The following is a 144,179-nucleotide window of genomic DNA, read 5'->3' as shown; positions in this document are numbered from 1 at the left end:
AGTTGTGGATGAAGAAATATGCCCACTTTTCTCCAAAGCCAATGCTGCCACTTTGTTCTTTCTTCTATCCCTTCCCTGTTTCTTAATAGCCTTCATTCCTATGTTTATTCCCTTTCTCTCTAGACTTTCCAATCTCTTTTCAATTTGTTCTCTTCTGCTTCACTCATTCATTCATTCTTTTAATGAGTCTTTATCATTAGTCAGTGAATAAGCATTTATTAAGCTCTTACTGTGTACCAGACAGGGCAGCTAGGTGGTGCAATGGATAGAGCACTGGGCTTGGAATCATGAAGACCTATCTTCATGGGTTGAAACTGGGCCTCAGACACATACTAGCTGTATGACCCTGAGCAAGTCACTTAATCCTGTTTGCCTCAGTTTCCTCATCTATAAAATGAGCTGGAGAAGGAAATAGCAAACCACTCCAGTGTCTTTGCCAAGAAAACCCATACATACTGAAATGACTCAACGAAAACAACAAATGTGCCAGACATTATTCTAAGTGCTAGGGATACAGAAAAAGTGTGAGTGGAGAAAAGGGGATGTACACAAGAGATGTTGTGAAGGTAGAAACAAGATTGGATATATGGGGTGGGTGGTTTTGAGGTATTTAGAATTAAAACAAAGTTGCAAGTTTGAGTGACTGAGAGAATGGTGCAGCTCTTGAAAGTAACAAGGAACTTCAAATGATTCCTCTGTTCATGAACCTACTTTCTATCTTGGCTACCTTTTGTTTACAATATTAAGCCTTAAACTCTTTTATGTGACTTTCAAAACTCTTTATATTCTTGCCCCAAATTTACTTAAGCAAATTTTTGCCCCATGATACCCAACATGAATTATATATTTAGCCCCCTTTAGGTCCCTTTGTCATATCCCACCCCACCCACACCCCCCATATACCATGCTTGCTTCCATCTCTTTGCCTTACTGTTTCTACTGTCTGTAGTTCATACCATCTTCCCTATTTTGTTCACATTTCAAGGAACAACTCACTTTCATAAATACTTCTCTGATGACTTTAGCCCACATTCATCTCTTACCTCACTTAATTCTTTTTTCACTTAATGTCTGTAAAATCCAATTAGTGCCTTCTTATATACAGTACTGTACTCTAATTGTTTCACACCTCAAAATTTAGTACTTTATTCTATCAGTATATGATGCTAAAATAAATAGTTCTGTCTTCTTTCCTCATTGTTTCTTGGATCTTATGTCTTCAACCTCCTTGTTAAATAGTTTGCAAGTTACTTGAGAACTGAAAATGTTTTCCACTTGTGATGTCTAGTATAGTGCTGGGTAGAGAGATGGTTCTCAGAAACTATTTGATTGGTTTATCAAAGGGATGGTTAAATCTCTTGGCTCTGGTTTTTCCTAATCTCTGTGCTGGGGAAACATCATTGTGCAAACAAAATGACCCTTATGTGGCCTCTGGATCACAAATGGAGAACAATGCTTATGATTAATAATGCTTATTAGCAGAATGGGCTTTTTCTCAAGAGATAGGGGAAAAACTGTTGGGGCCACAGAAAAATAGCCAGATGCATTTGAATAGCAATAACAATAGGTAGTATTTATATAGCTCATACTATGTGTCTGGCACTGTGCTAAGTGCTTTACAATTATTATCCTTCTTGATCCTCACAACAACCCTGGGAGGGAGGTACTATTATCTTCATTTTAGAAGTGAGAAAACTGAGGCAAAAAGGGGTGAAGTGACTTGCCCAGGGTCACACAGCTAATGTCTGAGAATGTATTTGAATTCAGGTCTTCCTGGTTCTAGACCTGGCACTCTATCGAGTATGCTACCTAGAAGTGACAAGCAGAAGGAAAGAAATCATTTCCAGATGAAGTAACTGAAGGTTCTTTCACTGGCCAGTGTAGTCAATCCTTGTTGCAATTTCTTTTTTTTTCCCCCTTTTTTTAAGGCAATTGGGGTTAAGTGACTTGCCCAGGGTCACACAGCTAGTGTCAAGTGTTTGGTCTGAGGCTGGATTTGAACTCAGGTCCTCCTGACTCCAGGGCCAGTGCTCTATCCACTGTGCCATCTAGCTGCCCCGGTGCAATTTCTAAGAAGGGGACTCTGACTTTGAATTCTTAAGGTTCCTCCTCCTTTTGCCTACTATGTACATCCACCTTCCTTACCTCTTGCCCTCCTCCTCAATTGAAAGAATTCAAAAAGCTGGTCTAGATTCCCAGGAGCCATACTTAATGAGATAAATAAAGGAAAGGACAGACGTCATGAGCAGCTGAATTACAGTCTGTTATTTTATTTTCCTTGAAAATAGTAATTCAATAAAAGCAAAGGGCTATTTAACATTCTATTCATTATGATAAGAAAGTGATTCTTCTGGAAACATACAATGCTCTCCAATATAATGTTTGGGAATAAATAAGTTTTACTGGGCAATTAGCTTAAGATAAAACAAACAAAACAGAAACAACCTAATATGTTATCAGCAGTCTTCAAAAAATGAATCCGTCTAGAAGAGAAAGAGCTAAACTTACCACTTTGTCCTAAAATTGTTTGATTGGATTACATTGTGCTTCCGGGTAGAAAATAAGATTGGTTCTGCACAACCTCAGACACTTTTCACACTCTAAGATGTTTAAGTAATGATCAAGAGTTGGGGATGTTTGACTATTAAGGCATTAAAAGTAAACCACATTCAGGACCATAAAGAAAAGAAGAAATAAAAAAAAATGAATCAGGGTATCCACAACCCAAGAATGTAATTCAAATATTCACTGAATGGTTAAGAACCTGCTTTGGGAGTGTGGGGATGTTAGACAACAGGAAGAACTTCCTGGATATTGGTGGTTTGCATTTCTCTAATAATTAGTAAATTGGAGCATTCTTTCATATAGTTATTGATAGTTTGTATTTCTTCTGTTAAAAACTGCCTGTTGGGGCAGCTAGGTGGCACAGTAGATAGCACACAGGTCTGGAAGTCAGGAGGACCTGAGTTTAAATCCAACCTCAGACCAAACACTTGACACTTACTAGCTGTGTGACCCTGGGCAAGTCATTTAACCCCAATTGCCTAAAAAACAAAAAACAAAACAAAACAAAAAAAACTCTGCTTGTTAGGGGCAGGTAAGTGGCACAATGGATAGAGTACCAGCCCTGGAATCAGGAGGACCTGAGTTCAAATCCAGCCTCAGACATTTAACACTTACTAGCTGTGTGACCCTGAGAAAGTCACTTAACCCCAATTGCCCTAAAAAAACCCTGCCTGTTTATCCCCTTTCAGAACTTATTTATTAGTGAATGGATCTAATTCTTATACATTTGTATCCATTCCTTACATATCCAAGATACTAGGACTTTATTAAAGATATTTGCTGCAATATTTTCCCCCCAGAATGGCTGAACACATTGTGGCACATGAATGTAGTAGAATACTATTGTTCTGTAAGAAATGATGAGCAGGTGGATTTCAGAAAAACCTGGAAAAACTTGTATAGACTGATGCTGAGTGAAGTGAGTAGAACCAGGAGAATGTAGCAACATTATGCAATGACCAACTATGAATGACTTAGCTCTTCTCAGCAATATAATGATCCAAGACAATTCCAAAAGACTTACGATGGAAAATGCCATCCACATCCACAGAAAGAACCATGGAGTCTGAATGCAGATCAAAGCATACTATTTTAACTTTTTTTGTTTTTTGTATTTTGTGGGCTTTTCGTTTTTGTTCTGTTTCTTCTTTCGCAACATGACTAATGTAGAAATATGTTTACATGATTGCACGTGTATAACCTATATCAGATTGCTTGCCATCTTGGGGAGGGGATTTAGGAGGGAGAAAAAAATTGATACTCAAAATCTTATAAAAATGTTGAAAAACATCTTTACATGTAATTAGAAAAAATACTATTTACCAGGGGGAAAATTTTCCCCAGTTAACTCTTTCTCTAATTATTCTGCATACATTGATTTTGTACAATGTGAAGCCTTTTCAATTTTATGTAAACAAAAATATCCATTTTACCATGATTTCCTCTATTCTTTGTTTAATTAACAATTCTCCCCCCAGATGTATTACACAAAAGTCCTCCTTATGTTCTCCTCTATTTTCATTTTTATGCTGTGACCATTCTAATTTAGGTCAAGTATCCACTTGGAACTTATTGTGATGTATAATGTAAAACAATGGCTTAAGCTTAATTTCTATGAGACTAGTTTCCGTTTCTGTCAAATAGGGAATCCTTGTCCTGTTGCTGGTGTCCTTGGGTTTACAGAATACTAGGCTACTATGTCTGACCCTTTCCCAGAAAGTGATTCTTCATAAATATCACACTATCCTGGTTGTGGTTTCCATGAGAGGGGAAAGAACTTGGGGTTGATAAAGAGCCAATCCCTATCCCCCAGATCTTTATAGTCTTTACTACTCATAGCACAAATGAAGTTCAAAGCCCAGTTTGGTTCCTCTGCATTGGTGGTTCTGGAAATCTGGTCTAGGAACTCCTGGGTCTCTCTGAGACCCTTTCAGAAGGTCTTCAAAGTCAAAATGGTGATTACATACATATAACCTATATCAAGTGCTTACTGTCTTAGAGACGGGAGAGGGAAGGGAAGGTTAGAGAAAATTTGGAATTCAAAATTTTTTTAAAAAATGAGTGTTAAAAATTATCTTTATACATAATTGGAAAAAATAAAATACTACTAACATTTTTAAAAGTCAAAACTGTTCTCATAATATCACTAAGATGTCTACATTTCCAATGTGGTAAAAAAAATTTTTTTAATTTATTATTTATTTATTTTTAATATTCTTTTAAAATTTGAGTTCCAAAGTTCTTCTGTCCCTTCAACCCCTCCCCCATCCATTGAGAAGGCAAGCAAAATATCAATTATACATGTAAAATCATGCAAAACATATTTCTGTATTAGCCTTATTGCAAAATAAAAAAGCAAGAAAAATAAAGAAAATGAAAAGATTATACTTCAATTTGCAATCAGAGATCATCAATTCTCTTTCTGTTGGTGGATAGCATTTTTCCTAAGTGGTAGATATTGATAGATATAATAACCCACATAAACAAAAACTCTCTGGAGAGGGGAGTCCTTAATTAAAGGGCAAAAGGGTGCTATAACCAAAGTTTAGGAAAAGTCAGGACCAAGGAGCAAAGAGTGAGTGAAGCTTACCACTCCTTGGCTCTAGCTTTGGTTTGGTCAAGAAACTTGGCATGGTATACAAGCTTCTCTGTTTGGACTTGGAATTTGTTCTACCCTTCTACCTCTGCCCTTCCACTACCTCCACGTTTGGGATCAAGAGATTCTGGGGCAAGGGGGAAGGTTGCTTTAGAATGCTATCTACCTCCCTTCCCCTACCCCAAAACCTGACTCCACCCTGTGTGCATAGTCCCATCACCTCTGCATTTCTCTCTAGCAGCAATCCTTTCTCTGTGTCCCCTAACCCTCCTTTTAAAGGTTATTCTAAGGGTGTAACTCAGGTGTCAACTTTATCATCAAAGGAGGTTCAGATAGGTATTAAGCAACCTTCAACTTCATTAATAAGGTGGGGCTCACTCAGGATCCTCAGTACAGCCTTATAAATAGCTGACCCTGACAAAGGAATTTCACAGCTTCTTAAGAGGAGACTTCATCAATGTTAGAACAAAGTTTTCATTAGTGATAGAAGATACTTTTGTATCTTCTGTAGAATTTCACAGCTGGTTCCAGAGCAGTGTTTGCACATGTCCTCCATACCTAAAGAATCACTTTTCATTAGGTTATTGGCTCCTTGGTGGCAGGGACTGCCTTTTGCCTCTTTTTGTATCCCTAGTGCTTAGTACAGTGCCTGGCACATAGTGGGCACTTAATAAATACTTCTTGACTAACTGATATTAGTATTAAAAAGATGAGATTTTGTGTCAGGGAACAGCTTTGAAATGTTGGAAGTTTTGTAGAATTTTTCAAACCCAATCCTGTCTGTTTTTTTCTACTTAATTGTGAGCCTATCCTATAACTGGGGAGACAGCCTGATATAGTACAAAGAACACTCTGTCTAGAGTCAGAGGACCTAGATTCAAATCTTATGCCTGGTACCTATTTACCTGTGAAGCCTTGGGCAAGTCATTTAACTTCAATTTCCACATCTGTGAAATGAAAAGGTTATATTAGATAGCATCTGAGATGCCATCCAGGTTGAGACCATGATCCTGTAACTTTCAGGAGGTGGAAGTGGCAGGTTGCGGAGCAGGTAGGTACAGTGCATATAGCGCTGGGCCTGGAGTCAGGAAGACTCATCTTCTTGAATTCAAATCTGGCCTCAGGCACTTACTAGCTGTGTGACCCTAGTCAAGTCACTTAATCCTGTTTGCCTCAGTTCCCTCATCTGTAAAATGAGTTGGAGAAGGAAATAGCAAACCACTCCAGTATCTCTGCTAAGAAAACTCCAAATGGGGTCACAAAGAATCAGACACGACTGAACAAGTGGTAGGTTGTAGTGTCTGTCTTTGGAAGGCTGCAAACAAAGGCTGGATGACCACTTTTCATGTGTGTTGTGGAAGTAAGTGGTTTTTTTTCAGGTATGGGTTAGACTTGATAATCCATAAGCTTTCTTCCAACTCTGAAATTTTGTGGTTCTCTGAGTCACTGTTTCTCTGCAATGCATCCTGAAGACTGTGGATAGCATCCCATTCAGTGGGATCACAGATACTTTTGAGAATTGAATACTGGGTATATTTTTTGTATCTTTTGTGCAGATATTGTTTCCTTCCCCAAAAAATGTAAGCTCTTTGAGATCAGGGACTGTTTTTCTTTTTTTTTTTTTTTGTCTTTTTATTCCCAGCACCAAGTGCAATGCCTGATACGTAATAATTAGTCAGCAAATCAACAAGCATTTACTAAGCTCTCTGCACTACACCAGTGATAGGACAAAGGCAGAGAAGTCAAGGACAGCAGACTTTAGGTGAACTTGCTTGTTCCGATCAAGACTGTGAAGAGAGAAGAGGAAAATAAGGCAAGAGTTGGTGAACTCAGAGAAGAGGGTGAATTGGAATGAGTAGAAATCACGCTGAGAACAGAAACTAGGTTTCAGAAGAATAAAGTAGAAGGAAAGATGAATTGATAGGAGGTGATGATCAGAAAGGAGTTTCAGAGTTCTGGATTGTGGAGGTAGCATGGTCATGGCTAAGATGATAGAGATAGTGATTGCACGTGGGATTCCATTGGAATAGAGAACCTCCTGATGAGGAAACTTCCTCTACCAGTTTAGGCTGTCACCTTTTACGTACAGTGTCAGAGAGTGGTGTAGGGCACCGAGAAGTTGGTTAAATGAGTTGACCAGTGAGTGCTGCACAGTCATTATGTGTTAGAATCAGGACTTGAACCTAGGTCTGCTAGCACCAAGGCCAGCTCACCACTTTGCCAAGCTGCTTCTTGAGCTCAAGACTATCATACCCCTCCCCTAGAGGGAAAGAAGTACCTCTTCTCAAGATTCCTCATCAGGGTCAGGCCAGTCCTCATCCTCAAATACCAGCCAAGCGGTCATTTCAATAAATGAAGCTAGGCAATGCCACTTCACCTTTCCCGAGGGTGGAGGTAAAGTGCCAATCCACGAAGCATGATTAATTCTCGTTATTCTACACCCCACTTCCAGGGTATAGTGCCATTTACAGCATCTGCACCTCTGAAAGTACTGAAACAAGATGAAGAAAAAAAGTAAAAGATCGTGTTAGTGCGTTGCTATCTCTAAGCGCTGGCTGGTGTCTTAGGGGACTGATCGTTTGGGCAAGATTTAAGGCTGTGGACAAACAGAATGAGAAACAAAATGTTTCCCATCCAAACTGTGATGGGAAACCAGGTGCCATGAGACTTCCTGCTTTGGATCAAAGATAATCCTACTAAACAATGAATGCTAGAAGAAATAATGAAATTATAATTTCAGTGGTGAATCATCAGGACAAAACACCTTCGATCAATGATGTGAACAAGTATGGGGACTTTAAAATTCAGCGTTTAGCACAATGCCTAGCACATTGTAGGCATTTAATAAATGTTTATTGGTCAACTAAAAAAGCCTGAATTATAAATAAACAATTCATACAAAGGGCTACTAATGCCTCTGTGCCCCCCCCCAATTCTTCCCAAACCCCATTCCTTTTTCTACACATCTTCCTTACTTCCTATCAGAGTCCTTTCTGGCAGTGCCTTGGGACCTATAGTGGGAAAACCCCAGCACTTTTTAGAGAGTACTTGGGAAAAGAAAAGGGACTGTGAAAAGCAAACTGGTTTTGGGGAGCTGACCCTAGTTTCTCAGGCTGAACTGACTGGACTGCCCAAGAGTACCTTCCTCAACCCTGCTTGAAGTTTTTTTTCTTCACTTTGGATTGCTCACAACTCTTCCATCTAAAGATTCTTCTGGGTTAATGAGCATGCCCTTCTAAAAGTAGGAATACCTTTGAGAGGGTTAAAAGGTTATCTGAGATTGCTTTGCTCCCAACAACTAGATGATATTTAATGCATCGAATGCAAAGGGAGTTTTGATGGGGAAGCCCCAGAAGTGGGTTAGGTTGTTTGGGATGGAGTGATTGGAGCACTTTGAGGGAGGGGGAAGGAACAACTTGAGGAGTGTGTTGCAGTGGGGGCTTGTGGCAAAGGCATAAAGGATCTAGGAGAAAGAACACCACATGGTAGATGATAGGGTGTGAAATGGAGTTTAACTAACTTTGGATCTAAGTAAATCCATCTTGGTTTTAAGAAACTACAGGACTGCTGTAGTTTGCTAAGGAAGCAAAATGTATAAAAATGCATGTCTGTGAAAAATTCCCTGCACCCTATATCCTATTTGAACAGATGTTTGTTAACTGTAGTTAATTGCTTGTACTATGTCACCAATACTACTTTAATTATCTGCACTATATATCACTTATACCTTTTTAAAGCAGATGTTTCTTAATTGAGTTTTTCTGTACTCCATATTCTTGCATGCCCATGTATTCTTTTTGGTATAGCTAAGCAGAATAATGAAATTGTTCCTTTTGATTTTGTTGCTTTTCTGTATAAAAGAATTCCAATAGTAAAATCTAATTGAGTTTGTACTCAGATACATCTTTCTGTGCATATCCCTTACATTGTAAGTTAAAAGAAAAAAAAAATCTATTGACTGGGTCTTTTTCTTTCTCATTCTCTTCTTCCCCACTCCTGTAATATATGGCCTTCTTTTCCTGGGATGCTGAACTCCAGCTCCAGCTACTGTAGTCTAGTTTCATTATGTGTGAAATAGGCTCATGTGGCCTAGCTTAGGAATCTAACCCTCATTTGCAATGTGTTTCTATAAGGAAATGTTTTCAAGAGTTTCAAATAACATATTTCCAACCTTACCTTTAAGATGCTACTCACATCCATCTACCTCTTTTTTTTTCATGTTCTGAAAGACTATATTTCCCCTCCATCCTATCCTACCCCCATTTGTTTTATTTTCTCCTTTAACTCTGTCTCTCCTCAAAAAGTGTTTGCATTGATTACCCCCTCCCCCAATCTGCCTTCCCTTCTATCATACCCCACTCTCTTATCCCCTTGCCCCCTACTTTCCTGTAGGGTAAGATAGATTTCCATACCCAATTGAGTGTGTATGTTATTCCCTCCTTAAGCCAAATCCAATGAGAGTAAGGTTCACTCATTCCCTCTCACTTTCCCCCTTTCCCTCCACTGTAAAAGCTTTTTCTTGCCTCTTTTATGTGAGATAATTTATCCCATTCTACCTCTCCCTTTCTTCTTCTCCCAGTACATTCCTCTCTCACCCCTTAATTTTATTTTTTAGGTATCATCCCTTCATGTTCAACTCATCCTGTGCCCTCTGTCTATATATACATACATACATATATATGTGTGTATATATATATATATATATGTATATATGTTCCCTCTAACTACCCTAATACTGAGAAAGGTCTCATGAGTTACAAATATCATCTTTCCATCTAGGAATGTAAACAGTTCAACTTTAATAAGTCCCTTATGATTTCTCTTTCCCATTTACCTTTTTCATGTTTCTCTTGAGTCTTGTGTTTGAAAGTCAAATTTTCTATTTAGCTCTGGTCTTTTCTCAAGAATGCATGAAATTCCTCTATCTCATTGAATGTCAATTTTTTCCCCTCATGGATTATACTCAGTTTTGCTAGGTAGATGATTTTTGGTTTTAATCCTAGCTCCTTTGACATCCAGAATATCATATTCCAAGCACTTTGATCCTTTAATGTAGAAGCTGTTAAATCTTGTGCTATCCTGATTGTGGTTCCACAACACTTGAATTGTTTCTTTCTGGCTGCTTGCAATATTTTCTCCTTGACCTGGGAACTCTGGAATTTGGCTATAATATTCCTGGGAGTTTTCCTTTTGGGATCTCTTTCAAGAGGTGATCAGTGGATTCTTTCCATTTCTAGTTTACCCTCTGGTTCTAAACTATCAGGGCAGTTTTCCTTGATAATTTCTTAAAAGACGATGTCTAGGCTCTTTTTTTGATCATGGCTTTCAGGTAGTCCAATAATTTTTAAATTATCTCTCCTGGATCTATTTTCCAGGCCAGGTGTTTCTCCAACGAGATATTTCACATTGTCTTCTATTTTTTCATTCTTTTGGTTTTGTTTTATAATGTCTTGATTTATCATAGAGTTATTAGCTTCCATTTGCTCCATTCTAATTTTTAAGGAATTATTTTCTTCAGTGAGCTTTTGGACTTCCTCTTCCATTTGGCCAATTCTGCTTTTTAAGGCATTCTTCTCCTCATTGACTTTTTTGACCTCTTTTGCCATTTGGGTTAGGCTACTTTTTAAGGTGTTATTTTCTTCAGTATTTTTTTGGGTCTCCTTTACCAAGCTGTTGACTCATTTTTCATGATTTTCTTGCATCACTCTCATGTCTCTTCTCAATTTTTCCTCTACTTCTCTTCATTGATTTTCAAAATCCACTTTGAGCTCTTCCATGACCTGAGACCAATTCATATTCTTCTTGGAGGCTCTGGATGTAGAAGCTTTGACTTTGTTGTCTTCTTCTGGTTGTATATTTTGATCTTCTTTGTCACCAAAGTAAGATTCTATAGTTTGAGTACTTTTCCACTGTTAGCAAACAGTCAATTACTTGACTTTTAAACTCTTTGTTAAGGTAGGGCTCTGCTTCCAGTGTGGAGGGTGTACTATCTCAAGTTTTAGGGGTTTTGTGCAGCTGTTTTCAGAGATATGTCTAGGGACCTGTAAATTTTCAGTTCTTCCAAGGTGGTATGATCTAAGGAGAGGTCTTTACTCCTCTCTGGGCTTGTACTCTGGTCTGTGAGTGACCATAAGCACTCTTTTCTGCCTTGGAACTGTGAGGATTCCCTCTGTACTACTGCCACAAGTTCCACTACACCGGCACTCACCTCACCTCACTCACTCCTGCCACCCAGGACTGCAACCCAGATCCAAGAATGGGCAAAGCAAGAGAATCCTGCCTCAGCACCAGCAAAGAGATCCCTGCAATTCCCCTCTGATCAGCCACTCGATCCCCCCATCATCCATGGGCTGAGACCTCCCTCCACTGCCCCAGGGCTGGGGCTGAACTGTGCTCCTCTCTCACCCAGGTCTAACAGACCTTTCCTACTGACCTAAGTTGTCTTTGGTGTTTGTGAGTTGAGAAGTCTGGAAACAGCCACAGCTGCCAGTGATTCAGTCCCCTGAGGCCTGTTCCAGGTTTGCTAGGGCCCAATCTGTGATGGCATAGCCTGCACTGGACTGTGCTCCTCTCTCACCCTGGTGCAACAAACCTTTCCTGTTGATCTTCCAGGTTGTCTTGGGCTGGAAATTTGTTTCACTCTGTCATTTTGTGGGTTCTGCTGCTCTAGAATTTGTTTAGAGTCATTTTTACAGGTATTTGGAGGGGTTTGGGGAGAGTTCAAGCAAGTCCCTGCTTTTATTCTGTTATCTTAGCTCTGCCCCATCCATCTACTTCTTGAGTAACACAGACAGCACTCTGGTTTAAACCTTCATCACCTCTTGCCTGGATTATTACAGTGGCCTCCTAATTGGTCTCCCTGCCTCAAATCTCTCTCTCTCTCTCTCTCTTTCTCTCTCTCTCTTTCTCTCTCTGTCTTTGTCTCTCTCTCTTTCTTTTTCTCCCTCTTCTCTCTTTCTCTCTGTCTTTGTCTCTCTTCTCTCTCTCTCCTTTCTCTCTTTCTCTGTGTCTCTCTCTTCCCTCTCTAACTCATCCTCTGCACAGCTGTTAAAGTGCAAGCACAGGTCTGACATGTCATTTTCTTGCTCAGTAAACTCCATGGGGATTCCCTATTACCTCTAGAGTTGAATGTAAACTCTTCCACTTAGCATTTAATGCCCTTCACATTTTGGCCTCAACCAACCTCTCTTGCCTACCTCTCCTTAACATACTCCTTGTTCTAGCTACACTGGCTTTTTGCTTTTTTACCCAATCTCCTCCTGTCTCCATGCCTTCACACAGGCCATCCCGCCCCCCCCCCCACACCGACCCCAGAATGTGCTTCTTTACCTCCATCTTTTAGTATTCCTGGTTCTCTCCAAAGTTCAACTTGAATGCCACCTTCTACATAAAGTCTTCCCTCATCTCCCCAGATGCTAGTGCCCCCTTCCTCAAAGAATCATCTTGTATCTGTTTTGTATCTATCTTGTATATAATTACATATTTAAATGTTTCCTTCCCCCAAAAGAATGTAAGCTCCTTGAAGGCAGGGATTTTTTCATGTTTGTCTTTGTATCCCTAGCACCTTGTTGATTGATTAACATTATGCTTTCATCAACTTCAGGAGTGGCTGTAGTCTTATTTTGTAATGGTTTCCAGTCTTTCAAAGAAATATACCACCCCTTCATTTCCCATCAAGCTGGTCTCCTCCATCATGGCAACAGAAATTCTTCATCCTGGAAGATCTCTTTAGCCCTAGAACTCACACCTCACTTTTGCCCCAGAAGCCCTTCCTCTGATTGGTTGGCTCCTCCCAGAACCTCCATTTAAGAAGGGCTCCCAGGCTAGCCATCTCTTCATTTCCCACTGGGTTGCACTCTTCCTAACTTCTCCATCATGTTCCCCCTTTTCCTTCCCCCTTTTCAGCCTCCTTTTATGTACTGTTCTCCCCTTTAGAATTATAAGTTCCTTAAGAAAAACAAAAAACAAAAAAACAAAAACAAAAACAAAGAATTCTAAGTTTCTTGAAGACAAGAATCATCTTTTTTTTGGCTTGTATTTGTATTTCCAGAGCTTAGCCCAGTGTCTGGTACACACTAAGTGCTTAAAACATGCTTGTTGACTGACTAATTAACCAGTTCCAATTTACATGGATCCTGGCAAGTGGCTGCCACTTTTCCAGGAACCATAAATTAATTAATCAATAAACATTTATTAAGCATCTAATATGTACCAGGCACTAAATACTAAGCATTCTACAGCTGTCAGGGATTCAGTTAGCCTTCTCCAGAGGTCTTCTGTACCCATATTTCTATGGTGCTTTGGGGGGTTTGCAAAATCCTATATATAACCTGGCATAACCTGGCTTATATGTCTCGTGTTCCTTCTGTCTGCACAGATCAACTTGACATCATTTCCATGGCTGAGACAACCATGATGCCGGAGGAGATTGAGTTGGAAATGGCAAAAATTCAGCGTCTTCGGGAAGTCTTAGTCAGAAGGGAATCAGAACTCAGGTTTATGTAAGTACCAGAGAAAGCAGTGCAGGAGACCCAGCCAATTAGAAATGGTAGGAATGATGTAAAGAGACATGAAGACACTGGTGTTGAGGGAGGGGGCACATGTTTATGGGATACTTAGTGGTTTGAATTTCTTTGAGAATGAAGAGGGACTGATTGGGCAGATTGCATGCTCAGCAGTACCTTGGAATGATAGATGGGCTTTCTAGGGAAATTACCATTTTTCATTTGGAACCTGGCAGGGTGAAATGCAAGCTGGCAAAGCCAATCTGGGTTGTGCACATTACTGCTTTCTCCTTTGGATCACTTTATCCTAGAATAAGTTGAATAGCCTTGTAGGTTAAAAAAAAAACCCAAAAACAATCACTCCATTTTATTTTCATAGGAAGAGAAGAGATATGTCTTTAACTGTGTTGCAAAGAACTAAAAAGAAAACCTTCATGCCTATAAGCAAGGGAGATTTGCACTATATATTTTTTTTCTTTCTCTGACAGCTTAGAAAAAGGAAAAGTAACTATGGATAAGTCCCTCTGGATTAAGTATATATATCTACTATCTGTCTGTCCTTATATTTTTCTGCCTACCTGTCTTTCTGTCTCTGTATTTTTCTTTTTTGGTCTCTGCCTACCTGTCTATCTTTCTGTCTCTCTGTTTGCCTGCTTGCCAGTCTGTCTTTCTGTCTCTCTATCTGCATTTTTGTCTATTTATCTGATTATCTCTCTGTCTGTCTGTCTATCTATCTGTCTCTATCTGTCTCTCTGTCTATCTATCTATCTCTACCTACCTATCTACATCTATTCAACCTCCTCAAAAGTCCTCCTATGATGCCACATCATGGTACTCAGTGGCTTTGGATTCATGAAGCCTGTGCCAGTGAAATAGAAGTTCTGTGAGGTTCTACCCAAGCCAAAGAGGCTTCAAGTCCATGCCAAGGGATGGATCATGCACCTGTTGCATGAAGACCCATCTATCTCATTCAATTAAACACCAGAAACATGTACAAAGAGCCTCTGATATGCCAGGTACTGTGCTAAATGTGGAGGGAGTCATCATCACCAGAAGGCTAGCCACCAGGGTGTGATTTTGGCAGGGGGTTGAAAAGGAAGACAACACATCATGAAGATGATCTAGGAAGACTTGAAAGGATTATAACCTGGGTCAGTGGAAGGAATACCCACATAGACAGAATCGCACTGCCTTGAAATACAGGGATTTCAGCTGAAGAATTTAGACTTACTGTTTGTACTAAGCTTTTGGAGGCAGCAGCAGCAGAGGATGGCAGTGATGGAAATGTTGACAGCTCCTGCCCAATCAGCTCTGTAGTTAATAACCAGAATGAGATTGGTTTTTATCATACCTACTGCTAAATAATCAGATTAATACCTTTCAGCCCATGGGGACCTTAGTGAGTCAGATGAATGCTGCATAGCTGAGGATGTTCTCTGGCTCCAAGCAGGTCCTCTAAGAATTCATTCAGTGACATGAGAGGGTCTCACATGCCTCCTGCTCCCTACCTGTCCTTGGAATTATTCTCCCAGAGATCTCCTTCCCCCAGTCTACTCTTTCTTCCTCTTTGCTAGCTTGGGTCTTCCTTCTCCTGTTCCTTCTCCATTGTCTCTTAACAAAGATGATGAAAAATCTTGGGAAGGACATTAAAACCATCCCTAGCCATTCCTCATGGAATCACCTAGCTTCCTTCGAGAGCATAGCTCAGGTACCTTCTCCTATTTTATTTTATTTTTACCATTCACCTGTTTATTATAGAAACACCTAGTATTCCAGTGTTGAGGCCAGCCAGAAGCTGGGGGAATATAGATGTTGCTTTGGCTTTCTCACCTGGATTTTAGGGCAAACTGGATAAGTTGGGTCACCAGAAGCCAAAGTGTCACTGACAGGGATTGTTGTTCTAGTGTTATGATTCGTATCATTTTGCCCAGTGCCTAAATGTCAAATGGACATTGCAAGGGTCCTGCTGGACCAGGCCTTGGGTTTGGGGCCTTTCTGTATCACATTCCTGTTGGGCAAGATCCCTCAGGTTACAGTGATGAGGCTGCTAACCAGGTAATAACAAACCTGAGGTAGTCGCTGTAGACCAAGTTTTTACCTCAGCCAATGGCAGGTACCTGTTTATAAATACATATTCCTGCAGCAAGCGTGCATGGGTGCCCACCTAGTTACATATGTTTTCTTATAACAAATATGACAACATCAACTCCCTACGAAAAAATCCTTAATGATTTTCTATTGCCTCTGGGATAAAATAAAAAATTCTCAGCCTGGCATTGAAAGCCCTCCCCTAACCTGGTTCCCACCTGCCTTTCCAGTTCCAATTCATACCCATCTCCCTCACATACTAAACTGATCCAGTCAAACTTGCCCCAGCACAGAACATTCTTTTCCCCTTATTTCCTCCCCTACCCCTCATGTTTGGAATGCATTCATACCTCACCATGCCCCCCCCCCCCACCTCATAGAATCCTCTAGCTTCCTTCAAGAGTGTACTCATCAATGCAATGTAATGGAACAATGTGAAATCTTTATCCTGGATGGGAGGAAAGGAATGACCCTGGACTCCTTTTGCTCTTCTGTATCAAGCCTTTCCTAACCCCCAGGTGGAGTGCATTTTCCCTCTTGAAATTCCTTTGCATATATGTATCCTTCCAGTTGGGTTGTAAGCTCTTTGAGAACAGGGATTATTTCATGGTTGTTTTTATATCTCCATTGCCTAGCACATATTGGGCACTTAAACGTTTGCAGAATTGAATCATGTGAATGAATGATTCCAGGTCTAAATCTCACATACTTAATAATAATAATAGTTAGTATTCATATAAGTGTGTTAAAATTTGCAAAGCACTTTACAAATATTATCTCATTCAGTCCTCGAAGCAAACCTGTTTGGTAAATGCTATTATTATCCCTATTTTAGAGATTAGGAAACTGAGGCAGACGGAAGTTAAGTGATTTGCCCAGTGTCTGAACCTGGATTTGAGCTCAACTCTTCCTGACTGCAGGCTTTCATCCTCAAGAATGCTTTCCTTATGAATAAGCGATCTAGATTTCCACTTGACAATTCAACCCAACAACCATTGATTAAGTAACTGTTATGTGTCAGGTCAATTGAGAGACAGCTTCCCAAAGAATCCCCTCTTACAGCTTGGCCATTTTATACCCTTCACCTGACTGCCCTCAGCAAGCTAATAAACCTCTTAACAATCTGAATATTCCCCTATTGCAGGTAATAATGTTTAGAAGAGCCCCAGAATTTGGAGCTTTTTTTCTTCTTGCCTCGATGTGCTGTTTCTGTTGCCTAGTCCCCTCTCTCTCCAGTGCTACCTAACTACAGGGGATAACTTTACTGATAAAGTCAATAACTTCAGACTCATTTTCTTGCCCTTAATTCCAATGCTGAATCACATCATTAGCTTTTAATAACTCCATTTGCCAGATCCTGGATGCCTGCCTTTGCTTCTTTGTGTCACATGGGCACTACACATCCTGCTGTTTATCTTGGTTTCAGATAATTAAATATCTGCATCCGTGAAAGGATGAGGGGAGAATTTGTTTTATCTTCATTTTACACCCGTTTGCCAAATTTTAATAAAAGAGGATATAGGACAATGTCTCATAGCTTGCTTTGGGCAGTAGCAGGTTTTAATCAGCAACAGTCAGAACTCTTGGAAGGAAAGCATTGGGATGAAAAGAGGATCATTAGAAACTGGGGAAATTGCTGTGGAGGAAGTGAGTTCAGATATGTTATTTTTCCTTGGATAGTAGCAAAAACACCTCTGGATCATTAGCTAACATTCATATACCCCCCCAAGTTTGGCCAAAAGGTGAGAAAAAAGGCTTGTGATTTTTCTGTCAGGATCCAGAGCTGTGGGTTGTGGCTAGAGATGTGGGGCTGGAGAAGTGAGATGAGTCATACAAGTATGGCCCCGTTGATTGTGCACTGACTTTGGCATCAGGAATAGGAGAGGCACTGTCATTGTTCAGTTGTATCTGATTCTTTGTGGCCCCATAGGGGGTTTCCTTGGGGCACAGATACTAGAATGGTTTGTTATTTCCTCCTCCAGGTCATTTTAGAAATGAGGAAACTAAGGCAAACCAAGTTAAGTGACTTGCCCAGGGTCACACAGCTAATACGTAGTTGAGGCTAGATTTGAACTCAGGTCTTCCTGAATCCAGGCCTGGTTCTTTATCTACTGTGCCACTTGGCTTCCAGATAGGGACTAGCCCTGTGATTTTACTGCTATAGGGAGAACCCAGATGAAGAAACTTCCTCTACAAATGTAGGTTGGCACCTTCTATGCAACTTCTAACCTTGGTTGCACTGGAACACTGACAGGTTAAATTGCCTAGGATCACAAAGCCAGTGTGTGTGAGAGGCAGGACATAAATAACTTTGTAGGTCCCAAGGCTTCAGCAAGTCACTTGTCCTGTCTAAGCATCAATTTCCTCACCTATAAAATGGACATAATAATAGTATCTGCCTCACAGGTCTGTTGGGAGAATCAAAGGAGATAACACATAAAGTGTTTTGCAAACTTTAAAGTGCTATATAAATGTTATTAATTATTATTATTATTCCCTGCCCCTCCACATCAGGAATACCTGCATTCAGATCCTTCCTCTTTCTCTTTTTTTTAATTTATTTTTTTATTTTTAGGCAATTGGGGTTAAGTGACTTGCCCAGGGTCACACAGCTAGTAAGTGTCAAGTGTTTGGTCTGAGGCCAGATTGGAACTCAGGTCCTCCTGACTTTAGGGCCAGTGCTCTATCCACTGTGCCACCTAGCTGCCCTGCTTCCTCTTACTCTTAAAAGCTGTATGCCCATGGGCACACATGAGAGAGGCCAAGGAAAGAAGTAAGGGTGACTCCAAAGCTGTGAACCTGGCTAAGGGAGAATGGTGGTGTCCTTAGAAGAAATGAAGACATTTGGAGGAATGATATTTTCCCTAACTGGGAAAATGTGTTAATTTCCATTTTGGATATGTTGAGTTTGAAATGCCTCTGGGGTACCATGGAAAGAGCATTGTCACTAGTTGTAGAGGACCTGGGATGAAATCTTGTCTCTGATGCTTATGACCTGTGTGACTTTGGACAAGTCATATCACCTCCCAGAGCCTCAGTTTCCCCATCTGCAAGATAGAGGGGTTAGACTACATGACCTCCCCTTATTATCTATGATTTTATGAAGATCCAGTTGGAGATATCCAGCAGGGAGTTGGTAATGTAAGACTGAAAGACTCAGGAGAAAAGGGCTAGATATATAGATTTGGGGGCCATCTGTATAGAGATGATCATTGGAGGGGCTTGGGACAGAGCCTTAGAGAATACACCCATGCTGATTGGGCAGGAATGAATGATGATCTACCAAGGGAAACTGAGAAGGAATAATCAGACAGAAGGAGAGCTCTCCCTCCCAAAGTACTTTGCATTTAACTGCTTTGTATGTATGTGTTCATACTTATTTAGCTTATATTTATGCTGAACATACACATATATATACTTTATATTTTTACATATACTTAGTATTTATCCTGAATATATTTTATGTATACTTTATCCTTATTCTGAACATATATATAAATGTACTTTATATTTATGCTGAACATACATATGTATATGTTGTTGTTCAGTCATTTCAGTTATGTCTGACTCTTCATGACCCAATTTTGGGCTCTTCTTGGCAAAGATAGTGGAGTGGTTTTCCATTTCCTTTTCTAGGTCATTTTACAGATGAGGAAACTAAGGCATACAGGGTTAAGTGACTTGCCCAGGGTCACACAGCTAGTAAGTATCTGAGGCCAGATTTGAACTCAGGAAGAGGCATCTTCCTGACTCCAGGCCCAGCTATCTACTGCACCACCTAACTGCCCCTATACATGCATATACATACACATATATGTTCAGCATAAATATAAAGCATATATAAAATATAATATATACATATTAGCATATACTTGTTGTCTTCACCTTTGAGATATAAGCTCCTTGTGCAGGGATTATTTCATTCTTTGTACCTGTATCTCCAGAGCTTAGCACATAGTTGGCACTTAAATGCTTACTGATAGAAGCGTCATGAAAATCCAGAGAGTTTCCAGAAGAAAAGGACAGTCAATAATGTCAAAAGCCAAAGTCAAGGGGCAGCTAGGTGGTTCAGTGGAAAGAGTACTGGCCCTGAAGTAAGGAGGACCTGAGTTCAAATCCAGCCTCAGACCAAACATTTGACACTTACTAACTGTGTGACCCTGGGCAAGTCACTTAACCCCAATTGCCTAAAAAAAAAAAAGTCAAGTAGGATGAGGACTGAGGAAAGGTCATTGACTTTGGTATTGAAGATATTGTTGGTAAGCTTGAAGAGAGTAATTTCTGCAAGGTAGTGGGGCTGGAAAACAGACTACAAAAAAAATCAGACGTGGGAGATGATTGGCATTTTGCAAGGACAGTAGCTCAAGAGCCCAAAGTCTGCATATGTCAACATGGAATCATGGAATCTTTGACATAGAACTGAACCTTAAAGAGAGACAAAGGAGGATAATGGAAAGGGTCCTCAATTTGAAAATTGGAAACTTGAACCAGCCATTTATTAGTTGTATGACCTTGGACAACTCACCCCCAGAGAGCATCAGTTTCCTCATCTATAAAATGGAAATAATAATAATTATACTACCTTCTTCAAGGTTGTTATGAGGAAGCATTTTATAAACCTTAAATGCTATAGAAACATGAGCTGTTGTTAAGCCAGTCCTCTATCCTTATATGAATCATGTCCCGACTGTGTGTGGGTTCAGGGTTTAAGTCAACCAGAATCTCAGAGTAGACTATGTGTGTTGAATTCAATGAGTTTTTTAAAAAATCTTAAATGTGTTCATCAGCTAGTACGGGAAGGTGAAGATGAGAAATAAAAACAATTAATCAGCAAGCATTTATTAAGTGCTTATTGCATGCCAGGCACTGTGCCAAGGGTTGGAGATACAAAGAAAGTCAAGTCAATAAGCATTTTTTAAGTGCCTACTATGTCCAAGGCACTGTGCTAAACACTGGGAATACAAAGGCAAAAACCAGTCCCTTTTCCCAAGTAGCTCACAATCTAAAGTGGCAAGCACCGTCTTTGCCTTCAAGGAGCTTACATTCTAATGGGAGAGATAACATGCATATAAATAGTTATATACAGATGTTTATCAGGTAGATGAAATGTAACCTTAGAGGGGAAACCTCTAGGAACTAGGGTTACTGGGAAAGATCTCCTACAGAACTGTGGCCTTTGAGCTGACCCTTGAAGAAAACCAGGGGTTCTAAAGAGGCAGCAAAGTGAGGAGGGAAAGCATTCCAGGCATGGGAGACAGCTAATTCAAAGGCAAAGAGGGGAAATGGAGAATCACATGCAAAGAACATCAATTAGGTAGGTAAGGCTGGATCATAGAATAAATGAAGAGAAGTAAAAGTAAGAAAACTAGAAAGGGAAAGGGTTTTAAAGAGGCATTATTTAAAAGCATTTTAAAATGCCAAACAAAGGACTACACACAAAAAATGAAAACATTAAAACCTAAGAGAAGGCGGAGTCCTGCCTCCCCAGCCATTTCTCTAGGAGGATGCCTAGAAATCTCCCTCCCCTCCCTGCACCTCGGCCAGCTGGAGCCATGCTCATGGGAGCATGCTGGGATGGGTTGACACACCAGTGTGATCCCTGACTAAAAAACTCAGCCCCCTCCGCCTCCAGGGAACCTTTACATTTTTTACATGTTCTTAATTTGCATTTTTCTTTTTCCCTCTAACAAGTTGAAGTCTGGAGAAAAAGCTTCAAGTCAAGGGCAAATTGAAACGTGTACATTTATGTAACTTAACACATCTTGGCCATGTTCTGCAAGTTTCATTGTCACCCTGGTCTCACTCTAGGTTTTAAATAGAGCCCCCCCTCCCCCGCCGAGCTCAGATTCCATAAGCACAGGTCACTGCCTTCCAGTGGCTGTACTCATAAGGTAAAAGAGCCAGTGCTTAATTGAAGAGGCTTTAAAAGCAATTTGTCATAGCATCTGATTTACAAGGACCTGAGGAAGGAGGGAGAGAATAAAGATGAGAGGAGAGACGATGAGCTCAGAAAGGACCCAAGTTAGATTTCTGAAAGGAATGAGCACGATGATGAATTTCTGAAGGCTCTCTGGAGGGAGTGTGTGTGTGTATAGGATGGTTTAGGTTGGAAGTGGGGCTGAGGAGAAAGGGATTTTATAATCAAAGACAATGCCTAGCAAGCTGCTGGCACTCAAAATGTGCTGCCACCCTCATAACCAGTATGGGAATTGTCACTCAGTCAACAAGCATTTATTAAGCCCCTTCTGTGTGCTGGGCATTGTGCAAAGCCCCTAGGAATACACAAAAAGGCAAAAAAATAGCCCCTGCCCTAAAGGAGCTCACATTCTAATGGGAGAGACAGCAGTAAATAACTAGGGAATACTACTACTACTACTACTACTACTACTAATAATAATAATAATAATAATAGCTAACATTTATATAGTACTACATACAAGATGTATAAAGAGCAGATGGAAAGTAACTAGAGGAAAGACATTAACAGCTGAAGATAAACAAGGTCAAGTCTAGAAAGTTAATGTTTGAAGTAGTAGGTAACAGGTATAGGATAGCTATTTCTTTCCTCCACCACAAAAGAAATGCTGAAACATCAAAGACTCATAAATGAGCATTGACAAATACTTAAAATATGAAACAATAACACATTATTACTATTCTAGACTCCTGGAGGACTTGTAGGATTGATAAACAGATTTCAATCTATCTTCAGACTGCTCTGAGTGGCAGTCCACACAGGACCCATATCTTCTGGTTTTCCAGGTGTGAATGGCTCAATCTCTGAGTGAAGGTCATCTCCTTTGAGAAGGGTGGAGCTGCAGGAAGCGCCTCTTTCTGGGCAACCAGCACCCAGACCTCTCAATGACCACCAAGGTTGGAAACACCCATCTTAAGATTGCTTTTAGGTCTCCTGTGCTCAAGTAAAGAAAGATAAAGGAGGAAAGGCAGTTGGGGATTTAAGATTCAGTCTCAGGTTCACCTAGACAAGAACTGTTATGTGCCACGTGCTAGAGATGGAGAGGATTATTGTCCCCTCTCCCCAGCACTCCCTCCACTATCCTTTGCTAGAAGTCCAGTGGAGAGTTCCAAGAGTCCAGACAGCTTCAAAAGAGGGGCTTAAAAAACTGAGAGCAGAAATTGTTTCCTCTTAAGTCTTCTGAGAGATTGACTGCTCCTGCTCAGTCACTAAGTTAGAGTCATTCACAGATGCAGTTGAAACAAGAGTACCCTGAGTTTGAGGAATCTGAAAAATAGACTTCATCAGTTTTTCCTACCCATTTTAATTCCTTCGACTGGCAACAACTATCTCTCCAAATGAGTGAATGTGTGGTAACCCAAGCATCCTCACTAGGGAGAGGAAAAGGAAATTCATGCATAAGACTTTTGTGTCCAAAGGAGATTTATTAAAAGATTATCTTTATAGCTGGTTAGAGATGGCAGTGGGATATTGTGGGCCTTTGATCCTCAGCCAAATTGGGGTGATATGATAACTCCATATATATCTTCCTAGCTTTCCTTTTTTAATGTGGGAAAACTAGGGTTACCCAGTAACCCTAGTTCCTAGAGGTTTCCCAGTAACCCTAGTTCCTAGAGGTTTCCCCTCTAAGGTTACATTCCATCTACCTGATAAACATTTGCATATAACTATTTATATGCATGTTATCTCTCCCATTAGAATGTAAGCTCCTTGAAGGCAAAGAAGGTGCTTGCCACATTAGATTGTGAACTACTTGGGAAAAGGGACTGGTTTTTGCCTTTGTATTCGCAGTGTTTAGCACAGTGCCTTGGACATAGTAGGCACTTAGATATGATATGATATGATATGATATGCCTTAGAGAGGCTTTCTCCTTTTTCGAGGTTCCAAAATGGTGGCCAGTGGCGCAAGACATTATCTACTTCCTTTGCTTACAGATCTACACTTTGAGATCTTTTTTTAAAAAATAATTTATTTTGAATTATCAACAATCACTTCCATAAGCTTTTGAGTTTTAAATTACACTTTGAGATCTTTGAGCACACTAATTAGCAAAAGGGAATGAGAGTGTGATAATAAAATGTTCCTTGATTTACTCAAGATTAACTAATGAGGGGGTTGTGGAGGGTCTTCTCTATCACACCAGGTGCTCTAGGGATACCCGGGCCCGGATGGACGCTTCATCTATGAAATTGTTATGTATTTAAGAAGGGGAAATTTTCCTGGCTTATTTTAGGGAGAGTAAAAAAAAAAGAAAAGAATAATTGACACTTATCAAATATGTGCAGATTATCTGGAAAGTGCCAGGAGAATGATCTTGAGTTGTTCTCTCAAGTGAAGGATCAAGGCTTCATAGAGATGTTCATGTTTTTTTAATCCCTTGGTGATCCAGCACAGCAAGTCCCTATTAGTGCAAATAATGAATCCCCTTGAAGGAGTTGCATTATTTGAATTTGAACTGCATATTTTCATTAGGCTAGAACCAATTACCATATTTTACATAATTATAACTTCAAATAGTTTGAATTAAAAAACATGGGACCACTTTAGGGGATTCATTATTTGCTCTAATCAGGGCCTAGCTGTATGTGAAAGGCTAACTCAGATTCAAATTAACACCTCACAAATAATCCTAAAAAGGGGATAAAGACTTATTATTATAGTTATTTATAAATGTGTATAAATCTATCTATATACCTATATTTAGGATAAAGATCCTAAAAAGTGGATAAAGACTTTATTACTACAGCTATTTATAGTGTGTGTGTGTGTGTGTGTGTGTGTGTGTGTGTAATATAAGAAAGAGAGAGAGAGAGAGAGAAAGGGAGAAAGAGAGAGAGAGATAGTCTATGGCAAGGAATAAAAATTCATTTACATTCCTGTGAGAAACTTAGAGTTAAAAAAGTTCTAAGAAGAAAAAGCATGCCTTCATACACACAATAAAAAAGGTACTAGAAATTACAGAGACCAGACATTATGAAACGCATTGCTGAATGCAGTAGATTGGGTACTGGATTTAGAATTAGAAAGATATGGCTTGGGTCAGATCCTGAATCCTGCCTCCCAATCCTGCTGTGTGACCTTGGGCAAGTCACTTAACCTCTCTGTGCCTCAGTTTTCTCATCTGTAAAATGAGGGGATTGGACTCAATGTTTTCTAAGGCACCTTGTAGCTCTAAATCTATGATCCTGTTAAAGTTTTATTGGACCTGCTACTAACCATCTTACTAACCATCTTTGACACTGCCTTCAGTGATGAGGGGCCATGGGGAACTAAGAGTATGTGGCCGCATATATACTTAGCAAGGGACCAGAGAATGGTCCCATCACCACCCCTGGTCCCTAGGATGGCCCCCATCATCCTAGAGCATCAAGCTTTTGGCCCTGAGACAGAACATATACACATTCAGCTGGCCCCTGTTAAAAAAAAAAGCATATGCAAAGAACACACATAGTATAGGTGGGAGAGCAAGAGTGTCTTTGAGTAGGGGAGACCATGAAAGGTCTCAGGTCAACTTGGCATTTAAGCTGAGCAATGAAAGGCACTCTAGGGCAAGCATTCTTAACCTAGGGTCCATGAACTTATTTTTGTACTATCTTGGTAACTGTATTCCAACATAATTGGTTTTATTTATAATCCTAAGTATTTTATTTTATGCATTTCAAACATCATTCTGAGAAGGGATTCATAGGCTTCACCAGACTGCCCCCGCCCCCCAAAAAGTGAAGAATTTCTGCTCCTAGGATGTTTTCAAAAAAACTTGAAAAGACTTACATGAACTGATGCAGAGTGAGGTGAGCAGAACCAGAAGGATATTACACGCAGCAACAGTAATATGGGTGATGAACAACTGTGAGTGACTTAGCTATTCTCAGCAATACAGTGATCCAAGACAATCCCAAAGGGCATGTGATGAAAAATGTTATCTGTCTCAAGAGAAAGAACCAATGGAGTCTGAATGCAAATTGAAGCATACTATTTTTCACCTTATTATGTATGTGTGTGTGTGTTGGTCTGTTTTCTTTCACAACATGACTAATATGGAAATATGTTTTGCATGATTGCACATGTATAACCTCTATCAAATTGCTTACTATCTCAGGGAGAGGGGAGGGAAGAGAAGGAGGGAGAGAATTTGGAACTCAAAATTTAAAAAAGAATGTTAAAAATTGTTTTTACATATAATTGGAAAATAATACTATTCAAAATTTTTAAAAAGACAAAAACAAAAAAGAATTTCTGCTCCAGGGATTCCAAGAGGTAGGGAGTGAGGAGAGTAACCTATTTAAGGTTAAGTTTTGAGGAGAGAACCTATTTAAGTGATAAACCTAAGGCCTGTCATCTCTGGGGCTGTGGGAGTGAGGAACACCAAGAAAATCAAAGCTAAGACAAAATGAAAACACTGCTATGGGGAATTTCCTGTTACCTCCTTATTTTGTAGACTTATCAAACCTTGAAATCTTCCAGAGAAGCCTGTGTCTGGAGAGGGGTGGGGGCATGACTGTGGCTCATAAAGAGCCTTCTTCCCTGCTCTCTGCCTGGCACTAGACTTGGCTGCTTTGGTCAGCAGGGACAGTTAAAGGCTCATCTCTATCTAGTTAATGGTTTATATTTTGTGGCAGCATCTCCCTTGCTGGCATTGAGTCCATAACTAGCTAATGCTTGGCCAATTGCTGTTTTTGCATTTATTCTTCAAATGAGAACCTTAAGAAACCTGAGGCTACCTTTTCATGATGTTTCTATGAGAGAAAGTCCAGAAAGAAATGTGAGAGGAGGAAGGAAAGTAGAATCAATTTGCCAAAAATTTCTAGGACTTTTCTTTGCAAGTTCTGTGCCTTTCAGGATAGTCTTTTAGACATTGACTCAAAATAATATACAGATTTTGATTTTTCTAAAGATTTAATTTGTCTGGGAGGCAGCTAGGTGGCAGCTAGGTGGCGCAGTGGATACAGCACAGGCCCTGGAGTCAGGAGGACCTGAGTTCAAATCCAACCTCAGACACATAACACGCACTAACTGTGTGATTCTGGGCAGGTTACTTAGCCCCAATTGCCCTCACCGCCCCCCACCCCCAAAAAAAGATTTAATTTGTCTGGGGATAAATCTTATAAGATCATAGGTTTAGAACCAGAATGGAACCTAAGGTCCATATAAGGCCAATAGTTCAACTCCCTCATTTTACGGAAGATAAACTGAACCCTGGAGAGATCTATCAAGTGACTTGTCCAGAGTTTAACAAGTAGTTTACTTATTACAGGAAATAATTAATAATAATAATAGCTAACACTTATATAGATAGCACTTTTATTTTTACAAAGCACTTTACATATATACTCATTTAATCCTTGTAACATCCCAATGAGGTAGGTGTTATTATTATCCCTCATTTTACAGATGAGGAAACCAAGGCACAGAGAATTTAAGTGACTTTCTCAGGGTCAGTGCCTGAGGCAGGATGTGAATTCAGGTCATCTTGAATCCAAGTTTTGCATTGGTATCTAACTCACCTAACAAGAACCAAAGAAGAGCAACAGCATAAGCAGAGGGGGATCAGAGCACAGGATACAGCCAGATTCTAGTTGCCAGGAGGTTGCTGGGTGTTGGGTACTATTATCTTTTCAGGTGTTTTTCAGTGGAGTCCAACTCTTCATGACTCCATTTGGGATTTTCTTGGCAACAATACTGGAGTGGTTTGCCATTTCCTTCTCTAGTTCATCTTACAGATGAGGAAACTGAGGCAAACAGGGTTAAGTGACTTGCCCAGGGTCCCACAGCTAGTAAGTCTAAGGCTGGATTTGAACTCAGGTCTTCCTGACTCCAGGCTCAGCACTAGTTGCCATTTTGATCTTTAGGCCACAGCAGAAAGGAGACTGAGTGGCCCGCCAGAGCTTCTCAGAACTCAGCATACTAAGGATACACTAAAATCTCACTGATCCTCCTTCTTCCAATTGAGAATGCCTAGCTCCCATCCTTCATACCAGCCCTACTTGGCCAGGCAGGTGAGGACCATTGATTTTATAGCAAGGGCGAGGGACTCTAGCAGCCACATATAATTGGTCTCCCACATTGATATTATAGAGTGAGACAGCAAACCTAACCTCTTAATCTCTTCAGCTTAATCTTTGTGTCCCAAGCAATTTACTAAGAACGTGAATTGCAGAGTAGGGACTCATCTGTACTCGCAGAAGGAACTTCTTCATCTAGAGTTCCTTATCCCAGTGAAATCACAGATCCTGTCCAAAATGTTCCTACGCAGATGGAATTCTGGATAAGAGGTCAGTGAATCAGTCAGCAAGCCTTTACTGAGTGTTTAATATGTGTCAAGCACTGTGCTAAGTGCTAAGGATAGAAAGAAAGGTGAAAAACAGCCTCTGACCTTAAGAAGCCTGCATTCTAATGGAGGGAGACAATATGTAAATAGCTAAGTGCCTACAAAATCTGTACAGAGTAACTAGCTGGCAATTAATTTGAAAGTGGAAAGCATTAGCAGCTGGGAAGTTCTCCTGAAGACTATAGGCTTTGAGATGAGTCTTGAAGGAAGCCTGCAAACTAAAAGGTCAATGCGAGGGGCAGAGCATTCCAAGAATGCAGGATAGCCATTGGAAGGCATAGAGATAGAGATGGCACGTCTTGTGGAAAGAACAGCAAATAGCCCAGTTTCCCTGGTTTGTAAAATACAAAAAGGAGAGTAAGATGTAAGAAGACTGGAAAGGTGGGGAGGGGCCAAGACATAAAGGGTTTTTTAATGCCAGATAGAGGAATCCATAGTTTATCCTAGTGGCAACAAGGGAGCCACTGGAATTCATTAAGCAAGGGAATGAAATTATGAGACTCGTGCTTTAGAAAAATCCCATTGGCAACTGAATGAAGGATGAAGATGGAAAGACCAGCTAGAAAGACCTGTTGGAAAGCTATTGCAATACAAGATGTGAGGAGGAACTGAACCAAGTTTGTGGGTAATTGATAAGAGAGAAGGGAACACAGAGGAGAAATGTTGGGAACGTAGAAACCACAAGATTTGGCAACAGATTGTATGTGTGGGGCTGAGTGAGCATGAGGAGGGGAGGATGACGCCAAGGCTAAGAGCCTGGCTGACTAGGAGAAAGGTGGTGCCTTCAACATGATAAAGAAGTTTGGTAATAGGAGAATTTTGTGGGGAAAATAATGAGTTTTGCTTTGGATAGTTTGTGTTGAAGATGTGTCTAGGACACTCAGTTCAAGATGTCCAAAGGGCAATTAGTCCAACAGTCAGACAATCTGGCTTATTTTTCTCACTCTTGCATCATAGCTTTGTGATCATAGATAAGCTATAATTTTCTTTGCACCCTAGCATTTCCAAAATGTGGATAATAAGAATACTCCTGGAACGATAAAGTTTTCTGAGATTCCTTAATGAAAATTGCTGGGGTAGGGTGGGGAAGCAGGCAAGGGGAGATAATCAAATTTGACCAAAATGCCCCATAGGCATCTTAAATTCAATATGAGCTTATTCTTTCCCCAAAAACTCTCTCATCCTCCAGACTTCCTGATTACTATTGAGGGTACCAGCATCCTTCCAGTCACCTAGATTTATAACATCACTGTCATGCTCTACTCCTCAGACTCACTCCATGCCGTTGTTATTTTTTTAAGTGACATTAGAAAATTCCTGGCCATATTGATTATAAATACATGCTTTTGCCTAACAACAGGCAGTGAAACCTCTCAGGTCATTAAAACATTTAGTCAGTCAGCACAGTCCTTCATCCTTAAAGGACTGGTAATTACAAACTGTCAGGTCAACTCTCCATAGACTCATTTGGCTTCTTAGGCCAGTTAGAACTAACTAGGAGCTCTTCTACCTTCTAATCTTGGGAACAATTACAGTTGGTTTGGCTGGGTTGGGAAGGAGCTCTAACTGCATACTGGTAATAAACAGCCTTGAGTTCATTAAACAAAAGCTCTTGCCTTCTCCTATGTGCTTCCATTCTTTTTATTCATACATCTTTTTTAACTATCTTAGGGAGGGAAGGGTCAGAGTTCTGTCTGACTCATAGCACTGATATATTTAGCCAGAACTGCAGTAAATGAGAGAGATCTGAGAATCCTAGCAGTGTTAAGCAACCAACTCATTCATAGACTCCCAGAATTAGAGCTGGAAGGAGCCTCGAAGATCATGTAATCCAATCTCTTAAGTGATTCTTAGCAACCTATGCCATCTTTTCAGCAAAGGGGTTCAGCAACCCTTGCACTACCAGCATTGGGGAAGTAGCAGTGAGTTGCCCGGGGCTGAGAGCCAATAAGCAATGACGATAATCATAGAATTTATATTGTGTTTTAAGGTTTGCAAAGCACTTTACACATGTTACTTCATCGATCTTCCCAACAAACCTTGTGAGTGAAGCAGATATTATTTTTATCCTCATTTTACAGATGAGGAAACTGAGACTAGAAGAGATTAAGTGACTTAGCAGAGAGCCTCACACATAGTAAGCAATTACTAAATGCTTGTTGATTGATTGATTTACCCAGGGTCACACAGTGATTAAGTGAGTGATTAAGACAGGGTTTGAACTCATCAGGTCCCTCACTTTATATACTGCTCCATTGAGTTGCCTCAAGGATGGGCGCTGTAAAGATGACCAACAAACTGAAACTACTATTCTAATAACTGAACCATATCAACATCATTTTTTTGAGGAGATGAGGGGTCTGGACCTGTGATCATCTCAATGTCTATAACTCTATGTAGGCTGGTGGTATTGAATTGTTTTAGTCTTGTCCAATTCCTCATGACCTCATTTTGTGGTTTTCTTGGCAAAGATACTGGGGTGGTTTGTCATTTCCTTCTCCAGTTCATTTTACAGATGAGGAATTGAGGCAAACAGGGTTAAATGACTTGCCCAGGGTCATATAGCTAGTAAGTGTCTGAGGCCAGATTTGAACCCATGAAGATGAGTTTTCCTGATTCCAAGCCCAGTGCTCTATACACTGTGTCACCTAGCTGCCCAAGGTAGGCTGGGGACTCAACTGCAATTTAAAATTGCCTGGGTCCTCAAGAAATTAAATTCTTCCTGGGGGTTGTCACAGAACTAGTATGTGACTGAGTCAGTTCCTAAATCGAAGACTTACTGATTTCAAGACCAAGCACTCTGTCAACTACATCATTCTGCCAATATTTCCACAATGAATAAAATCAGAAGTACCATGGCATAGTGGATGGAGTGCTGGCCTCACAGTTAAGAAGATGTGGGTTCAAGTGCTACTTCTGATTCCTATTAGCTGGGTTCCCCTGAGCAAGTTGCTTACCCTCTCAATGCTTCAGGTGACTCACTAAGATTCTAAGTTAGTAGAGGGAGCTTCCTCACTAAGAGATCCTTACACCAATTGCAATCACAGGATCAGAACAAAAAAAAAAAAATGAGTTGACAAAAGAAACTTGTGGCTAATTGGAAGGATGGCTCCTAAATTCTCCTTAGAGAGATAACAATACAGTTGACAGAACTGGTTTCGTTGTCCACCCAAAGGCAACAAGAGAAAGTTGTTTCATGGGGTACTTGGTCATCTCCTCTTGTAATGCTCATGGAGGTGAGTATAAGCCAAGAAATAAAAAAGGAACAAGTTGCTTCCTCTTCCTAATTACAAAACTGAGGCACAAAGAGGAAGTGATATGAATGATAGTAGTAGTTAGAGTTCTGGACATGGATGGAGGCAGGAAGATGAGTCGAAATCTTTTTAGCGAGGCAGCTGGGATTAAGTGTCTTGCCCAGGGTCGCATAGCTAGTAAGTGTCAAGTGTCTGAGGCCAGATTTGAACTCAGGTCCTCCTGACTCCAAGGCCAGAGATCTTATCCACTGCGCCACCTAACTGCCCCTGAAATCTTGCCTCAGACACTCTAGTGTGACTTCTAGGCAAATCATGTAACCTCTCTATACCTCAGTTTTCTCATTTGCAGAATGAGGGGTTTGGATTCAACGGCCTTCAAAAGCTGCCTTCTAGCCCTAAATCTATCATCCAATGAGCCTCTAAATATAACCTGTGAGTCAAGAAGAGTCTCATTTAAGGCTGAGGCCACTAGTATAAATAATGCCTTTTCTCTCACCATATGTGAAATGGCATCCTTCTGCTTGGATTGAGTCATGAAGATAAGCTAAGCTCCCCATCTTCAGTGAGTTTTGATAAGATTAACTCAGCATGCGAAATGCAGAGGAACAACAGGGCAGCATCAGCAGGCAGTGTGATAGCTTAATTCTTTTTCCAGCCTGAAGCCCCTCTGGCCTTCCCAGATTGAAAGCTGTCTGCTCCTGTGATGTCAAGCTGGGGTGACACGTCAGCCAAGGCCCTGGCAAGCAGCTTCCTGAGACATTAGCCGGTTCCTCACTGTTCACGGAGCTGAGCTCCCCTTTAACAAAGAAACCAGCCTGCTGTTTCTTTTTCCCTTCTGGAACCATGACATAAACCAGCCAGTGATGAGTAAACACAAAGTTTTGGTGGTTTTTTTTTTTATTTTACCTGATTTATCAAATGCCTGGATTATTGAAACAGCTTCCTACTGTCCTCCCAGCTTGTGGTCTGTTCCTTCTCTATATGTATTCATCTTCTACGATGCCACCAAAATTATCTTTTTAAGGCACAGGTTTGTCTAGGGCCACCCCCCTGATGAAGAGGCTGGCATTCAATGGCTTCCTACGGCCTCCAGGATGAAGTGTAAACATCTAGCATTTAAAGCCCTCTACAATCTGACTCCAATTTACCTTTTCAGTCTCATTTCATATGGTTCCCCTCCTCTGTCCAGCCAAACTGGACTATTTGCTGCTCTCTAGATTTGACCTTCCATTTTTCACCTTTGTATATTTACAATAGTAGGTAAAAGCAGTTTAAAACAAAATAACTCAGCAAGATACCCATTTAGTAAACTTGTTGATAGGGTATTTAGATATAATGGCCCTCTCACCCTGGCTGCTCCTACCCCAGGGGTTTTGGCTGGGAGCTGGTAACAAGAAGTGAGAGGAGATGCAGCTGTGGCATTTACCCTAACCAGGGATAAAAATGGAGCCTAGGGCTGGCAACAGACAGAGTGGCTCCTTGCTGAAGTTGGATGCCTAGTCCACTGATTTTGGGCTATGAATCCCAGTCATTTTGTTGGCATTTCTTTGCTCTCACCAGGGAGAATAGCAGGGTGGAACTGAACAAGGGGGATTTCCAGCGTGGAAGATACAAAAGGCATGGAAAAAATTTCAGGCCTTATTACTACCCAGGAAAGGCAACTGAACAAACATCAATAACCCTTGACCTTCTTTCCCACATATATAAAATGTTAATGAGAATAATTTACCTGTGCCTGGGAGCATACTTAATGAGGGTTTTAGAAGGGAACAGGCAGGCTTTAAAGTGCTATTTCACAGTAGACCATCTTTAGCATCTTTATACAATTGACCTAAGGATTAAACAAATACAAGATTGCACTGTACTTATTATATGGTCATTTGTGGTCACTTAAAAAAAAAAACCCATTCAATTCCACAGAGCAAAAGGGATCTCAATGGCTCCCCTCCACCAAGGTGTCTCTCATGCATATATCAAAATAATGTAAGAATGCCATGCATATATAAAAATAATCTAAGATATAACAACATGATTTTTAAAAAAACATAGAAAGACTTGCACAAAACAATGAAGAGCAAAATGAGCTAAACCAAGAAAACATTGTATACAGTAACAACAACATTGTTTTAAGAATGACATTAAGTGAATAAGTTATTTTGACTATTATAAACATTCAAATTAACTCTAGAGGACATATTACGAAAGATGCTATCTGCATTCAGAGAAAGAATTGATAAATAGAAGTAAGCATAGAATAATTTTACATATATATGCTTATTTGTGCCTAATGGCAGCCATCTCTAGGGTTGGGAGGGGAGGGGAAAGAAAGAAAAAATAAATTTACATGATTATTATATATTTAAAATGAATAGCAAGTTGTACATAATAGATTTGCAGTTTCATGTGCAATCATCTTTTTTATTATACTATGTTATAGAAATGCTTGTTTTATTCTACAAATTAAAAATAAATGTAAAAAAGGAGAAATATATAGCAACAGATTATAGTGTTGTTCTACCACCCTTTTATCATTAATATCAGTCAAAGCATCAGATAGGGAGACATATTTTTGCCAAAGATGTTCATGGCATTCTCTGGATTTCACCATCACGCATTAGCTACCTTCTCCTCTCTCTTCGCTCCCTTCTGTCATTGGTGAGTTCCTCCCAGAACCTCCATTTTGATAAAGGGCCCAGACCAGCCATCCTTCATTTTTCTGGATTTCAGTACCATGCCCCTATATTGTGTCTTCCTTCCCTACTTGTCCCCTACTGTTTTTCAGCTCCCTTTTATATGTCATTTTCCCCTATTAGAACATAAGCTTCTTGAGGACAGGGACTGTCTTTCTTTTTTTGCTTGTATTCATGTCCTCAATGCTTAGCACAGTACCAGGTATTTTGTAAGTACTTAATAAATGCTTGTTGACTGAATTATTGATGACTATCATGGAGGAGATCCAGTATAGAGTCCAAGTTGAAGGAAAATTTCCTATAGATAGTGACGTCTTCGGGATACTCCTCTTTTGAAGATGACATTGTGCTGATTGCATCAAACAATCTCTTGGATGAGATCCATATACTCTCTAGAGAGTTTGGCCTAACTATCCACAAAGGAAAAACAAAATGGATAAAGACTCTTTCTTGCCAGGATTCACGTGTCCAAGCAAGATGTTTATACATGAAAAACCAAATGAATGGAGAACTTCTGTTGTTCAGATTATGATATGCAGTTAAAATAATATTTGTAAAAGCACTTAGCACATTCCTGGCACATAGTAGGTGCTATATAAATTTCCTTCCCCAGTTGGATGGACAGCCTATAGGTCTGATGCTACAAATAGACATTAAGTTGGACCCAGAATTGAACATGGGGACTAGAGTAGATTGGATTGATTTAGGGCAATTCCAAAGTTATTTTAAAGATTAAATTTGTCTCTGAAACAAAGGTTCATCTTTTTAATGCCAGTATCCTTATACCCACAGGAGGTAGTATAGTGAATAAAGAGCTGGTTTCAAAAATCAGGAAAACAGTCCAAGTTCTTCCTCTGATAATAGACTAGTTGTGTGACTGGGAAAATCACTTAACCTTTCCATGCTTTAAATAACTCACTAAGACAGAGGAGGTCCTGAGTTGCATTGGTAGAGAATGTTCATTTACACGAAAGTTCCTTATGCCACTGAAATCACACGTCCAATCCCTATCTTAGCCCTATTCTTCAGCAAATAGGTGGCACAGTGGCTAGAGCACTGGGCATGGAGTCAGGAAGACTCATCTTCCTGAGTTCAAATTTGGCCTCAGATACTTACTAGCTGTGTGACCCTGGGCAAGTCACTTAACCCCGTTTGCCTCAGTTTCCAAAATGAACTGGATAAGGAAATGGCAAACCGCTCCAGTATCTTTGCCCAGAAAACCACAAAGAATAGGACTTGACTGAAAATGACTGAACTGATTCTTCTGGTATTATTATATGGCTTTGAGAAATATATCATTATAGTTTCTTCCATCATTCCTTGCCCCACACCCCCATTTGGGGTACCTACCCTCCTTTTCAGTTAGCTCCCTTCTGTGTTTTGTCTTCCCCCATTAGAACATAAGCTTCTTGAAGGCATGAGTTGTCTTTTGCCTTTCTTTGTATCCCAGCACTTAGCACAATGCCTGGCACATAGCAGGCACTTAATAAATGTTTATTGGTTGACTGATTGACTGAAGAATTGAAAGTGAGTATCACTCATAGGACAATGAAGAATGCCATGGGGCATAGTAGGCATGAGCAAGGTGTAAACACATTACAAACAAGGAATTATGAAAAAGAAGTGGAATAAAAATTGTCATCGAAGAAACTTAGGGGCAAAAAAGACAGGCTGATCACATGTTAAGAATGAGGGATAATTGAGGGATGGCTAGCTTGTGTGTTCCACTGGTACCCTCCCAATGTCAATAAAGAGGAAGCAGGGGCCCCAGGATATTAACCCCTGTGACTTATGGGATGATTTAGTCAAGACTGCACAGTAAGGACAGGTATAGATAGGTTGCAATCTGCATCCCTGGAGGGAGTACCCATTTTGATGATCACACAGCCCCATTAAAGTGTTTGGATTTATTTGCCTTAGCTCAGAAACCACTCCTTCCTCATTTCCAGATCTCAGAATACAGAACATCTGTCTTTAAGGTTCAGTTGCGTCTCAGCTCACCTGTTCCATGAAGCTTTTCTTGATCCCTAGCAATTGTTAATGTGCTCTCTGTGTGTGTATGTATGTGTGTGTGTCTTTCTCTGTCTCCTTTAATTACCTTGTATTTGCTTATCTATGTATATTTTATATTTCCTATCCCTTACCACCACTACTACCACCACCCCTGCTCATGTAAGCACTTTAAGAGCAAGACCTATCTCATTTTCAGTTTTTCTATCTCCAGTGTTTTCATAATGTTTTACATTTACAGAGAGTCCCAAAAGTTTTAGTAAAGTTTTAAGCCTTATGACTTTTGGGATACTCTGTATATTAGGTATTTAATAAATATCTGATTAATTTAATTCATTGTAAATTGAATTGAAAAGGCTCTTCATATCTCCTTATGGTTCAGCAATCTGGTGTCTAATGGGACTTGTGAGTGACCAGTGGTCATAGGTAGCTCGGTGGATAGTGCTATACCACTGGTCATAGGTGGCTCAGTGGATAGTGCTGTACTTGGAATCAGGAAGAATTGACTTCATGCATTTATTATCTGAGTGACCTTGGGCAAGTAAATTAACCTCTGTCTGCCTCAATTTCCTCATCTGCAAAGTGGGGAATCATAATAATATCTACTTCCCAGGTTTACGAGGATAAAATGAGATAAATATTTGTAAAGGACTTTGCAAACCTTAAAAGGTTAAATAAATAATAAAAATAAATAGTAAGATTTAAATGAATAAATAATAAATAGTATGTAACAAATAATGAATAAATTAAATGTAATCAATAATAAAATTTATTATCATAGTTATTGTTAATAATAATAATTATTATTATTATAATTATAACTACAGCATGCTGCCTCTGAAAGAAAAATTAGATTTTCTGCTTGGCACATCAGTAGGACTAGGCTGAGGGTGTGGTTAATATGACCAAACCCAGATCTTCAGACCAGTTGGGAAGAAAGGTAGGAAAAAAGTCTCTCCTGGGAAAAAGACCTCTTCGTAGTCCTCAGTTAAAAGCATTTTCAGATGCCCCACCCCTAGGGATGGTGGTGAAATATCAGGGGATTGAGGGTTATTTAGACACAATCTAAAAACTACATGATTCTTAGCCATCCCTGCCTCCTTTTCTACAACCGTCACTGGAGAAGCCAAAGAAGAACTAAAGACTGTTTTGTTTTTTAATCATTGTTTCATGGATCAATGTGGCCAGCCAACTGGTGATCAACAGCTAACAAGTCTCCTACTTGGTTAGATTGGTCCTGAGAAAACCAACACAGACTATTGCCAAGACTAAACCTGAAACCTTTCCAGCATGGTATAACCTGCCAGAGTATATTCTGCTGGCATAGCCTTCAAGAACCTAGGGTAACTTTCATGCCACTATGAAGCCTTGAAGTAGGGACTTGTGGGTAGACATGGACAAGAGTCTCAAAGGATGAGCAAGCATGGAGAGGTAGAGATCTACTTTGTTGGAGGGAATAATCACATGGAGGAGATCAAAGGAGGAGATCAAAGTTCCTCTGGAGTAGAAGGAGTTTAGAATCAGGGGAGCATGAAAGTGGGCTCAGGAATTCCCCAGCTGACAGGTGAGTGGGTTGTGTTTGAAAGTAGGAGCAGGGAGTTGGGAGCAATTATAGAGAAATAGTGACAAGTCGGGGGAACTGGAGACAAATGAGGGCCAGAATGCTGAGGCAGCTTGGAATAGAAACAGTTATTAATGGGCAAATGTAAAATTGTACTGCTTCTTGATCAGATGTTTAATTGGAACTTGCTAGCTCTTCACTGATGGATGGTGTTCCCAATGGTGAATCTCTATGATAGAATTTTAAATTCCCCATCATCACTTATACATTCTTCAGGGAATGGTTTTGTGTTGCTGAAATCCAGAGCTTCTTAATTCTATTAGTGTGTGGCTGATAATTAGTGAAGTAGAGGGGTCCCTCTCTCCCAAAAGTGTGTGCTCCAGGAATTGGAGTTATTCCCTTGAGGTCAGTGATAGACTTCTCGAAGGAAGGCATTGTTTCATTTTTTTCCTTCATATCCCCACTGCCTATCACATATTTAGCTGAGTAGGCCCTTAACTAAGGTTTGAGGCCCTAAATTAATGTTGAATTAAATAGAATGTAATGCACACTTTTGTAACTACCTTCCCTGGGGATAAAGGATTACAACTTTAGAACTTGGAGGTCATCTAGTTCAACTTTCTCATTTTAGTGAGAAAACTGAGGCTCAAATTGGGAAGTAACTCACCCAAGGTCACACAGGTAGTGCCAAGTGGAAAGATTCAAACGCAGGTCCTGAGATTCCAGATCTGGGACTCTTTCCATGTTGCTCATTAGGTTTGACTGACATATAATTGGAAACACATATCAGCAACTAGTACTGGAATGGGAGAGGAGGAAAAGGAGGAGGAGGAGGAAGAAAAGGAGGAGGAGAAAGAAACTTTGGGAAATTTGGTCACAACATATTGCTGCTAGGGAAGGGCACCAACCTTCTGAAGAACTAATTGCCTCCTCCCTTACCACAAAGGAGATACTTACTTCAGTGTACGTAAGGGCAGCATGAACGCTGGAGGCAGGGTCTAGCTTTCTTTCTTGAGGAATTAGGAGGGAGTCATGGAAAAAGCATTGGATTCAAGAGTTGGAAGCCCTGGGTTTGAATTCTGGCTCCCACCATTTACTAGCCATGTGACTGTGATCTTAAGTTAATTTTCCCCAAGCCTCAGTATCCTCATAGGCAAAATGCTTGCATTACCTTAATCCTAGTGCCTTTCCTCTTTTTACTATTTCCTATTGATCCTGTATATGGCTTGTTTGTACAAATTTGTTTACTTGTCTCCTCTGTTAGATTGTGAGCTCCTTGAGGGCAGGGACTGTTTTTTGTCTCTTTTTGCATCTTCAGTGCTTTGCAGTGCCTGGCACATTTACACTTAATAAATGCTTATTGACTGATTGACTATTTTTCATACAGGCTGTCTTGACTTGTGGGAAATGTTTTGTAGGTCACAAGTGCTAAGGAAATGACACTACTTCTACTTCTACTACTACTACTACTACTACTACTACTACTACTACTACTACTACTACTACTTCTTCTTCTTTTCTTCTTCTCCTTCTCCTTCTCCTCCTTCTTGTTCCTCTTCTTCTTCTCTTCCTTCTCCTTCCCCTTCCCTTCCCCCTTTTCCTTCTCCTCCTGCCCTTCTTCTTCCTCCTTCTTCTTTTTCTTTGCTTTTCCAACATCCCTCTATTCCAGGACATGACACATTAGCTATACTCTCTCCTAGGCCAGAGCAACTTCATTCAGCTGGGATTCCAGATTGTTCATAGGTCAATAACTAGACTAACTCAGGCATTCATATACATAAATCAGAATCCACAGAACTGAGAAACCTCCCTTCCCCAGCTATTTCACTGGGCTGGACAATGGTTTACCTCTTTACAAACTTGATGACAGTACATTAAGTTACCTGGAAAGGTGCCTGAGGGCAGCAGGACAAAAATTGTCACCTGATTTGACCTGTTTGAGGTCTGGTAATTTTCCTGAGCAACATTGGTGTTGGCTGGTCAGAGCTGGTTTTGTCAGTTTGATACCTCATGAGCCACTAAGCCATGAGGGGCATTAGCTCTTCCTCCTAGGACTAGCTGTCACTCTTGACCAAGATGAACTTTGGGCTCTCAGCCTGGGGAATATATTGAGGAGAGAGAGAGAGAGAAAGTGCGAGCTCAACATTCCTACCCAGGGAAGAGAATGAGAAGAGAGAAAATTATGGATGTTACAGAAACTGACAAATCTCATTACTCCAACACCTGGAGAGCACCAGAAAGCCAGCCTCAGCCTTCATCTTGTAGTGCCACATTCCCAGCTGCAGTTCCAGAGAACTTTATCATTGACATGACTCTGGGCTAAGAATCAGGACAGTTGGGTTCTACCCCTCGCACACTAAACTTACTCTTTGGGCAAATCTCTTGGCTTCTCCCCCATCTCTGAATTGGGAATACTACATTTTTAGAAGAAATTAATCAATCAGCCAAGAATCATTTTTACATGCTTACTATTTGCCAAGTAGAGCAGTTAGGTGACACAGTGGAACAGAATGCTAGGCCTGGAGTCAGCAAGACCTAAGTTCAAATCCAGCCTCAGACACTCAATAGCTGTGAGACCCTGGGCAGATCACTTAATACTGTTTGCCTCAATTTCCTCATCTGTAAAATGAGCTGGAGAAGGAAATGGCAAACTACTCTAGTATCTTTGCCAAGAAAACCCCAAAATGGGTGATGAGTCAGACATGACTGAAAAATGACTAAACAACAACATTTGCAAAGTACAACGCTAAACACTAGGGATTCAAAGAAAGGGTAAAACAGTCTGCCTTCAAGGAACTTATGTTCTAATGTGGGGAAGAGCACTGTGTTGGGCACCTGGAAACACTAGTTCCAGCCCTACCTCTCCTTCTAATTAGCTATGTTTTAGTCAAATCACAACTCTTCCGGGCCCTAATTTTCTCTTCTGTAAAATTATGGGGTTGGACTCGTAGACCTCTTATGCCCCTTCCAATGCTCCCTAGTGACTCCTGCATCAAGCTCAACTTCCATTGCCCAACATGCCAAGTCCCTGCATAATCTGGACCTACTTTACCTATCCAAATAGATCACTCTGTTCTCTAATACACACCCTGTCTTCCAATTAAGCCAGTCAGGCTCATTACTGACCCCTTACCCCACCACCCCACTCCATTTCTACCTCTTTTCCTTTGCTCTTGCCCTTTCCTCCACTTAGAATTCTGTTTCCTGATCCTTTCTGTCACTCCAAAGTATACTCATCCTTCTAGGCCAGTTTCAAGCTTCAATTCCTCCATGAAGCCTTCTTTAACTATTCCAGTCCAAAAGATACTCACCCTTCTCTGAACTACTATAGAACATACAGGTTGTCCACATGGCTTGTCATTCAATTACTCTCTTTGTTTCTTGTGTCAGGAACTAGGTTTCCCCAGCTAGAATGAATGACAGGAAATTCTTTTGTGTCTTCTATAGTGCAACAATGCTGGATATATAGCAGGTATCCAGCTGTATTTAGCCAAAAAATATTAATTCATTGATTGAGTTCAAGCACAGAGCTGTGCTTCTTTCTGGATTCAAATCAATAAATATTTATTAGGTATCCTTGAGAAGATGCTCATTTTCACAGGAAGCTGGCAGGGAATTTTTTCTAAGCTCTTAACCACTCAGGTCAGCTTTCTAGGATACTCTAGCTGGGAGCCAAGGAGGTTAAGAGGTAAGAAAGGTAAGAGGTCATAATTCACCTGTAGCTCTTAATAGAAGCCAACAATAGAATTATTTAAGGGAGTTCTTTGGGCAGAGGATTCCTCTTGTCCAATCTATCCCTGCCTATCCTGGCTTTCTCAGCTGGCTTTGGAATAGAAATATTAGTTAGTATAGGAGAAAGGAATAGTCCCTGAGGTAAAGGGGAATATGGTCTACAAATGGAACTAGCATTTCTGGAGCCAGGTGACACCAAAAAGATCCTCCAAATCAAGAGTTCTCAACCTTTTCCTGTGGACCCCTTCAGCAAGCTGCTTAAGCCTAAGGAATCCTCCTCAGAATAATGGTTTTAAATTATTGAGGAAAATGCTCAGTTTCAGTTAGAGGTTAGTGAAAATAAAGATATTTTACTATCTAAGTTCCTGGACCCTCTGAGATCTATCCATGGACCCTTGGGAGGTCTGTAGATAACAGGTTAGGGACTTCTGCTCTAGATCATCTCAGACCCACTAATGTCTTTTGGTTGGGCACTGAAAGAAAAGTTTGAGAAATCATGCCATGGGCTTGTAAACTCCTTGAGGGAATTGAGTCTATCTTACTCAACACCTTAAATAGAGCCTTGCACAGAGTAGGCATTTAATAAATGCCTGCCAAAGAATGCAGATCAAAGTAAGTTTGTTAATTACAGAGCAGGCACTCCACAGAGCACAGTGGAAGGAGCAAGTACATTTAGAGTGGGACCTTAGGGGCAGAGACTTGAGAGAGATGGGAGTAAGGCAGCAGCAGGTAGTTGGGAATGGGGAAAAAGGTTTATACATTAGTAGCCAGGAGTTTCAAATCACTGTGATGAAGAGAGTATAAAGAGCTGGAAGCTTGCTAGCCATTGAGGAATAAGTCCAGGCAGAGTATCTGTGGTTGGAGAGAGGTTCATTGAGGGAAGCAGGAGATTATACCCTTTGAGTTCCTCCCTTAAGAACCTACCTCATGACAAGTGGTGATATTGTGTCCTGTAGGAAGTTCACCTCACAGCAGACAGGAGCAGGAGAAGGTATAGTCAGGGGATCTCTGGTCAGGAGTCAGGAGATGGCATTGTGAGGTGAGTCTGGTCCAGTCTAGCCACTGGAGCCCCCCCCCTCCCCGTGAAGACCCTGAAGGGAAGATATGTGTGTTGGGGGAGGGGAGGTTGTAAATGGATGGTGAGGGCTTGCAAGATTGTAGAGCATTCTAGGAAGGTCCTGGAAGGATGACAGAGTCATGAGGCAGGTACCAAGTTTTTCAGCCGATACAGGGCTCACTGGGCTCCTTGTGATAATGGACTTTGATTTAGCAATAGACAAAGGCAATCTAAAAATAGATTTAATCTTAGCCTTAGGGTGTTTTTATTGGATTTTTTAAAAAGCTATCTACAACTGAGTGTGGTACCCTATAAGCCCAGCTATAACTAAAGAGTCATCCTGCCCTTTTAAGGGAGAGACTTCTAGTCACTGTTCCTTAGCAGACAGGAGCATGGCCACCTGGTGGCCCTAAAGAGATGAACCTCAGAGCTAGTAGTAAAGTTCAATGACCAGCAGAGATACTGTAACTCCCAATATAGACAATGTGCCCACCAAAGAGCACAGATACACCTCCCAAAAGAAAGCAGCATAACCTCACCAGAGAACATCAGCAACCTTGCAGTTCTGGAATTGTCCTGTCATGATCATGGGTATGGCCTGGCCATGCATGAACTTCTACATGTGTGCCTTCCATGTCTCCCTCCATTCTCTCTGAATGTGTGCCTTCCTTTACCAGTAATGTAATAACCTGTGGGAGGGTATACATCATGTGCATATATGGGGAATCATTCATTATTTTATTTGCTATTTTGTCCATTTAAATACCTTTTCTTTGAACTAATGTGTGCTCTGGTTGACAGGTAAAAATGAACACATTCATGGGGGCTCATGAACTACAGTTTTAAGAGGCTGTTGACCCATTGAGTGATTTGAACCTGGGTTCACTTTTCTGGGGGCCCAAGAGTGAGAGGATGATAGTGTCTCTGTATTTTGCTGTGGGCAGACTATCTCTGAAGCATTCTATTTATTTCTAGGAGTGAGATTTTAGGAGGATATTGACAATACTGGAGTACATCTGGAGGAGGACAATCAGGTTGGCAAAGGGATTTGAAAATAGGCTTTAAGATCTGTTCAAGGAAATAAGGTTGTTTAGCCTGGAGGAGGGAAAAAGCCTTAGACAGGGAATGACATCTTTCTTCATGTGGAAAAAGAATTAGATTTGTTTTGCTTGGTCCCAGAGGGCAGAATTAGAAGCAATGGTGGGAAGTTACAGAGAGGCAGATTTCAGCTCAATGTAAGGGAAACTTCCTAACCATTAGAAATGCCTCAAAGTGGAAGGGACTGTTTTAAAAGATAGTGAGTTCCCATCATAGGGGGCACAAAGAGCACTTGTTATATGATAATATAATGTTACATAGTAATATAATAATATATCATATATGATATTTCAACTCTGATATCCTAGAACAAGCCTAAGTATAGAAGAAGAGATGAAAACCTGGCCCATGCATAGAGATAACTTAGCATTGTAGAGTTGAAAGGGTTATCTAGTCCTACCTATCTCTTCATTTTACAGAGGAGGAAACTGAGACCAAGGAAACAACTTGCCAGGAACTTTCAATAAGCTAGGTAGTGGCAGAAATAGTACTGGACTTAGGTCTCCTGTGACATGGAAAGAAGAAAAGCACAATGGTCATAAATGATGTTTCAATACCTTGGGTTTTCCTTAGAAGAAAAGGTTTCATTGTTTATGGATGTGTCACGCCAATCTATTAACTGTAACTGTACTAACACATTAGTACCAAGCATTCACTGTGAGATAGTTATACATGCATCATATACACACATTTGTACCCTCCATACATGCCTTAGTGGGTCCTCAGTGCTACCTCTGCTAAAGGGAACATTTAAAATTAGTTAAGATGGCAAAGGGACAGTTAGGTGGCTCGGTAGATAAGAGTGCCAATCCTGGAGTCAGGAAGACTCATCTTCCTGAGTTCAAATACAGCCTCAGATACTAACTAGCTATGTGACCTTGGGCAAGTCACTTAATCCTGTTTGCCTCAGTTTCCTCATCTGTAAAACGAACTAGAAAAGGAAATATCAAACCTCTCTGGTGTCTCTGCCAAGAAAACAGCCCCAAAGAGTCAGACACAACTGAAAAAACGACTGAACTGAACAAGTTGGCAAAGGACAAAGAAACACAGTGCCAAGTCTGTTGCCACCTGGCCCTAGGACATCCCAACCCACTTCAGGGCTAGAATCTAAGACCCTTAGTTCCCTTCCTCCATCCCAAGATAAGAAAATCAAATCACCAACAGAGCTTGACCCTATAGTTGGTTCCAAGAAAGGATATAATATTCTTCTTCGGGAGTTCTTAACCATTTTTGTGTCACATTTCTTTGGCATGAAGCCTGTGGACGTTTTCTCAGAATAATTTTTTTTTTTAGGCAATTGGGGTTAAGTGACTTGCCCAGGGTCACAGAGCTAGTAAGTGTCAAGTGTTTGGTCTGAGGCTGGATTTGAACTCAGGTCCTCCTGACTTTAGGGCCAGTGCTCTATCCACTGTGCCACCTAGCTGCCCCTCAGAATAATATTTTTAAATAATGAAGGAAATGCTAAATTTTAGTCACAGGTTAGTGAAAATAAAGATGTCATTTTTTGCCATCCAAGTACATGGACCCCTTGAAATTTATGCGTAGACCTTTCGGGGGTCTGTGGACCCCAGTTTAAGAACCCCTGATCTACTGTCTCTACTATCCAGTGGCCAGCAAACTCTCTTTCTCTTCTCAGAATCCCTGTGATTCAAGAGTAGAGGACCACCTAGGGAGGATTTCCTATTTGATCCTGAGCTAATAGCTGTGGGAGAGCTCCACTGAATAGGTATCTTACTCCATACCATTTCTTTTTATTTTCTTTAGAAAATAAAAATTTCTTTTGAAAATTTCCCCCATCCCCTAAGAATTCCAAAGCACACATTAAGTATAAAAAAAATAAAGCAGTTCCCCCTGGCATTTTGAGAAAACCTGCCCTTTTCTTCAAGTCTGCCTTTGTCTCTGCAGGCCTTACATTAGGTTGTAGCTTAAGTCCCTGGTGCATAAACACCGTGTTGTTTTGGATTAAATTTTGTAAAGAACCACATATTAGTCTGACAGTCCCTCCTCACCTCTCCCCACTGAATGTAGATAAAATGATGTATTTGTCTCACCTGGCCCAGCATGAAAGACTAAGGCCTGTAATAACACAAGCTGGGTTTTCTTTTTCCTCTTCCTTCATCAATCAGGGTCTTAGAAATGGTAAATCTCTCTAGACTAGAGCCCTGGAAGCTTTAGGATTGCAACACAAATACCCAATGTCAGTCACACTGAGGACAATCACTAACTTAAAAATGCTGTATTGGTTGGAGGCCCATCGAGGAAGGATAGTATAGGCAAGCAAGCACAACACCTGCAGTCAGGAAACAAGCTGTGATTCTAGCTGGATGAACTGGAGCAAGTCATTTTAACCTTTCTGAACCTCAGTTTCCAATCCTGAATGTAGCACCATTTTTGTCTACCTTCAGTTTCATGCTCTTTAAGAGTCCATTCAAACTTATATCTTTGAGCCTTCATTTACGTTAAATCTGCCTCTGACCAATCCATCTGACACTTACCTTCAAGGTAGATAAAGAGAAAGGAGTATTAAGGGTCTCTAGTAACTCCTTGATAGCAGGGACTGTCTTTTGCCTTTCTTTGTATCCCCAGAACTTAGCACAGTGCCTGGCATACTTGCTCGATGCTTGATGTTTATTGGCTGACTCCCTAGCCACAGATAGCCATCTCCACCTGGTCTCTCAGGAATATTTGTCTCAGCTCTCAACCCTGAGTTATTAGAGTGAAAGGGGAAGAGAGAGGGATAGTGATATTCTTGGTCTCCTAAGGTATCTTTCCCTGGAGTTCTGCCTTGGGTTGGGGATCATAATGGAGTAGCTTGAATCTTCTCCATGTGGTCTCTATACATCAATTACAACTCAACATTGCTCTCTTGTCCTCCAATTGCCCCACTGGTCTGGCCTATAAGTGTTTCAGTAGGGGGGAAAAAGAAAAATTAAAAACTTCTCTGGGTCCCTGAAATAGTCAAGTCAACAAGTATTTATTAAGCACTCACCATGTGCTAAGCACTGGGAATATTTGTTTGTTGTTTGTCCTTCATTTTTTCTTTTTTTGTTTATTTTTGTTTTGGTGAGGCACTTGGGGTTAAATGACACGCCCAGAGTCACACAGCTAGTAAGTGTTATGTGTCTATGGTCAGATTTGAACTCAGGTTCTCCTGACTCCAAGGCCAGGGCTCTATCCAATGCGCCACCTAGCTGCCCCCTTGTCCTTCATTCTTGAAGAGGACCATGACATCAGGAAGGTGATGCCATGACTTGCAAGTGAATTGGATTTAAGTGAGGCAGGGCTGTGCAAAGTCACCAGCCTCACTTTCTTCTCCTGAGCCATCTGGGTCCAGTGGCAAGATATAGATCAGGAGGACTGGAGATGGCCCAGACTGGGAATACAAATACACACAAAAAGAAGGACAGGCCCTCCCCTTAAGAGGCTAATATTCTGGAAGGGGAAGACAACACAGAAAAGAAACCTGAAAATGGAGTGGGCAGGGTGGAGATGGCTCAGGGTGCTTGGTACAGGGCCATATTGTAGAGAAAGTCTGGAGAATCAAGACTGCAGCCTGGGTAAAGACATGGTTGGCCTGGGCATCCCCCTTAAAATGGTGGTTCTGGGAGGAACCAGCCAGTCAGAGGGAACAGCTGCAAGGGTGAAGGTTATTTCCAAAGTGAGAAGTAGTCCAGGGTGGAGGGAGCTTCCAGGGGGAAGAGGTTTTAAAATAAAAAAAGTCCTAGAGTGGAGTCAAGACGGCAGAGTAAAAGCAGTGACTTGCTTGAGCTCTCCCCCAAACCCCTCCAAAAAAAAAGTCCAAAAAAAAAAGAATCAGGAATGCAGCCTAGAGAAGAATAAAGATATGGTTAGCCTGGGCATCTTCCTTAAAATGCTAGGAGAACCCATAGCTAGAGCTTGACCCAATACTCAAAACAGCCTCACTGAAAAACAAACCCAAAAAATGTAAAAAATAAAAAGAGAATCCCAGATCAGCCCCCACAAATGTGATATCCCCACACTCATGGCTTTTTTAGGGGTCTTCAAACTAATAGCTTCAAGCCCTTGTTTCCACTGAATCTCCCCCAGGCCAATCCAGCAGATACAAGTTCAAAACAGAAAACATTTAATGAAACAGAATGCAAGGCAAATAACAAGGGATGCTATAGAGTATTTGGCACTCCCAGCACTTATCCTTGAATAGCTGCCTCCCCAAATCTCTGGACATATCTACTCCCCCATTCTTGCTTCTCCCTCTGTCAATTACAAGCCTGCTTTTCATTCACGCCATTGAGACTTCCATCCTCTTTCTAAATTAGGCATGCCTAGTTATAAGGGAGAGCTTCTAGATGTGGCTAATGATGGAGTAGGGGGGAGGAGGGAGGGAAGGAGAAAGAAGAAGAAGGGAGGGGAAAAGGAGGAGGGGGAAGGATAAGGGAGGAAGAGGAGGATGAAGAGGAAATGGATATAAACAAAACATGTTTTTTTAAACATACTGAAGAGAATGGAAGGGGATACATGAGCAGAGTAGTTTTGTTACTACCATGTTAAATTTAATATACACTTTAAAAACCAAACTAGATAAATGAAATTCATTTCCATTTATAATCCCATTTTTATCTTCTCTTTTGCATGTTGAAATGTTCATATTTATTGATGTTTATAAAAAAGAAAATTTATATTAAAAATAAACAGGGCAAACTCAGCTCATGCACACAGTCTTCCAGGAAATGTAGTTTAGAGACTTCCCTCAATCAATGAGGCTCTCTCCAAAGCACTTTCGGAACATGGACTGTTCCTCAATGTATAAAATGGAAATTTTTTACTACCTACATCCAAGGTTTGTTGTGAGAGAAACATTTAAAAAACCTGGTTACTAAGTCCAAATGACACTTACTATAGCTCTGTGTTCTTGGGTATTTCACTGGGACTTTCTTTAATCCTCGTTTTCCTTTTCTGAAAAATGAGGGGAACCTCTGCTTTACACATTTCATAAGATTTCTGTGAGAACCAAATGAGATCATATAAAAGTACTCTATGTAAAACTAGCACCCTCCCTGGAGCTAGTACTTTGTATTTCCATCATAGATATACTTTATATCTATTTGTAAAGAGATACTTTGTACCTACTTGTCATTATCTTGGTATGTGTTGTTTCTTTCCAGGAAGCTATAAGCTCCTTAAAGGGCAGGGTCTATTAGGGTTTTGCTTCTGTGTCTGCAGAGCCTGATACTGTCTTTTTCTTATTCAGTCGTGCCCAAACTCTTTGTGACCCCATTTGGGGTTTTCTTGGCAAAGATACTGGAGTGGTTTGCCATTTCCTTTTCCAGCTCATTTTACAGATAAGAAAACTGAAGCAAACAGGGTTAAGTGACTTGTCTAGGGTCACTCAGTAAGTGTCTCAGGTCACATTTGAACTCGGGAAGATGAAATCTTCCTGACTCCAGGTCGGGTACTATATCCACTGTGCCACGTAGTTGCCCAATATTATCATTATTGAATGAATGATATAATTAAATGGAAAGGATTTTATTGTTATTGGGGATAGATTAAAAACTATTGTTAGAATTTTGGGGCTTTCAAAAAGGAGAGGGACGGGACTTGTGATTTTATTGACATGGAACTCCTTCTACCAATGCAAGGTGGCACCTTCTCTGTAACTTAGAATCTTAGAGCATTTCCTGGAGCACAGAGAGGTCCAGTGACTTACCCGTGCTGATAACACAGCTAGTATGTGTCAGAGACAGGACTTGAACCCTGCCCTTCCAAGGTTTAAGGCTGGTTTGATTTCACACCACTCTGCCTCTCAAGCTTTCAAAATGGGCTGCAATTTAAAGCTGCATAAACTAAAGATTAGTCACTTGTCATCATTGTCTCTCCTTGCCCCTCTGCCCCTAATTTCCTTCCCTCTCCCTTCTCTTGTCTGCCTAGTCCTTTCTTTCTCCTATGAAAAATAATAAAGCTGCGCTCTCAGTCAATCCCAGCACTTTAGGCTGACCTCACTTCTCTCTGAAGAAAAGGGCAGGGGTCTGTTTTCAGAGCAACACAAGGGAGGCACTAATGAAAAAGCAGCTAATGAGGAATCTGCGGGAAACATTTGCATCCATCTGGCTTGGCACAAACAAGCCCGAGGGGTAGCAGGCACCTGCTAGAATTCCCTGCCCCCCCCCCACCTTTCTTTTTCTAAAATAACATCTCAAGTGGCTTTGGTCACAGACACCTGGTCAGTTGGGGATGAAGTGATTGACTCAGGCTCCTGGGATCAGAGGGAGAAATTCTCAAGTAGCTAAAAGCACATTGTCACGGTGGTTTGGGGGTGGAGTGAGATTTGACAAAGCTTCAGAGAGGAAAAACCCAATTCTGCTTTTGAGGTGTGATTTTTGTTTTTTCTCTCTCTCCTGTTTGTACAGGATGGATGACATCCAGCTGTGCAAGGACATCATGGACCTTAAACAGGAGCTGCAGAATTTAGTTGCCATTCCAGGTAATGGTTCAGATGTTTCAGAAATGCCTGGGGGGCCAAGAGTCTGTTCCCTCCCAGATTCACCATGCCTGGAAGATTGGCTCATTCTTCCCTTTTTACTATCTACACCTTTACCTTTCTTTGCGTCCCCAGTGATTAGCAAAGTGTCTGGCTCACAGTAAGCACTTAGTAAATATTTGTTGACTGACTGACTGACCTCTGCAGTTTGTTGTTGTTTAGTCACTCTTTGTGACCCCATTTTCTTGGCAAAGATGCTAGAGTGGTTTGCCATTTCCTTGTCCAGCTCATTTTACAAATGAGGAAACTGAGGCAAACAGGGTTAAGTGACTTGCCCAGGGTCACACAGTTAGTAAAAAATCTGAGGTCATATTTGAACTCAGGAAGATAAATCTTCCTGATTCCAAGCCCAGTGCTCTATCTACTGTGCCACCTAGCTGCCCTGCAGTATGTATCAGTAATATATTACTAGCCCACAAATGTTTTCCCACTGGCACTGTCTGTAGAACTTTCCACACAACCCTTCTGGCACTGTCTGTAGACCTTTCCACACAACCCTTCTGGCACTGTTCTGTCAAATTCAGGCTGCTCTCCCTTGCCCTGCAGGAAGTAAACTCATTAAGTTATAGACTTATTGTGCTGGAAAAAACCTTAAGAGATTATCATATGGTCCAGTGGAAAGAGCTGACATAAGGTGTTCCACAATGATACACCTTGTATAACAGGTCTGCAAAACACTTTATGTCTATTATTCCATGTAAGTCTACAACAACCCTTCAAGATAGGGCCGACAGGCATAATTATCCCCATTTTACAGAATAAAAACTGAGGCTCACTAATCTATTTATGCAATGCCTATCTTACTAAGTCAGAAAAAATAATAACAGGGTTCATTTGGAAAAGCAGAGGGTCAGGAACTTCAAGGAAACCAGGGGGAAAAGATGTGAAGAAACTAGTTTCAGTAGTATCAGACCTTAAACCATATTATAAGGTAAGAGTAGTTAAGTGTAAAATGGATAATTTTGTTTATTTTCAATTAACATTTTCCTGCATAAATAAAACCTATGCAGCCAAGAATAAAGGGAATGCAGAAAATTGGGAAAAAACTCTTGGACAATCTCCCAGATAGAATGCAGTTGGGTCGGAATACTGTTATGCTATAGCAAATGATAAGCTGCTGGATTTAGAAAAATATGGAAAGACTTGGACTTATGAAGGAAGATGCTTCAGAGAAACAGATGACAAGTGGAAATAAGCATAATACCGTCTTATGTATATGTGTTTGAGTGCATATATGTATGTTTATGGATGTCTACGTATGTCTGTGTACATATATCATATATGTAAATGTAAATATATATATATAATATATATATAAAACTTCACTTAATTGTAACCTCCTTGGTGGGGAGGGGGAAAAAGTAAAAAGTGCACAGTAGAAGACAAAAGAAAACATATAAGGAAGCAAAGAAAAGATGGACAGCTTTGAAAATAAAGTGTAGTATTCATTATATATAGGTTTTCTTGAAATAGGGAAAGCTGTTGCTTTATATTGAATCTTCTCATGTTCTGCTGTGTACATGGCAATTTTTTTCCTTATTTTGTATTTAAATTTAAAATAAATTTAAAAACTTTTTTTTAAAAAAAAAGTATTAAAAAAAAAAACCCAGGCTCACTGAGGTTAAGTGGCTTGTCCGTGGTCACACAGCTACTGTCAGGGGTGGTTTTCGAACTCCTACTCTTAGGTTTCTTCCTGTCTCTAAGTCCAGGCCTGTATTTGCTTTACCAATCTCACTCTCAACCACTGGATTTAAAGTCAAAAGACCTGAGTTTACATCTTAGCTCTGCTAACTTACTCCTCTGTACCTTTAAACAAATCACTTGACCTTTCTAAGCCTCAATTTCCTCATCTATAAAATGACGTGACTGAGTTAGTTGATTTCTAAGGTCCCTTTGGCCTCTTTATCCTATGATCCTTGTATGAGCTTTCCTTTAATTTACCAATGAAGAAGCTGAACCCCAATGAAGGAAAATGCCTTTCACAAGATCATACAGTTTGTAATGGTGGATACAGAATTATAGCCAAGCCTCTTGACTCCCAGTCCAACGTTCTTTCCACTATAAAACAGCATCCTCAATTAAAGATAGGAACCCAGAAGGAGAAGCCAAGTGATTTGCTGTGATCCCACTGCTTGTTTGAGGGCTGGTACTCTCACAGCCATGGCTCCTTGGTCTAGAGTCCTGTCAATGCCAATATTTTTTTTCTCAGCCCAAAGTCTTCCCTGAATAAACTGCAGCATGAAATAGGCACAAGAGACTCCCTCCTCCTTATCTTTACTCTGCCTCCTCACTTTCTCACCAAGAGTTCTCCCTTTCTATTTTCAGAGCTGTACCAGGTCCTAGATAAATTTAGCTGAGGTTAGAGAAAAATCAGAGTTCTTGGCAATGTGTCAATAAAAGTATTAAGTTAAAAATGCACCAAATCACCACGAAAACTATATTTCTCAAGGCAGGGACAAAGCAGAGCCCATCTGCTCCTCAGTTGCCCATGTGAAGATGCCATTGGCTAGAGCCACTTAAGACCACCCTGCTGGGTTAGTCTCTGGAGGGCACATGAAAACCAATCCCAAACTTAGTTGTTCTTCTAAGCCTATGCCTGAATCCTTTCACTGAGGAATGTGGTATTTTTCAGCCATCATCATCATCACCCCCAGAGGTTCGTGGTGTTCCCATCTCTTCCTTTTCTGAATCTTTCCTTAGGTCTCTTTGCATTATTTTGGTTAATCTTTGGACTCTTTTTCCAGTTTAGCCTTTTACTTTTGGTACTAGGTTTAGACTGTTTGCCCACAGGACAGGGATGGGGTCTTAATTCACCTATCTATACTAGACTTGGGCAAGTCTGCGACTCTAAACAGGTCCATAGTATGTAAATTTACATCCTTCCTCATCCCAAATGTATCTCTCCCATTCTAAGCAGCTATGTGGTGAAGTGGATAGAGTGATGGGCCTGGAGTCAGGAATACCTGAGTTCAAATCCAGTCACATGTATTTACTAGCTGTGTCACTTAATTTCGGTGGCCTTAGTTTCCTCAATGGCAAAATGGGGATAATATTAGCACTTAACTCTGAGGATTTTTATTGGGATCAAATGTGATAAAATCTGTAAAGTTCTGGGTGACATAGTGGATAGAGTGCCTGGCCTAGACTCAGGAAGACTTGAGTTAAAATCTGGCCTCAGACACTAGCTATGTGACCCTGGCCAAGTCACTTCACCCTGTCTGCCTCAGTTTCCTCATCTGTAAAATGAGCTGGAGGAGATAGCAAATCACTCCTGTATCTTTGCCAAGAAAATCCCAAATAGCATCACAAAGAGTTGAATACAACTAAAATGACTGAACAACACAGTGCCTGGCAAATAAAAGGCAATTAATAAATGCCTGTTTCCATCCTCACTCCTTTTATTTTCTGACTCTTCTTTCTATGGGGACCATTCCTCTGATGAAACAATGCTTGTGAAGTACATTTCAATTGCATACATATTCCACAATTACTCCTTCCTTGTTAAGTTCTAGAGCAGGAAACGACAACCCAGTTCTACATAACCAAATTAGCCCTGAGGAACATTTTCAGAATGTCTTCCTGACTCACCAGTATCATATCACCAACCATTTCTGTTCTGCCTTACTGAATGATGAGAGAGACAGAAAGAAAGAGACAGACAGAGACAGAGAGAGAAATACAGACAGAGAGAGACAAAGAGACAGAGAGAGAGATAGAGCCAACTTGTCTCTAGAAGCAAAGGAAGGAAAGGAACATTAGGAACGGTGAAAGACACAAAATAAAACAACTGAAAAGAAGCAACCAACTGAGAAAAAATGGAGGCAATGAGAGCTAGCAATTTTGTTCATAGTTTATTATAAGCCCCTACATAGTGTTTCACAAATAGCAAAGTATATTTACATATTACTTCACCTAGGACAATGGACAGGTAGAAGAGGAGACCTGCTAAATCGCATTCTGGCTGTTCTCCATGCCTGGAATGCCACCCCTCCTTCATCTCTCCCTCCTCTATCTTTCCCTGGATACCTTCAGGTCCCAGCTAAAACTCTACCTTATACAGGAAGCCTTCCCAATCCCTCTTAATTCTGGTATATTCCCTCTGTTGTTGATTTTCCATTTGCCTTGTATACAGCTTGTCTGTACAGTTGTTTACATGTTATCTCCCCCATTAGACTGGGAGCTCCTTTAGGGCAGTGACTATTTTTTGCTTTTCTTTGTATTCCCAGTGCTTAGCATAGCATCTGGGACACACCAGGTGCTTAGTAAATGCTTATTGACTGACAGGCTGACTGCTAGGCATAGTGAATAGCCTGCTGGGCTTGGATTCTGGAACTCTGACGTTTACTAGGTAGGTGACCATGGGTGAGTCATATAGCCTCATTGAGGCTTAGTTCCTTCATCTGTAAAATGGAAATAATAATGCCTGTAGTACCTGACTCACTGGGTTACTGTGACACTGATGAAATTATATTTATAAAGAGCTTTGCCAACTATAAAGTGCTCTCTCTCTCTGGATCTACTCCAACATCCCTATGGGGCATCTCCAACTAGATGTGCCATACACATCACAAATCCAGCATGCCCAGAAGGAAACTCATTATCTTTTTCCCCAAACCAATCCTTCTTCCTAACTTCCTTATTTCTGTCCACATTACCACTATCCTTCCAGTCATCCAGGTTCACAACCTTGGAGTTACCATTATAACTTTTGACTTTCCCCTTCCCCCCTCCTTCCCCCTGCCCTTTGTCCAGTTTCCAAGTCCTGTTGATTTTCCCTTCATTGAAATACCTGTCCTCTCTTCTCCACCCACATTCCCCTAGTTCAGGCCCTCATCACCTCTCACCTTAACTACTGCAATTGCCTTCTGTGATCTCCCTGCTTCATGTCTCCCCCCCAACTCCAATCCATCCTTCACACAGCTGCCAAAGTGAAATTCCTACAGTACAGGACTGACCATGTTCCTCTAAGTTCCCTAATGCCTCGAGGACAAAGTGTAGACTCCTCCATTTGGCATTTAAAACCCTTTACAACCTGGCTGGCTCTAGCTTGCTTCCCATGATTATTATGTATCACTCCCTTCTCCACACTACACAGGCCAGGCAAACCAGCCTGCTTGCTGTTCCTCAGGAAAGATGTCCCACCTCCTGCCCCTGTTCACATTCCCTCATGACTTCCCTCCTCAACATTTTTAAGTGTGTATTTAATTTAACACGATAGTAACAAAACAGCTGTATTCATCCATGGGCAACTAGGTGGTGCAACGCAGCTCCTTTCTTCCTTCCTTCCATCTGTTTCATCCAAGTCTGGATGTAAAATATGCTGCCTGAGGCTCTCCTGACTCCTTTAATCAACAATGCCTTTTGTTTTGATATCCAATTCATGTTTCATCAGTAGCTCCTTCACCAAAGAAGTTCAGCAAAATCATTTGCCACATTGACTGACAGTATATGCAGTATTCCACTCCCCTAAACCCCCACCTCTGCAATGAAGGAAAGGAGGTACATTTTCTTGGTTCTTCTCCAGGGCCCAGTGTGATCATTACACTTGTGCAGTGCTCAGTGGTAAGTTCCCTCTAAAAAGCCAAAGTGGCCCTGTCATTCATCACCTGAATCATTTTCTTTGTTTTCAGAAAAAGAAAAAACTAAACTGCAGAAGCAGAGAGAGGATGAATTGATCCAGAAGATCCATAAATTGGTGCAAAAGAGAGACTTCCTGGTGGACGATGCTGAAGTGGAGCGATTACGGTGAGAGTGAAAATGGCCCCATGTCAGGGCTCTAGAGGAGATAGAACTTGGGACAAGTTGAGATGTCCTCGGATCTAGGAACACTGTTGATGCTGCTGTCCTGATCATTCCCATCCTCAGAATCGTCAAGGGCATCATGTAACCTGCCCACCCAATACTGGAGCCCTTGCTAAAAAATCATTAAAGTGGCCTCCAAAGAGTCATTCTTTTAAAATTGATATGCTGGGGCCAACCTGCAATGCTCATTCCCTTTTTAGACCACGCAGGTGAGGTTAAGACACAGGGCAGGTGTCTCTCCCCAGATCTACCAATTAATGGCTAGAATGGAAACAGCCCTCAGACGGTCTGACCATACCTAGGTAATCTGGTGCTTAGTCTTTATTTCCTGTGAGATTTGGTCTTGATAGCACCTTAGGGGGAAAAAGTAACAAGACTAATAAATGAAAAAGCATTTGTTGAGCATCTGCTACTACCAAGCACTGTGCTAGGTGCTGGGGATAAATATGCAAAAGTGAGACAGTCTCTGCCCTCAAGGAACTTCCATTCTATTAATGGGAGACAGCATACTGAAGGGAGTAATGGTCAGGGCAGAGGGTTTTATTCTGCAGTCATGATGAGTGCAGCCCTAGGAAGTCCATTATCATGCCCATTACTGAAATAATGGTAGTTTTTATTTTATTACTGTTCTTAGAGTAAAAGGTGGAAAGTAGAGGTAGGGGAGAAAATGCATACATGGTGGCAGAACAGATGGCAAAATGTCTTAACTGGATGGAAGCATGAAACATGGTCTTGGGCAGGCTAGGTATAGTGAGGTTAGGTGAATTTGTACTCATTCACAATCACGACATCTTGGCCCCAAGGTTAAGTTCCGAAACTGAGTAGTTTAACTCTCCTTTTGTGGAGCAGCATGATCTTTAGAAGGCTCAACTAGAGGATCCTTTTCCATGTGGGAAGAATGGGCCAGATGGTTGGTCTGATGGGCATATGTCTGGGATAAATAGAGATGATGGATGGAGTGAATGGGGCAGAGGATAGCTTTAGGCTCAGAGGAACTGGAGGACAGTGGTACTTCAGGCATCTGGATGGTCAGGGGTACCCAGTTTTAGTCTGATGTGCCAGTGAGCACAGCAGTAAGGACTTCATCAAAAAAGGATGGTTGTCTTCAGAAGTCAGAAGTTAGTGACCAGGAAACCACATGCACCCCAGCTCTGGAGGGCCTATTTCATCAAGATCTGGGAAGAGAGGGTGAGCCCTAGTCAGATTTCTACCCAGGCACAGGAAGAGCTTTGGCTCTAAATGTGGTTCATAAAACTTGACATGCCTTAGGTCACACCTTAACATCCCTTCCCCACGGTACTTTATCCTTTTTCTATTTTTATTACAGATTTTATGACTCTTTAGTGCTTTTATAGTTCACAGACCTTTTCTCTCCTTTCTTCACATGTATGCCCTAACAGGGAACAAGAAGAAGACAAGGAAATGGCAGAATTTCTGAGAATCAAGTTAAAACCTTTAGAAAAAGTAACCAAATCTCCAGCCAGTGAGTGTCTTGGTCTCTACTTTTTTCCCCCAAGAAGAGGGGGGGCTGGGAATGGGTTAGATGTTCAGCATTTATGTCAGAGTACATTCAGTGAAAAAAGTGAAATGCTTTCCAGGAAATCCATGAGATGGCAACATCTGTCCTTGTCTATTCTTTATTCAGGGGAAAGAGCCCTGGACCTGGGGTCACAGGACCCGAGTTTGAATCCCAGACCTGCCACCTTGGGCAATTAGTCAGGCAATAAACACTAATTAAGCACCATAGTCACCGGGCTAACCACTGAGGAGATAAAGAAAGGTGAAAAACAGTCCCCCAACTTCTTCAGGAACTCAGTCTGACGAGGGGAGACAGCACGCAAACAAATATGTACAAACAAGACATATATAGGATAAATTGGAGATGGTCAGGAAAGGGCAGGAGCTAGGATTAAGGGGGATTGGGACAAGCTTCTTGTAGAAGATGGGATTTTAGCTGGGACCTAAAGGAAGCCAGGGAAGCCAGGAAGCAGAACTGAGGAGGGAGAGCAGACAGCCGGTGAAGATGCCTGGAGTTGAGAGATGAATTATCTTGTTTGAGGAACAATATGGAGGCCAGTTCCACCAGATTACGGAGTACATGGGAGAGGAAGTATAATGTATAAGAAGACTAGAAAGGTGGCTTTAGGGGTGGGGGGGGTTTATGAAGGGTTTTGAACATCAGAGGATTCTGTATTTAATCCTGGAGGTGACAGGGAACCACTGGAGTTTATTAAGTAGGGGTGGTGACAAATGGTCAGACCTGAAATTTAGGAGGATCACGTTAACCAAGGATGGACTAGAGTGGGGAAAGCAGTGAGACTAAAGAGCAGGAGAAGTGATTTTATTTCCCTGCGCCTCAGTTTCCTCCCCTGGGATGGGACTAGTGGACCTTCAAGGTCCTTTCCACATTTAGATCCATGACCCAATGGTTTTCATACATGGAGATGTGTGTTCACATCACAGGCAGAGATGTGAGGTTTGAGGCTGAGGGCTGCAGGAGCAAGTTTCCCCTGATGGAGTAGGAGTAGGGTACAAAGACACTGGTTCCTCCTCTGTAAGCAGACCCTTATAGGAATACATAGCACAAATTCTACGATCACCCAATATCCATGGCAGAACTAGTCTTGGCCTGAACAATCTTCCCCAATGTGGTACTAGGCAAGGATCAGCAGAATAGTAATAAGAGCTCACATTTATAGAGTCATAGGTTTTGTAAAATATTTTACATATACTTAGCCTCAAGAGTCCTGTGAGGCAGATGCTTTCGTTATCCCCATTTAACACTTGAGAAAAGTGAAGCTTGGAAAGGTGAAATCCTATACCCAGGGTCATACAGTTATAGTAAGTATTCTAGGGAGGATTCAAACTCAGATTATCCTGGAGACATGGCCAGCACACTATCCAAGAGTAAAGAAAACAAGCATTTACATAGCACCTACTATGTGCTAGGCAGTGTGCTAAGCACTTTACAAATATCATCTCATTTGATCCTGACAATACCACTAGGAGTTAGGAAGTATTAATCATCCCCATTTTACAGTTGACAAAACTAAGGCAAGCAGAGGTTAAGTGACAGAAGCCAGTAAATGGCTGAGGCAGAATTTGAACTCAGGTCTTCTCGCCTCCAGGCCCAGCTCTTTAGCCACCACCTAGAGATGTACTGTATCCCCTACAGTACCCACATGACTATACTACCTCTAAATAAAAGGGAGAAGCTTGTTGCTATCAGATCAAAAAGAAAAAGATGAGGGGCAGGAACCCTGATGTCTCAGTCTCATGGCTGAAACCCCAAGCCAGGAAAGACCCTTGGATCCTTGGAGAAAGCGGCTACTTCCTCCTGGGGAGCACCCCCCTGGCTGGGAACTAGTAAACATTCTTGATGATATTGTTTGAAGCTAATGAGAAAGGAAAAGAAATAACTAATGAGCCAAAGAAAATGCTGTTAAATTGGCAGAAGTCAGAGGCTAATCTGCCCTCTTCAACCTCACACAGCTGAGCTGATGATGATGATGGGTGTGAGCGTGTGTGTGTGCACATGTGTGCGTGCACGTGTGTGTGTGTGTGTGTGTGTGTGTGAGAGAGAGAGAGAGAGAGAGAGAGAGGAAGGGAGGGGATGGGGGGGAGAGAGAGAGACAGAAAGAGATCTAGCATTTTCCAAGTTTACAAAGTATTTTCCTCACTATAGCCCTAAGTGGTAGATATATTAAGTGCATATTATGATCCCCATTTTTTACATGGGAAGAAAACTGAATCTCTTAAGAGACTGAGTGGTCAGTTAATTAAAGCCCATGGTCACACAGGAAGGCTCTTGCTCTCCCTAATTATAAGGCCAGTGCACTTTCTCCTCTATCCTCAGAGCTAGGTATAACACATAGTGTTGGACCCAGAGTTGGGAAGACCTGAGTTTAAATCCTGCTTCTGATACTTGCTAGCTGGTTGTCTACGAGCAAAGTCTTTAGTTAATCTCTTTGACCATCAGTTTCTTCATCTGTAAAATCATTGCAATAGTACTTGCCTCACAGGATTGTTATAAGAGTGGAGATCACGTATGCCCTCTGCAAAAATGTCAGTGTACGTAAATTGCATTTTACAATAAAACATACACCAGTCAGTCAAAAAGCATTTATGATGCACCTGCTGTGTTTCAGGCATTGTGCTAAGCTCTGGGGACAAAGAAAGGCAAAAGCACCATCCCTGCCTGGACATCAAGGAGCTCACAGTCTAATGGCGACAAACATGCAAACAACGAGGCACACCAGTGATATTTTTTTTCCTTTACTAACATTTAGCTCTTGCTGCAGAATTTCCTCTATACTTTACCCCCTCAACACAGTCCCTAAGTCACTATCTGGATGGGCTCAGGGGGCACATAAAATACAGGAGCTTAAAAAAAAGTGAAATTGATGAAATTCTTGCTGCTTCAGCAGGGAGCTGGGCAGGTGGGAGATAGAGATGCAAGACGAAGGGGACTTTTATTATGATCCCCCACCACATCCCGTGTTCATTCATCTCCCACCACAGGTTCTCCAGCAGAGAAGAAGGCAGAACCCCCACCTACTAAGCCTACAGTTGCCAAGACTGGGATCGCACTCATTAAGGATTGCTGTGGGGCCACCCAATGCAACGTTATGTAGCCCCTGGAGGGCTCTCCTGCGGCCTTGGGGCCACCCCCACCCTCTTCAGAGCCCCCATTTCAACGGGGTCAAAACAAAACAAAAAAACTTTACGAGGCAGAAGGGATCAAAGGCAACCCTAATTCTGCCACTAGGGCCATGGGCGTGGTGGGGCCCAGCCGTCATGTACAGAGTGTAGCAATAGGGAGTCCCTCACTGTTGCATGGCCCTCCCCACGCGCATGCTGAATACAGGAGTTATGTATAGCAGTTTATCCAACCATTGGGAAAGAGCTGTCTTTTTAAAAAGAAAAGTATATATACATATATACATATATATATATATATATATAATCCCATTGTGCAAACAAGCTGGGAGAGGGGCATGTTCCCCAAGTGTGTACAATTGTGATTTTTAACAATTTAGCACTTTATAGGACTAGTCCCACGCCCCTTATCTTGTTGAAACTGCCCCACCTCCTGTTTCCCACTTCGCCCTTACCTGGAGGGGGTGGCTCTGCCAGTTCACCAGATTGCACCAGATAATAGGGGTTGCAAGAAGCCAGCATCGTTTCTCCGATCCTATAGTAATGGGAACCCCAAAGTCAGCCCCTAGACTGTGGACTTCTTGGGTCAGTGAAGAAAGGGACAAGAAGGCACAGCCCTTGCCATTGGCATCTTCCCCAGGTGTTGTTTGAGCGCTATTGTGGCCAATCTCTGCTCTCCTATTAAGTGTATGAGCCTGGGTCAGCCCTTCCTAGCCTAAGTCTCTCACTAGAGCTCAGGTCCCCCTTCTTACATTCGCCAAGAAGGTCATTCTTTGTGGGTACCACCTGTCTGTGTTTGGCCTCAGCCAGAATAGGGGTGGAATAGTCAAGCCAAGGGGAACAGCAAAAATGGCTCCCCTGGGCCTACATTAATTCTAGAGAGCTGAGCAAGGTCAGAGGTGGTGAGGACACAGAATAAAGGACTGAGAGGGACCCTTTACCCTTGCCAGCGGGTCACCAGAGAAGCTGCCATGAGTGTGGCTGCCTCAACAGCCAGATTGGACTTCTTGAGGAACAAGAGAGTGCCAATGGATGGGAGAGTCAACGTGACCCAACGTCTGTGTTCCACTGTGCAGTGGCTTATTCTAATCAGTCTGCCAATTCAACTCATGTAAATCTCTTTGTACATTTGCTGTAGCCAGCAGGGCGAGGTTTGTGCAACATCTCTATGTGTGTGTGGCCTAAATAGTTATGTGACTCAAGACTTGCTGATGTGCAATCATCCATCTGGAAAAAAAAATAATAAAAATGCAAACAAATGAGCATATATCACTTTTAAAAGGCCTCTCCTGCCTGCTGTGGCCAGCACCCAGGGCCCTAAGGTCAGGAAACTCACTTCTCTGCCACTGCTTATGGTGCAAGCTTTAGGATTCATTCAAGTTGGTTATGGGTATAAACTAAGGCCAATAAAAACGCCTTTCAGTCAGGTGGCCTAAGTTTGGGAAACTCAACCTGGATAAAATAGAGCAGATGGTTGCTGTTCCCCACACCTCCACCCAGGCTCCAGAGGGCCTAGCTGTTCTCCCTCCCCACAGAGAATGTGGGAGTCAAAATCCCAATGCCAAGCCCATTACAAAGCAATCAGTCACTGCTCCAACCAGTAAATGTAGATTGAAGTCTTCATAAAAATGCCACCTCACATATGTCTGCCTGGCCCTGAGCTAAACCAAACTCATAGTCTTGCCACATTTATCGATTTTTTTCTTATTTATTCTAGCATTTCACACAAAGGAGGGAGAAAAGTAATTATCCAAGCAGGTCCGGGAACACCAGTAATTCTACACAGATCTAAAAAGCCTTGCTCGGAATGTCATACACCCACATTCAACCCCACAAATACAGAAAACAGCTCCAGCAAAGAGGTTATCCTTTAAAAAAAATAATGGTCTTGAATAGGATTGTAAAATCAGAGCAAATCTCTGGTCCCTTCAGCCCTAGATTTCATTTTAGATGGTACCAAGGAACACTTTGTGAGAAAGAATGGTCATTATTCTCTGGGATGTTATCTTCAAAGGTTAAGGGTATATCTACAACGAACTTAACTTCTCTTCAGATAACATTCTAAGGTTTGGTGATCTGTGTGACATGGCACATCCATCTGTCAAAGCCCACCCAGACCTAAGGGGTCTAACTTTTAGCTGCCCACAAACCTGCATTTCTAGCCTAGTGGGAGTCAAGTGGGCAACGGTGCCACGTTGAACTGTTAATGTTGAAATGAAGAGAAACACTGAACTCCAGAAGTGTGGGGGCACCTGGCAGATCCTACAAACCTAATGATCCTACAAACACCAAAGCCCACATTCATACAACTATAAGGGTAACAAGCAGAGACCAAGAAGGGTAACAACCCAGATAAAAACACAAGGGAAGGGAAATTGAAGGGAGCCTCAGCCAAAATAAGTATGAAGCTTTCTGAGAGTGAATCACTGCTGGGATGAGTTGTCTGGCAACAGGATTAGGTGGTTTGCTCACTTCTTTTGAATGGGTCTGCCAATGTCAGGGTCCTGCCGAATTCAAAATGTTAAGAGTCATAGCTCATCAAATCTGAATCTTGTTATCTCCTTAAATTCTTATTTTTGTCCAATATGAGCTCCCAAGGCAAGTTTGTTTGGTCAGGCTTGATTCCTGTTCCACCGAAATGTGTCTCATTGTGGCCCTTTTCCAAGGCAGACCAATATATAAATATGAAATTTCAAGGAAAAAAAGGGGAGGGGGGAGTGAGGGGAGAATTGAACACCAGAACCAGGGAAATAAAGTTCTCGATACTCGATACTCTCCTGCTGTGACCTGACACAGGCCTGTCCAAGAGAACAGGGAACAGTACAGAAGATGATGTCAAGGGCATAGCCCTTGCTGACCCTATCTATGATAGTTATCACTGCCCAATCCTTTGGTATATTCTGTGCTATAGATTTCAAGCCATTTGCAGTGCATAACAGTTATGTAAGACTCTCTTCAGGCTTATGCATACATAACGTAGGGGCACCCAAAGACACACAGAAAAAATCACCTAGGTGACTAAGCTCCCAGAGTTGTACATCTCCACCACAGAGGGTTCTCCATATGTCACCTTTCTGTAACCTACAGCTTAACTGCCCAGCCTACCTATGTATGGTAACATTTTTTAACTTGTTCTAGAAAACTGAGATCCTAAAAGATCTACCCTAATCCCAACCTTCAACATTACAGAGGCAAGTGAGATCAAGGACCCACTCCATTCTGCTGAGGAATTTGCTAATACCTGATTTCTAGTGCTGCCCACAACTCTTTCCCATTGGTGTTGAGGGAATCAGGGGACCCCTCTCAGCCAAACTATTATTCTGACTGCACCCCTTTCCCTCCCCCTCCCAGCTCATTTGTTTCTGGCTGGTGGCCTGCTCCGGATAAGTTTGGTTGAGAGATTTTCTTCCCATCCCAGAGGTAAACTAAAGATTCATTTTTGTTTATTTAATGTTTCCTACTAAAGCACTCTTCCCAGACACCCGAGCAGGCTATAATTGATTGGAGGTGACTCATGGCAAGTCCCGAGTGCTGCAGAGCCTTAGATAAATTTGCTTTTATTAATCAGCCGCCCCTCTACCTGGAGGCGTGGGGTCCTCTGTATCATATTCATTTCAGATCCTTAGGAATCTTCTCCAAGTCTAATTTGCCCTAAGCAGAGAATGGCAGTATCTGTTTTCTTACAACAGAATATAGCAGCCAAAATGGTAGAGCTCATCTCTGAGGGAGCCAATTTATGATGCCGACTTCAAAGTTAGACATCACTTGGTTTGGTTTCGTAAGGGAGAAATTGGTAATGGAGCAGAATCCATGTCAATGGTACTGGCTGCAGGTAGTACAACTAAGTGCTGTTCCTGGCCAGGGGTAAATTCAAGCCAGCACCCCCTGAGCTGAGAGCATTCTTGGGTTTTAATTTTCCATAGGTTTATCTTATAATCCCAAAGTTTTGTGAAGGCCCAAGGCATAAAGACATTTCATAAAGCAAGCTGATATCTGGATGCACTTATCCCAGAAGCATGAAAGAGAAAGAAGTTGAAGTCACAGCATTCTGAAATCCAGAGCTGTTCTACATTGCTCAACTGAACAAATACTCATGTAAAGTATGTGGTCGGTAGCCACCTAATATAGATATGGCTGCTTCAAATGTGGCCAGATGGATACCATCTGGAATCTAGCCTACCAAGTCTCTAAGGGAGAACACAATGCTTTTGTGAGGAAGAAGTGGGCTATACCTACCCTTCCAGGAGTCTAATGGGATGGGATAAGCAGGATCCAGGACTTCCAAGGCAGGACAGTCTCTCCTATGGGAATCAAGGGTACATTGGATGTTGTATTCCCCACATCTGCAGCTCCAGGGAGATTTCATCTCTCTCAACTACCTCTTTCAATGTCCTCTGAAGAATCAGCCCCATACCCAGCATCCTGGCTCAGAGGGGTCCCTCAGTCACATCTTCTGGGGATATAGTATAGCATCACAGGACTGTGCCTCAGAAATACTGCCTGAAACTTGGGCAGAAGTGGGATTATACTTATTAAGTCCTGTTTTGTTCAAGGTACTATGCCAGGTGTGGGATGAGATAAAGGCAAAATCAAAACACTTCCTGCTGTCAAGTACTTCACATTCTAATGGGAGAAAGCTAGGCCATGCACCTAAAAGATAGATCTATTTAATTCAACCTCTCTTCCCCTACCACCTCAGGCCTCTCTTAATATGGCTTATTGAAAAGTTGTTTGTAGAACTCAGGAGACTGTTGAAGGCAGATGATTGTGCGGGCTTGCCTTAGCGTATAATGAAAAGAACAGAAAGACTATGGAATATAAGATTGAGGTTATGGAAATGCCTCAATTATTGTCTAGCCCAAACCTATTGAGAAATGGAGGATGCTAGGCAATGTGGTGCAAATTAAAGAGAATCAGTTCTAGAATCAGAGAACCTGGGTTCTAAGACAATTCATATGGCCTTGGGTAAGTCATTTTGCTCCCCCAGCCTCAGTTTCCTCATTTGTAAAATGAGAGAATTAGACTAGATGGTCTCTAAAGTCTCTTTTAGCTTGAAATCTATACTCTTATCATCTTAAACCACTGAAGGGTAAGAAATGATGATTTTCCAGCACTGACGACCAGAATATTCTGAACTCTTTCTTTTGGTTACAAAACATCAGGGCCCTGGCTTGGTCTTGGCCAGCGTTTCTACTCAGTTAGCTCTTTCCTCCCATCCTCATATGCTCTGTTCAGGCAGAGGGTCTCAGTTCTCTCACTTGGCTTTACTTCTCCCTGAAGCTCATCTGGCCCAGCTCTTTCCACCCCTTTCCAACTGCCAGTTAGGCAATAACTCAGGCAATAGGGGTAAATTACCAACACTACAACACTAAATACTGCTTGGAAGATTTTCTTCTCCAGAAATCCTGTGCCCAGAATATGCTCCAAACCCTGATGCTAACAGATGAACTATATTTTTGTTCTAAAAAAAAAAAGTCTGAAAGTTTAAGGGGCTAGAAATACAGACCTTCATGAGGGAGGCACATCTGTATAGGAATTAGGCTCATTCAAAGTGAAGCTCGGTTCCTAGAATCGAGTCTGCCAGTCTCCATAAGAAGGAAGTGGTCTGGCCTATGCAAGGAATAGAGGGGAGAATGGAGACAGAATAAGGCATGCCCCTGGTACCAGGTTACAGTTGCTGTTCTTTGAATCCTAGAAGTCCAATTTCTTCAACTTCTCCTTGTATCGATCTCCCTTCTCCCCACTCACACAGCCAACATTCTAGTTCAGACTTTCATCACCTTCTACTTGAACTATTATAATAGTCTCCTAATTAGTCTCCCTGTAATCTACCCTTCAAACAGCTAGCAAAATGATTTTGCTCATACAAAGGTCTGACCATGCCATTCTCTTGCTCAATAAACTATAGTGGCTATTTCCTAGATGTAATATGCAAAAGTCAAATACAAAATACAAAAAAATCAAATATAAAACCCTCCATTTAGCATTTAAAGCCTTTCACAACCTGGTCCCAACCTACCTTTACAGGCTTAGTATATGTTATTCCCCTTCGTGTACTCTATGATTCAGTCAACAATCCTTACTACTCTTCACACACAGGATTCCATGTCTCACCACCTTTGGCTATCTAGAATACCTGGAATATTGTTCCCTTTTCACCTCCATCTCTTAGAATTCCTAGTCTCCTTCAAATGAAATTTTTCCTGATCCTTCCAAGCACTGTACTACCTTGAAAACGTCCACCTTCCCCCAAACTGCCTTATATTTATTTTGTACATAGAGATGTGTGTACACATATACATATGTGTGTGTGTATATATATATATACACACACACACACACACACACATATACATACATACATACACACGTTTCATCCCCCTCTACAGAAGATAAGTTTGATGGCAGGGACTTTTTTTTAGTAAATAGTACTTTTTTTCTAATTACATGTAAAGATAGGTTTTAACATTCATTTTTGTAAATTTTAATTCTGATTTATATTTCTATATTATTCTATATATATATTCTATATTATTTATATTCCTATTTTTGTTTTTTGCTTATAAGATTGAGTTCCAAATTTTTCTTCCTCCCTCCCATTCCCCCTCCCCAAGACAGCAAGCAATTTGATATAGGTTATACACGTGCAATTACGTTAAACATATTTCCACATTAGTCATGTTGTGAAAGAACAAAATGAAAGGAAAAAGCCATCAAAAAAACCCAGAAAATAAAAAAAATGTGAAACTAATATGCTTTGATCTGTATTCAGACTCCACAGTTCTTTCTCTGAAAGTGGACAGCATTTTGAAGGCAAGGACTGCCTTCTGTAGTCCGTATTGTTTCTGTATTCCTTAGCAACTAGCATAATGCCCAGACCACAGCTTGATAAATAATTGCTTAAAGTAAATGATCTATTGATTCATTTTGATAAACATTTATTAAGCACCTACTTTGTGCTTGGCATTGGAATACAAAGTCAACCACCAGGAATACAGGAAAACGGTACAATATTTCTCAAGGAGAATAATTACCTTTCATTTCCTCATCTTTGGGATTCTGATCTTCAGAACTTGGTCAAGGCTTTCAGCTGTTACTACTTGTGCAGAAAAATAGACTACTTGTTGAAATGGAAGTTCTATTTAGAATGATCACCATTATTATTGAGTATACCAAGCTACAGATCTGGCAGGCTAGGTGGCACAGTGGACAGAGTGCCAGGCCTGGAATCAGAGAAACCCGAGTTCAAATCCAGCCTCAGACACTGTGTGACCCTGGGCAAGTCACTTCACCCTGTTTGCCTTAGTTTTCTCATCTGTAAAATGAGCTGGAGAAGGAAATTGCAAGCCACTTCAGTATCTTTGCCAAGAAAATCCCAAATGGGGTCACAAAGAGTCAGACACAACTCAACAACAAAAGCCAGATATCTGGTTACCAGAAGCCTACTTCCCTACCATTCCATTACTATTTTATAATTAATTCTACCTGATGAGACCAAAAGGCATTGAAAGGAAAATATAAATGAATCCATCTTACCAAGAGAATTGTCCTTGTGAAGGTTGAGCTGTACAAACACTATCTACTTTAAAGGAATTTTTTGCCTGTTTTTTTTTATTCTTATTGGAAGATTTTGTTTTTCCAGACTCTATTTTCCCCTCCCTGGTCGTAGCATGGCATTGGAGAGTCAAGAAGACTTGGAATTGAATACTGCCTCAGACACGTCCTAGCTGTGTTGACCCTAGGCTCAATCTCTCTAAGTCTGTTTTCTCATCTGGAAAATAAGGAATAACTACTGTACCTACTTCACAAGATTGTTGTGAGGCCCAAAAGAGATAATGGATGGAAAGTCCTTTGAAAACCTAGAAGACAGCTATGATGATAATCATCATCAAATACCCAGCCGTAAGACAGTCAGAGACTGTGTAATGGAATACAATGATACTGACTCTGCAGTCAGGTTACCTGGGTTCCAGACCTTGGCTCTGATACAAGCCATGTGGCCTTGGGCACTTCCTATCATTCTGGGCCTTAGCTCCCTCATCAACAAGATGGGCATAATAATACTTGCACGGCCTATCTATGCCACAGACTTGTTCTGAGAAAAGTTATTTTTAAAGGTTATAGCTATAGAAATGTGAGCAATTTATTACTGACTCAAACATCAAAATTCTTCAATTCAACATCCATGTTCTTAAGCATCACGAGTACTGTATTGTGGAGATACCTGAAAGTGGTGCTAGAGGAGGCTGTTGTAAACATTTCCACCACGGCCACAACGTATGAAGGACTGCGCTTTCCAGAAGAAACAATTCCTGAAGCTTATCCTGAGAAGAGCTTGGGAGCTATAGTGTGCTACAGAAAGCATATGCGCAGATGTTGGCTTTCTCGCTCTCAGTTCCCTAAGCTTGATGCTCACTGTACCATGCCTTCCACTAGGATTCCAATTTTGAATAGTTCAAGACATCATAAAATTCTGAGTTTAAGCCAAACTTTTCCATACTAAGGAATAACATCTTAGCCATTAAAGTTGTAGCTTGCTTAATTAACTCCGTAGTTCTTAACCTTTTTTTGTGCCATGGCAGAAGCATGTTTTTAAATGCATAAATTACATAGCATTACAAAGAACATCAATTATACTGAAATATAGTAAACAAAATATCTTTAAAAAAAAAACAACAAAGGGTCCAAGGGAAGAAAAAAAGGTATGGTTTGGGAAGGATTCTGCTCCTGTCCTCTTCCCAAAGGAAAGAAGAGAAGAGCAAATACTCAAGCCACACTTGTGACAGTGACTGTTGCTAGTTTTAGAGGGGTGGACCTAATACTGGAATCCCCAGGGCTCCCACCTTCCCCTGCCCCTTGTTCTGGGAATTTTGGACTCTACAACTTGTGGGTAGTAATGCTACTGTCTACAGCAAAGATCCTTAGCCTGCAGTCCACGACCTTGCTTTTTAAAATATTTTGTTAATTGTTTTTCAATATGATTGGTTTCTTTTGTAATCCTGTACTTTGTTTTATACATTTATACATGATTCTGAGGAGAGATCTACAGGCTTTATCAGACTGCCAAAGGGTTTCATGGCACAAGAAATGACCCACACTAGAAGCAGGTTTGCATGGGAGAACAGAGGATTGGATGTGGAGTCAAAGGTTTTGAATCTTGGCCCTGATACTTAGCATCTATATAAATACATTTTTCTGTCCCTGTCCATAACAGAATTTTGGGGACTGAGGGAAATTTCACTAGAGTCAAACAAGCCAGTAATGCTGAAAGCAAAAGGTCTTTATTTCTAAACATTTTAACTCACATAAGGAAAGAATACAAGCCTAACATAAATTAAGGAGGAAAGGGAGGGACAATTAAGGATGTGACCTGGGTCACTAGAACTTTAAGAAAAATGCTCTTCAGGAAACTACTGGCAGAGGAATGGGGTCAATGGTCCTATGTGAGCCTGCCTATAGCCAGGTTCTGTCAGGCTTTTATTACATCACATCTCCTGGCTGATGGGACTCCTAGGTTGTTTTTTTCTTTTTTTAAATCAACTCCATACCAGGAACTTATTGATTCGGATAAGGGGCCATGAGTTTTATGCAGAGAGTAATGCAGGTTCTCACACTTAGGAATACTTCATTAGTTTCCAGTCTCTTAATATCACAGATAGGGAGACACTAGGGATTGACTGTCAAGGCCCCAGATGGCCAAGCATGGAGCTCAGAATTTTCCAGAAAAGGGAAGAAGAGCCAGTACCAAGTCAAAGTATCCCATCACAAGAACGTGTGGACCCCAATAAAAACTAGAGTGGTGTTTTGTTTTTTTTAAGATGATCACAATGACCTTAGACAAATCATTTTCCCTCTCTGGGCCTGTTTTCCATTTGTAAAATGAAGGAGTTGGATTATATGCTCTAAGGTCCCTTCTCTTCTAAATCCCACAATGATCAAAAAATTAACTGTTAGTGTCAGATTGTTTCAGATAATGTTAGGAAAACACAAAGTTATTTTAGAACTCAAATTGAATTCATTTATTCAACAAACATTATTAAATACCTACTATATACAAGGCACTGTATTAGGCAGTGGGGATGCAAAGACAAAAAGCCCTGAAAGAGCCTACATTGGTGGTGGTGGGTTTATAATATTCACATAGAGAAGTAAATGCAATAGAATTTGAGAAGAAAGAGAGAGCACTGACAGCCAGGGAAATCAGAAAAGGTTTCTTGAATGACCTGGCACTTAAGCTGGTCCTTGCAAGAAGTTATGAGGTAGAGGTGAGGAACACATTCCAGGCATCAGTTACAGCCCCTGAGAAGCAGAGAGGCAGGAAAGAGAATAGCGAGTAGACCAATTTGGCTGGAGCAGAAAATGTGCGAAGAGAAGTAACGTGAAGCCTTAGAAAGGTAAGCTGGCATTGACTTGTGAAGGCCTTTACATGGAGAACTAAGAAATTTGCAACTTCATGTGGATGATGGGTGATATCTTGACTTGTGCATGAGTCGGATTTAAGTGAGGCAGAATTGGACAAAGTCGTCAGCCTCACTCTCTCTTCCAGAGTCCAGTGGCAGGACCAAAGTCAGGTTGACTGGTGATGGCCCAGAATAGAGTGGATGACCTTGGAGACTTCAGTGTCTGACCGGGCTCTAAGTGCCCCACATTGCCTGCTTCCGCCACTTTCACGGCCCATTGGAACAAAATATTCTCCTCCACCCATTCCACCAGGGGAAGTCTTCACGTGCTTGGGGTAGATACGCCCCTAACTCATGTTGGGTTTGAGGCCTGTCGGTTATCCTCAAGCTGGTTTAGCCCATCTGCTGAAATGGCTGCTGCACATAATACAAGCCCTCACACCACAGGTTGATAGTCTTCCCTGAACAGTCATACGTTTCATGGAGAGGCAATAGGGAGGCACAAGAGATTCCTGAGCGAAAAATTACTTTGGCAGCTGTGTGGAGGATGGATTAGAAGAGACAGAGAAACAGACAGACAGAGCATTTATTAAGCATTAATAGAGTTATGGGACACTGGGGTGGAGATGGCCAGCAGGCTTTTGGCAATGCAGGTCTGCAGCTCAAGAGAGAGATTAAAGCTGAATTCAGATGTATTAGCAAATAAGGAAATATTAACTTTTAGAGCAGCTCCAAATATGCCCTATGTTTAGCATTCATTTTTTTCCATCTTTTAAAAAAAATATATCACTTATCTTTCCCGATTTCCTCCAAACTCCCTCTCCTGTAAAGCCATCCCCTATAATAAAGAACAGATCCATCTTTCTATGTATATATATATATGTGTATATATGTGTGTACATACACATACATGTATATGCATATACATATATGTAGTATTCCTTATAGTCTTCCACCTCTGCAAAGACAGAAAAGAGAGGAAGTTGGCATTCATTTTCACAAACTGCTCTGAAGTACATCAAAAGCCCTCAGATTTGCTTCTCAAATAAGTCACTTACCCCCAAATAAAATGACCTTCCTTTCATAATCAGGGTTCAGTATTCAAGAAAGATAATGTATTCATGTTCTCTGGAGCATATAACAACCTATAAGAAAACCAAGAAAACCACAAACTACAAGTAATGCAAGCTCCTTGAGATGAGGAGCCATTTTTTTTAAGTAACCCCAGTTATCTAGTATGTACTTAATAAATGTTTGTATAATTAAATTCAGCACTACCCTGCCCTTCTCCTGACCCTACACTACACACACCTTGAAGAAGTCTAAAGAGGATTGTGAAAAGACTGGAGGAACTCATGATGGAAAGATTTAGAGGGGCTATATTTTTACCTATCTATTTGGCCCCACAAGGCAAAGCTAGGGCGAATGGGTGGAAACAGCAGAGGGACCAATTTAAGCTTGATGAAAGGAAAAACTTACTAATAATTAGTACTTTCCAAAAATGGAATGCATTTTCGGGAGGTGGTGGATCCCAACTTTACTGAAGTCTTCAGACGGGATGGCCACTGGTTGGAAATATTGTGGAACGATTTTCTGGTCATGTATGAGTTGGCCTAGATGACCTCTGAGGTCCCAGAGCTCTCAGATTCTTGAATATGACACCTATAACAAGAATAACAAAAGAACTCCTGAATCTCATAATCCCATTTAATAACTCAAAATCACATGAACCCAAAATGTGGCTATTTATCATGGTCAGACCTAAAGTCAATCTAACAGTTCTTTTCCCTGTATGCCCAGGGTTAAGTATAAAGCTGTCACTCTTCCCCATGGCCAATATTCAATCATTCCAAAACATAGCCTTTTCTGATCTGGTGAAAGCTACCTCTCCAATAATTTCACACCACTTTGTATACTTCTTGTGCATTTATTATATCCTGATTTGTATTGCATTTATCATCTTATCTACATCAGATTATAACCACCTTGAGGGGAAAGGGTCAGGTCTTTTCATTTCTACAATTTCTTCAAGTCACCACCACAATATATTACATATAGTAGATGCTTAATAAACATTTGTTAATAGACCAAAAGAGGGAATTGTGATGCTTAGGGAAATGAGGTGGCTCATTTTTCACCCAATGATTCAAGGAACTGTAGAGAATAAATAATTTGCATATTCATGATGCTAAACTCCAATTATTTAGAGAGAGAGAGAGAGGGGACATAGTTAATGGGAAAAGTCATAGTAAGATCTCCTAGATTCTGATTGTAGCAAATCAGATTGACTTTAGGGCAAGTCAAGTAATGTGTTCTTGTTTTAGCTTTTTTTTTTCCCCCAGATTTGCTTCCACTGGTTTATCAAATGAGGTTAAGATGCACCTTAAAAAATTGGTAAAGGGGACAGGTAGGTGGCACAGTGGATACAGCACCGGCCCTGGATTCAGGAGGACCTGAGTTCAAATCTGGTCTAAGACACATAACACCAGCTGTGTGACCCTGAATAAGTCACTTAACCCCATTGCCTAACCAAAAAAAAAAAAAATTGGTAAGGCATAATGTCTGCACTACATATTTCAAACTCTTAATTGTGGCTGCAAATATACTTGTTACTCTCTAAAGAACACAGTGATAGGGGCAGCTAGGTGGTGCAGTGGATAGAGTACCAGCCTTGAAGTCAGGAGGACCTGAGTTCAAATCCAGTCTCAGACACATAACACTTACTACCTGTGTGACCCCGGGCAAGTCACTTAACCTCACTGCCTAGCCAAAAAAAAGAAAAAGAAAAAAGAAAAGAAAGAACACAGTAATAGAATAATTCTAAAAAAAATGCTTGGATGAAAGATGCTTCAAGTCTCATTAAAGAACCTGTGGTTTCGTTAGGGGAATACCACTCTATAAACTGAGAGCCTTGGAGAGTTGCCCAGGTGCAGAAAGCACAATAGAGTCAATGTCAGAGGAAGAATTTTAACCCAGGTTGTTCTATCCATTATACCACATTGTCTTATGCCTCAAAAGAACTATCAAATGTTTTAAAGAGCTTCTTTACATAAAGAATTACATATTATTTTGAAACAACATTCATGTTTTTCTATGTCTTTCCATATTGTCATGGGGGTTAAGATGGCCTGTCTTGACCACAAAGGCCTAACTATGAAAGAATAATATCTTCCAAAATAAATAATTTAAAGTATGTTCAGCAGCAACAAAAAGCATAACACATAATGAATTCTTCTGGAAAGGTAATTCTAGGAATTATTTCAGTTTTATCAATTAAAGGTTGGGTGGGTGTGAGAAAGGGTGTGTGGTTACTAACTTTTCTAAGTCAAACAGTAGAAGCAAAGTCAGAAACTATAGGACTCTTGACTGAGTGTAGAGTTACACTATGATTGGCCAGGTTGCTAAATTATGTGTTCTTCCTACTAAATGTCAGTCAAGAAACCCAGTTTGTACATTTTGTACATAATAACTACTAGATAAATGGTAAATACAATTTTACCAAAGATTAGGTAGGGTATAGAGTGTTCAAAATTCGAAGAGACACAGAAGATAGAGAAGACAGTTTAAAATTCCAACAAAACACTCATATGAAACACCACCAAAATGTTATGCTTGCTTGTAAATTTTATTGACAACTGTTTGGTCCCAACACACAAAACAGCACTTTGAACCACAAAAAGTGTTCAAACAAAGTAGACAGTTAAGAAAACATTTCTTCCCCTCTACCCAATCCAAAACAAACAGTGCAGGATGGGAGAGGGAGTTTTGGTGACTTTTTTTTTAAACAGACAAATCTAAATTGGTAAATCTTTCCAACCAGAAATAATTTAATTGTCCTAATTCTTATAGATCATTTAGTCACATCATTTAATTAAGCCTTTGGATTAAAAAAATATATTGCAATTAGATTGGCCATTTTATAATACATCATGAACACAACTTCCCACCTAATGAATTTTCTTACTTTCAAACAGTGATTTATTAGAATTACACATGGACCTAGGCCCACCTGGCTGACCTCCATAATGGTACAACTGCCACATTCATAAGATATTGTAGGATTGCAGATTCTTCTTCCCTTATGATTGCCTCAGGAACCTTTTCTTTTGGACTGTTTCGAGTGACTTGTAATTACACCTTTATATTCTTTAAGTCCACAATATTTTGCATATTTTTAAAACAAAAGTCCTAATGCGCAAACTCTGCTTTATGAAATCTTTGTGTAATTAACTGATGTTTTTGATCCATAAACTGATGAAATGTTTAAAAGCATCTTTAAAAAAAAGTTATGTTTGCATTTTTTCTCATTGTACTATGTCTGTAGAGGAAATATGCCTACAGAAGGAGTCACACTGTACCATTATACCCAGAAAAATTTCCAGTGAATCTCCATCTGAATCATGGCCATATATCAAATACTAAGAATCTCTGGTTTCTTTTTTTTTTTCCCAAACAAAATCTAATTTGTAAAATTATCTCTAGTAGCTATTCTGTGGCATTTTTCCAAATGCTGGCGATGAAATCTGAGCCCATTTTCTGGCTTTCTAGTACATTACAAAAATATTAACCTCAAAAAAGAAATCACTTAACTAGTGGAAGACATCGTGTGACAGGTTCTTTCTGTTTTATGAGCACTTCCATCTGTCTCTTTGCCCAACAAATACAATCCATTGTAAATGTTGGGTTTACCCAGAAGGGGTAAGAGGCCATCTGCCAATGGACATTTCAGCCAACTCTAAAGTAAGGCCATTCCACTAGTGCAGTGCTACTTCAAAGGCTGGCTTTTCCAAATGCCAAGATCAAACACCACAAACAACTGAACACGCTATCAACACTAGAAGTAACCATCAGAATAAAAACAGCTAAAAGACAATATTGCCAACATACACACAAAGCTTCCCAGTTACCCAAACTTGTTTTAAAAGTACAGAAACAAGGTTAAGCAGATCAACCTTGGCCTTCTCCTGCATAGATAGAATCACTGTGTCTCTTTCCAGTGGAAATAGTATTGATACCTCTCAGGTTAAAGCGCTTCTCATAACCTGCTCTGATTCATAATTTATGCATTCAATGCATAGTTTAGAAAAATCAGACTCTTTCCCACCAATACCACCTCTAGACACACAAAATGTGTGTGCTGTAACCCAAACACCGACTTTAAACTCAAGACACCAAGACCATCTCCTTTCCTTAACCTAATCCATGTCAAACTGGAACATAACATAAAAGGGAAGCTTAAAATATCCTCAACTTCCTAGAAAGCTCCTAAATGGAACCGAAAGTGACAAAAAACATTTAAAATAAATTTTGTCACAAAGCCACATCTGTCATCTCCAGACATAGTAAAATGAAAAATGAGGTGGACTTACAAGTCACACAGAAACAATTACCATACATACCCCTACCTACAAATACATTCAAAACTCCTTGCTTACCCGTTCCATTCTAGTGCATAAACACTTGTTTACTTAACAGGCTTTTGAAAGACGGATCATGCATTTTATTAATACTGTCGGAAAACAACATCAGTAAGCAGTGTCTAATGAATATTATATGCTAACATGTAAGATTACACCACTGATGAAGTTTAATGGAAATAAAACCCAAATCTTTCTATTTGAATTCTTACCTCTTTCTTTTTACCGAACACCATTTTATTTCATTATAATTAAGAAAATTTGGTAAAATACCTAAAGGATTCTTGAATAAGTGCTGGGAAGTTTTTTCAAATAATTAAAAAAACTCTTCAGCCAAAAGCTGTGTTCAAGGTGAAAGGAACAAAAACATTTTCAAATCCATCTTAATAGAAATTAAATGGCTCATAGGGTTTTCATTAAAACATGAAAGGGCGTGCAAATAGCTTTGAACCTATTTTTTGTGTGCAGAGTCAGACAGTGCTTTTCCCTCCTAATTCCATGTCACAAATCAAAGTTAAAGCTTGGTTATGGGTGCAAAAGAAAAGTTGGCTGCCAATTTCACTTTGTTTTTGTGTTGCTTTTTGGCTGGGCTCTCCACTGGGTCCTTGCTTGGCCGAGACTCTGAGATATCCAAGGATGAACAAGAAGTCCCTGAGACATTTTCCAATGCATCAGGCATCCCAGGGCCAGAAGTCAGTTTTTCTTTGCTAACTGTAATTTTAGTTTGTTGTTCTTCTGTTAAAAACATAATTTCTGTGAAGACAGAAAGACAAAACATTCATTCAACTCCATCAAATGGGAGAACAACTTGTTTCCTTGGCTCCTCTTTTCCCAAAACATACATTAATAGACCACTAGTTTAATGAATTTCAGTTTGAGATCAGCAACAGTAGACCAGTAGAGGTCTTCATGACTAAGCAGAGAAGTTCTAAATTGCTGCTTGAGACACTTAGAGATTAAGTGACTGGCCTAGAGTCATACAGTTAATGAATGTCAGAACTGGGATTTGAACCTGTGTCTGCCTGAGTAGCGCTCTAACCATTATACTGGGCTGTCTCTAAAATACTTTGGATTAATTTTCCATGTCACATACAAGTACACCCTACCTTACAAAGTAGCTGTGCTTCTGAAAAGTTGTTATCAATCACATTTAAATCAACAGAATCACATCTTTCTACTGAAGTAAAGAATAATTTCAGATGTTCTCTTCATTTCTAGCTTATTTCTTAATGGGCAATAACTCCTAACATTTTTTTGTCTCAAAAATCTGCCAACTAGATAATGATCCATATATGAACTCACAACAGAAAAGCTACTGTAAGGAACCCTAGTTGAATGAACTTCTTTGTAATATAACAAACTTCCTCTATTTCAATAGTTGTGTAAACTTGATTTTTTATATACTGGCTTTCCTTAAAGGAAGATATATTGATACTTGGTATTGTACAAAGTATCCAGAATACTCAAACATTCACTGAAGAACAGATGCTGGTACTTCATAACTTATGTAATCAATATGGAGGTGTACAAATAATATTACATATTATTAACCTTCAATTTCACAGAAAAAAATTTACCCAGGTCATAGATCATCCAGATAACCTGACTGTCATTCAAAGCCCCTTCAAAACTTAGACATCCCTCACTCTCCCCCTTCTGGTCTTCTTACAAATATCTTTCATTGCCCTCCTCCCTTCAAACACACACATGCTCCTTCATCTACTGATCCTGGTCTCCTTGCTGCTCTTCAAACAAGACACTCTCTCTAGGCTTCAAGCACTTTCAGTGGCTGTCCCCATACTCAGAATGTTCTCCCTCTTCACTGTCACCTCTTGGCTCCCTCCCTTCAAGATCCAACTAAAATCCCACTTTCTCTGGAATGGAAGCCTTTCCTCACTTAATTCTAGTACCTTTCCTCTATGGATTATTTACTATTTAGGTTGTATTTAGCTTTTGTGTAGATAAACTTTGAGGTCCTAGCAGCAAGAATTGTTTTTTGTCTTTCTTTGTATTCTTAGCACTAATCACGGTGACTGGGATATAGTGGGTACTTTAAAAAATGCTTATTAACTATTAGGTTATTCTAAGGGTATATAAGAAAAGGCAGGAGATAAAACTCAAATCAGCCTATGCAACTGCTTTTAAAACTCAAATCAGCCTATGCAACTGCTTTTGTACCGCTTTTATAAAAACTCTTTGGGCAAGAAATTGAAGTATAAATTAAAGGAGCTGATTTTTGTCATTTTACATAATAGGCTACTCTTTATAGGTATATGGCATAATACTTATTTTATCTGTAGATTTCATTTATCCATGATACTCTCTCTTTGTCCTGTTTGTAACAATAACTGAAAGTTAGCTATAAAGGTCAAACACTGGGAATTTTACCATGTAAAATAATGACTTCCAAACATTTAACACTGTCCACTTAAATTTATACAATAACAAAAAATACTAATAATAATAGCTGCTTGTTTCCAGGTAAATGATGAAAACTCAGTAAATCCTACCACAAGGAGCTCGGGGATGTTCCTCAAACTGAATAAGATCAGTAGACTCAAGAATGACTGGATCAGGTCTCAGTTGTGGGGATGGCAAGCAAGAAGGGACTGGCTCACACAAAAGGTCTACAGGTGAAGTATTAGTTAAGCAGAGGAGCTCCTGCTCAGTTTGATTAGGACCTGTGGGAAGAAGAGACCAGCAACTGTTCAGACTTCTAAGCCTTAAAATGCAAGGAAAGTATTAAAAAAAAACAAAAACCAGCAACTGTACAGCAAATCCTGTCCCAAACTGGAGGACTCTTTATAGAAAGAAGAATGCCATCCTCCATCAAAAAACAGATATTTGAAGAGAAAAAGTCCTATTTCTGGCTCAAAAAACTTGAGTCCTAGAAGAATAAAATAAATGGATTACAGTGATTCAAAAGAACAAATTAATTTCCTCAAATTACTGGTTTATCTTTACCTCAGCCTTTTCACTTTTTAGATGGGAGAAATGCCACCAGCCCTGCCTACCTCAGAGGACTACATGAAAACAACATTTAGTGGTGCATGTGAAAATGTTCTTTAAAAGTAAAAATTAAATATAAAGGCCAAGGCTCTAAACTAGGGGTGGGGAACCTGTGGCCTCGAGGTCCTTGGGTGTGGGGAGTTAGTCCAAGTTTTACAGAACAATCCTTTTATTAAGGGGATTTGTTCTGTGAAGTTTGGATTCAGTCAAAGGGCCACACTTGAGGACCTAGAGGGCCACATGTGCCCTTATGGCCACAGGTTTCCCACGTAGGCTCTAAACCTTTACCAGATGTAATGGCTTATCAACTGCAGACAAAATAACAGACGTAGACCATACTATCTAGATCAGGCCTGCACAACATACAGCCAGAGACTGCTTGCAGCCCACCAAAGGATTCTGGGCAGCCAGTGAAAAATGCAGGGGATGTAAAACAGGCCTGTACAACATACCACTCATGGGCCACGACATGTTGCACAGGCCTGATCTAAATAAATAATGTGGTCATAGAATTTTAGAACTGAAAAGGGACTTGGAGAGCCTAACTTTATCCATACCCTTGTTTGCATTTACTTCTCCTAAGTTTTCTCTTACCGTTAGTACATGTTCCCAGGGTAAGTCCTAAGGAGGCACAAGATTCAGGTGTCTCCAGAGTAAGCTCACTGTTGTCTTCTGTCGGGTTTTCATGATCACTCACATGATTGGCAGGAGAAAAACTGGGAGAACTCAATCGAGCTAGAAGACAAAACATACACAGGTCAGAAAATATAAATTACTGGACGAAAACCTTTTTTATTTCTTTTTCAAGTTTACTCACTTTTCATGTCATTTTTTAAAACAACAATTCTCTTGTGACCATGTCCTTTTATCCAGACCACCTACAATAAAACACATTCCTAGTCAATGGAGGGAAGGTGGTGCGGAACCCCCCCACACACACCCCATACACACCCACATCCATCCTTAAATCTTATCAAGCATGATCTTGCCTGTCAAGAATTTCCAAGTCCTATCATATTTAAGTCAAAGTTGAGAATTTAGTAGCTGTATATAAAGAAATATGCCTGGAAAGTTAAAAATAATTTTCTATAGTCTTTTCCTTAGCTTTTGGAGCAGTATGGAATAGCTAAAAATAATTTATCTTTACAAAGCTTATATTTATAAAACAGAGAATATTCATCTCCTTTAGAGTCATCATTTCCAGAACTACTATGAACCAATTTCCTGATTTAAAATACTTCTTTGCAGGGGGATGATAGAAGGGAGAGTAGACTGGGGGAGGGGGTAATCAGAAGCAAATACTTCTGAAGAGGGACAGGGTCAAAAGACAAAATAGAATAAATGGGGGGCAGGACAGGATGAAGGGAAATAGTTAGTTTTTCAGAATATGACTACTATGGAAGTGTGACTACACATGTATAACCTGTATCGAGTTGCCTGCCTTCTCAATGAGAGTGGGTGGGGAGGGAGGAAGGGAGAAAATTTGAAACTCAAAGTTTTAAAAACAAGTGTTAAAAAATTGTTTTCACATGCAACTGGGAAATAAGATACACAAGCAATGAGGTATAGAAATCTATCCTACCCTACGGGAAAATAGAAGGGGAAGGAGATAAGAGAAGGGCATGTGATAGAAGGTAGGGTAGATGGGGGAAGGGGTATTCAGAATGCATGTTGTCTTGCAGTAGGGGGAGGGGTGAGAAAGGGAGAAAATTTGGAACTCAAAATCTTGTGGAAGTGAATGCTGAAAACTAAAAATAAATTCATAATAAATTTTTTTTAAAAGATATGTAAAAAAATACAACTTCTTTGATGTACACACAACTTAGATACTTCTATGTACAAATCTCTCAATGTTTTTACGTATACAACACTAAAAAAAAATCAAATAACTGCTTGAGTTCTCCATTTTAGTAAAAAAATACATACAAATTTATCTGGTATATATTTTCAAATTTAAATTTAAACTAAATATAAATTTAAGCTAAATTTAAACTGCCCGCCATTGTATTAGTCTGGCAACAGAGTGAACATATGACTCTATAAAGAGACTCTCAACACAAATCAAAGTGTAAATGGCTACCTGAGGAATTGATCCCAAGAGCTCCTCCAGGCTACTATAACCAAAGGTCTTGGGCTGCAACGCCTCTCCTATGTATTTGGTGTAGGCCACAGGAAATTCATGAAGGAATATTTGCTGGTAGTGGTAGGTGTGAAGTAGAGACCGAACATTTTTTGCAAACAAATACAAACTGGTGAGCTTCACATACTCTTCAGTCGTGTCAGTGGTAAAAACCTATTAATACCAACAACAATAACAATTTAAAAAACCAGTAGCATTATAATACAAACTACCTTGTTTGAGAAGCTACAACAAGAACACAATTTCTTAAAACCCTAAATGCAAATTCCAACCAATGTATTAACACTATTCTAATGACTAAAGCCAAACAGTCTTATACCTCAACCAAGTAGGGCAGACTCTTCAATAGTTCAGACAAGGTCATGAATCCATATTCACAAGGGTTGAGAAAAGCACTATAGGTAGTTTCATAATGTCTCTTGAGCTGGTCAACAGAAAGAAAGGAGGTTTCTTCCCAAGACATTAACACCACCAGTAGCTGGGCAGTGAGAGACCGAAGAGACTTCCTATTTATCAGTTGAATTTGTTTGCCAGATTCTGTGTCAGCAACCTGAGAAAAGACAAAAAATCTGAACTTTCAAAACTGAGACAATCTAGGCCACATTCATGCAGTTGTACTTTTTGTAGTCAGTGAGATTTGCTGATAAAGAGATAATGTTCCTGAATTATTTCTCCTAAGGTAAAGTGTTATCCATTAGACCAAAAGTTAGGTAGATGAGACAATAATTTGTTTTCCAAAACTCCAAGAGAAGTCTGGGAGTAAAATACTCAGAAGACAAAGTGAATCCATGAGTTCAAAAGGTCAATGTGTTGGTTTGAAAATGCGGCAGTGAAGGAGGGAACAAACCTAAAGCCTTGGCTCTTATTTTACCTAATAAAATGTTGATAATAACTTGCAAAGGAAGTTTGATAAGAAGCAATTTTTTGAAAAACTCAAGTTAATGGCAAACTACATTACTTCATTATAAACGGTTCCTGGCCGACCTTTCTTCATGAATTTTTCATGGTTTATGCAAAACATGTAAAAGTGTTATAGCACAAGAAATATGGCTGTAATAGCCTGGAGCAGCCCTTGGGAACAATTCCATAACAGAGTCCTTATCATATAGTTAAACAACCAAGACTGACTGACAGATGAAGCTAATTTAAACATTATGGCATTGAAAAAATGTAAAACACACAATCAGGCCACTACAAAATTCACTCCAAAAAGAAAAATTAGTTCACCTTTACAACATGGCAGAGTTTTTGCATTAATGCTGGAACTGAACTGACATCATAGTCTTGGAGACGTAGGGTATAACCAAAAGTTTTACCATATTCTGTAAGTAAATCAGTCATCATAAGACAGTTGTCCTTCTGAGACCGAAGAAGTTTAACAAACTGGGCAGCTAAAGCCTTGACACGTTCTACCTCTGTCAACGTAAGGATCTTTTCTTGTCCACATTCCAATACCTAAAAAAGGGAAACAAAAGGAAATGAAATGTTGTAACTCAGTGAGCAAATAATAGGGATTCATGTATATAAAACTATTAACTAGCAAGTACTTTTGTTTATCTTATCAATAGCACAATGGCTTACAAGGATTTTTTTGTTTTGTTTTGGTTTTTTTTGGCTAGGCCATGGGGTTAAGTGACTTGCCCAGGGTCACAGAGCTAGTGTCAAGTGTCAGAGGCTGGATTTGAACTCAGGTACTCCTGACTCCAGGGCTGGTGCTCTATTCACTGTACCACCTAGCTGCCCCAAGGGTTTATTTCTTAAAGATGTTTTTCTCAGTTTCATCAACTGTTCGTGGTAATCACAGCACTTGTCATATCTCTGCATTACTAAGATCATTAATTACAAAAAATAAATACAGGTAAAGTCTTTTTCTGAAGGTGAAGATGCTTTAAACCATTACAGTGCTGGCTATGGGTTTGTGTAGGCAGCCTATCACTCAGACAACTGCTCAAGTTTATTTTCAACTTGGCAGTATTTCCTGTGGGCAGTTTGTATTCAGCTGGTTTAAAGGTCACTGATTCAATATGTTGCGAAAGCTCAGACATATGGAAACAACCGGGCAGAAGTAACAACAATAAAGGCCACTTTCTCTCCTACAGTCTAATAAACAACATTTTCTGGTTCCTAGCCTCTGAATGTAAATGACCCTGTATTGAAGTGGCACTCAAACATTTGCAGATTGCACCCCTTTCTTGTTTTCATCTCTCTTCCCTGCAAAGCAAGAGAAAGTTACTTTTCCTCCCTATGGCACAATTCTAATATCAAGGCTTCCCTCCTCTGCTGGGTTTACCTTAAACAATAACCTATCCTAATTACTAGAGTTCTAACATACTCTCTACAACCCACACATAAGTTTTTAAATAGGTTTAAAAATATATAGACCATGCAATAAACGAGTCTGAAATCTAACCAGGTTATCTAAAAAACAATATGAACCAAAATCAATTAAATCTTTTTTTTTAATTTAAAAATCATACACACACTCCAAAATGACATACCAGCCAGTAACTTTCTTAACCAAAGTACTTCAGTTACGTGTGCCTGCAATTATTATGGCATGGCAAGACAGGTCCTCAAAGTGAAAACTCTTCTCCACAAACTGCACACAAAAGTAACCGAAATTTTTAAAATTAGATGCCCTTTTGAACTTACTTGTAAAACATCAGGAATAGCTTCAAAAAGTTCAAGTAGTTTAGTAAATCCATAGTGTGCAAGTTTGCACTGACGGCCAAAGTGGTGATGATAAGAAGGAATAAATTTATTAAAGGGCATCCGGAAATGGGGTTGATGCCGCAGCAAATCGACAACCTCTTTGCAGAATTGTTTTGTCCTTTCTATTTCATCCTGAGTACGTTCTTTAAAAGACAAAACAAATATCACAACTTTTACAAGTGCTTACATATATTTAGTATCCATGGTCTACTAGGTCTCATATGCTGCTTAAAAAGACATAATCTTTATCTTCTAGGAACTGACATTGGGGGGCAGGATGACCCAGTTAGGACTTGATGATAGATGGTAACGAAGGAAAATGCTAGGATAGATACGATAAATTCATAAGGCCACTCTGAAAATTCCTTTTTGTTAATAAGTTTATCTTCCTTTCCAACCAAATACTTTATCAGAGGTATTTTTCTAAAAATTAGAACTGATTGATTTGAGCTTAATTTCTTCACTTCCTTGATGAAGGTTCTCTTTAGTGCACAAAAAAACGAGTCAGAGGAGCTCAGTTTGAATCCTGGTAATGTCATGTATGACCCCGGGAAAGTCATTTAACTTCTTCAGTTCTTAGGTGCACATCTAAAAAATAAGGCAGTTGGAAAAGATGACCTCTAAGATACCCTTCTCAGCTCTAAATCTGTAATCCCCTGACCTACTGAAGAACAGAAGGGAGAAGTAAGGACAAATATCATTTTTAGTTGGATAGGTAACCCCTAAGTAACTTCAATCTTACTGTACCTGAAAAAGACATTTTGGTAATTCTTAATGCCATTTCCCTTTTTTTATAATCATCACTAACTACAGATATGTGAAAACATCTAAAATTTACATGGTTTTTGTCCTGATAAATGTACAATCCAATCTGAAGTAAGAATATCCTAGTCACACAATCAAAATCAAAATTATTACTGAGGTCTACAGCATAGATGACCATGGTCTAGACCATTTCTAACTGGTGTTCCTTGCAATGCAAATAAAAGTTCTGATGATAAAACTTTATGTTAGTGATAATGTCCTCTTCTAATTTTTACATATAAAAATTCCTTATTATACAAGTAATTTTCTGGTTTGAAAATGGGCTTGATTTCTTCGTTTCCTTTATTTACCCATGCATCCATTTGTGTGGAGATATTGTATATCTCCAACCCAGCTATTATGAGTTCCAACAAAACAAAAATGTATTTGTCACAAAATTTGTCAGAAAATGTCACTCAGTAAGCAAACATTTATTAAATACTTACTATGTTCTATATACTGGGCTAAGCACTGAAGATACAAAGAAAGGCCCTGCTCTCAAGGAGCTCACATGCTAACATGGGAGGCAACATACAACCACGTACAAACTATGTACAAACAAACAACTATGTACAGAGTAGATGGAAGGTAATCTAAGAGGGAAGGCCTAAGTTTTTTAAGGGGGACCAGGAAAGGCTTCTTGTAGAAGGTAGAATTTTAGCCAAGACTTGAAGGAATCCAGGGAAGTCAGAAGGCAGAAGTGAGGAGGAAGAGTATTCCAGGAATTGGAGACAGCCAGTGAAGAGGCAAGAAGTCAAGAGATGGAGTGTCTCATGCAAGGAATAAAAAAGAGACAAATGTCACTGGATCACAGAGTATGTGGAGGGGAGTGAAGTATAAGAAGACTGGAGAGGTGGGAAGGGGTTTGAGAAAAGGCTTTACAAGCCAAACCGGGGGGGGGGGGGGGGGGAATCTGAGGCCAAAGGGACAAGGAGGCCCTACAGTTTTTTGAGTAGAGGGTTGACAAGGTTAGAACCACACTTTAGTAAAATCACTCTGGTAGCTGAATGAAGGATGGCTTAAACTGGGGAAAGGGAAACCAACCAAAAGACTACTGCAATAGTCTAGGGCATGAGGTGATGAGGACTAAATTTGGGGTGGTGAAATGTAGACTGAAGATAAACTTTTAGCAAACTTAGGCCAACACACCTTTTTTGGGGATGCAGATCACCATTTCATCATCCTGTTGGGTCAAACAGATTGTTGTATCTGGAATTTCTGATATGATATCAATCAACTCACAAACACCATATTCGGTAACATCCCAGTCTTTTGAGAAACACCTATGCATTTAAAAATGGAAATGGAGAAGAAAATAAATAAAATGATTGGTTCAAATTACTTCATTAGCTTTTCAAGGGAACAGAAAATATAAATACTACATAATCTTTAAATCTTTTGGGGGAAAAGGATTTAAATTTTTTTTCTTACAAACTTACCAATGATAAGCCTGCAAAAATTCTCTCACAATAACCTGTTTACTGGCCTGGGATTTGAGAAGTTTCAACAAATCTTGGGTAAAGCGCTTTACTTGGGCTCTGTGGGTCAGAGTCAGCAATCGTTTGGAACCCATTCCAAGGATCTGAAAATCAAATATTCTCTTAATCAGAATCATAACATTCACTAAAACAAATACTCAACAAACACCTGAGTGCTTACCACTACAAGGCATTAACTCAACAGTCATACTCTCATTTATCAATGTTATTTCCTGTTAAAACCTATTATCCACTTCCTATTGCTCCAGATAGAGAAGAGTTCCCTTTACTTTGATTTTAAATAGAAATACTTGCTATGAAATTGACGTATAAAAATAAGGAAAATTATTTAAGAATCAGTGTTCCTTTTCCAGCTTCCAACAGTTCTACATACACCTTCAAAGAGTTATATCATCAGCAATGCAAAATATTCTATCAATTCAGAAAAAGGATTCTTATAGTATGCCTAAGAAATGCACCTTGTCTCTTGGAAAAAGTTAATATTTCTGGAGAACTTGAAATAATTTGATTATATCTATATGACTCAAATTTACAGAATTATAGGATTTACAACTCGAAGGGGCTGCAGATGTCATCAAGTCCAACTTCTTCATTACGTAGAGGGGGAAATTGAGGTCCAAAAAGGTAAAGTAACAGGGCTAGCTTTGATCTTTGTTTTTTTGTCTCCAAATTCAGGGCTCTTTCCAGCACCCCATACTGTTCTCAGAAACACTACATCCAAGCCAGTCTGAAAGCAAGACAATTTATCAAATGTACAGTGAGGCTTGTTATCAGCAACAAGGAGAGAGCCACTGCTAATACTTTTACATGCAGTGTCCTCTTATCTTCAGCCTCTATTTTCTGTCTTCAAGCTAGCTTCTGTCCTTAACATACTCTCCTGCTTGAAGTGGTAAGGCCTTTTTTTTTTTTTAAATAGAAGTTTTTTTTTATGGGACTCATTCAAATGAATTATGAGCTTTCTGATCTTCTAACTCACAAGGCTACCTATCAGTAACAAAACTTAATGTCAAACATTGTTTTACAAAGCAAAATTTCTCTCATTTCAGAATTTCTCACACAATCATTTCTCCCAACAAAATTTCCTGAGGGTCACTCACCTGCAATACGTGAGGCACTGCTTCTAGTAATTCCATTAACCTGGAATATCCATAGTCTGATACACGACATTGCTTTGCAAAGTGATGATGATAGGATGGGATGAATTTGCCCACAGGTATGATGCAAGATGGCTGGCTCTTCAGTAAGTCAATTACTTCTCTACTGAACTGGATAAGTTGTGGGTTCCCCACAGGACTTTTGGAACGTAGCAGCCAAGGGTCTAGGATAGAAAACAAAAGTAATATTTGAAAACAAGTAAAGAGAATTTTCAACAGGTAACAAAACACAAGAGTCACTGCTTGAAGTCACTAATAATTTAAATCAATCAAGTAGAAAAGAATATTGCTCTATTTTATATCCAAACCTAGGTATGGCAGAGAGCCAATATATTAGTCAAAAATATTCATGGGCTAGCAAATGTTTTCTTTTTTTAATAGTATTCTTTATTTTTTTCCAATTACATGGAAGACAATTTTTCATTTTTTTTAAATTTGAGTTCCAAATTTTGTCCCTTCTCTCTTCTCCCCTCTTTGACACAGTAAGCATATAAGTTATATACGTGCAATGTGCAACATATGTGCAATCATGTAAAACATATTTCCATGTTAGTCATGTTGTGAAAGAAGAAACAGACCTAAAGGAAAAAAACATGAAAAAATAAAGATAAAATAGTATGCTTCGCTTTGCATTCAGATTCCATCAGTTCTTTCTTTGGACATAGACAGCATTTTTCATCTTGAGACCTTTGTAACTATGTTGGATTACTGTATTGCTGAGAAGAATTAGGTCATTCATAGCTGATCATCGCACTAGTGTTGCTCTTACTGTGCACAATGTTCTCCTGGTTCTGCTCACTTCACTCTGCACCAGTTCATGTAAGTCTTTCCAGGTTTTTCTGAAATCTGCCTGCTCAGAATTTTTTATAGCACAATAGTAAGTTACACTCATATTACATTACATTCATATACTACAACTTGTTCAGCCATTTCTTAACTGATGGGCATCCCTTCAATTTCCAATTTTTTGCCACCACAATAAGAGCTGCTATAAATATTTTTGTACATGTAGGTCCTTTTCTCTTTTTTATGATCTCTTTTGAATACAGACCTAGCAGTGGTATTGCTGGATCAAATGGTATGCACAGTTAGCAAATGCTTTTGTACTTATTTTCAAGACTAAACAATAAAACCAAAAATAAGGAGCAGTTAGGTGGCGCAGTGGATACAATACCAGCCCTGGAGTCAGGAGCACCTGACTACAAATCCGGCCTCAGACACATAACACTCACTAGCTGTGTGATACTGGGCAAGTCACTTAACTCCACTGCCTAGTCAAATAAATAAATAAATCTTATTTTTCATACAAGTGATGCTTCCTTCAGCAAAAGCAAAATAAATAAATAAATAAACAAACAAATCAGAAATCCTAAATTTGTATTGTGTTTTAAGGTTTGCAAAACACTTAACTTATGAGGCAGAACCAAGATAGTGGAGTAAAGACAGGGACTCAACCAACCCCTCCCAAATTCCCCTGCAAACAACATTAAAATAATGCCTCAAAATGCCGCTGGAGCGGCAAAATCAACAAAAAGGACTGGGTGAAACAATACTCTAGCCCAAGATAACTTAGAAGGTAGACAGGAAAAGTCTGTCTCACTGGGGTAAGGACCAAAGTGCAGTTCAATGCATGCTCTGCCAGGCAAGCCAGCAGCAAAGCCCTGATGCCTGGTGCAAGCCAGCAGTGAGACCCTCAGTCCCAGCTCAAGCCAGCAGCAAGACCAAGGCCCCTGCTCAAGGCAGCTGGCAGTGGCGTACACCCATTGCAAGCTAGCAACATGCCTTGGAGGCAATTGAATCTGTAGTGACTTTCAGAGCTCTCAGCCTACAAATAATAAGAGGGTCAAATAACTGGTCAAAAGAAGATTACAGGCAACCCTTAGTTGGCACTGGGTGCAGGACCCTGTTGCATTGCCTGTACAGGTATCCTAGTCACAGTTCCAGGGCAAGAAGAAGCACTAGTACACTAGAGTTCCTGGTTGAAATGAAGTGTGGACCTTGGTTACAGTTCCAGGGCAGAAAATAGTGCTTGCAATCACTCACAGACCAGAGTACAGACCAGGAAAGCAGTGACCACATCTCTTCTTAAATCAGACCACCTTGGAAGAACTAAAAACTTAGAGATCCCCAGAATTAGCTCTGAAAACAATAAAACAAAAAAACCTGAAGCTTTGGATTGTACTCCCTCCACCCTAAAAGCTGAGTCCAACTTTAACAAAAAAGTGGAAATCAAGAAATAGTCTAGAAAAATGAGCAAGCAACAGAAAAAGAGAACCTGACCACAGAAAGTTATTACGGTGACAGGGAAGTCAAAAGACAAACTCAGAAGAGGACAACAATGTTACCATGCTTACATGCAAAGCCTCAAAGAAAAAAGTCAATTGGTCTCAGTGCCCCCCACCCCCCAAAAAAAAGACGGCCTTGAGTCAAGAGGACCTGAGTTCAAATCTGGCCTCAGACACGTAACACTCACTAGCTGTGTGACTCTGGGCAAGTCATTTAACCCCAACTGCCTCACCAAAAGAAAAAAAAAAATCACATAAGAGAGGTAGAGGAAACATTGGGAAAAGAAATGAGAGTAATGCAAGAGAATTCATGAAAAAGAGTCAACAGCTTGATGAAGGAAGCACAAAAAATGAAAAAAGATGTACAAAAATTCACTGAAGAAAACAACTCCATAAAAAGTAGAGTTGGCCAAATGGAAAAGGATGTATAAAAATCCACTGACAAAAATAACTCCCTAAAGGTGGCCTAGGCATACCAGGTCTAAAACTGGATTATAAAGCAGCAATCATCAAAACTATTTGGTACTGGCTAAGAAATAGAGTGGTGGATCAGTAAAATAGACTGGGTATATAAGACACAGTAGTCAATGACTATAGTAATCTACTGTTTGATAACAAAGACTCCTGCTTCTGGGATAAGAACTCACTATATGACAAAAAACTGCTGGGAAAACCGGAAAATAGTATGGCAGAAATTAGGCATAGAGTGAGACTAACATCTTATACCATATACCAAGATAAGGTCAAAATTGGTACATGATTTAGACATAAAAGGTAATACCATAAGCAAATTGGGAGAGCAAGAAATAGTTTACTCATCAGATCTATGCAGAAGGGGATAATTTATGACCAAACAAGAAATAGAAAACATCACGAAATGCAAAATGGATAATTTTGGTTACATCAAATTAAAATTTTTTTGCACAAACAAAGCCAATGCAACCAATATTAGCAGGAAATCAGAAAACTGGGAAACAATTTTTACAGCCAGTGTCTCTGATAAAGGCCTCATTTCTAAAACATATGGACAACTAAGTCAAAATTGTAAGAATACATGTCATTCCCCAATTGATATGAACAGGCAGTTTTCAGATGAAGAAATAAAAGCTATCTATAGTCATATAGATATATAGATATAAAAGCTATCTATAGTCATATAGATATAAAAAATGCCCTAAATCACCAGTGATTAAAGAAATGCAAATTGAAACAACTCTGAGGTACAACAGCATACCTATCAGACTGGCTAATATGACAAAAAAGGAAAATTATAAATGTTGGAGAAGATGTGAGAAAATTGGAACACTAATGCATTGTTGGTGGAGTTGTGAATTGATCCAACAATTTTGGAGAGCAATGGTTGCCAAATGGCAACCAAACAGCACATACCCTTTGATCCAGCAATACCATTACTAGGTCCGTATCCCAAAGAGATCATAAAAAAGGGAAAAGGACCCACAAGTACAAAAATATTTATAGCAACTCTTTTTGTGGTGGCAAAGAACTGGAAACTGAGAGGATGTCTATCAATTAGGGAATGGCTAAACAAGTCATGGTATATGAATGTAATGGAATACTATTGTGCTATAAGAAATGATGAGCAGGTAGATTTCAGGAAGATCTGGAAAGACTTACATGAACTGATGCTGAGTGAAGTGAACAGAAGCAGGAGAACGTTGTACATAGTAACAGCAACACTGTATGATGACCAACTTTGATAGACTAGCTCTTCTCAGCAATGCAATGATCTAAGATGATTCCAAAAGACCCATGATAGAAAATGTTATCCACATCCAGAGAAAGAACTATGGAGTCTGAATGCAGATCAAGGTATACTATTTTCTCTTCTTTGTTTTTTCTTTCTCGTGGTTTTTCCCTTTTATTCTGATTCTTCTTTCACAACACAACTAATGTGAAAATATGTTTAATATGATTGTACATATAAAGCCTATTTCAGATTGTTTGCTGTCTTGGGGGTGGGGGAAAGAAAAAAATTTGGAACTCAAAATTTTACAAAAGTGAATGTTGACATATCATTGGAAAAAATAAAATATTATGAGGCAGCTAGGTGGCGCAGTGGATAGAGTACCAGTCCTGGAGTCAGGAGGACCTGAGTTCAAATCCAGCCTCAGATACATAATATTCACTAGCTGTGTGACTCTGGGCAAATCACTTAACCTCAATTGCCTCATCAAAAAAAAAATTATTAAGTGGAAAAAGAAAAGAACTCCCTAAAAAGTAGAATTGGCCAAATAGAAAAGGAGGCACAAAAGCTCACTGAAGAAAATAACTGCTTACAAATTAGAATTGAGCAAATGGAAGTTAAGGATTCCATGAGCCATCAAGAAACATTAAAACAAAACTGAAAGAATGAACAAACAGAAGAAAATGTGAAACAGCTTACTGGAAAAACAACTAACCTGGAAAACAGACCAAAAAGAGTTAATTTAAAAATTATTACACTACCTGAGAGCCATGATCAAAAACAGAGCCTAGATACCATATTATAAGAAATTATTAAGGAAAACTGCCCTGCTATCCTAGAACCAGAGGGTAAAATAAAAATCTAAAGAATCCATCTCCTGAAAGAGATCACAAATGAAAACTCCCAGAAATATTATATCCAAATTCCAGAACTCCCAGGTCAAGGAGAAAATACTATAAGCAGCTATAAAGAAACAATTCAAATACTGTGGAACCAGCCATCAGGATAACACAAGATTTAGCAGCTTTTACATTAAACGATTGCAGGGCTTGGGATATAATACTCCAGAGGGCCAAGGAGCTATGATTACAACCAAGAATCACCTACTCAGAAAAACTAAGCATAATCCTTCAAGGGAAAAATTTTAAATTTAAGGAAATAAAAGACTTTCAAGCATTCCTGACAAAAGACCATAGCTGAATAGAAAATCTGATTTTCAAATACAAGATTCAAGAGAAGCATTAAAAGGTAAACATGAAAGAGAAATCATAAGGGATTTAATAAGGATAAGCTATTTACATTCCTACATGGGAAGATGATACTTGTAACTCCTAAGAACTTCATCATTATTAGGGAAGTTAGGAGTATATATATAGATAGAGGGCATAGGTATGAGTCAACTGTGATGGGATAATATTAAAAAAAAATCAGAGAGTGAGAAAGGGAGACACTGAGAGACGGGAGAGGTAGAATAGGGTAAATTATCTCTCATAAGAGGCACAAAAGAGCTTTTATAGTTAGTGAAAGATGGAGTGGGGGCAGAGGTGGGGCGGGAGAGGTGGTGGAAGGTAATGCTCGAACCTTACTCTCATTGGAATTAGCTCAAAGAGGGAATAATATCCATACAAATTTGGGTATAGAAATCTATCTTATTCTACAAGGAAGTAGAAAAGGAGGCAGATAAGAGAAGGAGATGGACTGATAGAAGGAAGAGCAGATTGGGAGAAGTGGCAGTCAGAAGCAAAACACTTTTGAAGAGGGACAGAAAGACAAAAGGATAAAGAGGGGAAAAAACCAGGATGGAGGGGAATACAGTTAATAAACGTAACTGTGAATGTGAATGGAGTGAATCACCCATAAAATGGAAATGGAGAGCAGAATGAATTAGAAACTAGAATCCAACAATATTTGGTTTACAGGAAACACACTTCAAACAGAGTCACACACACAGAGTAAAAATAAGGGGCTAGAGCAGAATCTATTATGCTTCAGCTGAGGTTAAAAAAAAAAAGCAGGGATAGAAACAATGATCTCAGATAAAGCAAAAGCAAAATGAGACCAATTTAAAGGAAATAAACAGGGAACCTACATTTTGTTAAAAGATACCATAGACAATGAAGTAATATCAACACTAAACAAATATGTACCAAATGGTATAGAATCTAAATACTTAAAGGAAAAGTTAAATGAGTTATAGGAGGTAACAGATGGTAAAACTATAATAGTGGAAGACCTCAACTTTCCCCTCTTAGAACTAGATAAATCTAACCAAAAAATAAAGAAGAAAGAAGTTAAGGAGATTAATAGAATTTTAGAAAAGTTAGATATGATAGACCTCTGGAGAAAACTGAATAATAATAGAAAAGAAAATTCCTTTTTCTCGAAAGTACATGGAACCTACACAAAAACTGACCATGTATTAGGGCACAAAAACCGCACAACCAAATGCAAAAAAGCAGAAATATTAAACTTCTTTTTCAGATCATAGAGCAATAAAAATAACAATAAATAAAGGGCTACAGAAACAGATCAAAAATTAATTGGAAGCTAAATAATCTAATCCTAAAGAATGAGTGAGTCAAAATACAAATTATAGAAATAATAAATAATTTCATTAAAGAGAATGACAAAATGAGACAACAAAACTTATGGGATGTAGCCAAAGCAATACTTAGGGGAAATTTTCTATCTCTAAACACTTACGTCAAAAAAATAAAGAAAGATGAAATCACTGAATTAGACATTCAGTTATAAAAAATTAGAAAAAGAAAAAATCAAAAGTCCCCAATTAATCATCAAATTGGAAATCCTGAAACTCAAAGGAGAGATTAATAAAACTACAAGTAAGAAAACCACTAAACTAATAATTAAAACTAGGAACTGGTTTTATGGGGGGGGGAGGGAAGATAGATAAACCATTGGTTAATTTGATTTAAAGAAAAAAAGAAAAATAAATTATCAGTATCCAAATTAAAAAGGATGAATCCATCATCAATTAAAAGAAAATTAAAGCAATTATTAGGAGGTATTTTGCTCAATTCTATACCAATAAATCTGACAATCTAAGTAAATGAATATGTACAAAAATACAAATTGCACAGATTAAGAGAGGAGGAAGCAAAATACTTAAATAACCCCTATTTTGGAAAAATAAATTGAACAAGCCATCAATGAGCTCCCTAAGATAAAATCCCAGGGACTAGATGGATTCACAAGTGAATTATATTAAACATGTAAAGAACAATTAATTCCAACATTATATAAACTATTTGAGAAAACAGGCAAAAGAGTCCTACCAAATTTCTTTCATGACACAAAGGTGGTGCTAATACTAAACCAAGAATAGCAACAACAGAGAGAGAAAACTATAAACCAATTTCCCTAATGAATATTGATACAAAAAATTTAAATAAAATACTAGCAAGGAGATTATAGCAATAAATCATATACTATGACCAGGTGGAATTTATACCAGGAATTCAGAGGTCAATATTAGGAAAACTATCAGCATAATTGATCATATCAATAACAAAACCAACAAAAATTATATGATTTTCTCAATACATGCAGAAAAAGCATTTGACAAAATACAACATTAATTCCTATTAAAAACTCTAGAAAGCGTAGGAATAAATGGAGATTTTCTTAAAATAAGTAGTATTTATCTAAAACCAACAGCAATTATTATCTGTTATAGAGATAAGCTAAAAACCCTACCAATAAGATCAACATGAAGCAAGAATGCTCATTATCACCACTATTACCCAATTATTGTACTAGAAATGCTAGCTATAGCTATAAGAGAAGAAAAGGAAATAGAAGGAATTAGAACAGGCAACAAGGAAACAAAACTATCACTCTTTGCAGATGATATGATGGTATACTTGGAGAATCCCAGAGAACCAACTAAAAAACACTTAAAATAATTAACAATTTCAGCAGTCACTGGATATAAAATAAACCCACATACATCTATTCTATATATTACCAACAAAGTCCAGCAAGAGATAGAAAGGGAAAATCTAGTTAAAATAACTGCAGACAATATAAAACACTTTGGAGTCTACTTGCCAAGACAAACCCAGGAACTATATGAACACAATTACAAAATGCTTTTCAAACAAGGTCAGATCTAAACAAATGAAAACATACTCATTGTTCAAAGATAGGCTGAGTCAATATAATAAAAATGACAATTCTACCTAAATTAACATATTTATTCAGTGCCGTACCAATCAAACTACCAAAAAATTATTTTATAGAGCTAGAAAAAAATCATAACAAAATTCATCTGGAAGAACAACAGGTCAAGAATACACTTCAAGGGAATTACATTTTTTTTTTAATTTGAAGAAAGGTAGCTTAACCATATCAGATCTCAAACTACATTACAAAAAATGTTAATCATTAAAACAATCTAGTACTAGCTAAGAAATAGACTCGTGGATTGGTAGAATGAATTAGGTACACAATATACAATAGGAAACGACCGTAGTAAATTTGTATTTGATAAATACAAAGATGCAAACTTTAGAGACAAGAACTCACTATCTGACAAAAAAACTTCTAGGAAAACTAGAAAACAGTTTGGCAGAAACCAGGTTTAGACCAACACCTCACACTATACAACAAGATAAAGTCAAAATGGTTACGTGATTTAGACATAAAGGGTGATATCATAAACATATTAGGGGAGCATGGAATAGTTTACTTGTCAGCTCTATAGATAAGGGAAGAATTTAGTACCAAACAAGAGACAGAGGATGTAAAATGGATAATTTTGGTTACATTAGACTTAAAAAAAAAAAGTAAAATGACCTCTATGTAGAAAAATATTTATAGCAGCTCTTTTTATAGTGCCAAACAATTGAAAATTGAGGGAATACCTATCAACGGGGAAATGGCTGAACAAGTTGTGGTATATGATTGTGATGGAGTACTATTGTGCTATAGAAATGATGAGCAGGATGCTTTGAGAAAAACTTGGAAAGGCTAAAATGAACTGATGCAAAATGAAGTGAGCAGAATCAGAACACTGTACACAGTAACAACAATATCATACCATGATGAATTGTAAATAACTTAGCTATTCTCAGTAATACAAAGATGTAAGATAATTCTGAAAGACTTCTGATGAAAAATGGGAATAATAATGAGTGCTGGAGACAAGATTTAAACCCAGATCTCCCCTGACTCCAAGTCAAGCATTCATTCACAAAGGTAGCAATGGTAGAACAGAAGGGTTTATGTTTCAAAAGTTCATTTGAATGTTGGTTATTTTTGAATTCAGAATGTGCTTTCCTGTAGAAATAATGCCAATTCTAGGTTCCCAGATTCACCTACACAAACTGATTAGCCACCAATGGAGCTGAAATACAGAACAACAACAATGAATATTTTAAATGTTTTTATAATGCTAATTTTTTAAAACTTTAAAAACTATTTTGAATTCAACTTTCTTAAGTAGATGACTATATTGAGAAAAAAGAGAGTCTGATTAGGGAAGAGCAAGAGATAAATGGAGGCTTTTGTGGAAATTCCAAAAGTGATTTCTCTGGACTTTTTGAAGGGTCAAAAATTGATGGTAATAGTTATATCTAATTTTACTTCAAAGTAGGTTTTCTTTTTCTAGCTATCCAAGTATCAGTGGCACTACTTTTATGCTTAGACCATTTGTTTTTTGTTATTCTTAACCAGAAAAAAGAGAAAGGGACAAAAACTTTTCCTAAGATTTTTCTTCACAGTTGAGCAAAATTTACAACAGAGGAAAAGCAGCAAGAAAATTAGGGATTGTAAATTATGAGAAAAAGATTGCCTTAAGTGGAATTAATGGAATTATGGTTGATGAAAGACTAAAAAGATGCATAGGGAATACACGATATTCCCTTTGAAGCAGAAGAGATGAGGTTCCACAATTCCCCTGCTCTCACTAGTCCTTGTAGAGAGGTAGGAAGGGAGAATGGCTATAGAATGGGGTAGGAGGAGAGAGGAAGAAGAAAAGTGGAAGAGGCTAAGCATCAGTGCAGCTAACTATTCATATGTATTCAACGAGGGGCAATATTCAGAAAGCCATCCAAATCTAAGTTTAAAATTGTCTTTTCTACCTAAAGCTAATTTGGTTTCATAAATAAATCTCTCCTGACATAGAATATTACATCTCCATCTGCCCTTCAGATATCTCAAACTCAATGTCCAGTACACATCTCAAACTCAGTATGTCTAAAACAGAACTCATTATCTTTCTCCCTAAACCCTCCCCTCCTTCCCTGTTATTATAGAAGGCAACACCATCCTCCCAGTTCCTCAGGCTCACAACCTAGGAGTCATCCTGGCTCCCTACTATCTCTCATTCCTCATATCCGAGTTGTTGCCAAGGTCTGTTGATTTCACCTTTGCAATATCTCTCAAATATGCCCCCTTTTCTCCTCCGATATTGCCACCATTCTAGTACAGGCCCTCATCACTTCATACCTGGATTATTGTAATAACCTGCTAGTGTGTCTGCCTGTTTCAGTGTCCATCCTCCATTCAGCCACTAAAGTGATTTTCCGGAAAAAAAAAAACAAAACAAAACACAGTTCTGATTATATCACCCCCTCATTCAATAAACTCCAGCGGCATCTTATCACCTCTGGGGTCAAACATAAAATGCTCTGTTTGGCATTCAAACCTTCATAACCTAACCCCCTCCTATTTTTCCAGTCTTCTTATACCTTACTCCTCTCAACAAGTACTCTTCAATCCACTAACACAGGCCTCCTGGCTATTCCACCAACAAGAGACTCCATCTCTAAGCTCTCGGCATTTTCTCTGACTGTTCCCCATGCCTGAAATGCTTTCTCTCCTCTGCTCCAACTACTGACTTCCCTGGCTTCCTTTAAGTTCAAACTAAATTCCCACCTTCCATAGGAAGCCTTCCCTTCTCTAACCCCTCTTAATTCTAATGCTTTCTTTCTTTTACTTATTTCATATTTATCCCATATATAGTTTGCTTTGTATATTATCTCCACCATTAGATTATAAGTTCCTTCAAGGCAGGGACTATCTTTGGCCTCATTTTATATCTCTGGTGCTTAGCAGAGTGCTTGACACATAGTAGGCACTTAAAAAATGTTTACTGAATTGAGGTGAATTGAATAAGTATCAAAGAAATAACATGCTCTTCCATATTACTTACAAGTCTGGAAAATTCTAATTTTTCAATTAAGCCAAGTTACGGGACTAAAATATACAATAAAATATGTCAAAAGGCAATTTTGTGTCTATAGATATTTGATATTGAATTTTTGCCTCTAAATTTTATATACATGGATCATAAGTCAAAGATAATTTATGACTAAATTCATGACTAAAAAAAGTACCTGGTATTTTAAAGTGGAGTTTTAAATAGCAAAGGAGAAACTTATATGATACTTGCGCAATTTGTTAACAAAAAAAATCAGATAACTCCAAATCTGACACATCCACATTCCACAGTGTTCTTCACATATGCTGTTAACTGACTAGTAGGAATTCAAATTGACTAAGGAATATAAAGACATACCAGTGTTTGGAGGTGGAGGTTTATTGTGTATCCACTTAACTACTTTTATGCCATTCTGTGCAGTAACAATGTTTACTCCAGGAACACAGGTGATGAGATGTTCCAAGGGAACTCCACCTTGATCTTCCTGTACCACTTCTAGATCACTGAACTCTGCAGTGTAGCAATCTGGGAAACTACAATGAAACACACAAAAGTTAAACAGAATCACTGAGAAGTAAAATAAATTAAAGGTCTCCCAGTGATCTATCATTTCCATGTACATAAAACACTCTGCAAACCCTAAAGGAATACAGAAATGTCAGCTAATATAACAAGACATGCTCTTATTGCTCAGGTCATGTTTTCCCCAACCTACAAGGAAATCTTATTTCACTTTAGAGCTCCTTCATTTAACCAAGCTAAGTTTAGGTTAAGTGAAAAAGAAAGACAAAGTACCGGGGCACAGAACTTCATTGCACTTGACAAGGAGGGACCCTCTGCCTCATTTTCAGTAAAAAGGGGAAACAGGAAAATCATTTTACTCTGGTTTTGACATTAAAAGTGACATTTAAAATTACTCACCTCAGTAACGGCACAGTGCCTTCATGTGTTTGTAGAAGACTGTGAACCTGGGGTGCAAATGTCTTCAGAGAGAGTATAACATAAGGAATCTTGTATGAGTCTGGATCAAATTCATGTTCACTAAAGTAATGAGAAAAAGTATTTAGTTGCCTACTTATGTTTTAGCAAACAGACTGTAACTTATCAATTATTTCTAAAGAATTAAAACAGTTATGACAGGATGAATTTTTTTAAAAAAGATCCTTGATGGTCTACCTGAAATCTTTATTGGAGCAGTGCTGCTTGCAGACAGGTTCGTGATACTCTAGCTCTTCAAATATAATCGGACTACAATTAGCTGATGAACCATCATGTGACTGGGAAGACCCTAATGGGCTCTGTCGGGCCTGGCTACTAGGTAGCAGACACACCAACCGCCCATTTCCTTGATCACGGATTGCTACTGTGTCTGTTAATTTATATAGGTCTGATACACTCAACTTGTGCCCAAATCTAAATGGGAAAGGATAGAAATAAGTACAGAATTTAAGTATACAGTTCAAAAAACTGTTCTCAATACTATATGGAAAAATTCACCAGTTTGAGTAACTTAACACAGACAAGAAAAAAAAACAGTATCTACATTATTGCCATATTCATTAATAGAAAACTGAGCTTGTTAAACACAGAATTCTTTTAAAAAGCAATTTCAATAAGCATTGAATTTCAGTCAACTTACTTTTTTTCATAGACATCTGTGAACTTATACAAAGGCAAGCAACAAGCAGGAGCATCTTGAAGAATGGACACTGTTTCTGAGCTATAAGCATAAAAAATCAGAAAACAATTTTCTACAACTTGTTTCAAATCATTTTTGTAAACAGATAAAAAATATCAATAAAATTATTCACGCAATGAATCTAAGCTCCTAAAGTTCTCCAGAATTTTTAAAACAAAGATTTGGGAACCAAAGAACAAGGTGAAATTACATATTGTAAATCTTATAAAATGCAACCAGAAGATGCTCTCTTTTACGAGAAAGTAAAATTGAGAACAATTAGCATTAGCACTGTCTAATAATGAGAGACACTTCAATATATATGTTGGATCTCATGTGAATTAGAATTGCTACAGTTCAGAAGATCATGTTTTAAAATGATTTATTAATGACAAAACAATTTAAGACAAAAAAAGGACTACTGATGTTTTAAGCAACTTAGCTCTTAGAGAAAAGGATATTTAACTAGTTACCCAAATAGATCACAGAATCAAAGATCCTAACAATAACCAAATCTATCCTATATCAATCAAGCAATCAACAAGCACGTATTAAGAGCCTGCTGTGTGCTAAGCATATACTCATCAATCGCATAAATCATCATCAAAACAACAAAAATAGTATTAGCTAGCATTTACCTAGAGCTTTCAGTTTCAAAAAGCACTTTACAAATGTCATCTCACCTGATCCTCACATCAACCTGAAGTAGGTACTATTATTGTCTTTCTTTACAGATTAGGAAGCTGAGGCTGAGGCAATGTGACTTGTCCAGTGTCACATAATTATTAAGTTCCTAAACAGTCCTCATGCCTTACGCCTCTTTCCCCTCCAATGTATCCTCCACAGAGTGAGCTGCCAAAGTGATTTTTCACAAGTGCCTATCTATGTTCTGCCTCCTACTTGATAAACTCTAATGGCTCCCTATTGCTTCTAGAATAGAAATCCCTCTGCATGGTTTTTAAAGACTCTTTACAACACGGCCCTGCCCTGCTTTCCAACCTCACTATAAATTACTCTCCTTTTCACCCTACAGTCTCTAGCCAAACTAGCTTCCTCATTACTCCTCATACTTGGTACTCCATTTCCTTTCTCTCTTTGCTGCCTAAAATGCACTTCCTTTTCCCTCACATATCCTTCTACCTCACATATCCTTCAATTTCTTCAAGACAGCTTAATCATCTTCTACACAAAGATTTCTCTGACTGCTGGTGCACTCCCTAAGGGTAGTGTAGCAGATAAGAATACTAGACTCAAGGAAAGGAAGATTTTGGGGGGAAAATAATGGGTTCTGTTTTAGACATATTGAATTTGAGGTATACATGGGACATCCAGTTTGAAATGTTCAAGAGGCAGTATGTGATGGAGCTCAGGAGAGAGAATGGGTCTAGCTATGTAATCTAGGAGTCATCTGTATAGAGATGATAATTAAATCCAGAAGCATTGATGAGGTTACCACAAGAGAAATCTAACAAGAGAAGAAAAGACAGCCCAAGGCAGAGTTTTGGGATACATCCACAGAGGGTATGATATAGATGCAAATCAAGGAAAATGTTCCTAATATCAAAAAATTCATATTGGTGATTCTGCTAGAATCAAAACTGTTAACAACTAATTTTCTCTATAATAATATAAGCTTTTTAAAAAACAGAATCCTTGGGGCAACTAGGTGGCGCAGTGGACAGAACACCGGCCCTGAAGTCAGGAGAACCTAAGTTCAAATCTGGCCTCAGACCAGACACTTGACACTTACTAGCTGTGTGACTCTGGGCAAGTCACTTAACCCCAAATGCCTAAAAAAAAACAAACAAACAAACAAACAAAAAAAAAAACAAAAAAAAAACCCAGAATCCTAAAGCTAGATGGGTGTTATAGAGAAGCTACATTTAATATATAAGAGATATGATACCACATATGGATAGTTTCACTGTCTCTTCACTAGTTTGGAAGTAAAGATTTTCAAGTCTTTGTTTTTAAAGCTTGATTTCATAATGTATACACATTAGATGATTTATTTGTTACTTTATTTCTTAGTGCTCACCACAGTTAAGTTGTACTTCTTAAAATGAATGACCTTAGACTTATAAACTTGAACAAGAATGGAGAAATAGTATTTCTAATGAATTATTTTATAAGTAACAGGTGAGGGAAAGAGCACTGGAAGACTTGAGAAAAAATCCAGCCTCAGTCACTAACTAGCTGAATGAATTTGGGCAAGTCACTTAACTGCTCTCAGCCTTAATTTTCCCATCAGTAAAAATGGAGATAACAGTAGCACCTACTTCACAGGGTTGTTGTGAAAATCAAATGAGATAATCTACATAAAGTGCTCTGAAAATCATAAAGCACTATGTAAATACTAACTATGATGCTGCTGATGTAATCATTTTATAGGTCAAAATTTGTTCTCCTGTAATAGGACTAATTTTTTTTACCTTAGCAAAGACAATGATTTATTAGCAGTTCCGGTGGCTAAAGAGACCTGGATCCTTTTGCTGCCAATTTTATATCTGTGAAGACTATTCACTGCAATGATTGCTTCCTGCAAGTTTTCCATCTGAACAATAGCTTTCAGTTGATAATCTGTATGAGGGCTAAGCTCTATGCTCTTCACCTAAAACAGCAAAAAAACAAAACTTATAAGCTTATTGTCACAGAATTCTAACACAGCAAACCATTAAAAATAAGCCTGATTTCACTGAGACAAGTTTTAAAAGCCTGGTATTATAGTAGGGCCTTTCTTGTCCTATAATTATCTGCAGCTCACTTTGCTTCACTTCTCAGGACCACAGAACTCTAGATAGCTAAAATAAGGTGAACTTCAGGGACCCAAGTCAAGGTCACTAGGTCTAAAGTCACAAGGTACCAAACTCAGAACAGAAACATTCATGGCATCTTCTCCTGAATTCGAAAATACCAGGAAGATGTACACCAAAAACAATAATTGGTGTGTTGTTAGCAATATGTGCCTAAAAAGAGGACATTAGCTGGACGAACATACTAATATAAAGACATTATAACAATTCTAAGGCAATCTCTGTTTTATATTTTAGCAATTATTATTAAGGAGTATCATCCATTTATATTTTAAAGTGTTTTTAAAACCAGCCCTATGATCACAGTAAGTGCTCCTGACTTACTCCCTTGGGGAAGGTGAAGATTATTTCTGTAGCTCCATTTTCTGTGGTTTGAAGAAAACCAGAAGCAAAGAGCATTGAGCTTAATTTCCATTTTTTAATTAACAATAACAACTTAATGCTTTATATACTGAGAATGACTTTATGCGTTGAATTAGGCTTCACTAAACCACTAAAACTGTACTACACTAAACACTTAAATCACTAATGTTTGCTACACTAAACCACTTAAAACTCTTCTAGCAAAGAGGACAAAGAACTAAACAAGGCAAAAATACAAAAATAACACTAAGAAAAATTTTGAGAGATTACCTTGCCATGCCTAGAGAAAGCTTCTTGCATAACCTGTTGTAATTCCTTCCGAGACAATCTGTAGTCAATATTACTAATCTGAATATCAGCACCATTTGCAAATGGGTCAGGGCAGTCTGTGCTGCTAGGATTTGTAATGCTGAAAGTAAGTGGGGATGCTCTGTTCAAAAGATTTGGAGATACACTCCTGCTTAAAATAAAAGTATATTAAAATATTACACCAATTATTACATGTTTAAAAAAAGTTTCGCTGTACAAATGGCCCTTAAAAAATTCCTTTTTTGTTTAAAAATCCCACGCATATCCTGAATGCACAATTATTCTTATTTTCAAAATAACAACTGTACTATTTGTTGACTTCTAATTTAAATTGTTAAGTGCATTAAATATTCTTAGCTTTAAGAATTTTTGTGGCATAGTAGATAAGATATTGGTCTTAAGAGTCAGGAAACCTTGAAATCTCATTTTAGATATTTACTAGCTGTGTTATAATGTCACTTAACCTCTCAGAGTCTGTTTCCTTAACCTGCAAAATAAGGATATCTGCACTAGCTACTCCAAAAGTTGGGTGAGAAAAACATTTTTTAAACCTTAAAGCATTATATAAATGAGTTATCATTATTAAAGAAAAGCAAACATGCTAATGAGGGATAGTCCCTTTTAGATACTTACTCTCATCAAATTAAAGTTTAAAACTTGGCATATAAAAATTCCATCTAAACATTAGGATTTAATTTATTCTCTTCCTATTCTCTTTCCAGTCTATCTGGATCTCTTTTTTATCACAAGTCTTCTCCCTGTGGAGAAAAATCTTAAACCTATTTTATGGATTCTCAGAGGTCTCCAGAATATTTCTGCAGTTATCTTTTCTAAATTTGAAAAAAAAAAATCAAATAATACATTAACTTGGATTCTTGTCATATGTTTACTTAAGTGACCTCTTCAGACCATAAGATACCCACACACTATTTGATTTAAATTTAGAAAACTTAACAAAACTAAGTATGACAACTGGAAAAAAAAAAGGCAAAATTAATGGAATTTCAAATTCAGAGAGGGATAGAAAATAAATACAATTTTTCGTCTGGCTCTATTTTGACAAACTTCATTATAACATTTTATGGATTTAATTTAGTTTTATTCCTTATTTTGAATGTTTATTTGATCATTTTGGTTGATGATTTATAATAGGGACTGGATCTCTGATTTCATTGTTTTCATGGGACTCCCCAGATAAGAAATCCCTCTCTACCAATGCAAGTTTTCACCTTCTTTGCAGCTTAGTGTTAGAGAACTGCTTATAGCACTGAGAGGGTAAGTAACTTACCCAGAATCACTGAGCTAGTATATATCAAAAGCAGAATTTGAATCCAGGTCTTCCTGGCTCCAAGGTCAGCTCTGTATCCACCACACCACAAGGTCTCTCTAATTTACTGAATTCGTAATAAAAATTAGAAAATAAACATAGCTGTTTTGAGTCTTTGAAGTCCTAAATAATTAGTTATTATGACTAATCTGTACTGAATTAACACAACCAGCAGTGATCTGGTTTTAGGTCAAATTTCTTCAGCAGGGCCACCAGGACCAACTGCAAACTCATGGCAGATTTCTCAACGATAGTCACATTCTCCTTTATCTCTGGCCAGCAGTCTTAGTTAAATCACCTCTCTTAGTCACTAGCCAAAATCATCAGTTGAGAATAGAGCACAGTTGTGCTGTTCTCATTCCACAAGACCACTGACAACTTCCTTCCTAAAGGTTCTCCACAAGCTGAGGACCACTAACCATGGATCTAGGTCTACTCACTAAAGAAAAGTAATTACAGAAAATTATCAAAAATCACTATTTTCTCCTAGGGATCTATGTATACATGATAATAGTATACTTTCAACCAAAAATAGATTAACATTTCCTGTAATTTCCCTTGCCATAAATTTTCAAATAAAAAAAATCCCCATGAAAAATCCAGACACTCATATGTAAAGCTGGTTTTTACCTAGAAGACCAATTCTGAGACACAAGCAAAGGACTGAGTTGCCTTGATGTAGTCAACTTGCTAAAAGCAGATGGATAACTGACTTGGAACATTATCTCCTCTTTATCTTTTTTCTCTACAGGTGAACTGGTAATACTTCGGTTACTAGAGTTCTCTTTCCTAATTTAAAAAAAATAAAAAAGGTGAGGAGAAAGTTATTTTGTGCCATAATAAATTAATTCAGTTTTTAAATAAAATAACCTCACATACTTCTGACAGCTTTTATAAACAGATTCTGCTGTTCCTGCAGTTTTAGCTGTCAGAGTTTCAGCAATGGCAGCACGAGAATTATTTTGTGGAGAAGGTGTATCCATCCTTAGCTGATCCTGCTGGTGCTGTTCACTGTTTTTATTATTTGTATTAGATTCAATTCGGCATAGTTCCTTTAAAAAATACAAAGACAATAGTGCTTAAAATATGAGTGCCACCAGGTCTAAGGTACAGAATAAAACAGATAACTGACACTTCTGGAGTCTGTCAGTGTTACACAGAACTGAAGTCAAAGAGGACACACAAAGAGAAACTTAAAAAATCAAGTTGTCAAAATTACCTGTAAACTTTTAATGTTAGTATTTTTTGCAGTAGATCCAAGGTTTGCTTTTCCAGGCATGACTTTGGCATTGGGAGACTGTTCAATTCCATCTTTAACTAGGCACAGCTTTGGATTCTTGTTGACCTTTTTGGGAGATTTTGCTTTATCAGGAACAGTGTTTGAACTCTTTATCTCATTAAGTTCTTTATTTTTGGGAGTAAATGACACAATAATTCTGTTGCCAAAAACATCTTCATTTTCCATTCGCTTCTGGGCACGTTCTGCACTTTCTTGGTTCAAGAAGCGCAGAATGGCACTGCTTCCAGAAAGGCTGAGCACTTTGCCACCACAGTTGTCTGACAGGCGTCTAAGGCGGTTACTAACACTTTTGCTATCTCTGTTTGTTGGTAGATTATAAACATAAAGCAAAGTGTGGCACTGCTGCAAAAGACAAAAGATTAAGTTTCATCAACCCAATTACAAACAATCATTTAGAAGCCAAAGAAACAAAACAGATAGTCTACAAGTCATAACTGATAATGAAAGGGGATGACAAGAAGAGGGGGCATATCACTCAGAGTCAGAGTTTTTACTGTGATACGGATCTAAAAAGAGGCTATCTCCTTAGACATAGTAAGAGATTTCTGAATTCTATCACTCAAGAAAGAAAGAACACCAAAATGTATGACAACTAAACTGGCATTTGACAAAGTCTCTCAGGCTATCACTGCAGATAAGATGGAGAGACATAGCCTAGACAATTAGGTGGATTAGGAACTTGTTGAATGACCAAAAACAAAAGAATGCAAAGAATAATCACTAACATCATTAATGATGTTAAATTAGAGGGTGGTTTAGGTCTTGGGCTCTATGCTACTTAGCATTTTTATCAAAGACTTAGATAAAGGCATAAGTTGTATTCTTACTTACATACTTGAAATTTTTCAGATGACACAAAACTGGGAGAGATAGCGAACACATTAGTCATCCTAACAAATAAAGTCAGGATCCCAAAAGATCTTGAAATGCTACACCATTAATCCAAATCTAATAAGATGAAATTTTTGAGGTAAATATAAGGTCCTACACTTGAGTTCAAAAAAGTCAATTTTGCAAGAACAAAATGGAAGAGATATGGCTAGAAAACAATTTATGTGAAAAATATCTAGGAGTTTTAGCTGACCAAAATCAAGTAAGACAAAGCAGCTGAAAAAAGCTAATACCATCTCAGGATGCAATAACAGAAGCATAATGTGCAGAATGAAGGAGGTGAGAATTACTGCTTAGTCAAACCAAATGTGGAGTATCTGTTCAGTTCTGGTAAAAACATTTAAGGACATTCACAAACTGCCTAAAGGACAGCAATAAGGATGGTGAAGGAACTGAAGACCATGCCTTACAAGGATCAGTTAAAAATGAAAGGATTTTTAGCCTAGAGAGGACTTCAAGAGGACATGATAACTATTTTGAATTATTTGTACAGCTGTCATGGGGAAGAACTGTCCTGTTTGAAGCAAAGAGTAGAATTTAAGGAGAAATCGATTGAGGCTCAGTGTAAGGAAGAACATTCTAATGATTATGGTTATTAAAAAAAGAATAGCTTGACCCAGGAAGAAGTTGGTTGTCCTTCATTAGAAATATTTAAGCAGTGATTAAGTGATCAATTGATGGAAATGTTGGAGGGGATTTCTGTTTTGGTATGGATTGGGCTAGATGGGCTATAAACAACTGAGAGAATGCAAACAATCAAGTAACAAAACCTTTCCTTAACATTTTCCTTAGTAAACTAATATAATAGACTTCTCTGAGGAATCCTGAACAATATACAGAAGTTACATTCTTACCCAGGAGGCAGGCTAGAAAAACTTGGGGGTTTTAACCATTTTTGTGTGTGTCATGGACACTTTTTCAGCATGCTTTTAAATGAATAAGACAAAATACATATGATTACAAAAAAAAAAACTAATTTTATTGAAATAGTTATCAAAAAGCAAATTCACAGACCCCAAGTTAAGGAACCCTGAGCTAGAGTAACATGTTTAACATGATTAAATCTCCTTAAAGTCTTAAAAGTGGCTAAAAAGAAATATGTGAAACTAATGTTAATATTCTGAGCTAGGAAAAAATATGGTGAGATATAATCTTCCATTATTAATCAATATTCAGCCATTTCTTTACGTGTAAGTAAAAAGTCAAAACAGAGATTAAAATGCCATAAAAGGGCATGCAGATGCTGAATAGTTTACTTCCAATCCAGAAATAAATAAGACCACATCTAAAATAAATATGCTTTCAAAAGCTAAAGACATTCATTTGGGAGGAAAGAGAACAGTCATGAAAGAATCAGAAGGAAATAATAAGACACTAACAGTATATGGAGGAAGCAAAAGGCAGAAAGAAAGAGAGAGAGAGAGAAAGACAGAGAGAGAGAGAGAGAGAGAGAGAGAGAGAGAGAGAGAGAACTCCCAAAAAAGATAATTTCAAAGATACTCAAAAATTTATGATAAAGGCACAAAATCTGAATCACTCTGAACCTTGGTGAGGAATGATTTGACAGGCAATTAAGCAAATGAGTATCAAAGTGTCATCTAAAGATCTGAGGTCCTACATGAAAATAAAATAATTTCCAATCCCAAGTTTGATAGTCTCAATAATTTAATATTGTGATACAATTAAAACATTCTTAAAAGTCTCTCTCACACACACATCTACTTACTGGCATTTTTAGTGGTAATCTTGGAGGCAAGTCTGAAATGAACTCTTCAAATCTGACAAGCTCATGAGCATGATGCAGCAATGCTTCAGAGGCCTGGTTTTTATGTACCAAAATAATATGGAAACCATGCCGGTGCCTCAAGTCACTAAGTTCCAATGCAAAATTGACATCAGCTGAAAGAAAAAGGTGTTCCCTCTCAATATCAAAAAGTGTGGCACACAATTCTACTAAAACTCATTGAGGAAAAAGTACCAGCTATACAAATGAATGTCAATTTTCTTCCAAAATCCACTTTCTTTATTTAAAGCACATAAGCACAAACAGAAACTTACTATAATTTAAAATCTTGCAACAAAAAATAATTCCTCCTTTAAACACAAACCTATACTATATTTGGTATGTCAAAATATATTAGTTTTGTGAAGGGGCCCCCTGAACTTGTTTTCTTGAGCTACCCTATTTTCCAGAGATGAAGCCCCCCCTGAACTAACTTAACGGTAATCTTTTGCAACTGAACTCTATTCTCTGAAGTTTCAAGTAAACTATGGGTTTCTAATTTGGTGCCCCTCCCCCTTATAGCTCTATTATTGATAAAGTCAGAACCACATGATTCCAGCTGGTTTTCGTCATGTGATTTGAAACTTGTATTGAAATACTGTCTTGAGATCTGTTTTGTAAAAGATTTTAAAAGAAACATCTAAGGAGTCTTTACAAATAACCTGGAACCAGAAAGGAAATCTACTGAAGTGGTGCCCCTGAGGACATGATATTTTCCAGACCGCCCCAAGAAAAGATGTTCCAGAGACCAGACAACTGTGTGGGACATTTAAGATCCAAGATGAAATGTGATGATTGAATGGACACTGGGGAGATTTAATGTTTGTTAATGTTGATGTTCATTATTGTACTATTCTGGCTTTTTGTTTCACTGTATCTGAATACCAAGCTCTCTTCGTTATCTTGGTGCTATGTGAATTTCTCCTCTCAATTAGTCCCAGATTTTAGGCACATTTACTCTGGCTTGTACTGTAATTGGTCAATGATTCTGATCCCACTATTCTGTATCACCCCCAATACTGTAGGGTGCTAGAGCCATGTTTCTTTGTCTCTGGACTTGGTTCAGAAATTCAGGATCCCTTGAGGCCTAAGCCCATTGGCTTGGGCCATCCTTCAGGGGTTAGATTTCATTAGCTTTCTGTCTGTTACCCTTTATCCTTGTGAAGTGCTTTTTTACCTTAGTCCTCAGATATCCTTCCCAGGTAGCGTCCAAGATAATGTTTTACACGGTGTTCTCTCTGTGATCACTGGCATACCCAGGGGTTGCCTTGACCAAATGGGGGGGGGGGGGAGAGGAATAAGAAGGGGCTCCCTGAACTTATTTTCTTCAGCTGTCCTATTTTCCAGAGATAAAGCCCCCCTGAACTAACTTAACAGTGATCTTTTGCAACTGAACTGTATTAAACTCTCACTGCCCTTGAAACTAATCTGGACTCCAGTCAGTGCCTAGACTGGTAAACTGTTGGTATAGCTGGAACCTTACTGGACAAGCAAACTATCCCCTCTTCATGGGCTAGCATTTCCCACAGAAGAACAGATTCACTCTCGCTCCTGCCCTCCCCTTGGGGAGAAGATTAGCCTTTTCCCCTCCCCTTTAACTTCCCCTTTTTGCTGTAACTTAAATACTGAAGGCTTTCCCTTGCATCACTGGACTCCTTTGTACTTGGTGTAAGGAGTTCCATATGAATGTTCAATTCTCTTGTAATAAATCCAGTTTCTACACATGTCTTATGGAGTAATGATTTTTGGTTAACAGTTTCAATACTACAAAAGTAGCAAATTTCAACATCTACACCCTTAATCCTTAGATTTCATTTCTGATACTACAGTATAATATAAAATAGCAGAACATCAACTCATTTACAGAGGTAGATAATTCCATTCACTACTGTAAGCAGTTCTTTTGGGGAATACAGACTTAGAAAACTAGACATTAAGTAATACTAGATTCAGAATCAAAACTCAAAATGTAATAATGATAAACCTCGCCTTTACATACTGAAAAGGAGAAAAATAATAAAAATATCTAGACTAAAGCTTCTTAACTTTTTTGGGGTCATGGAATCCTTTAGGCAGTCTAGTGAAGTCTGTGGACCCCTTCTCAGAATAATGTTTTTAAAGTCGTAAAAGACATAGGCTTAGGAAACCAAAATATATTGAAATACAGTTATAAAAATATTAAAAATGTAAGTTCACAAACCTCAGGTTAAGAACTCTGGAATAGACAACATTTTCTGCTATAATGAGGCTCCAACTTAAAAAGCATCAAAATTTGTTACATATTCTTTTCTGGGCATATTTTATAAGTTTTTAGATTCCAAAGTAATCTATAACCATTACTGCTGAGTAAGCTTAACTTAACCTTGCAAATATGTTAACACAAACTTACTAGATACAAGAACCACAGTGGCTGGTGCAGTGTGAGTATCTGCAAATCTTCTGAGACTCTGTCTGAGTTTATCATCAGCAGCATTTTTCGCAGTAGCATTGATATGTGCAACTGTCACCTACATTATTCATAAGAACAACAAAGTGAAGATTAAGTTCTGTTATAGTTGCCCATTACCTTGTACATATTACCCTTAAGGGAGAAAATTCATGCTGTTCTTTAATTGCCATTTTAACATGGAAAAACAAATTACAGACAGCTTTCAATGAATTAGACTTATTTTATATAATTTGTGGATTATCTAGATATTTTACTAATTTTCCTTCCTTTGACTACCTTTTGTTATTCACTTTATTCTTTAATTCTTAAATCAGAGGATAGACAGAAGGAAAGAAACAAAATCTGAGACAAATTAATTAAGCAGCTTTGGTTAAAATATGAAGATAATGGCAGGGATTTGAAACTATGATTAAAATGAAATCTGTGGATTATATTCTTGTAGTTATTAACCACCTAAGAAATTACGACAATGGAAAGATAGGAGAAGGAAAAAAGAGGAAGGATGGGAATAGACAAACTCCTGAAATGCCTTTGTATTTTTATTTCAAAGTTATAAGGCTCATATAAAGCATTCTCTCTTATTTGATTTCCTGAACCTTAACTCCAACACACAAAAAATAGCAATAATGAAGCACATAAATGTACCCTCTATCAGGAAAAGTTCTATTTTCAGAGGTTGTCCAGCAACATAAAAGATATATAAGTAGAAATTTCAGTAGATGCTTAATAGAAATGTAATTTTAGATAATATAATAATTCACAAAGCGTCCATTATTAAAAAAAGAACCTAGCATTTCAACAACTTTGCATCAGTTTTTTTTTTCCAATTAGGTAATGTGGTTATTACCTAGCACAAAACTAAAAACTTATCACCTTGAAAAAATAAAATATACAATAAATAGCTTGAAGAAGTAACTATCAGGGTAGCTGACTTACTGAAATGACTGCTAAGATATTTTAAAATGTCATGTAATGCTTTTTTAGTTTTGATTCTGTGAATATTCATTCACCTAAAGCTCTCAAAAGTAACAATAATATTAACAATAGTATATTTATTGAATACTTTAAAGTTTATAAAACATGTGAGGTACCTCATTTCATTTGAGCCTCACAAAAACTCTATATGGTTGACAACTATTGTTATCTCCATTTAGAGAGCTTAAGTGACTACTCAGAGTCAACAGGCTAGTAAGTTACAAAGGTGAGATGAGAATCCAGATCTTCCTAGTTCCAAGTTCAGTACTATTCAACACTGCTTCTCTAAAATTATTCTTTATCAATCAACAAAATATTTATTATCTACTATGTGAAAGAGACTTTACGGAGTAGACAAAGAAGACTTCCCCCTTCATCAGGAAAATAACTAATTGAAGAGATAAGGCAAACACATGAAAAATTCATAATATCCAAATAACAATACAAAACAAAAAATACAATTACCTAGGACTGGCTAATTAGATACAATTGGGAATTAATAATTATCATTATATTATCTAGATAGATAAAGTACAGAAAGATAGATAACTTCATATGGTCCCAATCAGTCAACAGAAGAAAACACACCCAATAAGGATATGAAATGAATATTACTGGACATTATTTATTATAATTTGAAAAAATTTCAAATAATTTATACTTATTACTATACCATAGTAGAGTGTTTTCTTTTACCTGGCAATTATTCAGCTCCTGAATAACTTCTTTGCTTTCTTTACTGATATCACAGACACAGATGAATTCTGCTTCTCTGTGGCCTTTAAAAAACTTCTCACGAATTCGTTGTACAACAGCCACAGCTGACCGGCCAGAAGGAACAGAGCAGTTTTCAATGTCCCAAAAAACTCCGATGGGGGGTAAGTTTTCTAGCACCTGTCCTGCTATTGCAACTTCTGATGACCCTTTAAAAAATTTAACATGTTCTATTGTAATCACAGAAAAAGAAAAAATGATGAAAATAAAATCAAGTAAGATTCCTGCTATTATTTTTTCAAGTTAAATATACTTGGTAGAAAAGAAACACTTGATTATATATCATGTTCCCTCAACAATAAACCACTACTATGAGGGGAAAAATACCAAATTTGCCATTTAAAATGCCATCTCTATTTACAAGGAAAAAAAAACCCAAACCTTAAAGCTCACATGATCTGGTGAAGTAAAGCAAGTCAATTTATAAATCTGACTTATTTTTTGACCAGTCATATTTCTCTGAAACCAACACACATATGAAAAATTACTGCAGCTATATAAGTAAAACTAAAGAAAGTACTAGAGAAAGTAAAAAAGGTTGAGCAGTTAAAAATACTTTAATATTTAGCTCTGCATTAATATCTGATTTAATATTTATAATTTTTAAAAATTAAGACGGAATATTGAACAGTACTTCTGTGAAATAGCTGTTACCTTAACATACAGTAGGCATTCATAAATCTTCCACGACTAAAATTCCTATTTCGATTAGACAAAGATGAGAGACTCAGTAACAAATCCCACCAACTGTAATCCTAACTTGACAGTAACAAGGTAGTCTCTTCCAACACTTTAATCCTCCTAACAGAAGAGACCCAATTTAAGATGAAATAAAAACCTATTGATTTAGGAGTTTTAGAATGGGTTTTTGGCTAGAAAGAAGAAAAAAAGGAAACAGAAGGCTTTAGCACTACTCTCAAAATTAAAGATAATGAAATATATTTATGATATTAACATTTTACATTAAAAATAAAACTAATATAAAACGTGTATTTAAATATAATTTACCATATTTTGATGCTGTTTTGCTAAGACTATTTGCAAGTAGCAAAGCTGTCTCATTCCCTGTTCCTTTGGTTCCACAGCCATTACACAAAGGGATAGAAATCGATGCAGTTTGAGTATTAGGAGGTGGAATATTTGGCCAGACTTTAGCAGCATCAATTATGCTATTTCTTGCCGGCTGTTAAAAACAAGTTTTTCAATCACATTATTTTAGACTTTATAATCATACTCATACCCAAAAAGCATGTGCTGAATATACTTAATACTTTTCCAACTCTCTATCAAAATTAATTTTCAGTTATATTTCCTGGAACCCACTGACATTAAATTCAGAAACTAATTTCAAGCAGTTGTCCCTTATTCTCTATCACAAAATATGACCATGCAAAGAATGGCTAGAAAAACTCCATGTTCTAAGGCTCACATCACCTACAAGCTATTTCTTCATATACATGTGCTTTGGGGGCAAGTAGGTCGCAAAGTAGATAAAGCACAGGGTCTAGAGTCAGAAAGCCTGAGTTCAAATCCAGTTTCAAGATACTCGTAAGTGACCCTAAGCACCTCACTTATCCCTGTGTACCCGTTAGCTCATTTGTAAAATAAGCTGGAAAAGAAAATGGCAAACTACTCCAACATCTTTGCCAAGAAAACCCCAAATGAGGTCTCGAAGAGTTGGACAGGACTGAAATAACTGACAACAAATCATGTGTTTTACATAAGGGGCATTAAAGTTTTTCATGTAAATGCAGTCATGCATTATACTCAAGTATCAGGTTCCCAATTTTACTATAAATGTGCAAAGCTCATCTAAATTCTGAACTACAAGTGAATCTGTAAAATCAAATCTTTCAAATGCTTTAAGCTAAAAAAGTAATTAATTTACATCACAAATGTGCTATAATCTTCTTGTCTTTATGCAAAGACAAAAGAAAAAACTCTGGAAAACTGACCTGATTTTGTAGGTTCACATAGCTTAAATAAACAATGGTAAATCTGCTGTAATGTAAGAAACTCTGAGAGGCAAAATGGTGTAATGGATAAAAGGCTGGCCTTATCAGCAAGACCTAGGTTCAAGTTCTATCTGTGATATATACTAGTTGTGGTACCATGGGCAAAGCTGCCAACTCTCAGTGCCCCAAGTAATTCTTTAAGACCATAATTAAGGACAAGTTATTGATCTGTATCAGTGGAGAGTCTACAAATGAGCTTTCCCACACCAATAAAATTACAGGTCCAGATAAAACAAACAATAAGTTCTACAAAGCATGAAATACCTAGCCCGGTACAAGCTCTGTTTTGACATAACTATATTTCTGTTTGAGTAGTTCTTTCACTTTACCTTCAATGTCAGACCTAATTCTTATTGTTGATTGATTTCACATCTTCCTCCAAGACCAGCAAAAGTTATATTAATTAATAAAATTTTCTTCTAAATTAAAAAAAGAATCCTTACAAATTCTCATTCCTAAAACCCCAACTATGTTTACACATTGTGGAAAAACAAAGCTAAAAATATACAAACCTTGCTTAAACAGTCTTCGCAGTAATGAGAGCCCTTTAGACAAACCGATGGTGCCACATTTAGATGCAAAGGGTTGGTGCACACATGGGATGTGAGCTCCGACTGTGAAATGTGCTCTTCCAAATGCCCAGGAGACCCACTTGTGAAATCAGAACAGGGGAAATAGCCAGAAGAGGTGCAGCTCGGAAGAGCTGGGAACTGATGCAGTTTGCGCACATTACCATGACATGATTGGAAATGGAGTTTTCCACAACAGGGCAGGTGTTTACAGGAAGAGAAGTTACTTTCTATACACATGCTGGAAAAGTCACCTGCAATGCCTGCCAAATTATTTCTAGCTGGAGCATTCTTGAGTGAAGATGCAGACTGAAAAGCAAACCCTGACCCTACTTGACAAGTGATTGTTCCAGTGCCTGGTGAGTCTAATAGTGAGCCAGCGTGAATCAAGCCCCCAGTACCTCTGCCACCAGTGCTGCCGCCGCTGCCACCACCAAAGTGCATCGGAGGAGTTGAGGGGTCATTAGAGCAATGAGCACAGCAGCTTACTTTAGGAGCAGGCGGAAGTTGTATTTGAGGTTGCTGAAGAGGATGAATATCTGGAATTGGGGCTGCTGGGAAAAGTTTAGTGCCAGCATGAAGAGGAGATGGTACATCCTTTAAATCTACAACAACTTTCTTCTCCATGTAATCTTTCTGAAAAATGAAAGATTGGAATGTGTCTTAATTAGGATATGAAGCTTAAAATTTCCCTCACATTCCATTCAAAAGCACAAACCCTAAGTCTATTTAAGTACTACTTTATCCAACAAATAAAAACTAAAATGGAGTAACAGACGAAGTCATCATTATTACTCAGTTTTAAGGGACTGAATATTTAAGTAGATGTACTACAAATCAACATAAGTGAGTTCAGATAAAAAGGCTACCAAACTTTGAGTTCAGAGATTTGAATTCAAATGAAACATTTACCGAGAGCCTACCATGTAAAGGACACTGTACTAGGGTTTGTGATAAAAAATTTAGGTAAGACACTATCCTTGCTCTCAGGAAGCTTATAGCCGAATGGGTAAAATGACACACAAATATAATACAAAATAATATATGACATGTACATAAGAAAGGGTTAGAGTACTATTGGAGTTCAAAGAGGGCAACTGGGTAGAATGAAGACTAAAGGAGGAGGTAGTATTGGAAATGGAAGGAATTCAAAAAGGAATGAGGAGCATTCAAGACAAAGAAACAACACAAGCAATGGCAAGAAAGCAAGGAAGTATAGAGCATCTACACAGATCAGCTTATAATTCAATTTGGCTGGAGTATATGAGAATAATAAGGGAAAACAGTACCACATTATTGAGGGTTCCAAATACCAAGCTTTGCTTTTTCTAAGTCAGCTTGGACAGAGGAGAGACATAACCAGATAGATGAATAAAGGTGGTTAACTATAGTATGATAGATCTGAGAGAATGAGGTCGATTGCAATAGCCTAAGCAAGTGGTAATAAGTACCTACAACAGATTGGAAAGAAGAAACAAGAATCTGAGATGCTAAAGAGGTAGAATCAACAGGGCTTGGTGACTGGTTGGATATTAGAAATGAAGGACAGAGGGAGAGCCAAATAAACACCAAGGTTTCAAAAACGGAAGACTAGGTAAGTGGTGATACCACTGACAGAAAATGTGAAATCAGAACGAGGAGGAAGTTTAAGGCAAAATCTATCAAGGTCAATTCTGAATGTGTTGAGTTTAAGGCAGAAATATTCTCTAGGTAGGCAATTAAAGAACTGGGTGTAGAAATCAGACAGTCAGCAAGTATTTATTAAGCATTTATTACACGCCAGGCATGGTGAAAAGCCCTGAGGATACAAAGAAAAGCAAAAATGGTCTCCACTCTTAAGGAGCTCACATTCTAATGAGGGAGACAATATGAAAATAGGTATGTACATACTTGACAGTATAACCTGTAAATGGAAGGTAATCCCAGAGTGAAGGGACTGGGGTGGGTATGGTGATGGACCTGGCACAGACCTGGTACAGAGCTAAGTCTTGAAGGAAGCCAGATAACCTAGGAGGCAGAGGTGGGTAGGGAGAACATTCTAGGCATAGAGTACTGTCAGTTCAAATTCAAAGAGTTGGGAGATGAAGTGCTGTGTGGATCCCAAAGCAAGAGGGTGGCTAGATCATATATCCATGGAGGGGAGTAAAGTGTAAGAAGCCCTGAAGGTAGAAAGGTGCCAGGTGGTAAAAACACTTCCAATGCCAAAAGATTTTCTATTTGGTGATTTCATCAGCTCCCAAGAAGATATAATTATCATCCCTATGCCGATGATTGGATCAATTGTCTGACCTGTCTCCTGTCCTCTGGTCTAGCATTTCCAATTGTCTATAAAGACATCTTGAACTAGACCCACAAATAGCTTAAATTCAATATGTCCAAAAAGCAACTCATTACTTTTCCTCCCAAACTCTCCCTTCTTCCTACTATCAAGGGTACCACCAACTTCCCAGTCATCCAAACTCGACACCTAGGTGTTACCCTCGACTCTTCACTCTCACCCTCCCCACATCCAATCAGTTGCTAAGTCTCATTGTTTATACCTTTGCAACATCAATCTTATACACCCCTTTTTTTCTTGACACTGATTCTACCCTGGTAGAGGAGCTCCCCACCCCTCGATTGTAAGAATAGCCTTCTGAGAGGTTCTCTGTTTCAAGTTTCTCCTTATTCCAATGGAGCCTCCACTCAGGCGTCAAAATGATCTTCCTAAAGCTCAGGTCTGACCATTTTACTACCACCCCTCCGCATTCAATAAACTCCAGTGGCTGTCATCTCTAGGATTAAATATAAAATCCTTTGTTTGGCTTTTAAAGCTCTTCAAACACTGGCCCCTTCCTCCATTTCTCATCTTCTTACACTTTACTCCCTTCTATATGCTCTTCAATCCAATTACAAAGGCCTGTTTGCTGTTCCTCGCACTTGATACTCCTCCTGGCTCCAGGCATTCTCACTGACTATCTCCCATGCCTCCCATGCCCTCTCCCTCTCCTCTCTGCCTCCTGGCTTCCTTGGCTCCCTTCAAATATCACCTAAAGGCCCACCTTCTATAAGAAGCTTTGCCCAGTCCTCCTGAATCTTAGTGCCTTCCCTCTAGGGTTATCTCCAATTTATATTATGTGTGTATGACCCTGGGCAAATCACTTAACTTCTGTTTGCCTCAATTTCCTCAACTATAAAGGGCATAATAATATTAGCACCCACCTCCCAGGGTTGTTGTGAAGATCAAATGATATATTTGTAAATAGCACTTGGCACAGTGCCTAGAACATAGACACTACACAAGGGCTTATTTCCTTCCTTTCCCTTTCTTTGTATCACCAGCATTTAGCCCAGTGCTTTGCATAAAGTAGACACTTAATAAATGCTAGCTGACTTGTTTAAACTGGGGATCAGAGGAAGTCACTGGAATTTATTGAGTAAGTAGCTGACAGCTGAGTGGGTGACAGATTGCAGCTGGAGAAGACTTGAGGCAAGGAGACTGATTAAAAAGTTACTGTAATGGTCCCAAGCAAGAGGTGATAAAGGACTGACCCAGTGGTGACTGTGGGAGCAGAGAGAAAGACATATTGTGAAGGTAGAAATGACAAGATTTGACAACAGACTGAATATATGGGATGTGTGAACTAGGAACTGTGGTTAACAACTGAAAAGAAAGGGCAGTGATAAAGATAAAGATTTTAGAGTCATTCAAATAAAAGTGATAGTTGATTCTGTGGGAGTAAAAGACTGCCAAGAGAGTTGACAACGAAAAAAGGTACTAAGGACAGACACATGGGAAATACTCATCTTAAGGATCAGAAAGAAGACAAGCAAAAAGTGGAGACAAACTAAGATCAATATGAAGAGGACAACCAGGAGAATAAGTATCAAACCTGAACCAGATTAAAATATAACTGAGAAATGTTTAACAAAATAAATGAAAACACAATACAGTACAGAGAATGTTAATTTGTGGTTTTCAAAGTCAATATAGAGCCCACAAGGATTTGTTTCTACCTGAGTTTGCTACCACAGCCTTCAAGGACAAAACATCTAAAAGAGGTAGTTAACAGAACCAAATACTTTGGAGGGCTTATGGAGAACAAGAACTGGGAAAAGGACAGTGTACTAGCGATTGGAGGATCACTAGCGACCAAAGAAGACAATTTCTGCAATGTTGAGGAAAGAAATCAGACTGTGAAGGGTCGAGGAGAGACTAGACAATGTTGACACGGAGGTATCAGATATAGACTACTTTTTCAAGAAATTTCTATTTCTAGTGCTGATGTACTCCAGAAAATGAATTTAACCCACAGCAGTTACTTTACAACTACTCCCAACTGACCAAAATTTCCAAGAATGAAATAGACAATAAGCAATATAGTCGCAAACTAAATTACTTACTGACAATTTTCAAGTAAACTATGCTAAAGAAAGAGTTTCTTACACTTCCCACACAGAATCATGAACCAAACTAGTTATTAAAGGAGCTCAATAAAGATACATATAGGATGGAAATTAAGAACGCAAGTGTATAAAGTAATAAACAAGTAGCATTCATATTATATTCAGTGAGTCTCTGCAATTCATCTGAAATCTAAGAAGAAAAACAAATTAGAAAAACCCACAGAAAACTAAAACAATAAGCACTAGAGGGTAAGAAAATTTTGCATAGGAAAAAAATGCGAAATTGTTAAGAAAATTTTGAAAGAAAATGGCTTGCCAGTGATGACTCACTATGTAAGGGAAGGGGAACGAAGGAATTTGGAAATAAATGTAATACAGGCATTAAGAAAAATAAATTTTCTTTAAAGAAAAAAAGTAATAAAGAGTTATGGTATAACAAAGCATTGAAAGCCAATAAAGCTCTCAATTTCCTTTTCTGTATTATAAGAAAAAAACCTCAACACTTGAGCTATAGTAACTATAATCTTCATTTTGATCACTTCTTTTGTTACACAATACGATGGAGCATTTATCTTTAGAGTCAACTGCTGCCAGGTATAAAGGGAAAAAGCCTTCCTAAGAGTCTAACATTAAATATTTAAAGTATCTGCTCTTCCACTGAGCACAGGAGTTATGAAAATGTACTGCTCTTTAGTCAGAAAACATAATGAACAACAAAAGAACATTACAAAAAGTATACAATAAGAAAGCTTGTCATTGACCATATTGACATAATATACTAGACAATATAAACCAATGAAAATTTCAATAACAAATTCCCTATGTTGTTAGTATACCATATAGTTACCGTTTTGGGACTAAGTGGCAATGTCTGTTCAGGACGAGAAAAGCAATTAGAAAATTTCCAAAGCCATGGCTTAGCATCACTATCTTGTTGAAGCCATCCACGTGACCTATTGCAGGGGTTCTCGGTTCCATTTCCTTCCATCATACAACCATACAGTGCAGTTCAACATTCTTTTGTCTTTCCTTTCTTTCATTCTTCCCCCCCTGTGAAGAATGGATTTGAACATTATTTTTATGTAGCACAAAAAAACCTATTTTCTTTCTATTTAAGATTTCAATATGTGTATAGTATAATCAAGTCAGTTTAATGATCAAATTTTTAAAAAAATATCAAATCGATATCATACACAGGAAGATATAGATACAGTTTACCAAAGTATTCTGAACACAACTTACTCGCTTGAAAGCTACTATTCACTTCTATTAACACCAGTATTTTTATAGGAACAAACTATCCATCTTCACTACCAAAAATAGGTAATTTTAAAAGGTGTTAAAGATATTTTACTGCATATTATTTTTGATAGTATGTAAAATCCAATCTTTCATGACTGCTTAGTCATGGGCACCTTCCATGAATGCCCAGAAAACCATTCAAGAATTGTCTGGGGGGCAGCTAGGTGGCACAGTGGCTAGAGCTCTGGCCTTGGAATCAGGAGGACCCGAGTTCAAATGTGACCTCAGACACTTGACACTTACTAGTTGTGTGACCTTGGGCAAGTTATTTAACCCCAATTGCCTAGCCCAAAAAAAAAAAAAAAAGAATTGTCTGGGAACTTTGTACTTCATTCCTCTACTTATTTCACTATTATAAACTGACATCACTAATGAAAAATAAATAAACTATTCATCTTCAGAACTGACGATTTTATTCTAAGCAGTTCACTCATGATTTAGAATCACAAATTACAAAGACATTCTTGTAATTTAACAAAACAACAGATCAGGTCACTGTTGCCCATTTACCTGGGGAAAGCCTGACAATGGCAAAAACAATGTTTCATGCCCAAGTTCTTTTCATTTTCTACACAAATATATCCAACCACCATCCCTGGTCTTCTATTTTTAAACTTTATGAAATAGTTACGAACATTTCCTCTCAGTAATTTCCCAAAAGAAGACACTTTTTTAGATTTTTTTTAAAATTCACCCCTAAATATTTCTTTCAAGCTATCTTCCTCAAAACGTATTCTTTCCAAAGAATTACTTTTATAGACAACATTCAAAATCTTCCTCCTAACTAACCTGTCTCTGACTAATTTAGACACTATGATTTCAGGAGGTCTTAAAATCACAAGTGAACCTTAATTTTATCTTTTTTTTAATTCATCACAAGCTGAGGTCATTACTTTAATTTATTTCATATCTAACTTTCTTTCCAACAGACTTTCATTGTCCTCATGAATACCAAGTCATCCAGCTACAGATATGAGATTAATTTAACTGGAGAATTCCTCCAAAGCTTCAAACTTTCTGCAGGGACTTCTAGCAACCTAGTTTAACAGAAAATAACAGCACTGATTATACCTGCAACTGAGTACTGATACTGACACCACCTTTCCCTTCTTCCCTCAGAGAAAATAAAATGTCCTCAAAATTCATTTAGGGATGTGAGACTTTGCACATGAGATCTAACTCACAGAGATATGGCACATATGTAAAATGATCCAAACTCTGCATGGCTGTATTAAGTAATAATAAAGTACTTTTTTCAGATGCACTAGTGTTCATCATCTTCTGATTTTGCTACAACTTATGAGTCACAGAATCTTGAAAGAGCAACAAACTCACTGGCTAAACCTTTTCGGAATCTTGAGGTAAAATTAGGAAATGCAATACATGTTTCTGATGAAATACTGGATTCCCATTATGGTCATTTTCCTTTCCCCTTACAACTTGTGGTCACAGATAGACAGTTACAGATTCTATTATCTTAAATACTGATCATTTTTAAAGCATAATTCAATATGCATTTATTAAATGTTTACTAGGTGTAGGTAAGGCTCTGTGGCTACAAAGACACATTCAAATAAACCTTACCCTTAAGAAGCTTACATTATACAGGACGGAAATAACATGTACATGGATAAGTAAAAGAAAAACAGATACAAAGTAATTTGGAAGTGGGGAAGAGAACTAACATCTGTGTGATCAAAAAAAAGGCCTGGAATAGAACATACAAGTAAATGTTCCGATTCATTTCATCAATTTTCTCCTTACCACCAAACCTCTATTTTGTGTCCCTACTTTTTTTTAGTCAGAAGAAATTCTAGTGTGCCTGATACTGACCCACCCTACCTGAAGTTCACTGACATCCCATCCAATGAGGTAAAATAAATATGCTCATCTCTTCACAAGAGAACTAACAGTGTAGCTCCAGGCTCAAAATCATTCATTAACACCTCATTTACAATTCAACTGTTAAACTTTGGTAAGGAGCCAAAGCTAACTTTGGTATAATCTGCCTAATCCACTTTCATTTTCCTTTTCAAGAACAAATTTAAAGTAAAGTGAATGGTACTGAGAAGGACAAGAAGAAAGTGCCCAAAATAAATTACTACAAATAGTACCCGTCTCAAATTTTACTAAATCGTCCCTGGAAACCACATAAAGTAAAATACATAATCAAACAAGATGTTTAATTAGTTGGATGCATGAGGCAACTCATCAATCAGTCAAAAAACATTTATTAAATGCTCATTATGTGCCAGGCACAGCCCTAAGTACTGGAGTTACAAGATATGGCAAAAAGACAGTTCCTGCTCCTAAGGAGCTCACAATGTAAATGAGAGAGACAACAAGAAAGCAACTATGTACAAACAAGATATATACAGGATAAATTGTAGATAATCAAGAGTCCCAGGCTGAATGTGTACTACTTAACATGAAAGCGGAGCTTTTTCTGGAATAGACCCAGAAACTCAACCAGTCTCTTAAGAGGTTTAGGGAGTAGAGTCAAGATAAATTCCAAGTCCCCATCTTAAATTCTGTCCTTAAGACTATATTGGTACTGGTCTAGTCTCCTGGGGTGCAAGGATAGGGGCTTCTTTTTTTAACGGGTTATACTGCCTATGAGATTTGGCGCTTTGCTGAATCCTTTGTGATGTCTTATAATACAAAGAATTTCTACAGCGGATATATTCAAACCTGCTGCATTTCATTTAGTATAACAAGTTCTCTATCAAACGGTATCCGCAGTTTTACAATGGTTCTCTACATACAATGAAGTGAAGATAAATGACTTTTGTTTCCTATACAATCCCAACGTTCTCTTATTTGTGGTCACCTTCCCAATCACACAAACACAACTTAAGTGTGCCACCACATTAAAACCTACGACGACCGGGATGGGGGCATGCAAGAAAGACTGTCAGATACCATGGACCTCTTTTACTTCTCTCTCCCTCTTCTGCTAGAGAGCCGCCTGCTGTCCGCCCCCCCACCCCCACCCCGGCCCTCCAAAGCAAAAACGGGGGGGGGGGGCACACACATCCCAGCAAAGCTGCCAACCCCCAAGCCCAAACTGCTTGCAGGAGGGGAAGCAAAGGACGGAAAGCTGCTGGACTCTTAACCCAAAGCAGGGGGTAGGGGGAGGAAGGGGGACCAGTGTCCTCAAGGCTGCCCGGGAGCAAGGCCAGGGGGCCAGGCACGGGAAGCGGGGAGTCCCCGAGACTACGCAGCCTGGAGGAGCGCGGAGCTGGGAGCAGCCCTCCCAAGAGTTGTGTGGAGGGGGGAGGGGGAAGGCGGAAGAAAAGCGTTCTTCTTTCAGCCCCCAGGGCCAGGAGGAAGGGACCGCAGGGCGGTGACGCGACCCCTCCGCTCCTCCCCACCCACCCTGCACACTCACCTCAGCCACCTGCTCCACCTGCTCTCACATGCCTGCCATACCGCCTCCCCCCCCCACCCCCCCAGCCCTTTGTTTTGATTCCCGACTCCGCAGCTCCCGCCGCCGCCGCCAAGCGCACCCACCACTTCCGCTTCCGTAACGCACCGCCCTGTCGCAAAACCGACGCCCTCACGCACACCCTTCTCACCTCTTTCCCCGAACCCCCTCCCACCTCCCACTGGACTCCTCCTCCGCGGGGCGTGCTGGGAAGCCCAGGAGGCGGGGCCTGGGGGGCTTTCCACGCCTCCCCAGCCTCCTCCTGGGGAAGCGCTACTCCTGAAACTGACTGCCCCTCCCGTCTCCTCCCAGCTTCGCCCCGCCTTTCCTCCGAGGCTCCTCCCCCACCCGGCTCCTGCCTACCCGGGCCCCCGAGCGCCCTCCTAGAACTCCCGTAGTTCGGGGCTGTTTTCGCTTCCGAAGAGACCCCGTGGTGCGGGGGAAGGGACGAGGCGAGGAAGTGCATGGGGTTTGGAGTCAGATGTACACGGATCACAGAAGCTAAATGTGGGATCCTTTTTGAGTTCAAATAGTGCTTTTCCACTTCATGACCGTGTGACCTTAGTCAAGGTGCACTTTTTGCCTGCGTGACCTTAAACAAGTCACCAACCCCTCTTAATTCTATTGCTTCCCTCTGTGACTTATTTCATGTTAGTCCTGTACGTAGTTTACTTGCTTTGTGTATATTTGTTTGCACGCTGTCTCCCCCAATAGACTATAAGCTCCTCGAGGGCAGGGACTGTCTTTTACCTCTTATTGTATCCCAAAAGCATAGCACAGTTCCTGACTCGTGGTAGGACTTAACAAATGCTCATTGAGTTTGAATTGAATTGAATTGAACCTCTCAGTCAGGCAATAAACCTTTTTTAAAAAGCTGCTTCTGTGGGACCAGGAACTGTACAAAAACAAGACAGTGCCTGGCTCAAGGAGCTCACTGGAGGAGACAACATGCAAACAACTATGTACTAACAAGCTATGTGTAGGATAAGTAGTCACTAGGATTAAGGGCGTCAGTTTGCTCAGCTGTAAAATGAGAGGTTGAACTAGAAGACCTTTGAAGTTATTTCAAATTCTAAATCTATAAGTAGGTTTGGTGTTTCTGGAAACTAGGAAACAGGAAAAGAGGACCCTGTCTCTGGAATTGAAGTGCTCAAAAAACCTACCAACCTTTTACCAAAAATGTATGGAATAATATTACATTTTATTGAATGTAAATGTAATTTTACATTTAGGTTAGATGGCCTTTGAAATCCCTGTCAGCTCAGAGAGTGTGTAGTTTAGTTTCCTAAAAGAGGAAATAGTGACAGCTTCTTCAATTCATTAATTCGACAATAATGTATTTAGTAGTTTGAGTGAAAAAATATTTATTATGAGTTTAACACCTGTTAAAATCATTAGCTCATTTTAAGCCTACTCGGGTGATAAAACATACCCTAAGGTCTGTAGTGGTTCTCTCCTCCAACTTTAGGGAGTTTATTTTAAAGAGTTGTGAGTTCAGTCACAGTGGCTCCTGAGGCCCCAGTTAGAAGAATTTCTAACATTTGAGCAAAAGTTGGGTTCTTTTAATTTATAACTGTTCCTAATTAGCCCCTGGCCACTTTGTGGTTGAAGCAGAATTTAGTTTACTGGAAACATTTGGGTAATGAAATAGCTGATTATATTATTATAGTGTCTGTAGAAAGACGGACATAGGAGGGGAGACTGGGCAAAGAGTTGACTTCTTGAGACTTCCCCCTAGATATCTCCCTCAAGCACACTATAGAAAGTGACATTCTAAGTCACTCCTCTTTGTGGCAAACCTAATACTTATATGGTAAGGCCCAGAGGGCGGAACAAAATCCTCCAACCAATTGGAATAGACCTCTTGCCTTTTTCTTCATCCAATGACTTTCAAAGACTTTTTCCACACAGTCTAAGGCCTTTTGATTGATTGAGTCATTATTCTCACCTAGCTAAGGTATCTGAGTTTACTCAGGTGCTGGGGATACAAATGCAAATAGAGAGAGATAATATATAGGGAAATGGTGGCCAGAGAAGAGGGGTTATAGGTACAGTGGCAGATGGCAAAAAGATGGCTAGGGTGTAGCATAATCAAGTCTGGGAAGTCTAGGAAGCTCTCACAGATCAGGATAGCACAGTTTATAGGCAGGAGTTCCAAAACTAGGTGGATTAGCAACTCCAGGTCATGGTCTCCAGAGGTCCATTTGGAAGAGTACAACAGAAATAGGGCAGATGGCAGGGTGAAGTCCTGCTTGGGGGCCAAGCTGTTTTTGCTTTTTTATCCCCATCCCTTATCATAGTGCCTACTAAACAGTAGCACAAAGCAGCCACTAAGTACATTATTGTTGAATTAATGAATTGAAGAAGTTCTCGCTATTTCCTCTTTTAGGAAACTAAACTACCCACTTTCTGAGCTGACAGGGATTTCAGAGGCCATCTAATCTAATCTATATACAAATAAGAATCCCCTCTACGAATAACTAGACAAATGGTCATCTCCTCTACCTCCTGAGATAGCCCATTCCACTTCTTAGCAGCTCTAATTGTTTCATTTTCTGCATACAAAGATCTCAAATCTCTATCTCTGGAAGTTCTCCCATTGGTCTTTGCTTTACTCTCTGTACTCACCCACAGCAAGTGGCAGCCCTTTAGATACTAGAAGACAGAAGTCATGCCTACGGTTGGCATTTTGATTAGACAAATCCTGGAAATTTTGTTGCCTTCTTTCTTTTTTCTTAGGCAACAGTAAAACTTTATAATTCAGTTGCTACTTCTGTTCTGCATCTTTAGAGTGCCACCTAGTGATCACATTTGAGAAAATTCATTTTCATTGTGTTGTCAGTAAACTTCAGGTTTCTGATATCAATCAATGAGCACTTATGTAGCACCTACTAGGTGCCTGACACTGGGCCCTAGCATAACGGAGATACAAATAAAAAGAATAAAACAATATCTTATTGTTTAAAACCTAACTGAGGGAGCCTTGCTCGGATAAGTTCTATTTCAAAGTTGTAATTCTAAAGACAAAATAAACACAATTGGGTATGTTGAAGAACTTTTTAAAAATAAATTTAGCTTTTGTAATGTAATTTTAAAATGCCAACCTGTACATTATGCTATTAGTAGTGTCCATTACTGTGTTGCTTAAAAAGTAAGATTTCATTGAGACATTTTTCTGAGGACAGACAAGGAATTTGTAATTTTAGGGAAGTAGCTCCTACAATGTCCTTGCATTGCCAATGGTACTTCTGTTTTATTTGGTACCCTTACCCATTAGTTGTTTTACTTTTTTTCTTTAAAAGTACCAATATTTTGTAGCTAGAACATCTGCAGATTTGAAATAATGGTCATTTGGAACAATAAACAGGTCTATTTAACTAATGAATTCTCACTTCTTTTGATAAGTAATATTCATGGTTATTTGCTGCAAATAACTGTTAGTTGTCTTAGGTTATTTCTACTTTTATCTTAATTTCTTAAATTTCCTAAGAAACTAATTTTGGGGGGGGGGGGAAGGGACAGTTTTGATGAGCTTATACCACACAACTTAAATCAGTAGCTGAGAATTTAGGATGAGAATTTAGTGAAAGTTAAGACAGTGATGTAGACTTGAACTGTATGGTTGAGGGCAAGATTAAACATGCACATAAAACATCTTTCATGCTTGTATTTAACTTGCCAGAAGGCAGATGACAACTATCTATATAGGTGTTTATGAACTGGTGAGCAAATCTTCATTATGTATATGTGTGAGATATTTTACAGGTGAGAATCATAAAATAAATTTAAAAACAACCTTCTTTCCAGTGCTTTTCCATTCATTAAAAAAAATTAAGCACCTGCTGTGTACAAAGAAGGCAATAAAAAGTTTAAACAATAATAATAATGAGGCTCTAAGGCAGACGTTCTCAACCTGGAGTCTGCCAACTTTTTAAAAAATATTTTGATAACTATTTCATTATAATTGGTTTCCTTTGTAATTCTATTTAATGCTTTTAAAGGCATTATTCTGAGAAGGGGTCCATAGGTTTCCTAGACTGCCAAAGAAAACGACGGCATACAAAAAAGTTGAGAACCTCTATTCTAAAATTTGCAAACTCTTTATATGTGTTAGGTGTATTCCTTAACCTCACTCTTCCAGAGCCAGGCTAGTGATATCTCCCCCCACTCGAGGTTCCAAGGGTACCACTTTCACTACTGCTATTGACTTGAGCCAATATTCTATCCCCTCCCCCCATAGCTTTTAGTAAGTAAAGGCCCAGTTCCATTTAATTGATTAGCATCAATTACTTTTACAAAGGGATATTAACTTCTAAGATATAGCAACATTTCTTCCCCTAACCCTATTCTTCAGAAATACACTCTTCAGGGCAGCGAGGTGAAGCAGTGGATACAGCACCAGCCCTGGATTCAGGAGGACCTGAGCTCAAATCAGGCCTCATACACATAACACTTACTAGCTGTGTGACCCTGGGCAAGTCACTTAACCCAATGCCTAACCAAAAACAAACAAACAAAGAGAAATACACTCTTCCCTCTCCCTCCACTTCAGTCCCTAAAAGAGATGTCTCAGAGTTAACTCAGTTTCTACCCAGCATTAATCTCACCTAATTTAAGTCCAAATGTGGCTGCTGTAACTGGATGAGCCCTAATGCTCTCTACCTACCACTAAGCTGGGTCCAGAGGTCACTCCTTGATCCTTGGAGTATCAATCTTGGACCATGCTGGCTGCAAAACCTGATATGATTCCACTCTTCAACTTCAGATGGCTTGTTTTCTTGATCTCAAGAAGTTCACAGTTTCCAAAATCCATGTCTAGTCTCCTTCACCTAGACTCCAGTGACAAGGACTAGAGGCCTCTGCCCCTGCAGCACTGTTTCTCTTCTCTCCCTGGAAAGATACCCTACAGGAAGAAGTCAACTAAAGACAGAAAAGATGAGGGAACCTAGTGCCTTTTGAATGGACTCCAATTCCAGCTAAACAGTTTACAGCCATTAAAAGATGCTCCTATTCACCACTTGGTTAGCAGACTGCAACCAATTATAGAATGTGTACACATTCTACAAAATCCACTCATCAGCTGAGCACTCTACACATGGTGGACTGGACTCCTTGGCCAGTTGCTTGTTCTCTCTGTCAGCTCAGGGAACCTACCCTCCTTTTAAATGTATTCTCTCTTTTGCTCCTTACAACAATCCTGTGAGGTAGATGCTATTATTTTTATTGACATTTTACAGATAAAGAAACTGAGGCTCAGAGAGATAAAGTGACCTGTCTGGAGTCCCACAGCTAGTAAATATCTGAGGTGGAATTCAAACCCAAATGTTCTTGACTCCCAGTGCTCTGTTGGCTATGCCGAAATTGCCTCCAGATAAGATACAGTCTCTGTCCTCTTGGAGCTTACAATCTAATCCATAAAACACAATCAGGAATATTGTCAAATATGTAGGATAATTGCAGATGATGGTATGTGAAGTTTCCTTGCTTAACACTGATAAAGAAAGCATTGTCCTGGCAGTGATACTTTCCTTTTGATGGGATATGAACTTCCCTTGCTATGGGCATTTATTGGCTTTTTAAGCACCATAGTAAGAATGATTGGTTGAGTCATGGCCAGTCCTGCCCCTGAACTATGACCTTGGCCTTTAAAAATAGAACTGCTTATCAGGCCCCGTGCACACACACACAGAACAAACCAGAGGTAGAAAGGAGAGAAAGATGTTATTTGGACACACATTAATTTCATTTCCTTTAAGGAAAGGTTATATAACTTCTTCCAGGGAGCCTTATGGCCCAAAAGGGAAGGGAACCATGTGGACTCAGAAATGGAAGCATTTGGAAACAGTAGTGGAGTTAAGTTCCCAGAGTTAGCCTCTTGAAATCAGTTAGGGAGATTCTGGATTATGCTGAATTCCTAGATCAGAGGAGGAGTTTCTGAATAATATAAAATTCCCTATCCAAGGGAATAGACCCATAGGAAGGCTTCCTGGACCAAGGAGGAGCCAAAACCAAAGCCATGATATGGAAGAGGTAATGGATACATTATCCTTCACAGATAAATATGAATCATATGGACTGTACAAATCTGGAAGGAAGGAATTTATTCCCTCGTGATCCTGTGTATTTATACCCTTGGTATGTGTGTTTGTTTGGGGGAGGGGAGGCACAACCCACAGTGGCATTATAAATCAGGAGTAGGGTTCACAATAGGGGTGAACTCACTAACAATTCCAATTCTCTCCCCTTGCTGAACCTACCAAGAATAATCTAATCTGGAGGACTGTATAGTTCTTAAAGAGAGGAAGGGATCACTGGAGAGGAAGAGATGTTTTGACTGTTTATAGGCTTGGATGCTAGTTATTTGTACTTTCTTGTGGGTGTAATAAAGCCCATCCTGTCTTGTAGCCTGAGTGTTGGGAGCTGAGGCCTCAGATACTTATTAGCTTTGTGACCCTAGGCAAGTTACTTAACTTCTGACTGCCTCAGTTTTTCTCATATGTAAAATGGGACTAATAATAGCACTTACTTCTCAGGGTTGTTGTAAAGATAAAATGACATAATATTTGTAAAATACTTTGTAAACCTCAAAGCACTATATAAATGCTAGCTTTTATTATTGTTCTTGTCATTTATTTATTCTCTAGAGATCAAGACATGAGCCAAATTCTAATGTTCTCAAGGGACATCCTGAGTGAGGGCAAAATGAGTCAAATTCTATGAAAACTATCGGGTGGTTACATGAAGCAAAATGACAGATTTTATTATAACACCCCAAAGTTACTTATGTAAACCCATAGCTTCAGTTCTGGATAGAGATTACTAATAAAGGGGAATAGAATTTTTGTCTCCCTTTTTTATTCTAATTCACTAACAAGCATTATGAACTGTCCCAATTCAAGGAGGCAAATTTTATTTAATAGGTATTACTGAGACTTGGTGGGTTGAGCCATGAAATATGGCTCTGGAAAGATATTTCTTATTCAAAAGAAACATATAGGTAAAAGGAGGGGCAGGGTAACATGATATATTAAAAAGGTATATTAATATAAGGAAATTCAGAAACTAGAGGGGGAAAGTATCATGGAAAACAGTTGGATAACAATCAGTGGAGGCAGAAAAGTGAAGCAATATAGTCATCAGAGTATACTATAAACGAACTCAATGAAAAAAGGAAGTGGGTGAGTTCAGTAAGCATATTACAAGCCTGGCATAGAGGCAAGTCATAACAGTGATGGAGGAATTCAATTATTCGGACATCTGCTGAAACTTTCACTGTACCAAAAACTTAACAACTAATATTTTCTTGATTTGCCTTAATATTACCTATCTGTAATATGTTCTTTATAATTTCGCAATGCTCACTTTTGACCTTTTTTTGACATTGTTCTTTCTATTTCCATTGGTATAGGCATTGTGTATAGTTTTCTTGGCTCTTCTGACTTCACTCTGCATCGGTTCATGTAGACCAGTACATGCTTCTCTGTTTACATCATGTTCGTCATTTCCTAAAACACAGTAGCATTCTATTACATTCATATAACACAGTTTTATTTAACCATTCTCTACTCGATGAGCATCTACTTTGTTTCTAATTCTTTGCTATCACAAAACTCACTGCTATAAATATGTTGGTATATATAGGGATTTTCTTCTTATCAATGACCCCCTTACAATGTAAGCCTAGTAATGGATTCTCTGGGTCAAAGGGTGTTGGACATTTGGTCACCTAATTTGCAGAATTCCAAATTGCTCTCATAATGGTTGTATTGATTCACAGTCCACCAACAATGCACCACAATCCTTCCAATTTTATCATTACTATCTTTTGTCAGCTTTGCCAATTTGCAGGGTGTAAGATGGAATCTCAGAATTGTTTTGAATTGCATTTCTCTTAGTTATTTGGAGCATTCTTTCACATGGTTGCTAATAATTTGCTATTATTCTTTTGAGAGTTGTTTGTTCTTATCCTTTGATCAACTTATCTAGTGGGAAATGGCTTTTGGCTATACATACACACATATACACATATATAAGGTATATATACATACATTTGTACATCTATATAGGGAACTATCTCTATATGTGTCTATATATATACATGCATATCTATTCATTATTTCTATTTCTTGGATACCAAACCCTTATTGGAGAAATTTCCTCATCAAGTGACAAAGTTATGATTCAAAAAGATCTTGACAGATTAGAACATTGGGCCAAATCAAGTAAAATAAAATTTAATGTGGATAAATGTATAGTCTTATTCTTACTTTTGGGTTTTAAAAAAAATCAATTTTACAAGTACAAAATGGAAGAAGCATAACAATGTAAGTTTATCTAAAAAAGGTCTCAAGACTTTGTCAGATTGTGAATGCAGTATGAATCAATATGATATGGGAGCCAAAAAAGGTAATGGGATCTTTGGCTGCTTTAAGGGCATAGCCTTGAGACATGAAGAGGTGATTGTCCTATTGGATTCTGGCCTGGTTAGACCATTTCTGTATTCAATTATAGGCATTACATTTTAGGACAACAAAAGGATGAAGAAAATCTAAAAGAGGGCAACCCAAATGGTGAAGGGCTTTGAATTCATGTCATATGAGGAGGGATTGAAGGAGATAGGGATGTTTGGCCTAGCAAAGAGATTCACAATGAATGGGATAGTTATTTAAAGTATATGAAAGGATATCAGCTAGAAGAGGAATAATACTCTTCTTTTTGTTTTAAGTACAAGTTTGCCAGAAATTTTTATTAATTTAACATTCATCTAAATCCAAGCATTTCTAGTTTAGAGAAAGAAAAGCTCAAATTGGCATAATTTTCCTCTCCCTCATACCCTCCGACATCACTCTCTACCCCAAGATGATTTGAAGTAACATTTATAGGAATCTTGACTAAAGAAAAGATTAAAATATGTTAAAATGTGGGGTTAACATTCCTGAACACACCACTTTATCTACTAAAACTACTGGATTCCTCACTTGGCCTCTGCCCTCAAGAACTAAAAGGGCTTTCACTTTTAATCCTTAAAAGGAAAAGACACTTCCCTTAGGTGAGTCATGGCACTAATCACTTTAGGCAGGTGGGGAAGCAATGGTATTAACTAGAAAGTAGACACTTTTTGTTTTAAGTTTATCACCTCCAATCCCTATTCCTGGCACTTAAGTGTTTCTCTCAACCTTTTACCCATTTTTCTAAAGGGAAAGGTTCGAAAAGTTTTAGCCTGGAGAAAATATTAATTCTTTATATTATAAGTTGAAAAGAAGGAAGTTTTTTAATATGCTTCCACACCTCTCAGTACCCCACCAAAAAAAACTCTCTAAGAACAGAAGGTGCAAAGTATTTATTGATATGATTTAGGAGAGAGATTCTCACTGAGAATTTCCCTATAACAATAAATTCATAGGGCTTGGGCATAGGACTTGGATCCACTCCCTGTTTCCACCCTCCCCCAAAAAATGTTGAAAAAAGGAGTAAATTTAAGCCCAAAGTCAGGAAAAACATTTTAACATTTAAAACTATTCAAAATAACTGTCTTGGGTGTAGTAGTCTTAATCAAAACTTATTGTATCTCAGTGGAATGCTACATAGGCTGCATAGGCATGCTTATAGCCAGGGGTGTGCTAACAAATGTTTAACAGCTGGGAGGAGGGGGGAAGGGGGTCCACAACACACTTTGAAGTTTCATTTGCATTATTAGCATTTTCTCCATCACTTTCTAGACAATCTATAAAACAATAAATCAAGCCCTGATTTGTGGCCTTTACCTATTTTTAAGGTAAATGCTCATACTGAAAATTTAACTATCAGGAGTCCTTCCATGCTCAAGCACACCACTACATACAGCCTTAGTAGGGCCTTAATACAAACCAAAGGACCCAAATTCTACCCAAGCTTAAGACATCACGTTGCTTGGGAAGTAGAAATACAAGGTATGATGCCATGTACTTTAAGCTTGGCCCAGGGATCAGTATCAAAGTCTTACCCTGGAACAACTGGATTAGGAAGAATTATCAGAATATGGAGTATTAATTAAGTGCTGTTAGGGATAGGGATTACCCCTAGAGCCCTGAAGGGAGCAGTAACCATTGCTCTCTGGCTACTACCAGTGTAGATGTGGATTGGGGAAGTAGCCCCAGAAAGCGTGCTAAATTTAATGTAGGGAATTTCTGGATTAGGAAATTCCTTCTCCAATGAAGGACCTTATAGTCTTAGAGAGTTGCTTGGAAGACTAAGAGGCTAAGTGAACTGTCCCTTGTCACACAGCCAGTATGTGTCAGAGATAGGATTTAAAACTAGGTCTTGCTGGCTCTGAGGCCAGCTCTCTGCCCATTACACCGTGCTGCTGATATGGTTTCAATAATGACCAGGTTAACACTAGACACAAAGGGGATGGGGATAGGGTAGGTCAGAGCTCCAAAAGAGTGCTATTGAAGGAAAAGACTGGAAAGTAGAGATGTACCCCAGAGAAAAAGATGACTGGGAATAGAAAATAGGACAAGAATTCAGAGAGCAAAGGAGCTGAGGAGGTTGCTGAGGAGAGCTCTAGGGCCAAGGTCAGTCATGGGAGCATTACATGTGAAACTTTGCCAAGCCCTAGGAACTCAGAAGAACAGAAACCAGGGGGGATCCTCAAATGGAACCACCAACATCACTGATTTTAAGATCACATGAACTTGGGGATTCTCCAAGAATTCTTTGTGGGTTTTTCTTTGTTCTCTTTTCTATGTCATTTGCATAGTAAAGCTACCTCTGACATAAAGGCTTCTGTGGGCACTTGCTGGGCTGTCCAGTACATTGTGTTTACCCATAATTCTAGAAGATGCAACCTTGGATCTTTATGCTATCAGGGGTTACAAGGTTTATTTTGTATGTGCTACTTATGTATATGTTGTCTCCCCTTTAGAATGAAAGCTCTATGAGGATAAGGACTGGTTTGTTGTTTTTTTTTCCTTTGTATTCCCAGCATTTAGCACAGTGCCTGGCATGTAGTAAATGCTTAACAAATGCTCGTTGATTGATTCTCAATCTCATTCTTACATTCTCATCCTGGTCAAGCTGTTCCCTATTCCTAGGGGTATGCACCCTCATTAGTTCTGCCTTTTGAATTCCTTCTCTTCTTTTTTTTTTTTGTTTGTTTTTGTTAAGCAATGGGGTTAAGTGACTTGCCCAGGGTCATACAACTAGTTAAGTGTCAAGTATCTGAGGTTGGATTTGAACTCAGGTCCTCCTGATTCCAGGGCTGGTGCTCTATCCACTGCACCACCTAGCTGCCCATCTTCTCTTCTTTCAAGGCCCAGGTAAATGGTACCCTCTCTATGAAGCCTTCCCTTAACCCTGCCCCCCAGCTAAAAAACATCCGCACCTCCCTAGCTGAAAGTGATCTCTTCCTCCTCAAATAATACTTTGTCTAGATCTTTCCTTTGCCTTTATCACAGTCTATTTTGCTTCATCCTTACTTGTGTGCATTTTGTATCCCTTCTATTAGATTCTAATTTCCTTGAGAGCAGAGACTGCCTTTCATCTTTGTACACCCAGTACCTAGCATGGTGCCTTCTGCCTGTCAAGTACTTATTAAATGTTTGTCAAATTGAATTATAATTATGTTTGTAATGCCAATTATAATTATGTCAGTCAAGTCACCTGACCTAAAGGAATAAATTATAAGATGCCCAATAAATCAATTTCAATCATAGACCTAAGTATGAAAAGTCTTTGAAAGCTATTTGATAAAGTTAATGATGTCAGACAGAAAGTCTGTTCCAATTGTCTGGGAGACTTCATTACACCCTCTGATTCCTATATAGAAACATCAGGTTAGCTAGAATCCGAAGATACCAAAAATTGGAATGGGTATGGCATTCTAGCTAAAACCCCTGAAATGGAACCACCTAGGTGAGAAGGAGAAACACTACTTCAGTTCTAGATCTCTTTTCCATCTCCCTTTGGTCAGAGGAGGAAACTTGGAAACTTTGAAAGGTCTAGAGCCGAGGTGGGGAACCTATGACTCAAGTCCACATATGGCTCTCTAGGTCCTCAGGTGTGGCCTTTTGACTGAATCCAAACTTCACAGAACAAATCTCCTTAATAAAAGGATTTGTTCTGTAAAATTTGGAGTCAGTCAAAAGACCATACTCAAGGACCTAGAAGGTCACATGTGGCCTCGAAGCTGCAGATTCCCCTCCCCTGGTCTAGAAGATTTGGGACTTTATGTCTTCCTACCAGCATCCTAGCATTATCTCCCCAAGGTAGCAGTGGGTGGTGGCAGGGTCTGCATTGGTAGCCAAGGACAAATGGACACAGATTCACCATGCTAAATTCATGAGCATCTCTACAAATGGGAGAAAAGGACTTTCAGCTGCTAGAACCTGTGAGTTATTCCTTTGCCACATTTGCTTTCTAAACTTGAGCCCACTTTCCCCTGAACTCTGTATATATACCCGTAGAAGAATGTGTCACCGATTTTTTGGGGGGGCAGGGTAGGATGGAGATGTTTTGTACTGACATCTTATTATACTACCTCTGTAAATATCCCTTTCTAAAAGCTACTTACAACCGACTGACTACATTTATCATCAGCCCGTAATCTTAGTGGGTAGGAACCTGAGCTAATGACATTAAAGTATTACCCCTCACACTACCCCCCCTCCCAACTCTTCAGGGATAGCCCCAGAGACCTGAACCAGGGATATATCCAAGCTCCTGGGACCCAACATATCAATAGGAGTAGAAGTTGGAATAGAGATCCTCTGAGCTTATATGAGCTACATGTCTTTTATTTTAAGTTATTTAACTTGAAAACCATTCAACTACCAAATAAAGTAAAAACCAAAAACAAACTCTAAGTCCAAAACTTTGGGAGGGGAGATGACAATTGCATTGTACCATGTCCTGGTCAGACTACCTTTGGAGTACTATGTTCAGTTCTTAGTGCTGCATTTTAGGAAGTCCACTGATAAGTTGGAGAGTAAACAATAAGAGACAATGTGGATGGTGAAGATTAAATCATATGTGGATATATTGAAGAAATAGGAGAAGAGAAGAGCTAGAGGAGAGCCATATTAGCTGTCTTCAAGTATTTAAAGGATTGCCATGTGGAAGAAGTTTTAGATCTGTTCCACTTTGCTGTTGTGGAACAAGGATCAACAGGAAGAAGTTTGTGAAGAGAAAAACTTAGGCTTGATGTAAGGAAAAACTTCCCAACAATTCAAAGTGATTTAAAAATGTAATTGGGGCAGCTAGGTGGTACAGTGGATAGAGTGCTGGGCTTGCAGTCAGGAAGTCAGGGAGATCTGAGTTCAAATCCAGCCTCCAACACTTACTAGCTGTATGATACTGGGCAAGTGACTTAACCCGTATTTGCCTCAATTCTGCATTCGTAAAATGGGGACACACTGTAGAAGGAAATGGCAAACCACTCCAGTAGCTTTGCTAAGGAAACTCCACGGACATAAGTCTATGAGGTCACATAGAATCAGACATGACTGAAGGACTGAACAATAACAAAAAATGTAATGGGTTCACTGAAGGCCTTTAAGCAAAGTCTGACTACTTGTTGGGTATGTTGTATCAACTGATCAAAAAGTAATTATTAAGTTTCTAATATGAACTAGGTAATGTGCTAAGCACTGGGGATACAAATATTAATAATAAAAGTCTTTAGGTTCAAGGACCTTCCACTCTATCAGTGGAAACATGTACATATTTGAGCACATACTAAATCCACACAAAGTAAATACAAAGGGATTTGGGGATGGGAGGAGACAAGCAGCTAGGAGGATCAGGAGAGCTATCTTCCTTCCTTCCTTTTTTCCTTCTTTCCTTTCTTCCTTTCTTTCTTCTGCCTTCCTTTGAAGGAAGTGAAGATATTCATTCCAGGAATGGGATGCAGAGACATAGAAGAAATGTCATGTGGGAGAAAAAGCATAAAAGCCAGAAGAGCTAATCTGTGATTGCATATGTACGTGAAGCAATGTGATGTGTAATAAGCCTGCAAAGGTAGGTTGGCATCAGGTTGTGAAAAGTTTAAAGGCCAAGCAGAGAAGTTTGTACTTGACTCAAGATTCCTCAAAGTAATAGGGAGCCACTGGAGTTTATGGAGTAGGGGGAGTGCTGAGTGGAGGAAAGACTGAACAGGAGATTCTTGCTTGGTTACATGTTGGATTAGATGATCTTTTTTTAAAAATTAATTTATTTATTTTTAGTTTTCAACAATCACTTCCATAAGCTTTTGAGTTTTAATTCTCCCCCTTCCTCCCCACCTCCCTCCCCAAGATGGCATGCAATCTACATACACATTCCTATTAAATATATTTTCACATTAGTCATGTTGTAAAAAAGAATTAGAACCAATAGGAAGGACTAGATGATCTTTGAGGAACCTTCTAACTGAGATTCTGTGAAATTCTTTTTTTTTTCAGTCAACAGAAGATAAACACAGTGAGATTTTGTATCTTACATACCTTTCAACATATTACATGACTATGAAAGTGTACATAGATCTGAGAAGAGTAACAAGTTCTATTATTGGATTATTGAAACTAAATAGCTAAAAAGTCATGTTTATTTCAGTGATTATGAAAATCATATATATTACTTTTGCATCTCACTTATTTTACATGCTATTAATTTTGCATCTCATTATTTTAAATGCTTAATGTTGAGCACAAATGTTTTATATAAAATAATTCAGAGAGTAAAATAAATATGTTGAATTTATGGATACCTATAAATAATTGGTATTCTGGGATGGGAGGGGTCAGAACACTGCCCCTGGCTCAAAGCATTTTGTGGGTGAGATCATTATATCCCCGACTATATCTGAGAGATCACGTTACTCCCCTACTCAATAAGTCTCAGATTGCCCCTAGAATCAAAAGCAAACTCTCCTTTTAGACATTTAAAGCATTTACAATTTGCTTCCAACCTATTCTTCAATCATTGGCTCATGTCTCAGCACTCTCTAGCTGACCAAAAATGTTAACATTGATTCAGAACTCAAGTTTGTAGTTAAGTAAGTAGCTTAATTAGACTAGTAAAATCAGGAAGAGTTAGTCTCAGGTATGAAACATTCCAAACATTGCCTAGCTACAGCCTTTCTGGTCGGAGTCCGTCGTCATGCCCCCAAGATATAGCTATGAGAGCCAACCCAGAAGTTCCATATCTTATCATAAAGCCCTTCTCCCCCATTAAAGAGAAGCAGGACATAGACAGTATAACTCACAAGAGGTTGCCACACAGTGTTTAGAGAGCTTTACATAATTCTTTTAGTTTTAGGTGCATGGGCAAACAGGACAGCAGGATTGCCATCTCCAGTAATTCCTGTATATCAAAAACTCACTCCTGCGTTGGTTTGATTCATACTTCTTCCTGTCCTTGAAGCCCCACTGCTGCAAAAGGGCTATTCCAGTGTACACAACACCTTTTTATCTTTATTCTTTCTTCTAATTTGCTGTTGATTTTTGACTTTCATTCTGATGAGTTGACGGTTTTAACCAGGAACAGACGCCTCATTTGCAAATGACTTCCCATGAGTCATTACCTGTGTGGTAAGATCTTCCTGGCATCCAGGCCAGCTCCTTATCCACTATACAAGAGCACTAGCTAGTTAATATTGGAAAGTCAGAATACCATGCCTGCTGTTCATTTGTCCTAATTGCTACCTTCTCTGGTCTTTTACATTTAGTAGCATCACCATAATTTAATGTACTGACATGAATGAAGTCCATAATCAGCCTGGTATTCAAGGGCTTCCACAATCTGACTCCAATGTATCTTCCCATGGTTATTTCACACTACTATCCTGTTAGAAGTAGCTAGATGGCATAGTGAATAGAGTGTTGGGCCTAGAATCAGGAAGACCTAAATTCAAATCCACCTTCAGACGCTTACTTGCTTTGTTACCCTGGGCAATTCACTTATCCTTTGCCTGTCTTAGTTTCCTCAACTGTTAAATGGGGATAATAATAGCATCCAACTTAAAGATTTGCTGTATCAGATGAGATAATATTTGTAAAGTGCTTGGCATACTGCCTGGCATATAGCAGGATTTTAAAATTTATTTTATTTTTAATTTATAGAATAAAACAAGTATTCCCATAACAGTATAATAATAAAAAAAAGATTGCACATGAAACTGCAAATCTATTATATTAAACTTGCTATTCCTTTAAAATACATAATAAAATTTTCATGTAAATCTTAATAAATGCTTATTCCCATTCTTTTTACAGGGTCATAGATTTAGGGCAAGGAGGAAAATTAGAAGACAACTGCTCCAGTTTCCTCATTTTACAGATGAAAAATCTGTTAAGTAAGACATTAAGTAAGCCCAATGTCACATCGGTGGCAAGCAGCAAAGCTGGGATTCAAACTCTAACTCCAAATTTAGTATTCTTCCTACTTTACTATATGACTTCTCTTTACTCCATCCAAACTATACAAACTACCTTTTACCAAACCTGTCCTAGTCGTTTCTGCCTTGGTACCCTTGTTCCGATTGTCCCTTATCAACCTCCAGGATACTCTCCCTTCCTCATTCAGTTCAGTGCATAATTTGTAGTTTCTCCAGCCCAACTCCTGCCCTCATACTAGCAGATTCTCCCGAGCTTACCATCTCCTTAGTCTACTCAACTCACATGAATTACTCCTCTACTCTACCTCAGCTACACACAAACACAGTCATACCATTGATCTTGCCATCACTTATAATGTTGATGAGCTCCCAAATTCCTTTATCTGATTATAATTTTTCTCTTCTCTTACTCTCTTCTAAACCCTCTCCAGTCCAGTTTCCAATCTCATCATTCAACTAAAACTGCTCTCTCTGAAATCACCAGAGTTGTCTTGATGATCACAGCTCAGTGCTTGTCCTTCTTGACCTCTCTACAGCTGATTACCTTCTCCTCCCAGAAATTCTTTCTTCTGTAAGTTTTCATGATACTGCTCTCTTTTGGTTCTCCTAGCTCGTATGACCATTCCTCAGTCTTCTTTGCCAGTACATGTCCAACAACCTTAGATGTCCCCTAAGGCTCTGTCCTGAGCCTTCTCTTATCCTTCTATACTGTCTCATTTAGTGATGTCATTAGCTCCATGGATTTAATTATCATCTCTACATAGATGATTCCCAGACCGAGATATCCAGCTGAACTCACATCAACAATTGATTTTGTGACTAAATTGGATATCTTGTGGGCTTCTCAAATTCAGCATGTCCAAAACAGAACTCATTATCTTTCTCTTCTTCCAAACCTCATGATTACTGTCAAATGCACTACCATCTTCCAGTAACCCAGATTAACATTCTTGGTGTCATCTTTAATTCACCATCGTCACTCACCCCACATTTCCAATCTGTTGGCAAGTCTTGTTTCTACCTTTGTAACATCTCTCATAAACATCTTCCTTTTTTCCACTCATACAACCACAACCTTAATTTAGGCCCTCATTACCACTTGACTAGACTATTCTAAAAGCCTTCTAACTGGTCTCTCTGTCTCAAATTTCTCCTTATTCTAACCTACCCTCCACTCAGCTGCCAAAATCATTTTTTGAGGGGAGGTAGTCAGGGTTAAGGGACCTGCCCAAGATCACACAGATATCTAAGGTCAAATTTGAACTCAGGTCCTCCTGACTCCACTGCGTCACCTACCTGCCCCAGCCAAAGTGATTTTTAAAAAGTCTGCTGACCATGTCACCACTATCACCTCATCCTGCCCTTCTCTACTCAATAAATTCCAGTTCCTCCTCTCTTCAGGATCAAATATAAAATCCTCTGTTTGGCATTTAAAGTTCTTCATAATCTGTCCCATTCCTACCTTTCCACTCTCTGCCAGCTCTACAATCCAGCCACACTAACCTACTCACTGTCCCTTGGACACAATATACCACTCTCCTGTCTCAGGCTGTCCTCCATGACTGGAATGTTCTCCAAAATCCCAGCTCAAATCCTCCCACAAGAGGCATTTTCCAGTCTGTGACTACTAGTGTCTTTCCTGATATTACCTTTTATTTATACTATATATTATATATTAATATACACTAATATTATATATCATATGTAAATATACAATATATATTTATATAATATATACTATACATTTATGACAATATAATATTATATATGAACATGATATATTATATAACAATATAACACTAGTGTATAATGTATGTGATTTATATTATTATATACTATATTATTTATATTATACCTATATCTATCTTTCTCTTGTATGCACATAGCTACTTACATGTTATCTCCCTCATTAGAATGTGAGCAGCTTGAAGTATGACTTTACGTATATATGTATAGCTATATATACATATACAATTTTATCTTTTCAATTACATGTAAAGACGATTTTTAACATTTTTTTTTTTTTGGCTAGGCAATGGGGTTAATAAGTGACTTGCCCAGAATTACACAGCTAGTAAGTATTATGTGTCTGAGGTCGGATTTGAACTCAGGTCCTCCTGAATCCAGGAACGGTGCTCTAACTACTGCGCCACCTAGCTGCCCCAACATTCATTTTTTAAATAAAGTTTTGAGTTCCAAATTTTCTCCCTCCCTCAGCTTCCTCCTTCCTAAGATGGTAAGCAATTTGATATAGGTTATATATGTGCAATCATGTAAAGTATATTTCCATATCAGTCATGTTGTGAAAGAAGAAACAGAATAAAAGAAAAAAACTATGAAAAAAAATAAAGTGACAATAGTATGCTTCAATCTACATTCAGACTCCAGAGCACTTTTTTTCACAGAATACATCCACCTCCTCTATAGGATGACCATTTTATTCATTATGGAGGGAAGCAAGCTCAAAGGCCATTTCCTTCAGAAAATTTTCTTTAATCTCTCACATCATAAGTGATCTTTCTCTTTTAAACTCTGATTTATGCTTTGTTTCTACTGTCCCATCCAAGCGTTACATTTGTATTATGCTATAGTTATTGTTGTTTGTTTTTTTCAATTTATCCATACTATATTGTAAGCTCGTTGTTTTATTCATCTTAGTATACTTAAAGCATCTAGCAAGGTCCTTTGCATATAACAGAAGCTTATTAAATGTT

The 144,179-nt window shown here is 38.9% G+C and overlaps 2 protein-coding genes across 5 annotated transcripts in view; one reads left to right on the top strand and one right to left on the bottom strand.

The window, feature by feature from the left end:
• Positions 1–61,673, top strand: part of CUNH16orf45 (chromosome unknown C16orf45 homolog) — a 135,998-nt gene extending 74,325 nt beyond the window's left edge. Inside the window, exons 2-6 of one of the 2 annotated variants that reach the window (XM_027839534.1) lie at positions 13,539–13,662; positions 49,851–49,924; positions 55,612–55,726; positions 57,184–57,266; positions 60,305–61,673. In XM_027839534.1, coding sequence (XP_027695335.1) covers positions 13,539–13,662; positions 49,851–49,924; positions 55,612–55,726; positions 57,184–57,266; positions 60,305–60,417 — 509 coding nt within the window. In that variant the 3' untranslated portion in view covers positions 60,418–61,673. Of the gene's footprint in view, positions 1–13,538; positions 13,663–49,850; positions 49,925–55,611; positions 55,727–57,183; positions 57,267–59,931 lie in introns of both variants that reach the window. The other variant, XM_027839535.1, reaches the window with a different exon arrangement.
• Positions 61,674–74,446: 12,773 nt separating this feature from the next.
• MARF1 (meiosis regulator and mRNA stability factor 1) lies at positions 74,447–125,123 on the bottom strand. Of its 3 annotated transcripts, none has more exons than XM_027839210.1 (27): positions 125,079–125,123; positions 121,233–121,435; positions 115,943–116,635; positions 114,424–114,598; positions 113,338–113,564; positions 111,607–111,724; positions 109,161–109,333; positions 106,463–106,885; positions 106,123–106,295; positions 105,874–106,032; positions 103,878–104,064; positions 102,864–103,042; positions 100,393–100,473; positions 99,930–100,166; positions 99,675–99,794; positions 99,111–99,286; positions 87,521–87,741; positions 86,364–86,506; positions 86,074–86,207; positions 84,061–84,263; positions 82,636–82,863; positions 81,728–81,958; positions 81,349–81,561; positions 80,086–80,146; positions 79,863–80,003; positions 78,770–78,940; positions 74,447–77,012 (listed from the first exon to the last, which is right to left on the bottom strand). In XM_027839210.1, exons 2-27 carry the CDS (start codon positions 121,374–121,376, stop codon positions 76,774–76,776), a joined length of 5,250 nt encoding a protein of 1,749 aa, XP_027695011.1. In that variant the 5' UTR covers positions 121,377–121,435; positions 125,079–125,123; the 3' UTR covers positions 74,447–76,773. The 3 variants fall into 3 exon arrangements, with proteins under 3 accessions (XP_027695011.1, XP_027695013.1, XP_027695012.1); XM_027839212.1 differs by having other exon boundaries at positions 103,878–104,016; XM_027839211.1 differs by having other exon boundaries at positions 106,463–106,882.
• Positions 125,124–144,179: the final 19,056 nt, after the last annotated feature.

This window comes from Vombatus ursinus, unplaced genomic scaffold, assembly GCF_900497805.2.
Source record: "Vombatus ursinus unplaced genomic scaffold, bare-nosed wombat genome assembly UNPS02014832.1, whole genome shotgun sequence".
Taxonomy (NCBI): Eukaryota; Metazoa; Chordata; class Mammalia; order Diprotodontia; family Vombatidae; genus Vombatus; species Vombatus ursinus.
Note: the sequence above shows the minus strand (reverse complement) of the source record. Positions and strands in the feature narration are given on the sequence as shown.

What these genes read in the sequence shown, in the direction of transcription:
- MARF1 (XM_027839210.1), bottom strand. Translation starts at nt 121,376, where the DNA reads ATGATGGAAGGAAATGGAACCGAGAACCCCTGCAATAGGTCACGTGGA. An exon ending in TCTCAGAATTGGTCTTCTAG is followed by an intron (nt 104,065 to 105,873) that starts GTAAAAACCAGC and finishes TATTTTAAGCAG; the next exon opens with GAGTGTATCTCCAAATCTTT. An exon ending in TCTTGGGATCAATTCCTCAG is followed by an intron (nt 80,147 to 81,348) that starts GTAGCCATTTAC and finishes GTTTTATTGTAG; the next exon opens with GTGGTCTGGATAAAAGGACA.